The sequence below is a fragment of the Procambarus clarkii genome, chromosome 13 (assembly GCF_040958095.1).
Source record: "Procambarus clarkii isolate CNS0578487 chromosome 13, FALCON_Pclarkii_2.0, whole genome shotgun sequence".
Lineage (NCBI taxonomy): Eukaryota > Metazoa > Arthropoda > Malacostraca > Decapoda > Cambaridae > Procambarus > Procambarus clarkii.
The window spans coordinates 18933626-19077804 of NC_091162.1; the positions used below are offsets into that span (position 1 = coordinate 18933626).

The following is a 144179-nucleotide window of genomic DNA, read 5'->3' on the forward strand; positions in this document are numbered from 1 at the left end:
ACCCCCTCCCTCACACACTAGTCTATATATAGCAGCTACCTTACCCTATCACAGTAGGAGAGACATATATATATATATATATATATATATATATATATATATATATATATATATATATATATATATATATATATATATATATATATGTGTGTGTGTGTGTGTGTGTGTGTGTGTGTAAATGTATGTATATATGTATGTATGTGTATACAGGATATGTGGAAGCTGGTCAGAGCTGCATTTCACCTTTGTAAACGCACATTATTGACATTATGTATAAAAGACACATCGAACACTGTTTATGTAGGACAAACGTAAATCTGTGTATATATGTATTTCTGTATGTAGGTTAGATTAACATCTTATAGGCACTACAATCACCTGTGGTTGATTGTTCAATAAATCACTAAATTATATGTTTAACAGATCTCTAAACCTGTCCATGGAGGACAGAATAAAATGTTTATGTGCTGGTTAGCATTGTCAATGTCTCGCCACGTCTGTGGTAGGAAAAAAAAGCCCTACCGACCATTAATCAATTCTTTGGACCTTCGTTCATTCAACTAATGACAGAACCGTGGTGAGACTACTTTAACTTAGCGTAGGATTAACAAGATCCATGTTTAATGAGAGATAGAGAAAAAGAATGAGAGATAGAGAAAAAGAAAGAGAGGGAGAGAGAGAGAGAGAGAGAGAGAGAGAGAGAGAGAGAGAGAGAGAGAGAGAGAGAGAGAGAGAGAGAGAGAGAGAGAGAGAGAGAGAGAGAGAATAGCCATCTTGATAAAAAGAAACTCGCCCCGTTTTTTTTTATAGGATTATATGTATATTTTTCTCAGCATACCATTTTTAAGGCATAGCATATCCCTATAAAATAAAAATATGATATATATATATATATATATATATATATATATATATATATATATATATATATATATACTGAGAAAATAAATAATTTCTGAAATCATTCCTTTAAGTGATATGTTACATAAAAGCCATTGATTAAATCGACCAATCAAGGGCCTTTCAGTGCGTGTGACGTCGTAGGCAGGTCAGCACGTGATTGGTTAGACACATATATCAACCACACCAATTATGAAGCCATTACCGTAAGTGATTGTATTGATCAGAGCGACAGTCTCCGGGTCTTAATGATCCGGCGGACGGAAGCGCTCTGTACAATCCTCCTCGCGGTGATTAATTCTGTGAAGAGCTCTCCGTAGAGCCGATTGGTTCTGTATAGAGCTTTATGTACAACTGATTTTGGGATTAGTTCGCGAAATGGGAATTGTGGGGGTGATTTCTTTTTTATTTAAATGTGTCGGGGGTGAATTGTGGGGGACACACACACACACACACACACACACACACACACACACACACACACACACACACACACACACACACACACACACACACACACACACACACACACACACACGGAACCTGTCCCCAGAGGCCCACATCAAAAGGATATCATCAGCGGCATATGCTAGATTGGCCAACATAAGAACTGCCTTTAGAAACTTGTGTAAGGAAACGTTCAGGACCTTTGATGCCATCTATGTCAGACCAATCCTGGAATGTGCAGCTCCAGCCTGGAGTTCATACCTAGTTAAACACAAGACACAGAGAAGATTCAGAGGTATGCCATCAGACTCGTCCCGGAACTGAGAGGTATGAGCTACGAGGAAAGGCTAAGGGAGCTGAACCTCACGTCACTGGAAAACAGAAGAGTAAGGGGAGACATGATAACCACCTACAAAATTCTCAGGGGAATTGACAGGGTGGACAAAGACAAACTCTTAACACGGGTGGAACACGAACAAGGGGACACAGGTGGAAACTGAGTACCCAGATGAGCCACAGAGACGTTAGAAGGAACTTATTCAGTGTCAGAGTAGTTAACGGATGGAATGCATTAGGCAGTGATGTGGTGGAGGCTGACTCCATACACAGTTTCAAATGTAGATATGACAGAGCCCAGTAGGCTCAGGAACCTGTACTCCAGTTGATTGACAGTTGAGAGGCGGGACCAAAGAGCCAAAGCTTAACCCCCGGAAGCACAAATAGGTGAGTACACACACACACGCACACACACACACACAGACACATACACACACACACACACACACACACACACACACACACACACACACACACACACACACACACACACACACACACACACACTCACACACAAGGAACAGGTTGTGGAAGCAAACTCTATTCATCATTTTAAAACTAGCTATGCTAGGGAAATGGGACAGGAGTCAGCACTATAACCAACCAATGGCCAAAAAGGCGGGATCCAAGAGCTAATACTCGATCCTGCAGGCACGAATAGTCGAGTACAGGACGGGACAAAATTAGGGGTAACTGTAAGAAACATCATAAAGGGCTCCAGGAGTGAACATATAACTACTGGGGGAACATGTAAACACGATAACATCAGCATCGTATGCTAAAACTAGCAAACATCAGATGAAAACAGAGTAGAGTTGCGAGGACATATATAGTCATAGAGCTGAACGGAACTATAATAGAAGGCAAAGGAGACTGGAGACTCAGATGTGTCGGAGAAAACGTGAGATGGAAAGAAAACGAAGCGTGAGACTTGATGTCGTGGAAGTCACCTTAATGGGTGACTTCAAGAGCAAGCACGGAGGAGTGTCATAGCTTCGGGCAGGGTACACGCTCCAGGTGTAATGTGACATCTCTGTCTCTCTGTCTCTCTCTCTGTCTCTCTCTCTGTCTCTCTCTCTCTCTCTCTCTCTCTCTCTCTCTCTCTCTCTCTCTCTCTCTCTCTCTCTCTCTCTCTCTCTCTCTCTCTCTCTCTCTCTCTCTCTCTCTCACTGCTCTTAGCTCTTATCCCTTCCCCCTTTACCCCCTAGAGCGGTCATCAGACGTCTGCTCACTTAAGGGGTCACCACAACTCCCTTTATTGCCCATAAAAGCCTCGCCTCGGTAACCATGGTGCGTGTGTGTGTGTGTGTGTGTGTGTGTGTGTGTGTGTGTGTGTGTGTGTGTGTGTGTGTGTGTGTGTGTGTGTGTGTGTGTGTGTGTGTGTGTGTGTGTGTGTGTGTGCGCGCGAGCGCTCTGCCGTACACCAACAACAACAGGCTACACTAACGAAATGACAGCGTCACAACCTCGTGACCTTACCACACGAGAGGGGAGAGATAAGGGGGACATGATTACCACATACAAAATTCTAAGGGGAAAAAGAGAGAGACGAGTCACTAGGAGAGTCAATTAAACTCTAAAGGAATTTAACCTCAAGTCAATGGAAATGAAAATAAATGTGGAAGAAATGATCACAACATAAAAAATACTTATGAGTATAAACATGGTAGACAAAGACTGAGTATTTAGTATTTGTGGTACTAAATGAAACCATGAACCCAAATGAGCCATTCAGGCTTTTAATTCATTTAATAAATAAATGAAATGCGCTAAGAAGTGAATGGCGGAGGCAAATGCCATTCATATTGTTAAATGTAGATATGATAAGAGGCGAGAGGATCCTATACACCGAATAAGGCTTGAGAATCGGGATCCAAGAGCCGTAACTCGTCCCCCCGTAAATATACCAGAGTTCCCCCTCATCATGATAACAAAAACACGTTTTCTGTTAATCTTCTGGACTCGCGTGGCGGGAAAGAGAACAGCATCATCTGTTAGCAATAAAGATGAGGAACGGGAGCATTAACTCACACATGTTCTATAGCAGTTTATCCCTCACATCCGTTCTCCCTCCCACCTCATTCACTCATTCCTAGCGTGGTATTGCCCCCTAGATATCACCCCTCATTCTACCTCCCTCCACGAGTCCCAACTAATTGAAATAAACATGGGTTCTTACACCTCGGTGTGGATCATATCTCTTCCATTTTGTTCATGCTTTTCAGACTTGTTCATTCGTGCTGTTCCTGCGGCACTTGTATACACGGAACTGCGCGAGTATGTATGTTTATTTCTATATGTTCCTGCGGCAGTCAATTGAAGAAAAACCTTTATATATGAAAACTACTTTATTATAATTTGTGAGGAATGGACAGGTTAGGCTTGTTAAAGTGGCGGTACAACCCCCCTTCCCTCCCCTCCAATATGTATTCGTCAATTTTAATGAATTGTGTACTAAAAATAGGTTTTCTCCTATATTAATTATTGTTATTTGTCATTATAGTATAGTATGTATACTTAGAAGCATTTCCAATAGGTGAGTGAAACATTTACAGACTTACAATTCGAACGGAGGTCGTCAGTGAAGCAGTGTTCGAGAAACATTCGAACGTCATCAGTTGTGTATCAACCGTTTTTTTTCATTCATAAACGGGTGGAGTAACGAGCATTTAGCCGCTGTTGATGAAGGCCGGCTGCCTGACCCCGACCTTCTTTCTGTCCGAATCAAGATGACTCATTGTAAATATGGTGACTTGTTGCTCAAGTTGTTAAGGTCTATTTATATATAGACTTGTTAATCTGTTAATGGTGTTATTGCATCTCTTCTTCCTCCCTCTATTCCGTCTCCCGCTTACTCACGCTATCCCCACTTTCTCCTCCTTCCCCTATTCTCACTACACCCCCACCCCCCTATTTTACACACCGAGAGGGGGGCTGGAAGGGAGAGGGGGGACCTCCCCTCCCTCCTGGTGTGTAAAATTATGCAAATCTAGTTTCCGCGGACGTTTTAGCAAATTCGTTTTGGCTAGGCTTTGCGGCGTGACCCCGCTCTCTCTCCCTTTCTCCTTTTCCTTTTAGCAGACAGCTTCCCTGTTCCTTTTCCTTTTATCTTCCATCTGGTCCTATTGATTGTTTCACTTTCTCATGCATCCATTTTTCATCACCTTCAACTATATTCTGTAATTTCTCTTTCTCTCTCTCTCTCATTTCTTGTTCTATTTTTTAAACTAAGACTAGAATTCATTAGAAACTGGTCCATTTAATAAGGTTATTAGTTAATTTGTAATCATGTTAGGTACAGGGTGAAGCTGGAGCCAACTGTGCACCAGAGCCTTCATATGCTCTGTCGACTTGATTTAATTTAAAGCATATTTATATTTTGAAAGGTCGTGTTCTAAATGTGGAGCAGTGTAGGAATACATGATCGCTGATGGAGTGATGTTCTTCAGAAGAGTATAGAGTTTTTTTCGACTCTAAAAACACTGAACAATGCATTAAAAATTGTCTAAACTGATTGAGAGCACTGAACAAAATTTAATTCATACATACAAAAATCACTAAAACGCAATAAAAAAAAAGTGTACCAAAAAGTAATACCACTGAATACCACCTTTTATCCAAACAACTGCGGACAATGTGGCCAGATGGCCGGCTTTTATGCAAAATATACAGTACTGTATATAGTATTTCAAAAATTGACTTCGACGATTTATTTTTGTTTTATATTTGATATTTTCTCGTTTCTTTTTTTTCCCTCCCCCCCCCCAAAAAAAAATATCAGAGTCACACCCGTGGACCCTTGGATGAGGCTGTAGAAATTGTCGTTTTAGATCAAAGACTTGTGGCATCTTGCAACCCGTTCTCGCAAATTTAATAAGTCAATATTGACTTATTAGTTGCGTGCATAGGTGACATACTAAACATAATAGTTTCCCTTGAAAAGCTTCATAGAAAACACCGACCTTACCTAACCTACTTAGTATGTTAAAATAAGCATCTTATAGCTTCGTAATTACAATTGTTACTTAACCTATTATAGGTATAGGTTAGGTAATAATTGTAATTACGAAGCAATAAGATGCTTATCTTAACATACTAAGTAGGTTAGGTAAGGTCGGTGTTTTCTATGAAGCTTTTCAAGGGAAACTATTATGTTAAGTATGTCACCTATGCACATATTTAATAAGTCAATATTGACTTATTACATTTGCGAGAACGGGTTGCATCTTGGCAACAAAATGATTCAGCCACTAGGTTAGCTTTTTCCTGATTTCAGGTAGCACAGTCTCGTCTTCTATGCTTACTGGTTGGACTACGTCCTCCGACGACTATCCCTGCCGGGATCCCAGACTTTAGATTTAGATTAGATCATTAGTAATGCAAGTTTTCTTATTTCTAATTCCCATTAACGAGCTCGTCTGCGACTGTTCTTGTTGAGTCTTTGTTTCTCTGTTCTTGTCACCCTTGGAGTAAGGCAATCTGATTGATTGATGAAGATTAAGCCACCCAAGAGGTGGCACGGGCATGAATAGCCCGTAATTAGGCAATCCATTCAGTGGCTCCTAGCTGCTTAGTTCCCTCTTATCCTGGAACGAAGTTGTCCGAGTTCCGCTCTGTCGGGATAGCTATAGTCACGTCTGATGAGCCAACAATCTTAGGTGATTGTAGTTAGCTGTATCAACAGTTAACTATGAGCACTTGAGTCATAGCTCTCACGATCCAGGGAAGAACCTGAGCTAGGAGTTACCTGACCTAGGAGTTACCTGACCTAGGAGTTACCTGACCTAGGAGTTACCTGAGCTAACAGATACCTGAGCTAGGAGTTACCTGAGCCAACAGATACCTGAGCTAGGAGTTACCTGACCTAGGAGTTACCTGAGCCAACAGATACCTGAGCTAGGAGTTACCTGACCTAGGAGTTACCTGAACTAGGAGTTACCTGACCTAGGAGTTACCTGACCTAGGACTTACCTGACCTAGGAGTTACCTGAACTAGGAGTTACCTGACCTAGGAGTTACCTGACCTAGGAGTTACCTGAACTAGGAGTTACCTGACCTAGGAGTTACCTGAACTAGGAGTTACCTGACCTAGGAGTTACCTGACCTAGGAGTTACCTGACCTAGGAGTTACCTGACCTAGGAGTTACCTGAACTAGGAGTTACCTGACCTAGGAGTTACCTGACCTAGGAGTTACCTGAACTAGCAGATACCTAAGCTAGCAGTTACCTGACCTAGGAGTTACCTGACCTAGGAGTTACCTGAGCTAGGAGTTACCTGAACTAGCAGATACCTGACCTAGGAGTTACCTGAACTAGCAGATACCTGACCTAGGAGTTACCTGACCTAGGAGTTACCTGACCTAGGAGTTACCTGAACTAGTAGATACCTGACCTAGGAGTTACCTGACCTAGGAGTTACCTGACCTAGGAGTTACCTGAACTAGCAGATACCTGACCTAGGAGTTACCTGACCTAGGAGTTACCTGACCTAGGAGTTACCTGAACTAGCAGATACCTGACCTAGGAGTTACCTGACCTAGGAGTTACCTGACCTAGGAGTTACCTGAACTAGCAGATACCTGACCTAGGAGTTACCTGAACTAGCAGATACCTAACCTAGGAGTTACCTGACCTAGGAGTTACATGAACTAGCAGATACCTGACCTAGGAGTTACCTGAACTAGCAGATACCTGACCTAGGAGTTACCTGACCTAGGAGTTACCTGACCTAGGAGTTACCTGAACTAGCAGATACCTGACCTAGGAGTTACCTGACCTAGGAGTTACCTGACCTAGGAGTTACCTGACCTAGGAGTTACCTGACCTAGGAGTTACCTGAACTAGCAGATACCTGACCTAGGAGTTACCTGAACTAGCAGATACCTGACCTAGGAGTTACCTGAACTAGCAGATACCTGACCTAGGAGTTACCTGAACTAGCAGATACCTGACCTAGGAGTTACCTGAACTAGCAGATACCTGACCTAGGAGTTACCTGAACTAGCAGATACCTGACCTAGGAGTTACCTGAACTAGCAGATACCTGAGCTATGACTTGGAAAGATAACCTCTGTGGAAAAGACATCTTCCTCCCGCCGTGACGTGCAGCTGGCAGTAACCTTGCATCACGGTGTGTCGTGATTGGCCAGCAACAGCGACAATGAACACAACGTCACCTGCAACATACACGGATCCATTGACGCTATGAGCACCTTTCTAGTGGCCTCCATTGGCTTCAGCGCCACTGGTCACGACCCATTTAAAATTATGCCTCCATCGCCCCCCTCCACCACCATCTCCATCCCACTACCTTCACTATCTCCATCATCACCAACAACAACAACACTATCCCCAGATAATTTCACTAATGCCATTAATCTCATTGGACCACGCCCCTTCCCCGGAGTGGGACCAGACACTCCCCCTCTCCCCCCTTGATTCAGGCCACGCCCCCTTCAGTTAGGCCACGCCCCCCTGAGTCCCCATTTCCACCGCTATTTCTGGTAGTATATTAGCCAGATGCATGTCGATAATCGATCACTCTCTCTCTCTCTCTCCCTCTCTCTCTCTCTGTCTCTCTCTCTCTCTCTCTCTCTCTCTCTCTCTCTCTCTCTCTCTCTGTCTCTCTCTCTCTCTCTCTCTCTCTCCACGGTGGGGAACGAGGCACAATAAATGAGCGAATTAGGTTGTAATTAGGAGCTGCCTCACATGGACCAATAGGAGCTGCCTCACATGGACCAATAGGAGCTGCCTCACATGGACCAATAGGAGCTGCCTCACATGGACCAATAGGAGCTGCCTCGCATGGACCAATAGGAGCTGCCTCGCATGGACCAATAGCAGCTGCCTCACATGGACCAATAGCAGCTGCCTCACATGGACCAATAGGAGCTGCCTCGCATGGACCAATAGGAGCTGCCTCGCATGGACCAATAGCAGCTGCCTCACATGGACCAATAGCAGCTGCCTCACATGGACCAATAGCAGCTGCCTCGCATGGACCAATAGCAGCTGCCTCGCATGGACCAATAGCAGCTGCCTCGCATGGACCAATAGCAGCTGCCTCACATGGACCAATAGGAGCTGCCTCGCATGGACCAATAGGAGCTGCCTCGCATGGACCAATAGCAGCTGCCTCACATGGACCAATAGGAGCTGCCTCACATGGACCAATAGGAGCTGCCTCGCATGGACCAATAGGAGCTGCCTCACATGGACCAATAGCAGCTGCCTCGCATGGACCAATAGCAGCTGCCTCGCATGGACCAATAGCAGCTGCCTCACATGGACCAATAGGAGCTGCCTCGCATGGACCAATAGCAGCTGCCTCACATGGACCAATAGGAGCTGCCTCGCATGGACCAATAGCAGCTGCCTCGCATGGACCAATAGCAGCTGCCTCGCATGGACCAATAGCAGCTGCCTCGCATGGACCAATAGCAGCTGCCTCGCATGGACCAATAGCAGCTGCCTCACATGGACCAATAGCAGCTGCCTCACATGGACCAATAGCAGCTGCCTCGCATGGACCAATAGCAGCTGCCTCACATGGACCAATAGGAGCTGCCTCGCATGGACCAATAGCAGCTGCCTCGCATGGACCAATAGCAGCTGCCTCGCATGGACCAATAGCAGCTGCCTCACATGGACCAATAGCAGCTGCCTCACATGGACCAATAGCAGCTGCCTCGCATGGACCAATAGCAGCTGCCTCACATGGACCAATAGCAGCTGCCTCGCATGGACCAATAGGAGCTGCCTCGCATGGACCAATAGCAGCTGCCTCGCATGGACCAATAGGAGCTGCCTCACATGGACCAATAGCAGCTGCCTCACATGGACCAATAGCAGCTGCCTCGCATGGACCAATAGCAGCTGCCTCACATGGACCAATAGCAGCTGCCTCGCATGGACCAATAGGAGCTGCCTCGCATGGACCAATAGCAGCTGCCTCGCATGGACCAATAGGAGCTGCGTCGCATGGACCAATAGGAGCTGCCTCACATGGACCAATAGCAGCTGCCTCACATGGACCAATAGCAGCTGCCTCACATGGACCAATAGCAGCTGCCTCACATGGACCAATAGCAGCTGCCTCACATGGACCAATAGCAGCTGCCTCACATGGACCAGTAGCAGCTGCCTCACATGGACCAATAGCAGCTGCCTCACATGGACCAATAGCAGCTGCCTCACATGGACCAATAGCAGCTGCCTCACATGGACCAATAGCAGCTGCCTCGCATGGACCAATAGCAGCTGCCTCACATGGACCAATAGGAGCTGCCTCACATGGACCAATAGCAGCTGCCTCACATGGACCAATAGGAGCTGCCTCACATGGACCAATAGGAGCTGCCTCACATGGACCAATAGCAGCTGCCTCACATGGACCAATAGCAGCTGCCTCACATGGACCAATAGCAGCTGCCTCACATGGACCAATAGGAGCTGCCTCGCATGGACCAATAAGAGCTGCCTCACATGGACCAATAGGAGCTGCCTCACATGGACCAATAGCAGCTGCCTCACATGGACCAATAGGAGCTGCCTCGCATGGACCAATAGGAGCTGCGCCTCACATGGACCAATAGGAGCTGCCTCGTATGGACCAATAGGAGCTGCCTCGCATGGACCAATAGCAGCTGCCTCACATGGACCAATAGGAGCTGCCTCACATGGACCAATAGGAGCTGCCTCGCATGGACCAATAGGAGCTGCCTCACATGGACCAATAGCAGCTGCCTCACATGGACCAATAGGAGCTGCCTCGCATGGACCAATAGGAGCTGCCTCGCATGGACCAATAGGAGCTGCCTCGCATGGACCAATAGGAGCTGCCTCGCATGGACCAATAGGAGCTGCCTCGTATGGACCAATAGGAGCTGCCTCGTATGGACCAATAGGAGCTGCGTCGCATGGACCAATAGGAGCTGCCTCGTATGGACCAATAGGAGCTGCCTCACATGGACCAATAGGAGCTGCCTCACATGGACCAATAGGAGCTGCCTCGTATGGACCAATAGGAGCTGCCTCACATGGACCAATAGGAGCTGCCTCGTATGGACCAATAGCAGCTGCCTCACATAAGAACATAAGAACATAAGAACAAAGGTAACTGCAGAAGGCCTATTGGCCCATACGAGGCAGCTCCTATTCTATAACCACCCAATCCCACTCATATACTTGTCCAACCCGTGCTTGAAACAATCGAGGGACCCCACCTCCACAATGTTACGCGGCAATTGGTTCCACAAATCAACAACCCTGTTACTGAACCAGTATTTACCCAAGTCTTTCCTAAATCTAAACTTATCCAATTTATATCCATTGTTTCGTGTTCTGTCCTGTGTTGATACTTTTAATACCCTATTAATATCCCCCCGGTTATGTCCATTCATCCACTTGTAAACCTCTATCATGTCACCCCTAACTCTTCGCCTTTCCAGTGAATGCAACTTAAGCTTTGTTAATCTTTCTTCATATGAAAGATTTCTAATTTGGGGAATTAACTTAGTCATCCTACGCTGGACACGTTCAAGTGAATTTATATCCATTCTATAATATGGCGACCAAAACTGAACTGCATAATCTAAATGGGGCCTAACTAGAGCAAGATATAGCTTGAGAACCACACCAGGTGTCTTGTTACTAACGCTGCGATTAATAAATCCAAGTGTCCGATTTGCCTTATTACGAACATTTATGCATTGATCCTTTTGTTTTAAATTCTTACTAATCATAACTCCCAGATTAATACATGGACCAATAGCAGCTGCCTCACATGGACCAATAGCAGCTGCCTCACATGGACCAATAGCAGCTGCCTCACATGGACCAATAGCAGCTGCCTCACGTGGACCAATAGCAGCTGCCTCACATGGACCAGTAGCAGCTGCCTCACATGGACCAATAGCAGCTGCCTCACATGGACCAATAGCAGCTGCCTCACATGGACCAATAGGAGCTGCCTCACATGGACCAATAGGAGCTGCCTCACATGGACCAATAGCAGCTGCCTCACATAGGGATCCAGGTACAAATGCCTATTCCTTTGCTTTGTTATGTCTCGAGATTTAAAACAATTAAATATATAAATAATGATCATCAGAGTTAGATATATATATATATATATATATATATATATATATAACTCTGATGATCATTATATATATATATATATATATATATATATATATATATATATATATATATATATATATATATATATATATATATATTTATGCTTCGTACTTGAGACATATTTAATGTATCCTGTTTCACTGCCACCCCCCCCCCTCCTCTCACCCCCCCTCCCCCCATCACCCATCCCCTCCCTTGGACTCCCCCCCCCCCCCTTCCCGTGCACTCTCATGGGTACATTTTACTCTTTCCTATTTTTAAAAAAGGTTTGAATCGGTTCAAAATCAGATTGTGGGTTAAAAATTTGTCCCTGCAGAGGCCGATGCGGAAAGTGCATTAGCTAATAGAACCCGCAGGGGCAAAAAAGCTGAGGAATTTCCCCGTCAAGGAGACATATATATATTTTTTCCCCTCCTCCACACGGGTAAAAAAAAAAAAAAAAGAAAAATTCCCCTATCTAGCTTGCGCTATGTTGGTGATGGTGATGGACCTTGGATGCGACTTGGGTACCTATTTTACTGCTAGGAGGGGGGGAACAGACGCATAAGATGAAAGGAAACATTGCCCAAACGTCTCTGACTTGCTGGGGATAGAGCACCAGGGATCCTTGGTTGTGAGTCGAGGATAACTATATGCAGTTTCTTGCTAGCCGGTAACTATACCGCCAGACTGGTCCCGGAGGTGAGAGACATGAGCTATACGAGGATGGACTAAACAAGGTGAGTGTCACGCTGTTGTAGGAGAAAAAAAAGGTATAAAAGAAGACATGATCATGACATACAAAATACTAAATATAATCTAAAGGGGTAGATATAGCCCTGACATGAAGCAGTGTTGTGTTTAAGAGAGAGAGAGAGATACAGACATTATATTAAACTTATATAGGATCTATATGGGGTTTATACTGGAATTCTTCTAAGAGGACCTATAATGAATCATTGTATGACCTGTATATACAGGACCTAAAAGGGTTTATATAGGACCTGTTTTTCACTACACACAGAAGCTATACTGGTCTCCATAAGGACAAACACAGAGCCTTTACCGGACCTGTGTAACACAGCCGTGTTCCAGAGTCCGTTTCCCCCCCCCCCCTCCCGTCCCACCCTAACCATTGATGTTATGGTAATTTTCCCCCATTATTCTCCCTATGTTACCCAAATGGCATGGGAGTGGCGAGGGAAGGTGAGAGAATGGGTAAATGGACCAGGGAAAGTGAGAGAGAGAGAGAGAGAGAGAGAGAGAGAGAGAGAGAGAGAGAGAGAGAGAGAGAGAGAGAGAGAGAGAGAGAGAGAGAGAGAGAGAGAGAGAGAGAGAGAGGCGGTGAACGACTTTTATTCACAGCCGTTAGGTCCCGGGTTTGAATCACGGCCGGAGCGAGCAAGAAATTTGCATGCGGTTATAATCACCTCATGCACCTGTTCACCCTAGCGGTAAAAGAGTATCTGGAGGCTGTATCATAGGGATGGTCAGTAGTTGACCTATTAGACACACATACGCACGCACGCACACACACACACACACACTTGAATAAGGAGGCTTATAGATCACTGTATACCGCCTATGTGAGGCCAGTCTTAGAGTATCTTGGAACCCCATCTTAAAAACACATAAGGAACCTCGAAAAGGTGCAGAAGTTTGCAAGACTCGTCTTAGAGCCGCGAGGGATGAGATACGAAGAAAGACTGAAGGAACTAAACCTGACGACGTTAGAAAGGAGGAGAGGGAGATGGGGGGACATGATACAGACGTATAAAATATTTAGAAGAATTGACAGGGTGTAAAAGAGATTAAATGTTTACAATGAATAACAATAGAACAAGGGGGGCACGGATGGAAGCCTGACTCAGATGTGTCATAGAGATGTTAGAAAGTTTTCTTTTGACGTAAGGGTAGTGAGCATGAGGTGAAAGGAAACATACCTAGCCGTTGCACTATCCCGCCCCTTCAACGGCCATCCGGTTACGCTTAACTGACTGAATGTGTTTTCGCGATAATTCTTTTTTATGTATATATATATATATATATATATATATATATATATATATATATATATATATATATATATATATATATGTCGTACCTAGTAGCCAGAATGCACTTCTCAGCCTACTATGCAAGGCCCGATTTGCCTAATAAGCAAAGTTTTCATGAATTAATGTTGTTTCGACTACCTAACCTACCTAACCTAACCTAACCTATCTTTTTCGGCTACCTAACCTAACCTAACCTATAAAGACAGATTAGGTTAGGTTAGGAAGGGTTGGTTAGGTTCGGTCATATATCTAAGTTAATTTTAACTCCAATAAAAAAAAATTGACCTCATACATAATGAAATGGGTAGCTTTATCATTTCATAAGAAAAAAATTAGAGAAAATATATTAATTCAGGAAAACTTGGCTTATTAGGCAAATCGGGCCTTGCATAGTAGGCTGAGAAGTGCGTTCTGGCTACTAGGTACGACATATATATATATATATATATATATATATATATATATATATATATATATATATATATATATATATATATATATATATATATATATATATATATATATATATATATATATATATATATATATATATATATATATATATATATATACATATTCCCGGGTTTATGCCTATTTCTTTATCTTTATTTTGACAAACCACCGGCTTCCCGTCCCTTTTCGAGGCCTCTGGAGATGGCGGCCCTCGGGTAAATTCAGGCATAGTGTATCGGAGGATAGGTGAAGAAATGAGATAGTCCGCCCTCCACTTCGTTGGCATTCAGAACACGGGTGACGGCTTGGGGGTCGCTGGAAGGGGGGACTTAAGACAGATCACTCACCCTAGCCGTTCCTGTTTGCTATGCTGGTCTTGCTATTGGCGCCCCCCTCTCACCCTCCCTCACCCTTCCTCACCCTTCTGCCTTGTCATCCGGACAATTCCGGTGACGAACCGGTGGCCAGCGATGACCACTATTGTCCAGGCGGTCATCCGCATGGTTGCGCTTCGTATTTGATGCAATTTAACATGCAACAGTTATATAAAAATAAAGGAATATATATATTTTCAGTTTTACTAACAGTGATACACCACCATTTTCTAATGTTTATATATGATCAGGAGAAAATTTTGAAGTCGTGCAATGGGTTCGAACTCGCTGATTTTAATATATATTTATTTTTTCATGCATGTATAGTGTGATAGTCATTTCGTCTGCATCACTAGGCCTTAAAATAAAATGTATTGATGTTCCAAAATGATCTCAGGGGGGAGTGATGTTCTTGACCGTGTCTCAGTCTAGGGTGAAACTGCTGCTGGAACAGTTATTCAGCCCTGGAGGTAGTCATTCATCCCTGGAGGTAGTCATTCATTCCTGGAGGTAGTCATTCATTCCTGGAGGTAGTCATTCATCCCTGGAGGTAGTCATTCATCCCTGGAGGTAGTCATTCATCCCTGGAGGTAGTCATTCATCCCTGGAGGTAGTCATTCATCCCTGGAGGTAGTCATTCATCCCTGGAGGTAGTCATTCATCCCTGGAGGTAGTCATTCATCCCTGGAGGTAGTCATTCATCCCTGGAGGTAGTCATTCATCCCTGGAGGTAGTCATTCATTCCTGGAGGTAGTCATTCATTCCTGGAGGTAGTCATTCATCCCTGGAGGTAGTCATTCATCCCTGGAGGTAGTCATTCATCCCTGGAGGTAGTCATTCATCCCTGGAGGTAGTCATTCATTCCTGGAGGTAGTCATTCATTCCTGGAGGTAGTCATTCATCCCTAGAGGTAGTCATTCATCCCTGGAGGTAGTCATTCATCCCAGGAGGTAGTCATTCATTCCTGGAGGCAGTCATTCATTCCTGGAGGTAGTCATTCATCCCTGGAGGTAGTCATTCATCCCAGGAGGTAGTCATTCATTCCTGGAGGCAGTCATTCATCCCTGGAGGTAGTCATTCATCCCTGGAGGTAGTCATTCATCCCTGAGACAGGCCGTCATTCAACTTATCTTTCTTGTTAAAATCTTTTTAACTTCTTAAACCGGTAAATCACAGTCCTGTTGAATATATATATATATATATATATATATATGTCGTACCTAGTAGCCAGAACGCAATTCTCGGCCTACTATTCAAGGCCCGATTTGCCTAATAAGCCAAGTTTTCCTGAATTAATATAATTTCTCTAATTTTTTTCTTATGAAATGATAAAGCTACCCATTTCATTATGTATGAGGTCAATTTTTTTTTATTAGAGTTAAAATTAACGTAGATATATGACCTAACCTAACCAACCCTACCTAACCTAACCTAACCTATCTTTATAGGTTAGGTTAGGTTAGGTAGCGGAAAAAGTTAGGTTAGGTTAGGTTAGGTAGGTTAGGTTGCCGAAAAACAATTAATTCATGAAAACTTGGCTTATTAGGCAAATCGGGCCTTGCATAGTAGGCTGAGAAGTGCGTTCTGGCTACTAGGTACGACATATATATATATATATATATATATATATATATATATATATATATATATATATATATATATATATATATGTCGTACCTAGTAGCCAGAACTCACTTCTCAGCCTACTATTCAAGGCCCGATTTGCCTAATAAGCCAAGTTTTCCTGAATTAATATATTTACTATAATTTTTTTCTTATGAAATGATAAAGCAACCCTTTTCTCTATGTATGAGGTCAATTTTTTTTTATTGGAGTTAAAATTAACGTAGATATATGACCGAACCTAACCAACCCTACCTAACCTAACCTAACCTATATTTATAGGTAAGGTTAGGTTAGGTAGCCAAAAAAAGCTAGGTTAGGTTAGGTTAGGTAGGTTAGGTAGACGAAAAAACATTAATTCATGAAAACTTGGCTTATTAGGCAAATCGGGCCTTGAATAGTAGGCTGAGAAGTGCGTTCTGGCTATTAGGTACGACATATATATATATATATATATATATATATATATATATATATATATATATATATATATATATATATATATATATATATATATATATATATATATAATTATTCATGTTATTCTATTATTCCTGCTCTTGATAACATGTTTACCATTCAGAAAAAAAATATTACTGGAACATGTACTTATTCATTTATTTTGGAAACAATATAATGAATATAATAAATGTTTGGAAGCCTATATATATATATATATATATATATATATATATATATATATATATATATATATATATATATATATATATATATATATATATATATATATATATATATTATTATATATAACACATATAACAGACATATATTATTAAATATGACCGAAAAAGTAAGATTAATAATTCTAACACGAATTTTCTCGATCTTTCTTACGTTTCTTTTCACTGTTGATGGTAATTGAAAGATCAATTCTCCAAAATTCATTTTTATTTCTAGTCTGACGCGACACTTGAGCGCGTTTCGTAAAACTTATTACATTTTCAAAGACTTTAGTTTACACAAACACACACAACTTTTAACTGAATAGAGCTTAAACATCTTTCGAGTTTTTATACCTACATTTGGGTGAAGTGACATGTTACGATAGTTTTTGGATGAGGTGAAAATAAACTTTTTAACACAAGACAGAACACGAAACAATGAAACAGGTATTAAAAGTAGGTAACTGCAGAAGGCCTATTTTTATTGGCCCATATTTCTTGATGCTTCAATATTGGAGCGGAGTCTTGAAGTGGGTAGAATATAGTTGAGCATTAATTGGCTGTTGATTGCTGGTGTTGACTTCTTGATGTGTAGTGCCTCGCAGACGTCGAGCCGCCTGCTGTCGCTGTATCTATCGATGATTTCTGTGTTGTTTGCTAAGATTTCTCTGGTGATGGTTTGGTTGTGGGAAGAGGCTATATGTTCCTTAATGGAGCCCTGTTGCTTATGCATCGTTAAACGCCTGGAAGCACCTCCCAGGAAGCAGCCCGTGACAGCTAACTAACACCCAGGTACCTATTTTACTGCTAGGTAACAGGGGCATAGGGTGAAAGAAACTCTGCCCATTGTTTCTCGCCGGCGCCTGGGATCGAACCCAGGACCACAGGATCACAAGTCCAGTGTGCTGTCCGCTCGGCCGACCGGCTCCCTATCTACACTACATGTGTGCGCGTGTGGGCGCGAGCCCCCGCGCCTGCACACGAGGCATGAACTAACCATAGATATTAATATTACCTCCGGGGTGGGGGTGGGGGAGGGGGGTGGGGGATGTATAAAACAGCAGAAGGCTCTGGTAAGGCTCTTGGGGGCTCTCGGACATCTCTCTTAAGAGCTCAACATATAACAATCGTCCGTTATTGGTAGCGATGGGCGCCTGTCGCCCAAGGGGGAGCGCTCCTAGGGGTCAATATTCCCTCCGGAATCCCTAGGATTTGCGGCCGTGCTGCATTCTGGGGTGTGGCGCTGTTGTGCCCGCCCTGGCGACGGTTCGAGGGGCGTCGCGGGCCTATACGAGAACGCGGAGGGGCGTTATCACAGAGGGGGGGGGGGGGGGGAAGGGGGGGTTCGGACGGCGTAATGAATTACAATGTGAGGTAATGGAGCCATGGGACAGGGGTTTGTGGGTTGGGGGGGGGGGGGTTGGTCCCTTTTACCTTACCTCCCCCCTCTACCCCCCGCTCAACCCCAGCCGCCCCCTCCCTCTACTTGCGCTTCCGGGGGGGCTTTAGTCCCGCCTCTCAACTGTCAGTCAACCGGTGTGATTGACGGCGGGACCAAAGAGCCGAAGCTCAACTCCCGCATGCACAACTAGGTGAGTACACACACACACACACACACACACACACACACACACACACACACACACACACACACACACACACACACACACACACACACACACACACACACACACCACAAATCCCATCAATGAACTAATCAAACCACAGTATCACTATATACCCACCACAACAGCTCCCTGGGTCAGGGCTGGCCTACGGTACTGCCGCAATAAATCCTAGTTACTATCGTACACAACATGAGGGGGGGGGGAGGGAAGGAAGGGGGAGGGGGATGGGTTTGGGGAGAAGGAGGAGGGGGGGGGGTGGGGATGGGTGGTGGGGGGGTCGCCGCCCCTCATAATCTATGACGTCTCAGTCCGTGACCGCAGACAGCTGGCCAAGGCGAAGGTTCAGCAGGGCGTCCTGACAGCTGGGTGGACGGCGTTTCGGACTCGTAGTCCTGAGGTTCCGGGATCGATCCCCGGTGGAGGCGGAGACAAATGGGCAAAATGTTTCCTTCACCCTGATTTACACTTGTTACCTAGCAGTAAATAGGTACCTGGGAGTTAGTCAGCTGCTACGGGCTGCTTCCTGGGGAGGGGGTATAACAAAAAGAAGGCCTGGTCGAGGACCGGGCCTCAGGGACGCTAAGCCCCGAAATCATCTCAAGATAACACATAACTTTGGCACAGGTTTTATTTGCATATTTTCAAAAATTGGTCTCGACCAGTTTTTCCGTTGGATTTAAATTTCTCTCCCACATGGAGTTCCTTTATTTAATAATGTCTTCTCGACGCTACTGTAAAACCGTACCTATCCCGTTTTCCATTAAATTGCATTGATTTAGAAAATGTAAGGAAAACTATTTCATTTGTCCAGATGGAGTTAATGAGTGAAGTGTTTACAGAGGTGATGTAGGGGGGGTGGGGTTATCTTGAGGTTATCTTGAGATGATTTCGGGGCTTTTTAGTGTCCCCGCGGCCCGGTCCTCGACCAGGCCTCCACCCCCAGGAAGCAGCCTGTGACAGCTGACTAACACCCAGGTTCCTATTTTACTGCTAGGTAACAGGGGGGGGGGGGGGGGCACAGGGTGAAAGAAACTCTGCTCATTGTTTCTCGCCGGCGCCTAGGATCGAACCCAGGACCACAGGATCACAAGTCCAGCGTGCTGTCCGCTCGGCCGACCGGCTCCACCGGATCATAGGGGGAGGATTAGGCTGTAGGGGTCGTGCGAATGATGGAAGTGAGGCTACGAGTGGTGAGGAGAGAGTGTGAGGAGACTGGGGTTGAGTGAGGGGGGGAAGAGATGATGTTGTGAGGGTTGAGTGAGGAGTTATGAGGTTGTGAGGGACAGGGCGGGCGTGGTTGAGGGGACGATTGATTTGAGCCACAAATTGATTTAAGTTTTTTTCCGGACGGAACTGCACCGCGTATCGCCCAATTGGGCTCGATTGTCCACAGCCTTTTATGAGCCTTTATGTTGGGGGTTTGGTCTAACACTAGTAGAGCCACTTCCTGAACCCCCCCCCCATGTGGTGTAACTTTGCTCAAAGTTACGGGTTGACGGCTAATTCTGTCCTACCATTGTTAAAGTTTCAGCTACAACAATCCTACAATTTGTCTCACTAAAGGCCTACTGTGTGCTCAAAGGGCACAAGGAAAAAAATCAATTATATTAGCGATTCTCAATAAGTTTTGTGGGGTGGAGGCCAATGGAGCCTCGTGTGTTGCTGCCTTGCTGGTGATGGCTACTTTCTGTATTATGCCCGGTGTTTGAATGATTAGTTTGTCTGTTATTCTCTCTGAAACACACACACACACGCCTGGTGGATAGCGCGCAGGTCTCGTAATTCTGTGGCGCGGGTTCGATTCCCGCACCAGGCAGAAACAAATGGGCAAAGTTTCTTTCACCCTGAATGTTCCTGTTACCTAGCAGTAAATAGGTACCTGGGAGTTAGTCAGCTGTCACGGGCTGCTTCCTGGGGTGTGTGTGTGTGTGTGTGTGAGTGTGGTGTGGAAAAAAAAGTAGTTAATTGACAGTTGATTTAAGCTATTTGAACTACTTCCCCGCGGGGAAGTGGTTCAAATAGCTTCGGCTATCACTTCCTTATGTCCGGTCGTGATGACCAAGCGGATTAAGGCGTCCTGTACATACCAGTTGCGTTGCTCCTGGCAATATGGGTTCGAGTCACTTCTGGGGTGTGAGTTTTCAGTTGCATATAGTCCTGGGGACCATTCAGGCTTGTTCGCATATATGTGTGTGTGTGTGTAGTCAAACTCCTATATATATAAATTTTACCAGACAGTTACCTTCTGATCACCGAGCAGCTAATCGCTCAACAACTGATCACTCTAACCGCTGTCCAGTCAAGGAGGTGACGCATCACATCCTCTGAAGATAAGGATGAGCCTTATCTAGAGATAACGGATATAGAGCCAGTGTGGAAGACGACGGTCCTGACCTATCTTCCACTTAGTACGTCTTTGTACGTCTTAGTACACCTCTGTACCTCACCTCGACGACATGTCGAGCTCTCATCTCCTGCTACTAGTCCTCCTGTGTCTCCTCGTCTCTCACCTCTCCCTGGCTTCCCCGCGACGAAGAGGACGAGCCAGGGCTCAAGAGGAAGAGGAAGATCAGCTTCCTAGCGAAGAGCAAGAGGAAGACCAGCTTTCTAAGGAGGAGGCGGAGGCGGAATGGGGTCTGTTGCCCGAGGAAGTGGACGCCTTTAGAGACGTCTTAATTAACCTGATGGATGTTTTTGACGACGGTCATGGCACCTCGAGCAAGGTAAGAGTGAAGAGGTGTATAAGGAGAAAGACTTGTGCCAAAGGGAACTATCAGGGGAAAGCGCCAAGCCAATTACGACTATATAGTATTTACGACTTGTGCCAAAGTGATTGCACTCTAATGACAAAAGGATTATTGTTGATATGATTCTATTCACTTGGGTTCTAGGGGACTCGAACTGCGGACCCTCCTACACACACACACGTGTGTGGCCGAAGCTCTGTCGATCGAGCTATTGAGTGGTCTTAATAAGGAAAGTTTGCAGATGCAGCATCCTTTTTTTGATGACCAGACCACACACTAGAAATTGAAGGGACGACGACGTTTTGGTCCGTCCTGGACCATTCTCAAGTCGATTGAGAATGGTCCATCCTTTTATTTAAATTATTATATATACTCTTTACGGTTATGTCAAAGTTGTTGCTTAGAATTCAAGTAAATTCTTTATTTTTTTAATATTTAAACATTAATTTCAATTTAATAAGCAAATTTGATCTTCGAGGAAAAAAAAAGATTCAAAATTATTTCTGGCATCAATTTCACGGAGCTGTGATATCTTGGGCTGTTGTGGCATGCAGAGCAACTCAACACGTAGGGTACGTTGTTGTTGTTGTTGTTTTTTCAGATTTAGCTACTCAGAACGAACGAAGTGTCCATGTAGCACGGGCTATGGCGAGCCCGTAATTGAGTTCGGTTATTCGCGGTAACCTTGTTGCTGTGATCGTAGGGTACGCTTGTGAGAGACTATATAGCTTCCCGTCTGGTGGTCATGAAACATTCGAACACAGAAGAATTCCATCCGAATATTCGAAGAATTCGATCTTTTGGGATCACGTAGGTGGATTTAAGGCAAGAAACGTCGTTTGCTTGAGGCAAGAAACGTCGTTTGTTTGAGGCAAGATACGTCGTTTGTTTGAGGCAAGATACGTCGTTTGTTTGAGGCAAGAAACGTCGTTTGTTTGAGCCAACAAAACGTCGTTTGTTTGAGCCAACAAAACGTCGTTTGTTTGAGGCAACAAAAGGTCGTTTGCTTGAGGCAAGAAACGTCGTTTGCTTGAGGCAAGAAACGTCGTTTGCTTGAGGCAAGAAACGTCGTTTGCTTGAGGCAAGAAACGTCGTTTGTTTGAGCCAACAAAACGTCGTTTGTTTGAGCCAACAAAACGTCGTTTGTTTGAGCCAACAAAACGTCGTTTGTTTGAAGCAAAAAAGTAGTTTGCTTGAGTTGTGACGTGTTGAACCAGCCTACATCCTTCTATAACGATAAGTGCTGATAGTAACCATCTGGTCGACAGGTCGAAATATATAGTGATGGACCACCAGAAAACCCCATTTTGTATTATTAATTTATAAATAAAGCCCGACAAAAAAAAATAAAGCAGCCATAGACTACCCTGATTCGAGATCCAAATGTTTAAGTTCAGTAGACAGGCATTCGGTGAATTAAATGAACAAACCCACAAGGGGCCGTGACGAGGATTCGAACCTGCGTCTGGGAGCATCGCAGATACTGCCTTAATCGACTGAGCTACGACATAGTATAAGAATTACAACCAAAAATTCTACTGAATTTACTTGGCAGCATCTGGGATGCTCTCAGACGCAGGTTCGAATCCTCGTCACGACCCCTTGTGGATTTGTTCATTTGATGCATCACTCTATTGTGATTTCAGTGTATAATTCGGTGAATTATTTTTCCTTAATTATAGGCTGAAGAGACAGATCATTTCATAACGTATTGCATGGCTATCCTGTCTTATCTTATCTTTATTATCATAAGATGGTTCGTTCTAGTTGAAGAGCGTCCCAGTATATATAGTTTACTAACAAATAAATGTTGACAAACCCATTTTCAGGGCAAATGGAGGGGGGGGGACATTTGACAAGCCGCTGGCGTCCTGTCCTCGTCGAGGTCACTAGTGTTAGTGGCTCTCAGTTAAATAAACAAATCAATACATAGATCAACTTTGGAATTATAAAGATGAGTTTCACTCCTGTTCTTGTTCAATAATTCTTACCATCATTCAGATTAATACTGTTATGATAATTTACTTTTCTGTGACACTGTTGATGTTGTTGTTATAGATTCAGCTACTCGGAACAAGTTCCAAGTAGCACGGGCTATGGTGAGCCCGTAACGTACTTGGCACATGAGCGGGGCAAGTAGCACGGGCTATGGTGAGCCCGTAACGTACCTGGCACAGGAGCGGGGCAAGTAGCACGGGCTATGGTGAGCCTGTAGTAGACTTACCTGGCACAGGAGCTGGGCACGTAGCATGGGCTATGGTGAGTCCGTAGTGGACTTACCTGGCACAGGAGCGGGGCAAGTAGCACGGGCTATGGTGAGCCCGTAGTGGACTTACCTGGCACAGGAGCGGGGCAAGTAGCACGGGCTATGTTGAGTCCGTAGTGGACTTACCAGGCACAGGAACGGTGCAAGTAGCACGGGCTATGGTGAGCCCATAGTAGACTTACCTGGCACAGGAGCGGGGCACGTAGCATGGGCTATGGTGAGCCCGTAGTGGACTTACCTGGCACTGGAGCGGTGCAAGTAGCACGGGCTATGGTGAGCCCGTAGTGGACTTACCTAGCACAGGAGCAGTGCAAGTAGCACGGGCTATGGTGAGCCCGTAGTAGACTTACCTAGCACAGGAGCGGTGCTGTGGAGACTGTTGATAAAATGTTTATTTTTACACAGAGGGCACAAGAGAAAGTACCATTCCTGGGAATGGGGAGAGAGAGAGAGTACCATTCCCAAATAATTTCTTTCTTGGAATTACATCTCCCCCAAATATCGAGTAAAGGCGTGATCAAATTTTCTTTCCATTCCCGTTGTTATCTCTCCGAACGGTTCGTAATTGCTCCATGAAATTGGGATTGATCGGAGTGAACGAGAAGACAGACAGACCAGGCCTAGAGACACTTCAAGATGTTATATACGACCACAGACCGAAGTTTAAGACATGCAAGAGGCGGCATGTTCAGTAGCCCCGCAAGACCAAACACCACATTCACTCCAAACATCTACCACCTATACGGGCTACTCATGCCCGTGCATCCTCTTGTGGTGGATTAATCCTCATCAATCAACCAAGAGACAGACGAGGGGGGGTGGGGGGAAGGGGGGGTGGAAAAATCCCGGAAAAACAGATTTGGAAATACAGCAAAAATTGCTGTATTCCTTCCACAACCAGCCCATCCTCCGAGAATGATAACACTCATGTCAACTATTCTGTGAGTGTTCAAAAATGAACTGTTGTACACGAAAAAGTTAAAGTTCTGCACTATTGGAGTGTCCTAAATTCCGTGATAAAAACTGGACACGAATCTAACCGTACGAAGGCCTCAATAAAAATTGTAGGCCTAATGTATTATGTAATGTGGTATTCTAGGCCTATTAATGTTGTTAATAGCACATGATGTGAATTTTATTGTTTGCAACAGTCGGTTTTTGTACGTTCGAGCAAACAGTTGCTGTAAGTACGACATCCTTTTTTGGGGGGTAGAAATAGCCTAAGCTACTCTATCCCTTTGAGATATATTTATTGCTTATCTCAATAAACATACTTGAACTTGATCCTTTTTTTAGAGAATGGCTTGACGAAGCCATTCCCATTTTCTGTAGATAGAGCGTTGACCATACTCTATCCTTCCCTCGCAAACTCACTGTTGTTCTACATTTTCAGGGGCTAACCATAGCCCGTGCTTCTTGCCCCGCTCCCGTGCCAGGTAAGTTACGGGCTCACCATAGCCCGCGCTCCTTGGAACTTGTTCCGAGTAGCTGAATCTATAACAACAACAATCTTAATTTTGTTGTTGTTCCCCAATAGAAGAAGAAATGTCGTGGGCGTCGGTGTGGCAGCGAGGACGAGGACGAGGAGGCCTCCATGGTGGTCATCATGGTGGAGGAGAGTGATGCTGACCCCATGGACGTGACCCTGGCCTCCCTCCTCTACGACGAGGACGCCCCCTGGGGCCGCTGCGCCAGGTCCTGCATCACGAGAAGATCTAGGTTAGTTGGGGGTGAAACACATACGAGAGGGGGGACTTTTATTTTTGCTCCAGTCTCCGTGGTGTAGTGGTAAGACACTCTCCTGGCGTTCCGCGAGCGCTATGTCATGGGTTCGTATCCTGGCCGGGGAGGATTTACTGGGCGCAATTCCTTAACTGTAGCCTCTGTTTAACGCAACAGTAAAATGGGTACTTGGATGAAAAAACAATTCTTCGCGGCAGGGGATCGTATTCCAGGGACCATAGGATTAAGGACTTGCCCGAAACGCTACGCGTACTAGTGGCTGTACAAGAATGTAACAACTCTTGTATATATCTCTAAAAAAGTTAATATATCTACGTTGTGATGACTTTCCATTTCACCTGGGTTCTATGGGAGACTCGAACTGTGAACCCCCACTCGATAGCCCAAGCTCTATCGACCGAGCTATTGAGGACTTAATAAGAACTATCTTGAGGTGATTTCGAGGCTTAGCATCCCCGCGGCCCGGTCCTCAACCAGGCCTCCTTTTTGTTACACACACCCCCAGGAAGCAGAACCCGCAGCAGCTGTCTAACTCCCAGGTACCTATTTACTGCTAAATAACTGGGGCATCAGGGGTGAAAGACACATTTTTGCCCATTTGTCTCCGCCTCCACCGGGGATCGAACCCGGAACCTCAGGACTACGAATCTGAAGCACCGTCCACCCAGCTGTCAGACTACGCAATAGTTGATTTCCATGGAAGTGTGGATGATGACTTAGTATGCAAACGATCTATAAACAGTTACAATGATCCAGTGGCATAGATGCTATACAATTACTGTCAACCCTCCCTCTGTAATATGTATAATTTCCTAAACGATGCTTTAATTTGCACAAGAGTTGTCAATACACAGAGTTATGTCTGTGTGTATCTGTGCAAGCTTATAGGTCAGACGTATAGGGTTAATCTCACTAAATTAAGAGTGTGTGGGGGTATGGGAAGGTTTAGAGGCCAGTTGGGGGTCGGCCCTAGTGCCACACTATGAAATATCGGCATCTTCCCCTCCCCCATCTTCTTCCCTGTGATTTTCATGAAGTCTGAAATATTGGTTGAGTTGTCTGAAGCTCTTTGATGTAACAATTTTGAGATTGAAACAGTGAAGGGGAGGAGGAAGAAGGGTTGAGAAGGGGAAGATGTTTAAAGGGAGGGAAGGAGAGAGGGGAGAAGTGAGAGAGAGAGAGAGAGAGAGAGAGAGAGAGAGAGAGAGAGAGAGAGAGAGAGAGAGAGAGAGAGAGAAAGAGAGAGAGAGAGAGAGAGAGAGAGAGAGAGAGAGAGAGAGAGAGAGAGAGAGAGAGAGAGAGAGAGAGAGAGAGAGAGAGAGAGAGAGAGAGAGAGAGAGAGAGAGAGAGAGAGAGAGAGAGAGAGAGAGAGAGAGAGAGAGAGAGAGAGAGAGAGAGAGAGAGAGAGAGAGAGAGAGAGAGAGAGAGAGAGAGAGAGAGAGAGAGAGAGAGAGAGAGAGAGAGAGAGAGAGAGAGAGAGAGAGAGAGAGAGAGAGAGAGAGAGAGAGAGAGAGAGAGAGAGAGAGAGAGAGACTAGGAGAGAGAGAGAGAGAGAGAGAGAGAGAGAGAGAGAGAGAGAGAGAGAGAGAGAGAGAGAGAGAGAGAGAGAGAGAGAGAGAGAGAGAGAGAGAGAGACAGACAGAGACAGAGACAGACAGAGACAGAGACAGACAGACAGACAGACAGACAGACAGACAGACAGACAGACAGACAGACAGACAGACAGACAGACAGACAGACAGACAGACAGACAGACAGACAGACCGACCCGGGTGCAGCCGGATACTAACTCTAGCAAGAAATATATGACAACAAAAAACAGGTTCAATAGAGGGGGTAACTCCTACAATGTCTCAGCCAGCCGCGGGTTACACTGACCCACTAATGCCATGTTATATTCCTATTCAGTTCATGTCCCAGCCTCACAGGTGTCTTAAATTCCTCCACAACTTCCAGGGACTGCAAGTACCGGACGCTGTGTGGAACAAAGCCCCTGCTGGAGGAAGCCTTCTGCTACGTCCCCGGCTCCTCCTGCGAGGACAAGGTACGAACCACAGGGGCCCAGATTCACGAAGCAGTTACGCAAGCACTTACGAACTGGAGTTAGATTCACGAAGCAGTTACGCAAGCACTTACGAACTGGAGTTAGATTCACGAAGCAGTTACGCAAGCACTTACGAACTGAAGACAGATACACGAAGCAGTTACGCAAGCACTTACGAACTGAAGACAGATACACGAAGCAGTTACGCAAGTACTTGCAAACTGAAGCCAGATTCACGAAGCAGTTACGTAAGCACTTACGAACTGAAGACAGATTCACGAAGCAGTTACGCAAGCACTTACAAACCTGTCCATCTTTTCTCAATCTTTGGCGGCTTTGGTTTACAATTATTAAACAGTTAATGAGCTCCGAAGCACCAGGAGGCTGTTTATAACAATAACAACAGATTATTGAGAGGTTTTAATGCTTGTAAACTGTTTACTATATGTAATCAAAGCCGTCAAAGATTGAGGAAAGTTGTACACGTTCGTAAAAGTACTTGCGTAACTGCTTCGTGAATCTGGCCCCAGTGTCCTAAAGTTGTTCTATGTTGGGACACAATTAAAATCCCTCTTGCTACTCACGCATTGAAACTTGTTCCCCCTTTGTTGTGTCCGGAAAGCTTGTACTTAAGCTTTTCAAGGTCCACCTTAGACCAACTATTGACCTTCATCCGCTAGGTGAACTGGTGCATCAGGTGAATGGACACGAGCCCAATTAGGTTTGTCCTGTCTCGGATCCTCGATTGTGAGCCGAGGACGTAGACTACAGTGCTACAGGGGGGGCCTAATATGACCGTGTATGGCTCGGAACAGAGTTCCCTGTTCTTAAAATACTTACACTCAACTTATAAAAAATAATCAAATAGCCTAAGCTACTCTATCCCTTTGAGATGTATTTTTTTCTTGTCTCAATGAACAGACTTGAACTTGAACTTGAAAAGATAATCAAACAGCAGACAACAAAGAGGGCGTGTTTGGGCATGAATTAGCATGCCTCTTTACTGTGGAATGATAAGACTTGCTGGAATGATAAGACTTGCTGGAATGATAAGACTTGCTGGAATGATAAGACTTGCTGGAATGATAAGACTTGCTGGAATGATAAGACTTGCTGGAATGATAAGACTTGCTGGAATGATAAGACTTGCTGGAATGATAAGACTTGCTAGAATGATAAGACTTGCTGGAATGATAAGACTTGCTGGAATGATAAGACTTGCTGGAATGATAAGACTTGCTGGAATGATAAGACTTGCTGGAATGATAAGACTTGCTGGAATGATAAGACTTGCTGGAATGATAAGACTTGCTGGAATGATAAGACTTGCTGGAATGATAAGACTTGCTGGAATGATAAGACTTGCTGGAATGATAAGACTTGCTGGAATGATAAGACTTGCTGGAATGATAAGACTTGCTGGAATGATAAGACTTGCTGGAATGATAAGACTTGCTGGAATGATAAGACTTGCTGGAATGATAAGACTTGCTGGAATGATAAGACTTGCTGGAATGATAAGACTTGCTGGAATGATAAGACTTGCTGGAATGATAAGACTTGCTGGAATGATAAGACTTGCTGGAATGATAAGACTTGCTGGAATGATAAGACTTGCTGGAATGATAAGACTTGCTGGAATGATAAGACTTGCTGGAATGATAAGACTTGCTGGAATGATAAGACTTGCTGGAATGATAAGACTTGCTGGAATGATAAGACTTGCTGGAATGATAAGACTTGCTGGAATGATAAGACTTGCTGGAATGATAAGACTTGCTGGAATGATAAGACTTGCTGGAATGATAAGACTTGCTGGAATGATAAGACTTGCTGGAATGATAAGACTTGCTGGAATGATAAGACTTGCTGGAATGATAAGACTTGCTGGAATGATAAGACTTGCTGGAATGATAAGACTTGCTGGAATGATAAGACTTGCTGGAATGATAAGACTTGCTGGAATGATAAGACTTGCTGGAATGATAAGACTTGCTGGAATGATAAGACTTGCTGGAATGATAAGACTTGCTGGAATGATAAGACTTGCTGGAATGATAAGACTTGCTGGAATGATAAGACTTGCTGGAATGATAAGACTTGCTGGAATGATAAGACTTGCTGGAATGATAAGACTTGCTGGAATGATAAGACTTGCTGGAATGATAAGACTTGCTGGAATGATAAGACTTGCTGGAATGATAAGACTTGCTGGAATGATAAGACTTGCTGGAATGATAAGACTTGCTGGAATGATAAGACTTGCTTTTGAATTTATAGTCAAGATAAAAACACTGGAGGGGAATTATCAAGGGAAAGCGCCAAGCTTGTTGTTGTTGTTGTTGTTGTTGTTGTTGTTGTTGTTTAAGGTTCAGCTACTGGGAACAAATAGTTCCAAGTAGCACGGGCTATGGTGAGCCCGCAGTGGACTTACCTGGCACAGGAGCGGGGCAAGTAGCACGGGCTATGGTGAGCCCGTAGTGGACTTACCTGGCACAGGAGCGGGGCAAGTAGCACGGGCTATGGTGAGCCCGTAGTGGACTTACCTGGCACAGGAATAAGGATAAGGATTTGGGATGGGACGGGGGGAAAGGAATGGTGCCCCAATCACTTGGACGATCGGGGAATGAACGCCGACCTGCATGAAGAGAGACCCCTCGCTCTACCGTCCAGCCCAAGTCAAAACACTGGATATGCCCCATACTTGGGCATGTAACTCTTCCAAGAGTTTAAGTTCTTCTTAACAGTTAAGAGCTTCAAGTTCAACAAGTACACTGTAGGAGATTAAGCAACAGATGCTTCATCACCAAGAGGGTAATAAACACATGTACTGCCTACCTCTCAAAGCCGAGGAAAAATCCACAAGGGCCGTGACGAGGATTCGAACCTGCGTCCGGGAGCATCCCAGACACTGCCTTAATCCCTTGTGGATTTGTTAATGTGATGCATCACGTTAGTGTAATCTCTGTGTGTAATCTCAAAGCCATAAATGCCAAGACATTACTTCCGTTTAAAATCCTGCTGGAAAAATCCTCTATGCACATTGACGAACCTTTGACAAGCCGCTGGCCTCCTGTTTCTGTCGAGACCACTAGAGATACCGGCCCTTAGGTAAATTCAGGTCAATTATACATTTTAATATGTTCACAAACATTTTTTTTTTTAGCATTGAAATATTCAACAGAAAACGGTAATACACACGTACAGGATGGTTGGATGGTTTAGATTCAGCTACTCTGAACGATCCATGTAGCACGGTCTATGGTGAGCCCATAATTGAGTTCGGTTATTCACGATAACCTTCTTACTCTGATATTTGGGTCAAAGTATTAAATGGAGGTGGAGTTTTTTTCCTTTTCACACTAGTTTTAGTCTTTTGTTTTAATAACATTATCTTGGTAGCAGATGTAGATGCACAATGCTCACTAGTGAGTCCCATTCTTCGACGGGTTTTCTAATCATTGTAGTGGCGGTGGAATGTGCATCTAATGCAACTGCTGTCGTAAGTTTGATGCGCAGGGCTTCAGTAGCTTCACATTCCAGTAAGTAGTGCAATAGTGGCGCCTCTGCTTCTGTTCCACAGATGTGACATTCTTTAACTATTGGGTTCATTACCCCCCAGCAGCACTTGTAACCAAGTCTGAGTCTGTGTATGGCTACTGCAATGTCTCTGGATATCTTTTTGTCAGGCTTGAAAGAGTAGTTCCCAGTGGCTTGTTCGTACCATATCGCAGTGGATCTTCCTTCCGCTACTTTGGCTCTGTGGCGACTTTTGATAGTTGAGAATATTTTCTTCTTGATTTGCTCCTTAATCTGTGAAAAACTTGGGTATTTAACCTGTACAACAGGTAGAGCAGTGGCAGTTTTTGCTAGTGAGTCTGCCTTTTCATTACCATCTATGCCAATGTGACTTGGTATCCAATTTAGGGTGATTGGCAGCCCTAGATTGTAGGCTTCTTTTCCTATATGTTGGACTTCTGTGAGGAGTTGTATATTATCTCTGTGCTGACTGGATAACAATGCCTGGAGCGAAGTTTTAGAGTCTGTACGAATGATGACATTATGTAAATTATTCTCAATTGTATAGTTTATGGCCTCCTTCAGGGCATAATGTTTGCAATGTTGAACACCCACTATTCATGCTCCAGTAAGCTTCATGGTTGTTAGTGTAAACTGCTGCCCCAGCAGAACCTCTTTCTTGATCAACTGATCCGTCTGTGAAGATGTGAGTCGTTGTAGGTCTTGAGATGGTTTCCATTTGTTGCTCTATGACTGCTTTGAGCCTCTGAGAGTCACATGCTGATTTTTTTTTACCTAATAATCCTTCAATGATAATCTTTAGACTCGATTCTTCCCATGGAGGAGGCTGCCGAAAGTGTTGATATGGGCTACTTTCTTCTTTGCTTCTGATTCTCAGTTTCAAGTCCAGTTTTCTAGAATCTTTATTCTAGAAATTTTTTATTCTTTAATAGATTAGATTATCCGTCCATGTACTTGTTCTATCTTGAAGGTTTCTACGAAACGATCTGTTTCATCTGTGTATTGTATCTTTGACTGACAGTCTAGCGGTGGTTCCAACAAGTTTTGCTGTTATGGAGACTATCCTTTGTTTGATCCTGTTTTCTAAGACTGGCAACATTCAACATTCAAAGGGCACACTTGGGTTTGTTCTCAACTCACAATCAGGAATCCCAGATGCAAAAATCCTGGCCGGGACAGAAATGGTTGGGCATGTTCCCGATCAACTAATGCCGCTGTTCACCTAGCAGCAAACATATACCTAACAATTAAGTCAACTGTTGAGGGGGATGCTCCCGGACGCAGGTTCGAATCCTCGTCACGGCCCTTGTTGATTTGTTCATTTAACTGTTGAGGGGTTGCATCCTCGGGAAGGCCAGTAGCTTGACCTTGGGGGAAAGGAAGGAAGGAAACTATCAAGGAGAAGCTCCAAGCCATTACGACTATATAGCACTTGGAACGGGTCAGGATTTGGGATGGGCCGGAGGAAAGAAACGGTCCCCATCCACTTGGACGGTCGAGGGATTGAACGCCGACCTGCATGAAGCGAGACCGTCGCTCTACCGTCCAGCTCAAGTGATTGGGGGAAGACCTCAGTTTAAACCTCGAGTGTCCACAGGCTACCTGTCCCTGACAATACGAATTACAGTACTATATTAGTTTTGTAGTGTAGTCTGTAGTTTTGCCCGAAACGCATTGCGTAATAGTGGCTTTAGGCATTGTATGTACTAGCTCTATCTATATATCAATCCATTAATGTAACATCACTGGCATGTATATACCTTACCTGAATAAACATATTTATTTATTTTATTTATTTATATATCCCTCAAGATGCTTACAGTGATAACTTTTGTATCTTTGTACGCAGGTACACGAGCAGCTGGCTTCAGAAGGTTACATAATCACAGAGGAGGAGGAGGAGAATGTGGCAGATGATACAGAAGGTGACCCACACGACCTGTCAGACGACAGTACAAGAGAGGGGAAAAATGTCCGTTCATCATACGCTGATGTCAGTGATAGTGATTATGACTATGGTGAGTATAGGGCTCTATGGTGAGTATAGGGCTCTATGGTGAGTATAGGGCTCTATGGTGAGTATAGGGCTCTATGGTGAGTATAGGGCTCTATGGTGAGTATAGGGCTCTATGGTGAGTATAGGGCTCTATGGTGAGTATAGGGCTCTATGGTGAGTATAGGGCTCTATGGTGAGTATAGGGCTCTATGGTGAGTATAGGGCTCTATGGTGAGTATAGGGCTCTATGGTGAGTATAGGGCTCTATGGTGAGTATAGGGCTCTATGGTGAGTATAGGGCTCAATGATGAGTATAGGGCTCTATGGTGAGTATAGGGCTCTATGGTGAGTATAGGGCTCTATGGTGAGTATAGGGCTCTATGGTGAGTATAGGGCTCTATGGTGAGTATAGGGCTCAATGGTGAGTATAGGGCTCTATGGTGAGTATAGGGCTCTATGGTGAGTATAGGGCTCTATGGTGAGTATAGGGCTCTATGGTGAGTATAGGGCTCTATGGTGAGTATAGGGCTCTATGGTGAGTATAGGGCTCTATGGTGAGTATAGGGCTCTATGGTGAGTATAGGGCTCTTTTCATTGTAATTATTACTCATATATCTAAATCTCATCACTTGCTTGCAGGGGAAAACACATGTATTGTTATTCTATTGAAGTACAACAGTTATTGGTTTTAAAGTCATATAATTACTTAACATCCAGAAAACAAGACTTCCTAAGTGATCACATTAAGTGCTACCAAGCAACAGCCTGTTGGACCAAGTTATCACAAGTTGAGCCTGCCCCGGGCCAGGCCTGGGGAGTATAAGCAACCCGTCCTCTTAAAAAGAACGTCACTTTTGGCTCATATGCGCACTATCGCCAAATTTGGACGTAATTTGAAATGAAATCGACTCACAAAAGTGACGTTCTGTTCCGTTTTCTATTTGAGTCGTCCGGCGTACGCGCAGAGGTTATAAGAGGACACTTTAAATTAACGTTTTTCATAACGTTTTGAAGCTTTATGAGAATTTCCTGCCCACCTAACCTATCAGAGGACCCTTAACTTACTGTTGTTGAAAAAAAAAATCCCAAATTTATTTTCATTTTTTTTTTCATTTCCAAATTACGTCCAAATTCGGCCATACGGACAAACGGCCAAAAGCGACGTTCTTTTTAAGAGGACAGGTTGACATAAGAACTCCCAGAACTAACTCCAGGTTGTTGGGCTTGGGAATTAGAAGAGCTCCCAGAACTCACTTGAATCAGATATGCTCAAGTCAGACAGGACGAAATACTGACACCACTGGAAACATTACAAGTGGTGCTCGTAGGGTGACAGCGGTGCTCGTAGGGTGACAGCGGTGCTCGTAGGGTGACAGTGGTGCTCGTAGGGTGACAGTGGTGCTCGTAGGGTGACAGTGGTGCTCGTAGGGTGACAGCGGTGCTCGTAGGGTGACAGCGGTGCTCGTAGGGTGACAGTGGTGCTCGTAGGGTGACAGTGGTGCTCGTAGGGTGACAGTGGTGCTCGTAGGGTGACAGTGGTGCTCGTAGGGTGACAGTGGTGCTCGTAGGGTGACAGTGGTGCTCGTAGGGTGACAGTGGTGCTCGTAGGGTGACAGTGGTGCTCGTAGGGTGACAGTGGTGCTCGTAGGGTGACAGCGGTGCTCGTAGGGTGACAGTGTTGCTCGTAGGGTGACAGTGGTGCTCGTAGGGTGACAGTGGTGTTCGTAGGGTGACAGTGGTGCTCGTAGGGTGACAGTGGTGTTCGTAGGGTGACAGTGGTGTTCGTAGGGTGACAGTGGTACTCATAGGGTGACAGTGGTGCTCGTAGGGTGACAGTGATGCTCGTAGGGTGACAGTGGTGCTCGTAGGGTGACAGTGGTGCTCGTAGGGTGACAGTGGTGCTCGTAGGGTGACAGTGGTGCTCGTAGGGTGACAGTGGTGTTCGTAGGGTGACAGTGGTGCTCGTAGGGTGACAGTGGTGCTCGTAGGGTGACAGTGGTGCTCGTAGGGTGACAGTGGTGTTCGTAGGGTGACAGTGGTGCTCGTAGGGTGACAGTGGTGTTCGTAGGGTGACAGTGGTGCTCGTAGGGTGACAGTGGTGTTCGTAGGGTGACAGTGGTGTTCGTAGGGTGACAGTGGTGTTCGTAGGGTGACAGTGGTGTTCGTAGGGTGACAGTGGTACTCGTAGGGTGACAGTGGTGTTCGTAGGGTGACAGTGGTGTTCGTAGGGTGACAGTGGTGTTCGTAGGGTGACAGTGGTGTTCGTAGGGTGACAGTGGTACTCGTAGGGTGACAGTGGTGCTAGTAGGGTGACAGTGGTACTCGTAGGGTGACAGTGGTACTCGTAGGGTGACAGTGGTGCTAGTAGGGTGACAGTGGTGCTCGTAGGGTGACAGTGGTGCTAGTAGGGTGACAGTGGTGCTCGTAGGGTGACAGTGGTGCTCGTAGGGTGACAGTGGTGCTAGTAGGGTGACAGTGGTGCTCGTAGGGTGACAGTGGTGCTCGTAGGGTGACAGTGGTGCTCGTAGGGTGACAGTGGTACTCGTAGGGTGACAGTGGTGCTCGTAGGGTGACAGTGGTGCTCGTAGGGTGACAGTGGTGCTCGTAGGGTGACAGCGGTGCTCGTAGGGTGACAGTGGTGCTCGTAGGGTGACAGTGGTGCTCGTAGGGTGACAGCGGTGCTCGTAGGGTGACAGTGGTGCTCGTAGGGTGACAGTGGTGCTCGTAGGGTGACAGTGGTGCTCGTAGGGTGACAGTGGTGCTCGTAGGGTGACAGCGGTGCTCGTAGGGTGACAGTGGTGCTCGTAGGGTGACAGTGGTGCTCGTAGGGTGACAGTGGTGCTCGTAGGGTGACAGCGGTGCTCGTAGGGTGACAGTGGTGCTCGTAGGGTGACAGTGGTGCTCGTAGGGTGACAGCGGTGCTCGTAGGGTGACAGTGGTGCTCGTAGGGTGACAGCGGTGCTCGTAGGGTGACAGTGGTGCTCGTAGGGTGACAGTGGTGCTCGTAGGGTGACAGTGGTGCTCGTAGGGTGACAGCGGTGCTCGTAGGGTGACAGTGGTGCTCGTAGGGTGACAGTGGTGCTCGTAGGGTGACAGCGGTGCTCGTAGGGTGACAGTGGTGCTCGTAGGGTGACAGCGGTGCTCGTAGGGTGACAGTGGTGCTCGTAGGGTGACAGTGGTGCTCGTAGGGTGACAGTGGTGCTCGTAGGGTGACAGTGGTGCAATACTTACCGGCAGTTTATTTTTGCTTGTCTTTCAGTGCCCGTCAGTTTAGATAACCGAGTGAGGAAGCAAGCGTGCGTGTGTGCGTGCGTGCGTGCGTGCGTGCGTGCGTGCTTGTGTGTGTGTGTGTATGTGTGTGTGTGTGTGTGTATGTGTGTGTGTGTGTGTGTGTGTGTATGTGTGTGTGTGTGTCTGTGTGTGTGTGTGTGTGTGTGTGTGTGTGTGTGTGTGTGTGTGTGTGTGTGTGTGTGTGTGTGTGTGTGTGTGTGTGTGTGTGTGTGTGTGTGTGTGGATGTGTGTGTGTGTGTGTGTGGATGTGTGTGTGTGTGTGTGTGTGGATGTGTGTGTGTGTGTGTGTGTGTGTGTGTGTGTGTGTGTGTGTGTGTGTGTGTGTGTGTGTATGTGTGTGTGTGTGTGTGTGTGTGTGTGTATGTGTGTGTGTGTGTGCGTGCGTGTGCGTGTGCGTGTGCGTGCGCGTGCGCGTGCGCGTGCGCGCGTGTGTGTGTGCCTAGTTGTGCGTGTCAAAAGGTAATTATTCTTGACTGAAGGCTTTAACGCCTTTCTCTAAAGCATTCTTTTCCTATTATGTTCAACAGAGAATGTGATTGATACTGCTATTAAATTACCCTCCCCCCCCCCCCTTGTTCGAGTCTCTTCGGTATGGTGGTCTGCTTATGAGGCTGGTGCTTAGTTGAGAACCATCCTTCATCCTTCTCCGTAGGCATCCTTCAGTCTCGGGAGACTATGGAGTTTCGGTGAACTATATAGAACGGATAACAATACATATAATATAGCAATGCGAACAAGCCTGAATGGTCCCCAGGACTATATGCAACTCCATAAAATATGCAACACCTTTTCCCAGATATTCCTTCGGGATTAAAATGGTTTCCAGATTCACTGGAAAACATTCAATCATGCGCAGAATGACGGCCAGTGATCTATTCATAAACTCAAAAAAGGCCTTCCAGACATAATATAGTAAGTAATAAATGTAATAAATATAAACAATAATATAGTCAACTATATGCAGAAAACTATAGAGTGCGGTAATATTTATGCTGGAGGTTACATTACCAGGTTTTTGGATATCGTACAAGGTCGTCAACTCTCCACGGACTATTTCAGGCTGGTCCTCTTTTGGGTTATGGTGGCCGTAGACACAGCTGCTTCTACGTCAGTTGATGTAAGAATATTAGTTGTTCTTGTTCATTCTTCAGGACTTTCATCAGTATGAACCAATCATCTGGAGCTCTGGGACTTTCTGGGGGATATTAGGAAGATGAATAGTAAGTTCCATCTGATCTCACTTGTGTGGGTTTCTTCTATAAGTGTTTGTTCTCCCAAAGAGGGTTAAGGCTTCTTCTCTTTCAAGTATGTTTATTGAGATAAGAAAGAAATACATCTCAAAGGGATAGAATAGCTTAGGCTATTTCTACCCCGCCTTCTACTCTCTCTGATTTGAAGAACGTGGATTCCCAAGATAATCCCAAGATAATACACCCTTATACACCCCCCTTCCCCATAGTTTGATGCTCATTTCATCATTCCAAGAGGGAAAAAACATCTACTTCACATTTCAGGATGGTTCGACTACCAAACTGGCAACACTGGTGATGATTCCTCAAACACTGTCGAAGGTACTCACAAGGATGAGGATGAGGGACCACAGTATGAGGAGGATGAGGGACCACAGTATGAGGAGGAGGAGGAGGAGGAGCACCAGCTTCAGGAGGAACACAAACGCTGTGGAAGGAAAAGTTTCAAGACCCGCGATGACCTCCAACGCATCATAGGGGGACGGCAGGCCAGAAAAGGAGAATGGCCCTGGCAGGTAGCCATTCTTAACAGGCTTAAGGTAAGTTCCTCACAACTTATAAAAACTCAATAAAAAGCTCCTCGTTCTCCACTAGATGAGCTCCTTGCACCTCCAGCAGGTGAGGAGAGCTCCCTCCATCTCCAGCAGGTGAGGAGAGCTCCCTCCATCTCCAGCAGGTGAGGAGAGCTCCTTGCATCTCCAGCAGGTGAGGAGAGCTCCTTGCACTTCCAGCAGGTGAGGAGAGCTCCCTCCATCTCCAGCAGGTGAGGAGAGCTCCCTCCATCTCCAGCAGGTGAGGAGAGCTCCCTCCATCTCCAGCAGGTGAGGAGAGCTCCCTCCATTTCCAGCAGGTGAGGAGAGCTCCCTCCATCTCCAGCAGGTGAGGAGAGCTCCCTCCATCTCCAGCAGGTGAGGAGAGCTCCCTCCATCTCCAGCAGGTGAGGAGAGCTCCCTCCATCTCCAGCAGGTGAGCTGGAGATGGAGGAAGTTTGTTTAGCAAGGCAGGTGTACCTGTTGAGGGTGTCAAGGATAGTACTGTTGGTACCCCAGGGCAGTACTGTTGGTACCCCAGGGCAGTACTGTTGGTACCCAGGGCAGTACTGTTGGTACCCCAGGGCAGTGCTGTTGGTACCCAGGGCAGTACTGTTGGTACCCCAGGGAAGTACTGTTGGTACCCCAGGGAAGTACTGTTGGTACCCCAGGGCAGTACTGTCGGTACCTCAGGGCAGTACTGTTGGTACCCCAGTGCAGTACTGTTGGTACCCCAGGGCAGTACTGTTGGTACCCAGGGCAGTACTGTTGGTACCCCAGGGCAGTACTGTTGGTACCCAGGGCAGTACTGTTGGTACCCCAGGGCAGTACTGTTGGTACCCAGGGCAGTACTGTTGGTACCCAAGGCAGTACTGTTGGTACCTCAGGGCAGTACTGTTGGTACCCAAGGCAGTACTGTTGGTACCCAGGGCAGTACTGTTGGTACCTCAGGGCAGTACTGTTGGTACCCCAGGGCAGTACTGTTGGTACCCCAGGGCAGTACTGTTGGTACCCCAGGGCAGTACTGTTGGTACCCAGGGCAGTACTGTCGAAATTCAGGGGAGTAAGAAATTATCAAAAGGCGCCAAACCGGGAGATAATATATAACCGTCTATATCGCTGGATATTCCAAAGGTGCTAAATATCACCAAAGATGCTAATTAAGTACACAAGAATATGTGGTGGGCAATGTCAAAGGTATCGAGGATTCACCAAAGGTTCTGCCAAGAGGTTAAATACCCCTCCAAGGCACATTAGGAAAGCAAGATATACGATCATCTTGAAAATTGGGACATTCTACAATGATATGCATGACTAAGTGGGACAAAACAGTTTGACATTGCAGAGAAATGCAGACAATACAGAAATTTAAGCAAACCCAGTTCATTTGCAACCAACATTGTATCTGCCACAATGGAAATACGGAAACGGAGGACAGACTTCCCCAGTATGTCCTCAATAAATTGACCAATACTCCTAATGCAATTTCTTCCAGATCTAAGAGAAAAAGGAATCAACAGATGGGAGACTTAAGAATTCCAACGTTCACGTTTCGATGTATGGATGACCCTGTAACTACAGGGCCCACTTAACTAACTATGGTCACCGCACAACACTAAAGAAACAATACAAGAGAATCAGGTGTTTATTGGCTTTGTCAGCTTTTCCAGGTCGTACACTTATGTTCAAGTTTGTTTTGTAATTCTCACAGTATTGCATATAATTTTTTTGAGATATATACAAGAGTTGTTACATTCTTGTACAGCCACTAGTACGCGTAGCGTTTCGAGCAGGTCCCTGGAATACGATCCCCTGCCGCGAAGAATCGTTTTTTCATCCAAGTACACATTTTACTGTTGCGTTAAACAGAGGCTACAGTTAAGGAATTGCGCCCAGTAAATCCTCCCCGGCCAGGATACGAACCCATGACATAGCGCTCGCGGAACGCCAGGCGAGTGTCTTACCACTACACCACGGAGACTGTTGTACTATATACTCCATCATGCTTATTATCCACCAATATAATAATGTATAACTGTCTAGTCTTTGTTGACCAGACCACACACTAAAAGGTGAAGGGACGACGACGACGTTTCGACGACACAATCGACTTGAGAATGGTCCAGGACGGACCGAAACGTCGTCGTCCCGTCACCTTCTAGTGTGTGGTCTGGTCAACATACTTTAGCCACGTTATTGTGACTCATCGCCTGTCTAGTCTTTACTCTCAGCCTATGCTGACTCATAATATATTTGAAATGCCTTAAAAGAATTCACGGATCATTGCTTGAGGGTTATCTACCAGGACGAATACTGGTAGATCAAGGTTATCTACCAGGACGAATACTGGTAGATCAAGGTTATCTTCCAGGACGAATACTGGTAGATCAAGGTTATCTACCAGGACGAATGTGTGACAGTTCCATCTCATAGATGTGATGGGGCTAGACCTTAACAGTAGGGAAGACCCCACCAAGACCACATGGAGAAATTTATCCAGTGAGAAAGGTAATTTGGTCTTGGTCACTAGGCGAGTACATACGAGTGTGTGTAGCTTGCCGGCAAACATAAACACAAGTAGTTAACAAATGAAATGCATTAGAAAGTGATTTGGTGGAGGCAGACTTCAATATACAGTTTCAAATGTATAATTAGACTCGGGAACCTGTACATTAGTTGACTGACATTTGAGAGGCAGAATCGGAGTCAAAGCTCAACCAGCCGAGTACAACTGGAAGTGTACTGAAGTGTGTTGGCTAGTGTGAGAGCAGTTTAGAATTGTGAAACTGCATTAAAAAAAATGAATGTGGTGTGATTGAGATCTCATTTTCGCATCCGCATCTAAGTTATTAAATTGTATAGAAATATAATATAGTAATATACAATTTAATACAACTTGTATATTACTATAATATTAAATTGTATATTACTACATTATAATAATTATATAATTACATTGTATATTACTATATTATATTAGTATACAATTTAATAACTTAGATGCGGATGCGAAAATAAGATCTCACTCGCACCACATACACCTTTCAGTGTTACTGTAATGCATATTTCAACTATCAAGAGTTGAATAACGCTTGACAGTTATTCAAGATAACTGTCAAGATACCTGTAGAGTACTTTTATTTAATTTCTGTATGATATTCAGATTCTCATAGCATTCATTTCTTGGCAGCTTTCCTGATGATTGACGACATTTAGCACCCTCCAACTACCCATGGTTTCTTTTCCACCATCAGGAGGCCATTTGTGGTGGTACCATTATTGCCCCTCAATGGGTGCTGACTGCAGCACATTGTATTGAGAAGCGACTCTATGTACGGATGGCAGAGCATGACTTGACCACCCACGACCAACATGAAATGGAAATGCGGGTCTGTACAAGTTCAAGTATGTTTACTGAGACAAGAAAAAAAATACATCTCAAAGGGATAGAGTAGCTTAGGCTATTTCTACCCCCCAAAGCGGGTCTGTAGATGTGCTTTCTCATATCACGTTTTCTTCCTATGTTATATCTTTGTTTATATTTACGTACTGTATACTCAGGAATAATGGGGGGACTCCTTTGGCAAGTCATTGGCTTCCTGTCCCTGTCGAGACCACTAGAGATATGGCCCCTCGGGTAAATTCTGGTAAATATGTTGTTATACAGCCATGCTCTTCTCCGCAGGTAGAACAGGCCTTCGAACACCCCGACTATGACCCAGAGACCCTCGAACATGATCTGGCGCTCCTGAAGCTTCCCTGGGAGGTGATGTACAGTAAACGCATCACCAGTGCTTGTCTGCCGGGAAGAGGGGTACAGCCCCCTAGAAAGATCAAGTGTGTCATAGCAGGCTGGGGCAAGGAGAGGGAGGCACACATCTTTGGCTCTGACGTTCTGAACTATGCCAGGGTGAGCAAATGGCACTGTTGGGTTGTAGTTTTGGATGCAGTAAGGATCATACAGGTAGTGATGGTACGAGACCAAGAAAAGGAAGCCTAATAAGTCTGTTGAGGAGTTTTAGGCTATCGATTTAATCTTTCCTAGGATGTAACCCATTAGTCACTTAAATAAGAACCCCAGCATTAAGTCTTAGGTGAACAGAGGCATCGGGTGCAAGGAATCACACACTCGCCTTGCCTGGGATTCCACCTGTGATCCAAACGGTTTAGTTGGGCAACAGCACAAAGGCTTATTAATTTGTCGTGCAATATGTACAAAATGTAATGATCCTCATGTGTTTTGATCACTTGTATTTGGGTTCTATAATGAATAAACGGGCTTGGTAATTATTATAAGACATTAGAGTTCACTTGTACTATAGCCCTCGATTTGATTTTATACACTGTAATCTGATTTATGATTGTATGTTAAAGGATCAATTAAGCTACTTAATTTTAATATTGGTTGGTTGAATGGCTTTCTGGGTCTATACTAAAGCACTAAAATAATTTAGGTCATTCAAAACATTCAATAATGGAGAACCAATGTGTAATTGTTACACATATAATTGTGTTAAAGAGACTATGTTTCTCTTTTATATTACTTTTCCTTGACATTTGATATTTTGTATATCAGAGCAAAATTTTGGGTTTTACTTATTTTTCACTATCATTTCTCATTTTGTGAGTTTCCAGTTAATGCATTAACAAAAAATTTGTTTTATTGCATTGAATGCCTATTTTTCTCCATGTTACAGTATTTTATTCTATTTTAAATTTTTGCCATTATTTTTTGCTCCTGACCTGGGGGCTAGATTCACGAAGTTACGCAAACACTTACGAGCCTGTACATCTTTCCTCAATCTTTGGCTGCTTTGTTTATAATTATTAAATAGTTAATGAGCTCCGAAGCACCAGGAGGCTGTTTATAACAATAACAACAGTTGATTAGCAAGTTTTCATGCTTGTAAACTGTGTAATAAATGTAACCAAAGCAATCAAAGATTTGAGGAAAGATGTACACGTTCCTAAGTTCTTGCGTAACTGCTTTGTGAATCTGGCCCCCTTCGGATCTGTCTCTTATTAGGTGCCCATTGTTGCCACATCATCATGCAGACGGGCATATCCTGAACACCCCATCACCAATAACCATATCTGTGCCGGCTACAGGAGGGGCTCCACCGATGCATGTGCCGGTAACTTTTTTTTATTCGTTTAGATTTAGTTCTAAATCTTGTGATATTCACCTTAGTCTTTAGTCTATTTTTCATTGGCAATAACCCCACAAACTCTAAAAACTCCATCTGGTTTTGAACACCGGACAAACCTTTAGATATCTGTATCAACGGATCAGATTATCATGTCAATGCACAGGATCAACACAAAAATCTAATTTTGAAGTTCTCGATGTAGTTCCTCATCTTAGGCTCAAGTGTGGGCACGAAGGGGCCCACTATGGAACATGCTCACTAGCTGGTAACACTGTGGATATCTTTATGGTACCAGTCTCACTGTGGATATCTTTAAGGTACCAGTCTCTCATGCACTTGGGAAGCTACTGAAGGCCCAGCTCAGAAAATACTCGCATCTTTTATAGAAACGTAAATAAAAAAAGTACAAAATTCAAACTTAAATTTGTATATTCAAAATGCACTATTCATATATTATGCAATATATAAAAAACCCATTCATTTGGAAAAACAAAAAAGATAAGATTCATAGTCCAGTTACAATGTGTACATTAGAAAATCTGTTAGGGGTTCAACGTTACTGAGATTTCGTTGTTCCGAATACACGCTGTTTTAGTTTTACTCGCCTTTCTTTCTTTGTTAGGTCATGTAAACAGATGAGGGGGTCTATTCATTGTCAACATTTACATTTTTTATAATTTATCTAAGTTTTGATAGCTACAGTACCAAAATCTCCATCCCACCTAACCCAAAACCTCAAGCTAAAGCTAATCCTTCCCGCTCTCATCTTCTTCACTTGCAGGGGACTCCGGAGGCCCGCTGGTATGCGAGGACAAGCAAGGGGTGTGGACGGTGCACGGAGTTACCTCCTTCGGGATGGGGTGTGGCGACAGTGGCAGGTATGGTGTCTACACCAAGGTGGTCAACTATGTCCCATGGATCAATCGGATCATCACTCGTAACTGAGTCGACTCCCTGGAAAAGGACAGCACTGGCGAGAGGAGGAGGTACCAGGAGGTACGAGCAAAGAGACTGAGAGCTACCAGGTTGGGAAGTGAGGAAAAGAAAAACTTGAAACACAGGGAGAGGACACATTAATTTACACGAGCACAATATAAGGTGACAATTATGTTGGTGTTTGTGAGAGATCGTTTCATCATTATAGTTGGTTTTGGAGTTAAAAAACATGCAGGTTGAAAGAATATATTATAAATGTTGTAATAAAGAAGGATAATTATCTAGCCTATGGATGAACAAATCAATGAAACACCCATCAAGATAATACATTAGGAAACACGAACTAGTATGGGCTTGGGAACAAAGTACTACTGTAGTACATTCAACCAAATAAAAGTGAGAACTGAACAAAAATCCAGCCAGTCCTCCACAAAATCCAGCCAGTCCTCCACAAAATCCAGCCAGTCCTCCACATTATATGCAGCTGCAATTATTCAGAAAGAACACAGGCATACAATGTATGATTTCTGGACTAAATAGTCTTGAGAGTATAGGAGAGCAAGTGTAAGCTCATCCACCAATGGTGTATTAAAAAGTAAAACAAAATTGGTCACCACTTAAATTATCAGAACAGGCTTAAAAACTAATACTGTTCTGTACTGTTCCATGCAGTGGATCCTCATTCATGCAATTCAATGGAAATACATAAGCAACATTAGGACTGTTTTTAGTCATAAGATCAAATGCTATTATTTAAAAAAATATGGTGTCAAATAAGCAGGGTGGAGTATTCTCTGGACTGAATTGCAGTGAACCTGAGAAAACTTCAACACTTTAATAAAAAAAAAATGTGCATTTTGAAGAGATTTTGTAATAAAAATGTGTCAGAATGTTGTGTTGTTGAGTAGGATCAAAGACCTGAGGAAAGTATGCTCCATGTCATTGTTACTCTAACCTATTCTACCCACCGAAAATATAAATAAAATGTTTAAATATATGTTCTTCACGAGATTTCTGACATCACTATAATGTAATGTTCATGCTGGTATAGGTTTGGAATTTTACCGTTATTGTTTTACCAGTGAAGTGACACAAGCTAAGGTAAAAATGGACAATATGATCCAACACAGGAACCGCCCACATACGTGACTTCTGCAGGCAGACGCATCCTTCCACCATAATATCAGACGATGGTTACCTTGAGATGGTTTCGGGGCGTAGCGGCCCAGCCTGGATGGCAACAGATTTATATAGCTTAGCCCTTGCAACAAAAAAAAACTAAAAAAAAAAAGAAGTATCAGCACTTGTCGAGTCATCTCTCCAGGAACCAAGAAGCTTCCCTTAGAAACTTACAACATGCTCACCTTTTCTCAAGCCTTGTCTTCAGGAACTACATGCCAACTGAAACTCCTACACCACATACATTACCTGCTACAACACCCTTGGCCTCGCACACTAACTTTTGTGGGTGACCAGTATTAAAATGCAGGTGCTTTAGTGAAATGAAAATCAGTGTTGGCATATTGAGCATTGGTCTAGACAGGTTAGGTTTATGGTTACTTCACTTAAAAATTGGTGCTTATCAAATAATGAGAATGGGCTGGTAACAGATGCTATTCTCCAGGCAAATGGCTATAACATCCTAAGGTAACGCCCAGTCTTCAACACTAGCCTGATCACCACATTCAATCGGATTGGGCCATGGGTCTCAAAAATTTACAAGAGTCCTGCCCGACCACCACCCTCCCTAATTGATCCAGTCATTACCGGGTCCAAGAAATGTGTGCATTCCCAGACCTACCTCATTTCATCCTGCTTACTTATTTTCTTAGTTATTAATTAAAGTTACCAATTTGGTAACTTTAATGAACTTTGGGCAAGTATTGTAAATACAGACTATATTATTTGCATTTCTGTGCACCAACTACTTAGCTATCCCAAAAAGTTGCAAATGTACTTTAGTTATACTGAAGAGATTATTTCAAGAAACAAGAGCAGACCTTATATGTAGACACTTTACCTGTAAAAGCATAAATTGATAATGTTATCAAAAGCTGTATCAAAATGTTGATAAAAGCTTTCAAGCAAGAGAATGTTCCCATGTTACTGCTACTCAACATCACTGTGTTCTCTTAAATCTAAAATGCCGTGGGCCAACGGGCTCCCACTTTACTATCGAAAGCAGCACTAAATTTTATGTTTTATCCAATGCAATAATGCCCCTGGAAGGGTGAAATAATCAGTAGTAAGGAATGATTGTACAATACTGTATTTTTCTCCATATAAATAGCATTAAACCCGATTTCAGGTGCTCCTTACCGTTTTAAATCATACTGACCATTTGCACATGACAACTTGTACTGGTCAAACAATGATCATGCTTACAGTCCCACATGTAAATAAGCCGAATCAGTAGTTCTAGCATCATCAACGACAATCACAGCAATACTTCATCACACACAGAAATCACAATTGCGTGATGCATCAAATGAACAAATCCACAAGGGCCGTGACAAGGATTCGAACCTGCGTCCGAGAGCATCCCAGACGCTGCCCGAATCGACTAAGCTACGACATGGTCAAAAAAAGAGTTGAAACCGAAGTTCTACTGAACTTACTGGATCCTGCAGCCTCTACGAACACTGCATCATTCAACCTCCAGTGTGATAATACCACAGCCTACCTTTCCACGATTCCGAGGATCAACGTCCGGTGGCCCCCCACTCTCCCCAGGCCTAAGGCCTATATACAGTATAAATTTAACATTAGTGACAAAATGATGAATATGAAATTAATAAATTATTTTAACAGATTATGGGTCACTTATTCTCATATTTAATGTACCAGTAGCTTTTTTTTAACAAGTTTTCATGTCATATTTCTAGCACTTATAAATAATTACCATAAGTAAGATTATGCCTGTTAGTAGCTTCCCTAATGTGATGTTTAAGAAAACTTCTTTATTGCCATGTTATTATAAAGCATAGGCAGGTTCTGAAAATTGGTTCAAATGCATTATCGAGTAATTTCCATGCTTAATCTCATTTAACCAGTATCAAAAGCAAAGACACACTTTTTCTACTGATAATAAAATCTGTGTGTTTAAGAATGACCCCGGAATTATTTGAAGAAAACAAGGGTTGAGACACATTGGATTAGACATACAAGAGTATCTAGCAAGAGTGTGATATACAAAGGAGGAAATGCCAAGTCTGAGTCATATATTTATACATACACACATTATATATATAAATATATATATATTATATATTATTAAATATGACCGAAAAAGTAAGATTAATAATTCTAACACAAATTTTCTCAATGTTTCTTACATTTTTCTTTACTGATGATGGTAACTAAAAAATCAATTCTCCAAAATTCATCATAAAAAAAAAAAATCATTATAAAACATCGAAGATGTTTAAGCTCTGTTCAGTTATAGTTGTGTATGTGTAAACTAAAGTCTTTGAAAACGTAATAAGTTTTACAAAACGCGCTCAAGTGTCGCGTCAGACTAGAAATAAAAATAAATTTTGGAGAATTGATTTTTCAGTTACCATCAACAGTGAAGCAAAATGTAAGAAACTGAGAAAATTTGTGTTAGAATTATTAATCTTACCTTTTCGGTCATATTTAATAATATATGTCTACAGGAAAGACTGCTACCAAAATATACTATTAATATATATATATATATATATAGATTGTTTTCTTTGATTATGTAATTAATACTCATATCTAGTCATTGTCAGTTGTGCAAGACACCCTTTCTAAACTAATCAATTTGTAGAAACTCCTCGAGCTATAAAATTATGAAAAAACGTCAGCGTTTCTAGAAAACAGATTCGGTAAACTGGGGTTACTCGAGGGAGAACAGCAGCAGGAGAGAGGGAGGGAGGGAGGGAGGGGGGGGAGAGAGCCAGAGGTAGGTCCGGGACAAAGACACGAGATTGAAAGACATCAAACAAGGAATGAGAAGCTAACATCAATAGAACCAGCAGATACTCCAAACTCAGACATAATCATAAATAAAATGGGAAAGCAAGCTATCAAAAGCAGAAATCAGCCACATATTCACAGATTGGGGACAAAGAGCCAGCCAGCTAGCTTGACTAATTACCATAACACAGACTTTGGAACATGGAACATGAGAAATGGGAGGCAAACTAAAACCCTGACCTCGACAATAGGGCCCTACAACAATGCCACAGGACTGCATAATGGACCCTGATCAGAGATCAAAGAATACCCAAAAATGTCAAGAGAAAGATGTGAGGACATATTCCTTCCCTAAAATACAAATGATAAGAGGCAGTGCCAAGGGCCAATGAGAAGAGGCTGCAACTGGCAAACCATTTAGGGCTATGACAGAAAATTCAACACCAATGACAATTCGACACAAATGAAGAACACCAAGAAGCAGGCAGAAGGCCCACTAGAGTGCAGCAACAATGGAAGATGCCAACAAAGCACCAAGAAGCTCTTCAACCGACTGACACGAGACAATGCAAAGAACCCTCACAATTGTCAGTGGAGCTGCAAGTGCAGCCAAACACTGGGAAGAGGACAATAACCAGGAATGGTCAGGGACAACAGATATGAAGAGCTAAAAACTCTGGCTAAACAGGAACGCACAAAGACACATGGCTCACAAAAAGCCTTTACCCAGGCAACACAGGAAAAGATAAACTCACCTTCCATATCCCAGATGAAATGCAGCTCAATTTGGAAACAGTGCCTCGTAGACAAAGCAACTGGGACCACTGAAAAGCAAACGGGCCCATGTGTGGACTGCCAAGCCCACAAAGCTAGACGGCAGTGGCTCCCATTCAACTGTCAAAACGGATGGACAGAAGAGACAAAAGATCAACATGCCCCAAATGGGAGCAGCACCAAGGACCAAATCCAATGCAGCCAGAAGTGAGGGAGAGGCCATCAAAACCACCACAAATACCTGTACCCTAAAATATGAATGCTTGTATCTTCCATAATTCTTTAAAGTGAACCAATTTTGTTTTTCTGACACCAGAATTCACTTATTTGTCATTTGTACAATTCTAAATTTAGTTATATTTATTTATCTACTCAGTATATACAAGAGTTCTTACACACAGAAATCACAATAGCGTGATGCATCAAATGAACAAATCCACAAGGGCCGACAAAATTAAGCTCAGTAGAACTTCTGGTTGCAATTCTTTTGATTATGTCGTAGCTCAGTCGATTAAGGCAGCGCCTGGGACACACTCGGGCGTAGGTTCGAATCCTCGTCACGGCCCTTGTGGATTTGTTCAAGAGTTCTTACATTCTTGTACAGCCACTAGCACACACAGCTAGTGCTAGTGTCAACTGGGAGACAGAAGAGTTAGAGGAGACATGATCACCACATACAAGATTCTCAGAGGAATTGATAGGGTGATAGGGTAGATAAAGACAGACTTTTAATACAATGGGCACACGCACTAGGGAACACAGGTGGAAATCGAGTGCTCAAATGAGCCATAGAGAGGTTAGAAAGAATTTTTTCAGTATCCGAGTAGTAGACAAATGGAATGCATTAAGAAGTGATGTGGTGGAGGCTGACTCCATACACGGCTTCAAGTGTAGATATGATAAGAGCCCAGTAGGCTCAGGAACCTGTACATTAGTTGACTGACCGTTGAGAGGCGGGACCAAAGAGCCAGAGCTCAACCCCCACACGCACAACTAGGTAAGTACAGCGTTTCGGACAAGTCCTTAATCCTAATTTTCACACGCACACATCCCCAGGATTTACTCTCTCTTATATTACTTGACCACTTCTGGTATTCTCACCACCCAATTCAATCTCATACTCACATTTTAGTGGTATAATCTGCAGAGGAAAATAAACTTAAAAGTACATAAAAAAATTATTTACACCGAAAGTAATATTGCCAAAGGTTTTAGCGTGAAAATGTAATACTCAAAATATCGTGACCACACTTAAAATGCACAAGGAACAAACGAAATGTTCAGAACCCTTTTAATCAATTAGAAGCCCCTATGAATAATTTCACTGACATTTCCGACATCAAGTACTAAAATGATTTGAAGACCCCTGTTACTGGTAATAAGCAAACACCGAGATACGAGAATGCCAATATATTCAAAGACCAGCTTGGTTCTTAGTTAATATACACAGTAGTGTAGTAGGAAAGTTAGCTACCACGAAAAGAAAAGTCTATTTACTTCATAGAGCCAGTGTTCTCCCAAGTGGCTTAAAGATTAGCTAGTCTTAACTCACCACCACTTCACACAGCATTTAGAGCTACATCACACCTAAGAAAAATGACTAATTACCTACTGTACACTAATGTATAATACTAGTCTTAACTTACAACCAGCATGGTCAAAACAGCTAACTAAAATATGGGAAACAAAAGCTGTATAAATTTGAAAAAAAAAAAAAATATATAAATAAAATGTGAACTTCTATAAACATACGCAACGAAACAACGTGCTTGAATGTAGCCAAGATGTATCAAACAAAAGGCAAGCAAAATATGGTAGCAATTTCATGTGCTGTAAAGGAGGATACTGTACATTTTGATAATGTAAACAACTTTTATTATTTAGCAACAGTCATTACAACGTATCACAAGGAACATCCCTCCTCCCACATTAGTGACCCTTGAAGCCTTTAGCTTATGCAAGTTCCAAAGCATTTTCTGTCAAAAGGTTAAAAGGAAAAAGGTTTTGAATAAAAAACTCTTCATTGCATGATACAAGAGATTTTTTTTACTAATATTTTTATAAAGACAAAGATGAATTTAGCCGTTTGTTCTTGCCAGAAAAATACTGTGTAACCAAATGTACATCTCTGCAATTTACACCCTAGAAGAGGAAAAATTAGTAAACTGTTTTTGCATTCTCAGTAACCTGTAGAATGCTACAATAACATACAATCAGTATTACAGGGGCCTGGAAAACTACAACACTGAACAAAACAGAACACAAAAGTACACATAATCCCATTAACATGGCCAAATTGTAAATATTTATTTCATACCTCATCATCAACTATAAATGAATACCAACCACAGCCAAAATCTAACTGCATTGTTAAAATGAACTTTCTAAGTAGTTCATTGAGTCCCATCATAACAAATACTACCTCATGTCGAGTGCGTTTATATTGGCCATCCAAAAGGTGACTTATTTGCTTATCAAGGCGACATTGTATCTGGAAGGTTGGCCACCACAACGGAAATGACAATTGTAATGGCAGCAATAGGCACCGAGAAATGTGAAGTCCACAGAAGGTATTCTTGAAGCTGGTAGAGAAGTCCAGTTGTCCTGATTCTGGGAGATGAACGGCAATCAGTGTCCAGAGTTAATAATCTTCCTTTGGGGCATCCAGGTCCCTGTAACCGACCCTGTCAAGGAAACAAGAACACAGAATATACCATGTATTCGTTAGGTAAGGCAAGGGAAACTGAAAGGAAGGTGCACTTGTCAGCTATTAGTACTCCGTGTTTGGATAAACACAAATTACAGAGAAAACTGACAACCAATTCTTTTTTTAACAAGACACCAACAGGACCATAACGATGCTGGTAACGAGTGCAGAGTTGACAGAGCACACCACCTTCCTGAGAAATAACATCACCAATTAAATAAGTCTTAGGATTCAGCAAGCTATTAATGTTACAAAGAAAGTAATATTTCTGCACAACACCTAGAGAACCATAGGCGAAGAACAGTGAACTTGTGAGAAAAAAATAAAATAAAAAAAAAGATGAGAAGAATTATGAATTCAAGAAATATTATTTTCTCTAGGTTTTGACTAAGCACTGCCATGAGGAAACCTCAGTCAAGGGCGCAGCCAAAACCCCTCTCTCTTGGTAACGCAGTTGAAGTACAGTATGTTACTGGAAATGCCTTCATCAATTACGTGGTCTTACATAGCAAGCAAACTGGTAATGTAAAGCTTTTACTCAATACAAAATAAAACAATCACTAAGATATAAGAGGGGTGACCTTAAGTTTAAGGACATCAAATTGGGAGATTCGGTAATCAAGTTTGAGGTCACACACAAGCTCGCCAACTAATTAGTGAAAATTTGTAGTATTCATACATAAAAACGTACACACATTGGAGTAACCGAGTTTGCCTTGCATTTGTTCAAATAACATAAATGGTCTCAAAGCTTGTTTGTTTCATATTTGCTTGGAAAACCTGAATGTCCTCAAATTTTTTTTCAAGCCATTTTCAGTTTATTTATATAAAAATACTATATACAGTATATATATATATATATATCAAATTTGGCAAGGACAAAGAACACTAAAGGGAATGATACTAATAATCATTTGACTCCTGGATCCTTATTGTCATCATTACCCCGAATGCCAGCTACAAATTAATAAAACCATTTTTCCATGCCGACATGTCTCCCAGTTAGATGTATGTACAGGGAACGAGATCCAGCTCTAGAGCCCTGCTTCATAGCCACTGTACCTGCTGCTTTTATACCTTCAAACTTTCCACTATGCTAAATACTCTTCAATTAATGCATAATGGTTGTCTCCACTATCCTGGGTTCAGACTCCTTCCACCTGCTTGCCACTCACTGTATACAAGTATTTCTTCACTTTTCTCTGGCTCATCTGTTTCTCACATTTACCTCCTCTCTTGGCCCTCACTCACTCACTGTATACAAATATTTCTTCACTTTTCTCTGGCTCATCTGTTTCTCACATTTACCTCTTCTCTGTTGGCCCTTACTAGGAAAATTATTCGTTTTGTCGATTCTCCTCTACATCTTGTTCACATTTTTGATCATACAGCTCTTTCTCCTCCTTCCAATGTCAATAGTTTTAGTTTACTTAGAATGTCCTTATTTCTCATCTCTCTGGCATCTATCTTTAGGAAAGCTTGAGACAACAATTTTCATATTATACTTTACCGGTTCCAGATCATATTCTGAGATTTGTATACATGTAATGTATATCATGAATTACATACAGGAGCTGTCTAGGATAACATTGGCTGTGCAAGTTATTCTGAAGGCTTACTTTGACCAGGTTCTTGCATATACAGCTGATGTTATTCTGTTAATAATGTGCACCTCTAAGTGCCAATTCTGACATTGTATCCACTCCAAAATCCTTTTACCTTTCAGATTTTTTGTAACGGCATCCCACAAACTGTATTGTCTTTCTGGTCTCCTCTCCCCTCGCTCAAACCTTAGCACTTCCGCGTTCAGCCATCATCCGATTGCCGTTCATAAATATTCATATATTCATTGCTATCATGCATAATCTATTGTATATACACTTTTGTTTTTCATCTTTTCTCTACAGAGCATCCTTTGCACGTTTGTAAATGTTTCATGTACAAATATTTTAACACCTAATTTATAGTTATAAACCAACATGTAATAGAAAACTTAAAATGATTTAAAACATTTTAAGCATCATTGAGTGGGACTTTCTAAGCGCACCAAGTTTGCATTCACAAATGAACAAAAAGGAAGAAAATCTACATTTTTTTTGTTTTGCATCCATTCTGTAGACATTTAATTTCCAAACATTTAAACACCATATTTACTGTTATTATCCAACAAATAACTTTGAAAATGTGAATAAATTTTAAGTATTACACATTGCTTAGCAATCCATCCAGGAAGCACAGACCATTTATAGCTGGGAATACAAGCAGAGGCTGGCCCACCAAAGTGTTTTGCATTTTGAAAAGTTTAACTCTAGTAGCCATTTGTTCACCCATTTCTGCAGCTTATCTACGTCCCCAAGTAACTATGCAGTCCTCTTTGGCCCAAACTCTTGGTCATCAGCTCAGGATCATAGCAAATGTCAATACGTACAAACCTATTTACTCCCAAAGGTCACTTACATAAACTGTTCACAGTATTGTGACCTCACTTGTCAGGATTGAGAGAAATGACTCACTCTTACCACAATGCTGTTTCCTATTAGTTAAATGTACTGAATTACAGCGCAATATCTTCCCAGTCTACTTTTTCCAGCTAGTAGATCAGCCTTTTGAGTGTTAAAAGGTACGTTGGCAATCTAGGAAGATGAAATCCACACACACAATCCATTAGTTGATTGACAATTGAGAGGCAGGACCAAGAAGCCAAAGCTCAAACCCTGCAAGCGCAGCTAGGTGAGTACACCTCTCTCTCTCTCCCAAATCTTCACTATGTTGTCTATCATGTCGTAGAACATGATCATGTTCATGAGGCACAATGGTTTGTTCCTTTCTAAAATCGCACACCTTCAAATACAAAGTTTAGTTCCCTATATGTATCCACTATCCTCTTTCTGATCATTTTCTCCAGTGTCCTGTACATCAGTGATACAGGGCCATAGTAGGTCACTTATACACCACAACAAATACGGCAGATGTAATGCCACAATTGTTTTGCCCTTTCCCCAAAAATGAGGTTAAAACGTGAGAATTTTCAGATTATTCAAACAAATGCATGCACTCCTAGCTATTCCAAAGGCGCACTCACATGAGGTGTCAGAAGAGTTCAAGATTCCAAAAGGTAACCCAAGTAACTACATGTTTGACCCCAAGCAACAAACAAGGCTAAGTTATGTTCTCAAGTTTTAGATCAACCCCTCAAATATTGGCGTGAAAGAAAACACTGCTCAAATTCAATTAAAACAAGTGCTTGTGGTATGTCTAAATACCAAAGAATTTAATATTTATTTAAACAGCCACTGGCATCTGAATCAGGAAGCATCAAAACTTATAATAAAGCTTATGGTATTTGGATAAAAACTTCACCTGTTACCAAGAGACGTAACAAGAACGGCTACACTGAAACCTTGAAATTGGAACGGTGCGTACAATTGGCTGGCGACGTCAAGGTTAAAAGAGATCTGTATCATCAGGAGCATCCAAATCATGGTATCCAATGACTTCCCGCGGATCACCCGACCTAAAGGGAACAAAAACTATTAGTAGTTGCTAACTGTTACTTCCTGATATAGGTGGTGTCCATTTAATTGTGTTTGAGCAGCAGTCTTTTTCCCCATTATAGCCTAGTACTGTACAGGATGTTGGAAACTGGGACTTTTAAGACTCAATACCTCATACTTGAACAAAAAATGCTATAAGGAGTGCAAGTTTATATCTTGAAACTTGTACAAACTTTTTAAATGTAAAATTGGCATTACATGCTGCACATTTATGGCTATGATGATATGAATTAGCAATCTTTTATCATCCAACAATACAACACCTATAATGCTAGCACATATCTATAACCCTTCCCTAGTCTTTGCAGCACATTTGCTGACCGAAGGTCAGCAAGAAGGAGCCTTTCCCCGATTCATCCCCCTCTCAAAATATCACTAATCCAAAATCACGGAGACAATACTGTACATTCATGACCTAAGCACGTTCCCGTCCCTATGTAAAGCATCTATCGAGGCTTACAAAGTGTACACAACATGAAATCTCCGAACATGCAAAAACTAGGCACGTTGTGATCGTGGACGATCAAGAACAAATCCCCCAGGGCCATCATTTCAGGAAAAAGAAAAATAGAAGTTGTTAGAAACAAATCTATAATGAATACAAGGTTGGGGAGTTGGAAGTGGTAGGAGTAGAAATGGTGATCGTAACAGCATCTGCAGAATTAAACATGTTTGGTGGCAGTGGTGCTTACTGACCAATATCTAAGTGTGTGGCCAAACACACTAAGCCTCCTAATATTTCACTGATGGTGGCAATGGTGCTTACTGACCAATATCTAAGTGTGTGGCCAAACACACTAAGCCTCCTAATATTTCACTGATGGTGGATAATGGATAAGGTACTTATAATGGTATTAATTGGAGATATGTTGGAAGTGGCAAGTGGTGGTGCGGGTGGGGAAAATGACACCCAACCCAGCCCAGAGGTTGTCACAAGAGAAGTGTAATCCGCATACACTATAACCTTATCATGTAAATGTGGCCCGAGGCTGAAGACACACACATCTGAAGCATTTGGCTGAAGACAAACACAAGTTTCCAGTGCTGTATTTTCCAGTAGTGGTCACATACAAGCTGTTTACATGGCGGTAAAAACCATTTAGATTTGTTATGCCATTATGCTGATCAACACACGCCACACACTGTTGGCGTTATTCCATTTGCACGCGCCTCTACTACTGCTACGGCTGTTCTTTAAAATGCATCCACTCCCAAGCCAGCCTGCCTGCATCCCCCCCCCCCCCCCGTCTCTCCCCCTCTTCCAATTGGGTTGAACTGTTCCGAGCTATGAATTTCATCATTGTATTCTGTCTTCCTACTGAACATCCTGTAGGTAGGTCTTTACCTTTCTCTCAATAGTAGAGCTTACCTATTGTGTCTATGTCTACAGGAGTGCAAGATTAAACCTCTATATGCCTACCTCAAGAGTCTTGTATACCTAGGGGCTTATTATAAATGTTGACATTTAAGTGCTGCTGTATTTTTTTCTTTAAGATGCGTGATGTTTAAGCAACTGCGACTACTACTTTCAACGCATTCTAATTATAAGCCACCCATACAGGCGACAAGAATCTCCTTACATTGCTCCAACTGTATTGTGTATCCAGATATTACAAACGCCTTCTTGGTTCATCTCCTTTTAATTCAAGTGGGCTCTCCTCGGTTACCTTGTCTATTCCTCCGATACGTGGCGAACACGCCCCTCTTGTTTCCTTTCTCCACCAGGGTGATGGTGATAGTATCTAGCAGTGACCAGTCTAGTAGGGTTTACCTCTCTTCATAAGCCACTCTATATCCTCTTGTACTAATTTATTTACACCTCTTCTTAATACTTGAGTTTTGTGAAGTATTTGATGTAGCACTTCATTTTCAGTCCCCTAATTTTCATCCAGGTGAAGTTCAAATTCATGGGTGGAGCAAATGGGTTTGACCAATTTGGCTCTACCACCATCCGTTCAATCTGATAACTAAAAGTGGTACAAGACTATGATACTCACCGAAATTGCATCGTCACTTTACCACAATTGCTGGAACTTCAAAAAAACCCATGAAATTCAAATTCATATCAACGAGAGAAAGCGACTGATGAACGATTCACGACTGCCAACAGAAAAAGGTTTTTTTATTTTTACGACAGGAGCCATGAAAAGTGTAACACTAAGTACACAGGTGATTGAGCTGTTAAGATTGTAAGTCTTAACGGCCCATTCCTAATCCTTATCCTGACCCCTTCCAAGTGCTATAGTCGTAATGGCCTGGCATTTTACCGTGATAGTTCCGTTTCCTTCGGCCATTGAAATAGGAAATATAACAAGAGTGAATGGCTGTGTTTATACATTTATTCATCCTCTAGCTTGCAAGTGCAGATCCTGTATGTACTATTCTTGACAAGCACAAATGACTTCCCATTAACCAGCAAATACCTCAGTACAAAATGCAATAAAAACACCGTTCATTTTTTTTCCAGTTTGAAAATCAAGATTTATTCAAGATAACCTATCAAGTGCTAGACCACTGGCCTTAGCTGCCATAGAAGACAAAACGCTGATGCAACACACAGCTTTCATGAAAGCTCTCGATACGTGGGACCACGGTGTTATTGCACACAAAATGCTCGCAAAAAAGAATTACTGGCAAAGTATGAAGATGGATTTATAATTTCTTAACAGAACCCAGAGTGTAATAGTCAACAAAGTAAACTCTGGATCATCCACCATTAAAGCTCAGTCCCCCAGGTTACTGTGCTTGTCCTATTTCTCATTCTTATGGCAGACGTAGACAAGGACACAAATTATAGTACCGTATCATCCTTTGCAGACGACACTGGGACTTATGAAACTAGACAATATGCAATACACAGCAAACCACCGAACTTATATAAATCGAGGTCTTTCGGTGGGCTGCAGAAAGTAATGTGATGTTTACTCCTTAAACTGTACATCAATCACATCCGGATATATTTATGCTCCCAAGTAAACAGACGCCATATTGAAAAAAAATTGTAGGTCCTCCTCCTGGATGTGAGTGCCTCAGTACTAAAACAGCAACCGTGAGTAATCCATGCAGTAGCAGCTGCAGCTCATAGCACCACCACGCACCTCGTGGTCAGAGCATCGTTTAATGATCAAATCAATAAGTAACAATTTTTTTATCAACAACAATGACACTGAAGCCCACGGCAGTGATAATACGTAAAAGAATCGGTGAACCTGATGCACGTGACAATCACTGCGCAAGGCACCGCCACAGCACACAATGAACCACAGTTTGCTGTGTCTACGCATTGTGCAATGGCACCTTATGTTCCTTTACAAAATGAACTTGTGAAAAATTATTCACATTCAGGATCTAGTGATAGGGATCCTAATAATAATAGCAGTGTTTTGGTTTGTATTAAGTGATGTACATAGTACATCCAGTGCCAGCGGCAACTAACAATGGTCCGAGAAGTTTACCGTCCAAAGAATATAATAGTGCGCGCACATTGTGCGTCACGTTAAATTATGGAAAATTCTCAAATTACATACTATGGCATAATATAACTGCAAAAAAATCAGTAAAAAAAAAATTAACACTAAAATAAGTAAAAATATATTCATGGCAACTACTGCCGCACACGTGGCCCGGGCAACCTCCTCGGGAAGTAAGCTCCATGAACTCTCTTTAATTGTGTGTCACTGCGAGAGTTCATCCCTCCACCACAGCCAAAGCAAGCAAGCAAGCAACATACAGTATATCGTTTTAATTTTCCTCATGATCAGGGAACACACAAAATCTTGCACACCAGAAGGTTGCCACGTAAATCAGGAAGGCAGTTCAGGTATTAATTAATGAAGGCATGTACCAGCTCCCGCACCACGGGAAAAAAATGAACATGTAAACCACATATAACGCAGTCAAATCACACTATAGAATGAAAAAGCGATTTAAGAGATTTGGAAATAATCCTGTCAGAAGACCTTACTTAGGAATTGTGCTCGTCCACTCGGACAGCGAGGGATTGAATGCTGACCTGCAAGAAGCGAGATCGCAGCTCTATTGTCCAGTTCAAGTGATTGAATTGGAAAATATTAGAGGGACTGTTTACAAGTCTGCACATGGAAATAACTCCACTTGAGACAATGACGCATAGCAGGAAGTGCAAAATATCCCCACTGGAAAGTAGAGGGGCAATATGTACACTGATAGGAAAATTCTACCAACCTCAAGACTTTTAATTTTCAAAACTTTCCCTTTAAACATAAGGGTCATAACTAGCCAACATCTTGTGGTGTTCAACAGAGGACATGATAACCAAAGGCTACCCGATCAACCAGGCTGCAAGTAGCTGCATCTAACAACCTGGTTAACCAGACCACCAACTAGAAAGATTGGTCAGAGACCAGGCCATCATGGTTCCTGGTGCCAGATAACTATGAAATTCATGTAACTATGCAAGGCTATGAAATTTGCTAGGATTTGAACTCGAGCCTAGGTGTAAGTAAATCAATATTTGCTTATTCCCGGGTAAGTATGTATTTAAGATATGGGCTAGCATGTCTTGAGACCCACCTTAAAACTATCTGTATACATAAAAGCACAAAAATACACGCTCAAGAATTCAAGTATTTACAATGAATATTGAGGCTATGCAAAGGCACCAAAGCCACATACATCCCTTACAAAGTAACACTTCACAACCAGTAGTTTCATTTTGGGCATCACACTGCAAAGTTGCAACATCTTGAGGTTATCTTGAGATGATTTCGGGGCTTTAGTATCCCCGCGGCCCGGTCCTCGACCAGGCCTCCACCCCCAGGAAGCAGCCTGTGACCGCTGACTAACTCCCAGGTACCTATTTTACTGCTAGGTAACAGGGGCATAGGGGTGAAAGAAACATTTTGCCCATTTGTCTCCGCCTCCACCGGGGATCGAACCCGGAACCTCAGGACTACGAATCCGAGGCGCTGCCCACCCAGCTGTCAGGCGCCCCTGGCATCAAGTAATATATCAGGCGACATCAAGTAATATAACGAAGCATTATCACAACAGCCCTGATAACAGTATAATATAAAAGGATTCTACAAAGAGCACAACTTTCAGATAACACGGGACCACAGGAAACTGCAGAAGACCTACTTGGCACAAAAGGCATCTCCTTTTTACCCCCAACTAAAAACTCATGTGTGTCTGACCTTTCCATCTATTATGTAAACTTGGTAATAGGATTGATGTGTGGAATAAATTATCAACCAGTATTTATATAGTCTTTAATAAATCTAAACTTACCCATTCTGTTCTCACTGTTCCATTTTCTATTTTGTGTTTATATATTTGCCTTATTAATATCTCCTTGTTATACACCTGCACTCATTTGCTTACTTCAACTGTCACTACTTGTCTCTTTTAGGATTATGTAAATCAAACTTTCTTAATATATCTTCACACACACGGTTTCTTAATTCTTGAGGTCAACTTCGTTATTGTCCTTAAATCCTAGTAAATTTATGTCCATTCTATATTGTGGTGACCAGAACTGGACTACATAATGAGGTCTAACAAAAAGCAAGATGAAGCTGATGACTGATGTTTTACTGCTAACACCTCCAAAAATAAATACCAATATCATATTTCAAACAGTTAACAATTAAAAATTTTTTTTTACTTAAAATCCTAATTAATCATAAACCCAATTTTTTCACATCCAGAGTTCTCAATGTCATCGTTCAGCTTAAATCTGGTAACTTTCATCATTATTTAGACTCGGAAACCTACATCTTTCAGCACTGAACTGTATCTGCTATATTCCGACCAGTTTACTAGATTGAATCCTAGCCATTCCGAGTCATTCTAAATTTATCTCCAGCCTTATGTTGTATTGTCTGCAAATGTCCAATCCTGTCTAAATCACACTCAGCAAGTTTTTCTCTGAATTCCCTTTATTCTATAAAACTAGCGAAAGTATATACATGACCTAATTAAATGAAAACATTTCATTTACAAATTACATGGAAGATTAACGAACTTTGCTCGACACAATCTAAGGATACATATGCACGGCGTGTGAAGTAAACTTGCCTCTTCCACTTAATTAAAACGAGGTAAAAGTTAAAAGGATTACACAGTTGGTTCTCATTCTAATGAATTACTGCATGCTCTGAACAGTTTGGGTTAGGTGCACAAATTGTTCATTGGAACAAACTTAGGAGTGTTTTCAGTAAGGATTGTTCACCTAAGACCCCACTCAGACTGGACACAGCCATAGTAAGAGTCAACCTAATCTAATTGTAAACTATTATGGCCCATAAAACCTTTAAAATAAACTTTAATAAAACGTTATTTTACAAATGATATAAAATAAAAATACCGAACAACACAAAAATATCCAAAAGCGAATCAATGCACCACGTGACACATCCATACTCACAGCAAGTCCATATACTTGCTACAAATAAAAAGTTATAAGAAATAAACATGTATATATTTTCTGTAGAAAATGAACCCGAGACACAAGTAGCCGTTGCGAGATGCTTCCACACCTGCCGTGTTTGATGGTGTGTGGCAGTTTGCTACATTAACTCTCTCCACCACATACGACCCAACCCTCGCTCACTTTATGCAATATTTACATCCTTGGGGTCCTATAATAATTGTATGTATGTATGCATGTTGATTGTGTGCAAATTATGACCATCACGTTATGTGCGTGTGCCTGTCATAGTTATACCTTTGACATGGAATTTCTTTATGAATGATTTTCTATCTTGTGCAATGATCAAAATGAAAAATACATACAAAATAATATTTTGGTTAATTTTCTGAATACCAATAAACAACTGTTGGCTATGATGGACTTGCACTTACCTTATGTGCTTTAGAGTTATTACGAAGATATTACACTATATTATATTGGTAATAAAACTGTATGCATTACAGTTCTTGTAAGCCCTCTTTGAGAAAAATTTGTGTCAGAGGGAGGCTCATCACAAAGGCATGATGGTTCAAACAGAATCCCTAATGCAACGCATAGGCCTTGCTTCATATAGTTCGTTGAAGCGAATTCACACAACGAAAGGAACTAACTGTAAACTGATCATTCTCAAAACTTACTCCACAAAAATGCAACAGTAATTATTAAAATCGAATGCTTCGAATATACGAAAACCTCCACTCGTGTACAATAACACACAGCTGCTGCAACCGAACCTTTAGATTAACATTGTAATCATCGATGAAAAGGCTTCAATATCCATTCCAATTTCCCTGAAGCATGAAATTCTCATGAAATCCAGCAAGATAAGTTTAATCCATCATCAAATACTTATTTTGTTAATAGACGTGATAGTTTTAACAGAAAATAGGCTCATGAAATTACACACTTACCTAGATCTATACGTCACTCTGGGTCTCTGGTAAGGTTCACGTACATAAGGCTCACTTCGACCAGCATAATAATCTTTAGGGTACGCACTGCCATACCCATAACCATGAGTAGCTGGGTATTGTCTTCCATACCCACCAGCATAAGCCCCATACCTGGAAAAAAGAAAAAATTTAATCTTGTAATATTTGTTCATCTTTTTTTTTTCTACATACCCTCAGATGCCTGTGATGACCAGATCAACACTCAAGAAACTGAACAGTCAACTCTTTAACCATCCTGTCCTCTAGAATAATACATTGTATTTTGATGTCAAAATGCCACACTGTCAAAATATGAGGCTATAAATCACAGCAGCCTGTTAAATTGATGGGCTGTTACGTTTTGTATTTGTGGGTCCATCAGTTAGGTTCAGGCGATTTAGTAAATCATTTTTGTGGTGTGACAACAAGAGGACATGCTGCTTTGACACAGCTAAGAAACTGATATGTTTAAAATAAATGTTACGATACCATTATGTTTACAATCACAAATATTTTGTTAAATGCAATTCAGAGAATAAAGAAAGAAGATCAAATGTCTTCTATTAGATAATAGTAGATATTGGAGTGGAGTACCACAGGGTTCAGTTCTTGCACCGGTGATGTTCATTGCCTACATAAATGATCTGCCAGATGAAATACAAAATTATATGAACAGGTTTGCTGATGATGCTAAGAAAATAGGAAGGATAAGAAACTTAGATGATTGTAATGCTCTTCACGAAGACCTGGAAAAAGTAAGTACATAGGAGCACCACTTGGCAAATGGAATTTAATGTGCATAAATGCCATGTTATGGAATGTGGAATAGAACAGACCCCCACAAAACCCATAATTATGTGGAAACTCTTTAAAGACTTCTGATAAAGAAAGAGATCAAGGAGAAGGTTCTAGATAGAAAACTATCACCTGAGGACCACATAAAGAACGTCGTTTGAGGAGCCTATCTTGAGTTATCTTGAGCCTATCTTGAGTTATCTATGCTACACTTTCTAACTTCAGAATTGCTTTTAAATACATGGATGGCAAAATACTACAGAAATTGTTCACGACCTTTATCAGGCCAAAGCTAGAATATGCAGCGGTTGTATATTGTCCATATCTTAAGCAGCACATCAACAAACTGGAAAAGGTGCAAAGATATGCCACCAAGTGGTTCCCCAGAACTAAAGGACAAAAGCTACGAGGAGAGGGTTAGAGGCGATATGATCACTGCGTACAAAATAGTAACAGGACTCGATAAAATTGATTAGGAAGAATTCTCGAGACCTGAAACTTCAAGAACAAGAGGACAGATTCAAGCTAAGGAAACAAAGGTGCTGTAAAAATATTAGAAAATTTTCTTTTGCAAACAAAGTGGTAGATGGTTGGAACACTAACTGAGGTGGCGGTGGAGGCCAAAACCGTCAGTAGTTTCAAAGCGTTATATGACAAAGAATGCTGGAAAGACGGGACACCACGAGCATGTCTCTCATCTTGTAACTACACTTGGGTAATTACACACACACACAAGACCATGATCTAAATATGGAAATATTTATAATGCTATACACAGCCTAAGTCAGGCCAGCAAAAGGCATGGACTCCCCCCCCCCACTTTGTGAATCAAGTCTGAAAAGGCCAAAAGGTCCACTATAAGTAATCATACCAGAGATATGATCACAAAGTACAAAATATTGAGACAGATATAGTAAGCCAGGACAACCAATTCGAAATGACGTGAACCAATAATGTGGGGGGGGGGCCACCATTTTATGTTGTTTGTTTTCTCCTGCTCATTAAGTCCTTCAGAATATTACACACACCATATGTTAACACCACTACCCGAGTAACTCCAGCATGGACCCCAGAAAACTAGCATAAGAAATATTGCCTGAACAAAGGTGGACATCTTCAAGAGGAAACTAGATTGTTTCCACCAAGGAGTGCCGGATCAACCGGGCTGTGGTGGGTATGTGGGCCACTCCATGCAACAGCCTAGTGGACCAGGCCGGGCTTGGCAAGTAGAAGAACTCCCAGAACCCCATCAACCAGGTATCAACCAGTTATCACACAATAAGAAACTTGATAAAATACGAAGACTTGCCATAAGAGCAGCACCAGAGATGCACGAGAAATAATGTATTAGGACAGACCGAGTGAAAAACTAACAATGGAAAAAAGCTGAACAAGTGGCACTATAATCACAAAATACTAAAGAAAGTGAACAGAATGAATAGAGAAGTATTCACCAATAAAACACGAGGGTACAGATGCATGCTGGGAACAATAATCCAGAGAGGGACACCTTCTTATGCAACAAGAATAGAATACAAGTGGAATGAGCTAGAACCAGGCGGTGGTAGATGCTGCCACAATTCACAGTTCCAAGAGCAAGTTTGACCGAGTCATGGAAAGTCGGGAGACGAAAATGTGAGAGGATTATAGAGCGGAATCTTGCTCCCCATACACACAAAATAGGTTAACAGACAAGTGCGTAATTATTAGAAAGGGAACAAATTTATTTGTCAATTAGTAATTACCGGCTATCAGGTACATGCTGTGGGTAGGCTGCCACGTAGGGATCTGGACGATCATCCTTCCTACCGCCGTGTTTGTTCCCTGGGTATTCTGGAAGTTGTGGACGTTTTGGATCCCGAAGATAATTGTTGAAGTAGTCCACCTAAGAAAAACAACAACGTTCTTTTAAAATATTTACAAAACATGAAAATTTGAAGTTTTAATTGCATGGGGGGCCAATTTAAAAAGAGGTAGGATAAGGTAGGTAGGAAGTTCCAAGGTAGGAAACTAATGGTATAGTACCCTGTATATAGAGGTGGGGAGGGGGAGAGTGGAATGGTTGCAAGGTGCTGCTGCAATGCACACAGGGAATGTACTAAGCTTAAGACTGAAGAGTTTGTATGTGCAGGGATGAGAAGATGGAATGTTATGAAAGGTAGACAGAAAATGGAAGTCAAGAGTTGGAGATGGTGGGAGTAGTAGGTTGAAGTGGAAGGTGGCGGAGGCTCAAGGTAGAGAGAAAAGGAAGGGGGGATAATCAAATTAAAAAAAAAGTACCGATGAGGAATGCTGATATAACACAGGTGTATAAATCACTATCAGCAGCATAGGCAAAGTTAGCACACACAACAGAATTTCAGATGACATGCGGTGATGTTATGACAACGCACAAAATAATAAAACAAATAGAAATTGGATAGAGGGGTTCATTTCCAGGTGAAAAATAGGAAAAAGGGAACACAGTTACAAATTGGAAATACGGATGAGACACTGAAATACAAAGAGATAACAGGGAGAATGCCTGGTCTGGCGGGCCACCCGCAACGGTACGGCTACCTAGCAAGGTAGGTCGGGCATTGCCCGTGAGCACACAACGCAATGTTAAATACTTTCACTAACAATGTTTATACTTACTAATAATAAGAAGCAAAAATTATTTGACGGCGTTAACGTCATACGCCGAACTGCGTGTACTGTTTTGATGACAACGCAAACGTCATCTCGTCAAAGTGTTAAACATTTGGAATGAACTTGAACCAGTGGTGAAGGACCAGTATGAAGGTACAGGAATGTCAGGAGGTATAAATGCACCAGAGACAATAAATGTGAGGCAGACTCGAACTATCTTCCTCCTCATACAGGCAACTAGGCAAGAACATTAATTCAAAACAACTTAGCTGATTTTTTGCCAATGATAAGAGGAGGAATATCCACTTTTGCTGTTTTGTTCAGCAGGCATAAAGAACTTATTCAAATTAATTTGAATTAGATCATAGGTATGATATTGCAAAACTTAAAATAATAATATACTGCATATACACTTACCTCTTTCTTGACTTCCTTGACCTTTTCAGCATGCTTAATGAGAATGTGTTTGTGGACATATTCGGCTCCTTTGAACTTCTTCCCACACAAGGGACACTGCCATTTATCTTTGGCCACTTCCTGAGTATTGGACTGAACAAATTTTTCTACTTCTTCTTCTGCTTCCTTCAGACCTTTACAAAATAGATAAAAAAAATTACAGGTATATAAAATTAGTAGATAAATATATGTATTGTTAAGCCCTTGGAATAAAATACCAGAATTGTGACTACACAAATCTTGCCCAACCGTTTCCGTTTCCAAGGGAAAACCTTCCTTTGCAAATATATATTTCATTCGCTTAAATATTTACTGTCAATACTTCAATGGTCTAGCTTGTTTACACTCATAACAATAATTGCATGGCCAGTCATAAAATCCCACACACTCTCTTGACAGTCATTATGTTCATTTCTTTGGTCTGGTTCCTGCCCTCTGGTCGATACTGTAATTAAACAGGTGTTATTTCCTTTCAGTAATAATTATTTCTCTAGTTTCTTAACACAGATCTTATTTGAAGGCGACCAAAGTTCGGGAAACGCTCGAAGAACCTCCCATCATTCCCAGGCAGGTATAGTGATGGGGGTTTGTTGGTGGAATAGTGCATGTATTTGTATTCAGGCAGCTTGTAGAGAATGAGAGAAAAATGGAAGGTGAACATTGGTCTCATGGACTTCAAAATATGTATGAAAGTTATTATGTTAATTTTGGAGTGATGAACATGAAAGGAATCGACAACTGACACCCACTCGACCAAGCCCCCTCCTCCCACACCCACCTGATCCATCCTGTCTGCCCAATAACTTCCTCCCGTTTCCTAAATACTTCCCTCCTGCCCTGTCAAGATTCCTCCCTCCCACCCAATCTTGAGGTTATCTTGAGATGATTTCGGGGCTTTTTTTTAGTGTCCCCGCGGCCCGGTCCTCGACCAGGCCTCCACCCCCAGGAAGCAGCCCGTGACAGCTGACTAACTCCCAGGTACCTATTTACTGCTAGGTAACAGGGGCATTTAGGGTGAAAGAAACTTTGCCCATTTGTTTCTGCCTCGTGCGGGAATCGAACCCGCGCCACAGAATTACGAGTCCTGCGCGCTATCCACCAGGCTATGAGGCCCCCTCTATATATACCTCACACCTGCCCACCCAATACCTCTATTTATCCCTCATGCCCGCCCACTATCTCCCTCCTCACACCAGCCTCACCCTTAATTCTTATTTCCATCAAATTTAGACAGAGTACAGAATGATATAATCCTGATTATTGACATTCGCTCGAATTATTAATATAATGAATGGATAATTTCACTTTTTTTATGTAATATCAATAATATTCTTTCACTATTATTATTCCTCCTTCATTGTGCTGATACCTACACATTCCAAGAAAGAGTGATATGGGATAATAACGATGAACTAATTCTCAAGTAAATTAAATCTAAAACCCAGAGCTGCAATCACAGCAGCTCCTCTTCCCCTGAGGTTCTTGCCGACCACAAAGTGTAGCCCAGCATGGTCTCCCCCAAACCTAAATAACGATGGCAATAAACAAAAACATGCATATAGTTCGGTTCCACATGACTCATCAATTCGGTTCCGTCCATACCACAACTCAACTATCACGTACACCACGATCAATCACAGCTCGGTGATACTTTAGCTATTCACAATATAACTTTTTAATTTAATTCGTTTACATTGCACGCTTAACGTGCAAAATCATTTATGCAGTGAATGTGCACATTATCTGCTAACAAAACAAAAAACTTACCAGACTTACCTAGCTTTTTGGATTCATCTTCACTTAGTTTCGTGAGGGGTTGAAGGAAAGAACCAATTTTGTTCTCAAATGCTCGACAGTAGTCCTGTACCTCCTGTGGAGTGACTTTGCTTGATGGAGGTATGCCACGAGCATGCATTATGCCACAACGGTTAGGCATCTCATCTTCATTGGGATACTCAGAATGATTGTAGTAATCAACGGAATGAACAATGCGTAGATAAAGCAACAACCTATCAAGGACCTGGAAAAAATAAACAAAAAATATTCAACAGTCCAAGAAAAAATGGTGAAAAACTACCAAAATAACACAATACAGTACATAAAAAACCAGTAATCAAAGACGCCACACAAGGACCCTTCTACTTACCGAGATAAGACTAGGTTCACGTTCGATGGCTTCCCCTTCAGCCTTTTCTTCGGTGGTGTTCGTGACGGCACTGTTAGCCCCAAGAAGCTCTTCTTCCTCGGCACTTGCTTCTTCAATCAAATAGTCTGTGATGTTACGCAACACCGGGTTGGACGACGATGTTAGACTCAACAACTGCTTTGAAAAGAAACGGCAAAGAAAAATAATGTCTAACTGCACCTTTCAAGCCATGCTTCACTTGAAACTTCCCATCATTAACAGAAACCAAACATCTTCAGACATTTCCCATCCAACTCCAGGATTGTCAAGGAGCAGGTTTACAACTACTTGTTATGCACACACAACCTGAAGCCTAATTCAAAACTTCATACCTTCGAGCCGTTACCGCGACTGGAAACTGATATTACAATTTTTTTTTTTTTACTTTAATTCCAAGATAAATTAAGCTTATAATTTTGAAAGTTTTTAAATAATAATAATTCATAGCTAACTGATTTAAGGGGGCATATCAATGTAAAATTAAAAGTGGTTCAATTTGCTTATAAATTTTTTTATGAAATGGTTATATAAAGGGCTGCAGCTGGTCCAAGTTTCATCATCACACCCTAAACAGAAAAGGAGAAAAAAAAATAAACAACGAATTATGCAACGAATTTTCAAATAGTTTCAGGGAACACATGTGTCAACGAAAATCATTTCTATAACACTCAGATATTAAATTAAGCACATAATAAAGGATTCTAGTGATCAGTTTTATCAAAAAAGTGTTTAGTGCAATAATATAATTTTTCAAAGTTACCCTTCTAAAAAAATATGCAATATATGATATTTATAAATTTTTATAAAATCAACAAATAGACTTTGGACTAAAATGTCTACTAGATTCTGTAGAAGCACAAACGCTACATAAAAGGTGTAATTTGCATGTAAATTGATTAATAAATGAAAGCTCTGAAGTAATTTGAAGGTGTAAATTACTTTCCAGTGTAAAATAAAGATCCAAGTTCGGCCACCTGTAGCTGAGCTTGACTTCGACAGATTTCGTTCATAATTGGCACCCTTGCAGATAGGCATCCATTGAGCAAGGTGTGCAAGTTTCATGCAAATCCCTTGATAACAAACGAGAAAAAAATATTGGAAAAAAAAAAAAAAAAAAAAAAAAAAAAAAAAAAAAAAATTTAAATATAAATATATTGCACATACATATTACAATTATTACAAGAGTTTGTGCTTCTACAGCACATAGTAGACATTTTAGTTGACACATGTGTTCCCTGAGATTATTTGAGAATGTTGAACATTCGTTGCATAATACGTTGTGTATTTTTTTTCTCCTTTTCTGTTTAGGGTGTGATGGTGAAACTTGGACCAGTTGCAGCCCTTTCTATAACCATTTCATAAAAAAATTTATAAGCAAATTGAACAACTTTTAATTTATAACGATTTAGAATGATATGCCCCCTTAAATAACTTTATCTCCATGTTAGCCACCACATACTGGATTGTCTTCATTATCATTGCAGTCTATCCAGAGGCTCCATCTTGAGTCTAGATTTTGAATAATCTTCGCCGACAATTTGATATCTGCACGAACTACAGCACGATGAGAGGTAATTCCATTCACAGTGCGGATGCGACGGCTGAGATCCCGGTTGACAATGGCACCCAGTTCACAGTCTCGTAACTGTGGGATAAGAAATTGCGACATATAAGCATATAATTGAAGCCAGGGTTAAATATTAACAAGAATACCTAATTAGTATATCAAGCCCTTTCACAAAACTGCAAATCAAAAGACGACAAATATGATATTTATCGCCAAGATTCAGCTCGAAAAGTATGCAAATCAATGAAGAACCATTAAACAAATGGTATGGGTCGTAATGACAACAATGACCTTAGTGTTCCGACCATAGACGGGCACTCAACAAATGTCTCTGGTAGCAGAACTGATGTATTATGCCAAGGTGTAGAGGCAAACTGCAAACCAGGCATTGCTCGAGTATAACATCACAAACTTGAACTTTTGATACAGAGCAACACCATTGATCCAAATTTCATGGTTTCAAAAACCTGCTACATTGTCATTGAAAAGGTTAATGCAACGGCCTACTACAGCTTTCTCTGGGCGAATCGTTTCAACAAAAGTTTGCATTTCTTCCCACAGTCTACACCACTTCCTAATTGTTAAGGAAGGGACATTCTCTACTGCCTCCTCCTCCCCTGAAGAAATATCCTCAGCTGCCTCTTGTTGCTGCTCCTTTTGAAGGGCTTGGAGTTTCTCGATGGTCAGTTCTTCACTGTGTTCTTCCACCAACTCCCCACATCAGCACTGTTCAACTCCAAGCCCATTTTCCAGCCCAGAGTAACAATTTCCTCAACAATAGATACTTCATTTCCAGGCTCAAACCCCTCGGTCTCATTCTGAAACACAATCAGGCCACAATTTTCTCCAGCCACAGATCAGGGTTCTTCGAGTCACTTCTTGCCAGGCTGTGTCAGAGTTTTAAAGCACTACAAATGTTAAAATGTTTATCCAGAACTCTTTGAGGGTGAGGTTTGTGGCATCAGTCACTTCGAAACATTTCAGGAAAAGTGCCCCTTCATAAAGTTTCTTAAAATTGGATACGATTTTCTGGTCCATGGGCTGAATTCGAGGAGTGGTGTTGTGTTAGGAGGAAGGAACTTTATTGTAACAAAATTAAATTTGTTCAAAAATGCATATTCCAAGCCTGGAGGATGAGCAGGAGCATTGTCGAGAAGCAGGGCCTTGAGTGGCAAACTTTTCTCCTGTAGATATTTTTGTACGGATGGGCAAACCACCTCATTCACCCACCCCGTAAAAAATAGCCTCGTCACCCATGCCTTATTATTAGCCCTCCACATCACACACATTTGGCTTCTCTGCACATTATATTTTGTGAAAACTCTTGGATTTTCAGAATGACACACAAGCAAGGGTTTAATTTTCAAACTGCCACTCGCATTTCCACACAGCACAAGAGTAAACCTATCTTTCATAGGCTTGTGTCCGGGCACAATGACCTCTTTAGGAAGCCGGTCGGCAAAGCGGACAGCACAATGGACTTGTGATCCTGTGGTCCCAGGTTTGATCCCGGGTGCCGGCGAGAAACAATGGGCAGAGTTTCTTTCACCCTATGCCCCTGTTACCTAGCAGTAAATAGGTACCTGGGTGTTAGTCAGCTGTCACGGGCTGCTTCCTGGGGTGGAGGCCTGGTTAAGGACTGGGCCGCGGGGACACTAAAGCTCCGAAATCATCTCAAGATAACCTCTCACAAATGATGGCCTCTGAAAACCTATCACCTGCTAATTCCTTGTTGTGTATCCAAATTAATAACTTTTCAACATCCTCAAGCAATTGTGTTTTGTTTCGTGATTGTTGATACGCCTTTAGCCACTTTAGCACTCAAAATGTTTTTTTTCTTGGCAAGTATAGTGCATATTGTGACATGGATTTGTTGTACTGCCTAGCTAGTTCAACAACACGAGTACCATTTTCATGTTTACGAATGATCTCTTGTTTTTCCTCTATGGTCCTTCTTACATGTGTTTTCTTGCCTTGAACCTTACCACTGGCTTTCTTGGAACCCATGGCGAGATACATAATAACTTTTATGCTCAACTAGCCAAAAATCCCCCCCAAAAAAACAACTAAATCCTTGCAAAGAATTTAGGCGGGATAGTCACTAGGCAGGAGGCACTGGGAAACAGACGAGATCGCCGTGCCACCACACGCTAGGTCGGCCATACGTGTATCAACAAACTCGTTTCCCGAGGTAAAGTTTGTAACCCGATTCAAATTTTCCGAAGAAATTGGGATCGTAACCCGAAAAGTTCATAAAGAGGGGCATTCGTAAACCAAGGTACCACTGTACAGTACTAACTTTTGATGTGGAAAACTACTTACAGCATTATTTGAACAGAAATTTTCAGAATCAAAATGTTTAGTAAGGTACCTTGTCTTACCAGACCAATCATGTAAAATTAAAATTGCCGTAATAACTCCTCGAAACACAAAAGTATTAAAAGATCACTAATACTACTACTAATAAAAATTATTGCTTTACAGTGCTCATAAAATACTCACTCTGATATTATTTAGGTTCCAGCATATGTCCTTGATATTGACGTGTCTCTTAAACGTGACCCAACCCCGCCTGAACCACCTGCGTTCTGGCTGGGGATCAGCGATAGCTGCTCTCAGGAATCCATTATATCGGCGACACATCTGTTACAAACACGGCAAAATTGCATACACACAGAAATCACAATAGCATGATGAATCAAATGAACAAATCCACAAGGGCCGTGATGAGGGTTCGAACCTACATCCGGGATGATCCCATACGTGTCTTAGTCGACCGTTCCACGACATGGTTAAAAGAATTGCAGCCAGTAGCACTCCAGGTTGCAATTCTTTTCAACCACGTCGTAGTGCAGTCGACTAAGGCGAGTCTAGGATCATCCCGGACGTAGGTTTGAACCCTCATCACGGCTCTTGTGGACTCTACCACAAAATTGCTTTTTTAACATTCTAGTTCTGTACGTGATTATTGATACAGTACTAACTACATACATTATGCAATAGGTACAGGTGATCCATTAAAAAAATTGTATAAAGAAACAGATGAAATTTTTGTAATAAATTCAAATACTGTATAGCACAAATGTTTTTATATACATAACTAGTGTATAAAAAATATAAAATATCTAAAATTTAGTAAACTATATTTAATTCACCAACAGAAAAGTTTTAATACAAAGAGATCTCAAATTTGGGGACGAATTGATAAACAAAAAATGCTAAAAACACACTTATTGCCTAAACACATTTATTCCAGTGAACACTAAACATTTCACCTCCAACGTACTTTATAGTAATCTGAATAACAATGCTGAAATAATTTGAAATAGCATGCATTTATTCAACTAATAAAATTAAATGTTTAGGACAGCTAAATATTCTATGCTACCACACTGAGTAATCAAATAAGTAAAGCGCTCTCATCCTCAATGAAAGGAGAATAATGTGTCACGTACAAAAAGGGAAACCTACAAAATTATACACCTGTAAACTTACAGCTTCCACTTCCTGTTTGGTTATAGTAGGGGCAAGGTTGCGCAAAAATATCGACGCAGTTTTATGAAGGGCTCGGGGCCGAAGATCCTCCTCCTCCTCTTTGTTGTTGTTGTTCTCCTCCTCGTCCTTCTTCTCCTTTTCTTTATTTTCCTTATCACTAACCTTGGATTCACTCTCTGCAAAAGAAGCATATCATCAGCAGTGGGGTTCATACCTGCAAGCATACATACATACGCAATGTACGTATGTATACATTTCATACACAATGAAATCACAATACTGTAGTGAGATTTATCACGCGGGGGAAATTTTTTCGGAACAGCTATATTTCACTGTGATTCTATAGACTAGCCAAGTGTTTCTGCACCCTAGTGTGATACAACAAATTGACACTCCCTATCCAAAGGATTACAAAGGTGCTTGGTGTCACACTGGCTTGGTGCCAGTGTGACACCAAGCACCACAGGAAAACATTAGCCCGTTGCGTCAGCATTTCAGCTCCCACCCTAGGCAGGGATGTCAATTGAAATGCATCCTTACCAGGCCAAGACAAATGTCTTATAGTATTTCTTTTTGCCGGGGAGGGGGTGGGGGTGTCATTTTCCTTACTTTCACAAAGCTAGATTTATAAATGAAAAGGTTTATGATTTCCCTAAATATATTTTTTTATTTATCTAAGGGAGGGGGTTGTGTAGGACTGGCTGAAATACATATTACATTTGAGGGCTTAGAATGCCAACCACTTATTAATCTCTAACCCTAAATTAACCATCAAATTCCCCACAATTATTGCTGTGTCTTGTAATGTATAATATAAATAAAAGTGATGTGCACTAATTCATAAACATTAACCATAGGCGCATGAAGAGCATCATGGCCCAAAATGCTAGATCTTCCCTTTTAAAGGAAGGGTATAACAATAACAGTTACCTTCTCCATCTTCTCCGTCTTCTTTCTCCTCTCCATTCTCTTCTCCAGGAGGTTGGAGTCCATTTTCCTTAGCCGTCTCCTCTTCCTTCTTCTCTTCCTCTTTTTTCTCCGCCTCCTCCCCCTCCTCCTCCTCTCGTGGTTTTAAGCCATCAACACTTCCTTCTTTCTCCATGCCAGGTGGAGGAGGTTCCTTTGGCTCGTCTTCCATGGGTTCATCCTCAGAGTCACTGGAAGAGCTGGATGATGAACTGCCAGAGTGCTTTCTTTTGCGAGTTTCTGTTGGAGTCGAAAGAATATACACTCAAACTTTATCAATCTACTATTACCTCTTGACATCATCAGCAGCTTCCACGCAGTAGCATATTTCAAACAGGATGCCAGATGACCCAATCCTACTTTCTTACACTGTTACCCCTATTTAATCATTTTTCTCAAGTGCTATAAATTAAAAAATGTAATGACTTACCATCACTAATTCCTTCCATGTCTTCTCCTCTCTAATGCTTTCTAACAGAACTAAAATTGACAAATTCCTAAAGCTTTCCCTCTAACACCATATCTACAATGTATAGTTACAAGTGCAAAAAATGATCCCATTCCATAAGCAGAGCCTAAATACTGCTTAATCCCATTTCTGGGAGGCAGCTTTCAACGTTAAGAATAAGAATTATAGGATGAATTAGGATGATTAGATTAGGAACTATTAGGATGAATTTTAATAGACAAATACATACGAACAAAACATTTGGGCACTGATGCAACCTGTCCCTTCTCCCACAACAAGTTCAGCGCATAAAAATACAAGCATCCTAAAAGTAGTTTACGTAACTAATTCAAATAGTTTGTGTGAATAATCTAGGTGCATATTTCCAACACACTCCTATATGCCAAGGTTAAAACGAATAGGCAAAAAGATTCGCTCCACATTCACATGTAAATGTTACCATCCGTGGTTGGATGGCACCATTCCTTCCCTCCATCCTATCCCAAATCTTAGTCCCCACATCTCTTCCAAGTGCTATATACAGTAGTCCCAATGGCTTAGTGTTTTCTCCTGATAAGCAATTACTCATTTATCACCCCCAAATATCCCCCCCCCCATTCTGCAACAGATTCCAAATGCAGTACTAATCACCTGCCAAATGATTGACGAGGCCAATGGCCAAAATCTTAAGAGCTTTTGTTGACTACCCTTCTCATTTACCTACCTGCCTTTGGGTAATACATTCCCTTATCTATATTTTCTTTTATTTGGGCACACCCGACAAATCTCTGCATTTGGGACTTTGCCACTTGACTGCTCGTTTGGCAGCTCTTCCTTTACAAGTACTGAATAGTACTGTATTTGCAAATCCTAATTCTCTATCTATTTATGACCTAAACTTTATTCTACAACTTGTACACTAGACACTAATATATGTTTGCATCACAATTCAAAACTGTATTGTGCTTGCACGCAATACTGACCCTTTTCTCCGTCTGTGCTTTTCTGCTTGAGGTACTCCTTTGCCTTCTTTTGGAGTTCCATTTGTTCTTCCGACATATCCATCTTCATCGGTTCATCGGGGTTTTTTGCTTCAGGTTTATCTTTGTCTGCGCCATCATCAGAACTACCAAAAAATATATATATAAAATTTAAATGCACACATGATATGGTACTATGCCATACCGTCCTCCTCTAATAAATATCAATTTCCAGTTATCGAGTTACTTACCAAAGCTTCGCAAATAGTAAACACACACACAAAAAACAGCTCCAGTAGCATAAAATAAGCCATTAGTGTGTGTGTGAAAGGTATGCGGGGAGTTCTAACTTAAGAGAAAGTGTTCGACATTTAAATGTGGGAAAATGTGTAAGCATGCATGTGTGTCAATCATATGAGTGACCATGTATGTGGAAGTATGTGTAGGAAAGTTTGTACATAATTATGTTTGTAAGTGCTAGTGGAGGGAAAAGTGCATGCAAACATGTGTGAAAGGTGTGCAAGGGTTGAATGTAAATATTTGAATTGCAAGTGTGACCATATTTAATACAGTGTGCATGTATGTGTATATGTATATATGTATAAATATATATTTATAGACAGTGGCATCTCGATTAACGAGTTTAATCCGTTCTGGCAGCGAGCTCGTTATGTGGATAACTTGTCTTAAACATATTATCCCATTTAAAATAAAATAAATAAATATAATCCGTTCCACTCCCAAATACATCCATACTTGTATGACATTGTATAATGTTGGTTGATACCTGGTTGATACCTGCTTGATGGGGTTCTGGGAGTTCTTCTACTCCCCAAGCCCGGCCGGAGGCCAGGCTTGACTTGTGAGAGTTTGGTCCACCAGGCTGTTGCTTGGAGTGGCCCACAGGCTCACATACCCACCACAGCCCGGTTGGTCTGGCACTCCTTGGAGGAATAAATCTAGTTTCCTCTTGAAGATGTCCACTATAATGTAAATATAATACTGCACATGTAATTATAAATGTTTTGTTGTACTGTTTTCATGTTTACTTTACCTTATGAAGAGTCGTTGCTGGCTTGAGGGAGACGATGGAGAGGTGGGAAGGAGGAGAGGGGTTATGATGTAGGAGGAGAATCCACATGAGTCAGGCGGCCTCTCTCTTCTTGGGAATTTCACCCCACTGGGACCAGGTTGTGGTTCACTATCACTTGCTGGTCTTTACTTTTGCAAAGAACGAGTCTATTGATAATTGCTTTTGTCTTTGTTTTAGGATGTTCCTAAAACGAGACAGCAAATTGTCATTAAACATGTTCACACACCGGGGTGTCACTGCTTTATCAGGGTGATGCTTTTCCAAGAATGCAGTCACCTTTTCAAACATTCCCAACACTTCGCTGATCTCACTGGAAGAGGAAGCATCCTCCCTTACCTCCTCATCCCCTTACTAATGGTGCAAATTGTTGATGGAGGACCTGCCATACTCCCTTGTGAGATCAGTCACACGGACACCACATTCATGCTGTGCTATAATTTCCTTCTTCAAATCCACAGTAATTGTATCTTTCTTCCTCTTGAAAACACTATCTTTAGCAAGCAGCTTCTTTGGCAACATCGTGTGTCATAAATTGTAGTCGCAAAACCACGAAAAAAACAAAGAAAAGCGCAAATAAATGCAGAGGGATGCTTGTCATGCGCGATACAGCAACAACACTGGAGTCAGAGGCGTCCGAGAATTTGCGAGAACAAACGAGACACTAGGAAGCACCATGTGGTTTTGCTCGTTAATGGAGGTGAAGTTCGCCAATAGAGACAAATTTGCTGCGAGTGGCTTGCTCGTTACTCAAAATGCTTGTAGATAGCCGCTCGTTAATCGAGGTGCCACTGTATATTCATATATGTATATGCACAGAGATAATTTCATCCCAAAACTTTCACCTACTGACAGGCAAACTAAACGACCCAAGGCCTACCCACCTAAATTATCAAGTGATTAGTTAAAATATTTACCTTCTAAGCTTTATATTTGAACTAAACAAAAAATATATATGTAAAATTCAGAAACCCTATGGTACTACTACACCTGCATTTATTCAACTCCTTGAGCTCGTGAACAAACTTCAAATTCAGATACATAACTGAAATAGTCTTATTAATAACCTACCAACACACATTTAAATTCAACAAAATATTAGTTCTTTTACAGACAGTCGAATACGAAAACGTCAAACTTACTCTTCGCCTAAGATAAAAGGCTTCTTCTCTTCCTCAGTGATTTGTGGCTTAACATCCTCTTCAGGCACCTGATCCAGCACCTGCAGATCCAAGTCTGTGCCACCCTCCAATTTGATGACGACAGAATCCAGCAATTTGAGCAGTTGATCCGACTGGTCAGCATCCACGCTGATGTTCTCCATGCGGTTAGCCTCGAGCAGTTCCGTGAAAACGGACACGCGCCGCTGAAGAGGAAATACAAAAAGATGAGACCACCCATTTAATGGATGCCCTGAGTGGGTTAGCCAGAGGCTTAAAACTCCAGCAGGAAGATACCTGCACATAAAAGGATATTCCCCCTCCCCTGAAAATGGCTAGTTCTGTATCCCCTTCAGGCGAAACATTTCCTACACCACCCAGCCTTATCACAACACACAAGTGTCAAGACCAGAATCTAGCTGCGGTCTAGACTTTTAACACTTACGCCCACCAAAAGCAATCACCGATTGTCTATATATAATGAGCAAATAGACGATTTGCTTATTATATATAGCTACAGCTTTGGACGATTTAGCCTGATGCTGCCAAATAGTGTAAAGTAAAAGGAGTGCAAAAAGTTAAAAATAGTGGAAAGTTAAAGATATTCACACTGATCAGCATCAATGTGAATATCTTTAACTACAGTACCAAATCCTATGGTACAAAAGTACCCTACGGTACTTTTGATACAAATGATACAAAAGTACCCTACGGTACTTTTATATCTGGTCCAAGCAGGGGAGATTTTTCAGCCTCGTGAAAGTAATAAATGATTATCAAATGGAAGCACTGTACTGTATTTAGATTTAACATTTGCTATATCTGCTTTTTTTTAGTTTCTCTGAAAACATATGTGTTATACAACATGCCCAAAATATTTGTCCGAAATATCGTACCCGGTACACGCATGAGCACAACATGAAAATGATAGGTCAGCACAAAATGAAAATTGTACTGTATTTTGAAGTGTATATTAACCAAAATTGATTAAAATTAATATTGTTGAAATACTACATTTGAATATGCATAATTTTATATTGTTAATGCGTCATACAATTATATTTTCCCCTCTAATTCATATCAGAAAAAATTCAGAGCACTTCCATGGCGCATGAATGATGGCAAATGGTATACAAAATGTGAGCAAATTATTTTAAAACTAACTTAGGTTTTAGATGCACGTTTAATTATTAAAACCTAATCTCCTGTAATGTGTTTTACCTTAAGGTTGGCCAGTTGTTCGTCCTTCCGCTTCACACACTCCTCTGGATGGTACTTGGCCTTGAACCTAAAGCAAACCATTGGAATACATTAGAATTGGGATAAATAACAAAACAAAAGAGAGCCAACCTGACAATCCTCACTTACTGATTATAGCGGATTACACAGAGCGAGTTTCCTTCACTTCACAATAACAAAACTTACATAATCATCAGCTTACTATTGATTAGGGTCATCCACTGAACAACCACACACTATAAACTACACTTTAATTGAATTGACATTACTAATTAGTGATGATGACACTCCTAAACACCGGGTGGATAACTAGTGCTGCATGTCGTCGTTTCTGGAACCCTTTGCGATTTACTCTTTCTCATAGTGTTGGTGACAATGGAATAGAAATCAATAAATATGTTATCACTAGGCACAATAATTCTCACCTGCCTTGGCTGAACTTTGCAACCTGAATCACACATGGGCTCGGTAAGTAGGTAACGAAGCGAACGATAGGTCATTGTGCGACCCCCTAACTAACATACGTTCAAATCGCATCACTAACACTGCATTGCGCGCAGCGCCCCTATCTAACCGCGGAAACGAGCCCCATGTGCGCGTTTCACCAGTTCGTCAGAACAGAAATTCAAGTTGGCTTGAGGTCTGCAGCAGTAGGTAGAAGCTGGAAAACAACTGTTAGGGGGCAAATGTTAGATTAGGTAGGGAAATGTCTCAAGCAGACATCCCATTTAAATATTTTAGAGAATTTAATTGTTGAAGACTAGAAAATATTTTGAAGAACTATCTACTAAGAAGATTATTTTGAAAAATAAACTCACCTAGTTGTGTTTCTAGTCTACCTCACTAACTTGATAAATTCTTAAAACTTGAGAGTATAATCATTTAACCCTTTGCGGCACTGGACATTTTTTTCCCGTCCATGCCTAACTTGCTCTCGAGCTTGTGAATGTGGAGCTTTTGGGCTCTTTCCCACCCCACCTTCCCACTCCACATCTTCTATCTGAATTTCAACATATTACATCCATAAAATCATGATATATGAAGCAACTGTGACATTCACTTAACAAAAACACTGCAGAAAACCGAAAGATTGCATGGCAAAATATGATTCTTGCATATAAACAGTACGAGAATAATGCTCCTCATGTGCATATACCTCAAGAAAATACTAACATTTTCTAGCTATTATTTACATGTTAAGTATTAAATAGGAAGTGTCTAGAAATACAAATTTCAAGATATAATAAAATGACAATTACTGATATAGTATTGTGTACTACTTACAAAGTGAAGCAGGTGCTGCTGACCCCCTACTACATTTTTGGGTCTTTTTGTCCTCTTATTTACAAGTCGAAGAGAGGCTTCATTTCACACAACATGAACAACGCATCTGGCAGTGAAGCCAAGGTTGTTAAACACACTAGCGACACGCTGGCAAAGCACCTCGCTGCTCTATACCAACCCCAATACATGAGACCCATAACAAAACTTATTTGCAAATATACACTACAAGTTTGGAAAAAAAAAATTACTATACGCTATTCAAGATTCAATAAAAATTACTTGGAATACAACAATTTGAATATTTTAAATACATAATAGTCTATATCAGCTTTTAGAAATAATAGCACAACAGAAGAACGACAGCTACTTTCAATGTAAAAATAGAGAGTTTTGTAATAATGTAAATCAAATTTAGTGTTCATTTTCCAAAACAACCAACATCAGGCGATTTTCAAGTTATGAAATTTTGGGTATTTAGACACCAAAATGCCTGGGGCCACAATATCCCAGAGTAACGTTACTTAAAAGTTGAACCAACATTATTCTTGCATACTGCGTCTACTGTGATATTGCACCAATGTTATTTATTCAAAATAACCTAACATTTTATTAACATTAGATCAATGTTATTGACATTACTCCGATGTTTAACCCCTGGACAGCCGTTATCATCAAATGTCGATTCACAGGGTAATGTGGTCATCGACGTATGACAATTTAAACAATGTCTGGGTTTTGCATGTATGACGCAAATAAGCATATATCATCTATATGGATGTAATGGAGATTACCTTGACCCCATGAAAAAATCCTGCCAGCATTTCATAGTTACTGTGTGAATACAGTTATTGTCATTGAATAAAATTCTTGTCATAATTACATGATACCAATGATTTTCATATGGTTTTCACAACTCTCTATGGTTGTAATGAGGAATACCAGGTAAGCCAATCAAGTGAACCAGTATTATGCATTACTTTTACTAGAAGCCTGCCGGCATCTGAGGGATGCACATTGGTGGTTTACGCCGGTTTCAATCTATACCATCCCCCGTGTGGTGCCAATTAGGCCCTATGTCATCGCCCAGAACGCAACACCTCTGGGAATCGTGTATGTATGTGTATATATGGGTTTCACTACTCTATATGGTTATAATGAAGTATGCCAGGTCAACCAATCATCAAATGTGTTATATGAATTATGCCATGCATCAGCCTGACGTATGAATCACAGCCTCATTGATCAGGTATCCTTTAAAGGTGTTTATCTTATTTTATCGATAAATCCACAAGGGCCATGATGAGGGTTCGAACCTACGTCCGAGAGGATCCCAGGCATGCCTTAATCGTCTGTGCCACGACATAGTTAAAAGAATTGCAACCGGGAGTGCTACTTCCCACACACAGATATTGCAGTCTTTCCGAGACAAACCAGGGTTTTACACAATTCCCCATACACCCGGGCTCTGTCAACAAGCTGTTCTACCTCTTCGCCCTTACTCCATTACACACAGAAATTACAATAGCGTGATGCGTCAAATGAACAAATCCACAAGGATCGTGATGAGGGTTCGAACATACATCCGAGAGGATTCTAGACGCGCCTTAATCGACTGTGCCAAATGTGCATGGGGGAAATTGTGTAAAACCCTGGTTTGTCTCTGAGAGACAGTAGGATCTGTGCGAGAGAAGCAGCACTCTGGTTGCAATTCTTTTAACTATTGTCACAGCACAGTCGATAAAGGTGCGTCTGGGATCCTCTCAAGAGGTAGGTTCGAACTCTTAATCACGGCCCTTGTGGATTTGTTCATTTGATGCATCACGCTATTGTGATTTCTGTGTGTAATGTGTTTATCAAGTTCTCTCTTGAACACTGCGAGGGGTCGGCCAGTTATGCGTCTTATGTGTAGTGGAAGCATATTGAACAATCTTGGGCCTCTGATGTTGATAGTTCTCTCTCAAGAGTACCTACTGCACCTCTCCTTTTTAACGGTCTAGAGCCCAGCTAGACCACATAGTCATAGCCCAACTTTTCACAGTACCTTTGCCCAGTAAAAATGCAAAAATTCCCTTATTTTCATGCTTTTCTTACATTTTGCAAACAAATTAATAATTATTATTAAAAATTATTTTGGGGATTTTTTTTGTGCATAGGCAAGAATGGCCATTTTTTCCTAGCCACTGTCCAAGGGTTAATCTGTGTTGGGTCAACACTACTGAGGTTTGTGTGATGCTAAAACACTGAATAACCGGAGTTCATAAATGTTTTCTGGTTTCTGAAAGATTTGCTGGTTACTAGAAAAAATAAGGAATATAGTACAGTACTAAAATGACACAGTAATTAAATCAGACCAGTACTAAAACGGCTCTGATGCAAATCCACAAGGGCCGTGACGAGGATTCGAACCTGCGTCTGAGAGCATCCCAGACGCTGCCTTAATTGACTGAGCTACGACATGATCAAAAGGAGTTGAAACCGAAGTTCTACTGAACTTACTGGATCCTGCAGCCTGGTTTGTGCCTCGGAGAAGCTGCAGGATCCAGTAAGTTCAGTAGAACTTCGGTTTCAACTCTTTTTGACCATGTCGTAGCTCAGTCGATTAAGGCAGCGTCTGGGATGCTCTCGGACACAGGATTGAATCCTCATCACGGCCCTTGTGGATTAGTTCATTTGATGCATCACGCAAATGTGATTTCTGTGGGTTCTGATGCAAGTTATTTATAACTGCCCTGTACAGTATTAGAATCCAACATTTTCAACACTAATGTATTTGCATTACAAACTTTTTGTTTTTTATTAAATGGTGCAGCAATTCTGGGAAGCCTATAATTTGTAAAAATAATTTGAAAGATACCGGAGGGAAGGCACGTTTTCAAATGCCGTCCGCAAAGGGTTAAACTCCTCTCTTATAAACAGCTTTAGGGTAAACAGCCTAAACAATACCTGTGATAACTATCCCACCCTCTCAAGATAAAATTGTCCCCCCCCCCCTTGTAATGAAACTTCTAATTTATATAAATTATAGAGGAATAGTCATTGAAAATAAGAAAATGAAAACTTTATGAATATGGACAAATTATTTACTTCGTGCCCTATTTCCCCTTCCATAGTGCCTCCAGATACACAAGTTCTATTATACGTATCTGAAGATGCAATAGTAGTACAAAAAATAATATAAAAAATCAAAGACCAGTTTCACCTCAAATATATCTATAAACAAAGGTTTAGAGACAACCATTTAAATATGTTCATATTAATAGGACACCACAGTACTGAGGCAACTCTAGACCTTTAATGAGAAAATTTACAACCTGTTACCGATTTCTAAATAACCCTTCAAAAGGACGTTTATTCTGAAGCCCAATAGCTCGGCAAGATTATATATATATATATATATATATATATAAAAAAAAAGAAACTACTGTGCAATATTGCTAAACTATACAATAATCAACTGCATGAAAAAACTGTAGTTTTAAAACAATTTCCATTACACCGTCTCCTAAACAGATTCCTAGGCCTACCAACAACAACAACTCCTAACTACTCCATCCTAGCCAAAACAAAAATAACCAAGCTTGAGCTCCAGTATATCATCATAGTGGAGAGAACATATGAATGTTCAAGTTTAGATCTTAGGTCAAGGCCTTTTAGATCTTGGATCCAAGACCTGGCCCTAAGACCTGGAGAGAATCTGGAGAGAGAAATGAAGTTGAAGGCAGAGACGGCAATGCTAGTTTATTATTCTTAAATTCTTAAAGAGGAACTATGATGTTTGAGAAAAGTATAGTAAGAGTGCAGTGAACCCTCACTATCAGGTACATTGGTATTCAACAAATTTGCTAACAGCAAAGTATTAAAACTAATTATTTGGGGATTTACAAGTAGCATCCAGTTTTTAAAACTGATTTTGTTTTTAATTACATTCTGGAATGTTTACTACACCCACAGAAGATATAAAGGGGAATGTTTACTTTTGTATACATCACTGATGAGTATATTATATATATATATATATGTCTATGTATGTTACAGTCTACAGAACACACAGTATTTGGCAATTCACGACCCTCGTCCAGCTCAGCAAAGGTGGGGTGCGTGCCCAATTGGCAGGAGTTCTTAAATATATATCTATATATATATATATATATATATATATATAGTTTCAATGGGTGTTTTTTGAAGAGAAAGTTGGAAGCAAGTAGACTTGAAATCTATAGGGCTGCTTATTTTTCCCTTACCATACAAATTTATTTGGTATTCACAAATTAAACTGTGTGCGTGACTATGTGAGAGGTGTCACCTTCTGGATACCTGAAGCATACCTAGAGGGGGTTCAAGCTCTATCGAACCCGAGGCCAGGCTCGATAGTGAGAGTCCACTACGCTTGACTGTCAAAAGCACTACTTATCCAGTTATAAACCTGTAATAGCATCATTCCTCAAAAGAGCGCGCAAAATCCTCAATTTAAAAGAACCATACCAAGTGATATCTATTAAAAATCCTTATCCGGTAATATTGATATTAGTAACTTCGTAAGTGTAATCGTCAAATAAAGATAATGACAATCTAAACCAAACCAGAACTGTGCCCTGCAGTTAAAAAATAAATTTATACCCAAACCTATGCAAACCCTTTCATGCAAAAGCAATGCCTACCACAACCTTCTACACAGGTGACAACCCCCAAGAAAAAGTGCCTGCAAGACCCAACACGAAACATCTCATCTTTGTACTCACCATTCCTCCTCTTTATGGTTGACAAAGAACTCATTCAGCTGTTGTCTTTTAAACTCGAGCTTATACTCCGAGTATTTCCTCAGAGCTTCCTCTTCGGTTATCGAGTCGTCACACTGTTCCATAAAAGACTTGAAGGTCATCATTGGAGGCTGTGTGGGCCCCAACTCATCGAGCCTGTCGAGACAATTACAATCAGTACAATCGGGATATGGATGATTGAGAAAGGTATCCCCAGTAGCCTATATCAGTATTTCTAATGACACTAACAATACAGTACTTTAGAACTAAACAGTACTGTATACTAAAGAAAAGCACAAAATTAAAACAACAAAAATTAAATATCTATTTTTAGACATCTCAGAAAGTTTTATGAAAAGAATAGGAAATAGTTAAAAAAGATATAATTGCAATAGTATCAGCTTAACACGTTCACAAAGTAGTGTTCAGAAACTAGTGCTCATCGTCACTGCAAGTGTTTGTATGCGTGTCGTAACACTATTTACAACCATTACTAAAGAATTACTACATGGCACTTTAAATCACTTATTCTTCAATGCAGGACTATTAATTACTATAACATTTTGTACCTATTTAGAAATCAACAACGTGCTGTAATGAAAATTTAATATAAAAATAGTTTCATGTTATCAATTGTAGTAAAAACTGAAACTTGTCAGTAGCATATTTGAGCTCCCAGAGCCATCTATTGATACCAGATGTAACCTTCCATAACCCGAGTACTATGAGGGAGGGAATTATGAGGGAGGAGACAGTGCCAAGCCATTACGACTATATAGTACTTGGAAGAGATTAGGATAAGGATTTGGGACGGGACGGGGGCAAAGGAATGGTGTCCAACCACTCTGATGTTCGGGGATTGAATGCTGATCTGCACGAAGCGAGACTGTCGCTCTACCGTCCAGCCCAAATGCTTGAGCATGCAACTTTAGCACGTATTAATACATTTCGGAGCATCCAGTGTGGATCAGACATTTCCGTTAACACGTCCAGTATACTCCGAGAGAGAGACTTGCGCAGCCCAATGGTTAAATCAACAATCGGTGCCCAAGTCTTGGCACAACTACATCACACTACTGTATTCGATGAAAATGTAACCACAATCCTGCATTCGGACGGATAAACCAAATCCCATACCTTCCTGCACCACCTGCATGTCCAGCTGGGTGACCATATTCCTGGCCATAAGCACCTCCATATGCCCCATATCCAGCAGCCCCACTTGCACCACTCTCATACGGATATCGTCTGTCCTCCCTAAAAGAAAGAAATATTACATTTTACAGGAAGAGACGGAATGGACCATGGAAAAGACAAATACAGCCTTAGTACAATCTTTACACTGCCATGCATGATTATTAATGAAATAAACTATTTCTTGCGTTTTCATAGCTATTATGATCATTTGGATTATTCCTAGAACCATTTCTCACACATGTAGGTACACAAGTCATTGTACATCTGGCTAGCATTCTTAAAAATTAGAAAACGCAACGGTGCACAGAAAGTAGTCATGGTTGTAGGCCAACCCGTCCTCTTAAAAATAACGTCACTTTTGGCTCGTATGCGCGCCATGGCCAAATTTGGACGTAATTTGAAATGAAATCGACTCACAAAAGTGACGTACTGTCCCGTTTTCTGTGAGTCGTCCGGCTTACTCAGTAAAGTTAGAAAAGGAAACTTTCAATTAATGTTTTTCATACCGTTTTGAAACTTTATGAGAATTTCCTGCCCACCTAACCTATCAGAGGACCCTTAACTTACTGTTGTTGAAAAAAAAAAATCCCAAATTTATTTTAATTTTTTTAATTTTCAAATTATGTCCACTTTCGGCCATACAGGCAAACGGCCAAAAGCGACGTTATTTTTAAGAGGACAGGCAGTGGGCGGCGTGGAGAGGGAGGGGGCCGTGGGCGGCGTGGAGAGGGGGGGGGCCGTGGGCGGCGTGGAGAGGGGGGGGGGCCCGTGGGCGGCGTGGAGAGGGGGGGGGCCCGTGGGCGGCGTGGAGAGGGGGGGGGCCGTGGGCGGCGTGGAGAGGGGGGGGCCGTGGGCGGCGTGGAGAGGGGGGGGCCGTGGGCGGCGTGGAGAGGGGGGGGGGCCGTGGGCGGCGTGGAGAGGGGGGGGGGGCCGTGGGCGGCGTGGAGAGGGGGGGGGCCGTGGGCGGCGTGGAGAGGGGGGGGCCGTGGGCGGCGTGGAGAGGGGGGGGGCCGTGGGCGGCGTGGAGAGGGGGGGGGCCGTGGGCGGCGTGGAGAGGGGGGGGGGGCCGTGGGCGGCGTGGAGAGGGGGGGCCGTGGGCGGCGTGGAGAGGGGGGGCCGTGGGCGACGTGGAGAGGGGAGGCCGTGGGCGACGTGGAGAGGGGGGGCCGTGGGCGACGTGGAGAGGGGGGGGGCCGTGGGCGACGTGGAGAGGGGGGGGGCCGTGGGCGACGTGGAGAGGGGGGGGCCGTGGGCGACGTGGAGAGGGGGGGGGCCGTGGGCGACGTGGAGAGGGGGGGGGCCGTGGGCGACGTGGAGAGGGGGGGGCCGTGGGCGACGTGGAGAGGGGGGGCCGTGGGCGGCGTGGAGGGGGGGGCTGTGGGCGGCGTGGAGGGGGGGGCTGTGGGCGGCGTGGAGGGGGGGGCTGTGGGCGGCGTGGAGGGGGGGGCTGTGGGCGGCGTGGAGGGGGGGCTGTGGGCGGCGTGGAGGGGGGGCTGTGGGCGGCGTGGAGGGGGGGCTGTGGGCGGCGTGGAGGGGGGGGGCTGTGGGCGGCGTGGAGGGGGCGGGGCTGTGGGCGGCGTGGAGGGGGCGGGGCTGTGGGCGGCGTGGAGGGGGGGCTGTGGGCGGCGTGGAGGGGGGGCTGTGGGCGGCGTGGAGGGGGGCTGTGGGCGGCGTGGAGGGGGGCTGTGGGCGGCGTGGAGGGGGGCTGTGGGCGGCGTGGAGGGGGGCTGTGGGTGGAGTGGAGGGGGGCTGTGGGTGGAGTGGAGTCCCTTTGAGTTGTCACAACTCACAAAATTGAGGTACTGTACTCAATTGCCCAAATCTAACCAAACTGAGAACCCATGAATAGGCCACAAGACAGCCAGTCAATTTTGTGAGCTGCTATGATTTAAAACACACCACATTTTGACATTAAGGATTTATATACCTGGTTGTTAGACGATTCTTTGCGGAGGGTCGTATTCCAGGGAACATAGGATTAAGGACCTGTTCAAATCGCTACGCGTACTAGTGGCTGTTCAAGAATGTGACAACTCTTGTATATATAAATAATAATAAAAAAAAAAAAAATTCAAAATGCAATGTACTATTTGAGAGGACAGGTTAGGCAAATGGCTTCCGGAACTGAAGAACAAGAGTTACTAAGGAGAGGCTCGAGATGTTAAATATCTAATGTTTGTTAAAAAGATGTTAAAAAGCTAGAAGATTGAAGAAAACAAGGCGATATGATCACCACATACAAAATACTATCGGGAATCAACCAAATTGACAAGAATTCATAAAACCAACAACCTCAAAAACACGAGGTCACAGATACAAGCTAAGGAAACCAAGGTGCAAAAAAAAAAAAAATTTAGAAACGTTCTCCTTTTCAGAGTGGAAAACGGATGGAAAAGGTGAGGTGGTGGTGGAGGCCAAAACCATTGGTAGTTTCAAACCGTTATATAAATGAGTACTGGGAAGACATGACACCACGAGAGTAGCTCATGCTGTAACTCGACAACAACATTGTATAAGGAGCACAACTTGTGCATTCCAGCTCCAGAATCGCTTTCAATTACATGGATGGTGAAACACTAAAACTGTTCATGAATTTTGCAAGAGCAAAATTGGAATATGCAGCAGTTTTATGGTGTCTGTATCTCAAGAAGCATATCAGTAAACTGGCAAAGATGCAAATACATGCTACAAAATGGCTTCCAGAACTGAAAAACAAGAGTTGAGGGACAGGCTGGAAGGAGAAAATATGCCAAAGCTAGAAGAAAATGGTGATATCACCATTACAACAAAATAATAAAGTGAATCAACCAAATTATAACAAGAGGAATTTCTGAAACCAGCCACTTTTAAGAACAAGACAACACAGATTCAAGCTAAGGAAACAGAGGTGTAAAAAAAAAAAAGTAGAAGTTTTCCTTTGCAAACAGTGGTAGACGGTTGGAAAAAGTAAGAAGATGGTGGAGGCCAAAACCGTCGGTAGTTTCAAAGCGTTACATGACAGCACTGGGAGGATAGGACGCCACGAGCATAGCTCCCATCCTGTAACTACACTTCAGTAATTACACAATTCACAGGCATTAAATTATTGGGTTGACTGCATTTATCTGGACTTGAGAGAGCGAGAGAGAGAAAAAAAGAAAGACTCGACAAAGTCCCACACAAAAGATGTTGTTCTGGAAACTAAAATACGCTCTGGTGTGACAGGGAGACTTCTGACAAGGATGACAAAAATTGACAGAAAAATGGGGGCAGTAATAAAAAGCAATGTATCAGACTGGAGAAGTGTTACATGTAGAGTACCACTGGGTTCAGTTGTAGCACCAGTAATGTTCATTGTCTATATAAACGATCTACCAGAATACAAAATTATTTGAACACGTTTGCTGATGATGCTACTAGGAAAGATAAGAAGCTTAGACGATTGTCATGTCCTTCAAGAAGACCTGGACAAAAGTGAAAGTAGCAATGCTTGACGAATGGAATTTAATGTGAATAAATGCCACAGAATGGAATGTGGAATACAAAAATAATAGGCCGCACACAACTTGCAAATTATGTGAGAAATCATTAAAGAATTCTGATAAAAAAAAACTCACCTGATAATCACATAAAGAACACTGTGAGAGGAGCATATGTTACATTTTCCAACTTGAGAATTACTCTTAACATGCATGGATGACAACGTTAAAGATATTGTTCACGACATTTGAGAGACAAAAGCGGGAATATGCAGCGGTTACATGGTGCTCATATCTCACGAAGCACATCATTAAACTAGAAAAGATGCAAAGACATGCAACTAAATGGTTTCCAGAACTGAAAAGCAAGAGCTTCAAGTAGAGGTTAGTGGCATTAAATATACCAAAGCTAGAAGATAGAAGAGGCAATATTAGCACTACATACAAAATAGTAATTGTAATTGACAAAATTGACAAAGAAGAATTTTTGAAAACTGCAACATTAAGTACAAGAGGACACAGGATTTAAATTAAGGAAACAAAGCTGCTGCAAAGCATTAGGATGTTCACTTTTTTGCAAATAGTGGTAAATGCTTGGAACAAGGAAGGAGGTGGTGTTGGAGGCCAAAACCATTAGTAGTTTCCAAGCGTTATACGACAAAGAGTACTGGGAAGACGGGACACCACAAGCCATAGCTCTCATCCTGTAACTACACTAGGGTAATTGCACACACACACATACCTTGTGTGTGTGTGTATCTAAAGTTGGAGGCTAGACACTTGGGGGGGACCAGCCTAAACCAAATTTGCAGGGGGGAATGATCTAGGGTGTGGTATGGACCTAGGCCAGTAGGGTTAGGCTTAAATTAAAGGCTTTAAGAAATACAACCTGTAACCAAAACCCCATGTGATTTTTCTGAAGTCTAAGTGAAATCGGGGGATGTGCTGGCCCTGTTGAAGTTATTCTCACCGTTTATATATGCATTTTCATGATTTACTTAATATATAAATATGTCTATCTGTTCAAGGTTGGAGGGAAGGGAGGGGTGCAGTAGGGGGGAAAAAAGGGGGTGGCTGCAATGGGGAAAAGCAGGGGGGGGGGCTGCAATGGGGGAAAACAGGAAGGGGGGCTGCAATGGGGAAAGGTAGGGGGGACTGCAATGAGGGAAATTAGGGGAGGGGCTGCAATTGGGGAAAGTAGGGGGGGGGACTGCAATGGGGGAAAGTATTGTTAAAAAACAGGGGGGGGGGCAGGGAGGAGGAGGAGCACAGCAAGGGGAAGGAAGGGGGGGGAGCAGGGTGTACCCAACCGTATCTACTGAGAGTGAGATTTAGCTCTAGAGCTCTGACTCGCAGCTAGTGTAGCTGGTGCATTTACTGTATACCTCAACATTCCTCTATCGTACTTGCTCTTGTATGGAGGGTGCTTCCAGTTCTGCTTCAAGCTAATTTCAATTGACTTGCCTCACTGCATGAGTATTTTCTTTCTTCGCTCTGCACGAGTGGGTAAGCGTGTGTGAAGCATATCTTCACATAGCGTATACAAATTGCATTTCATGAGATATGCCTTTAATCATTTATCATTAGCTTTGAAGAAATAACCCAACAATATGGATTCCTCATCACCCCTGACCTCTCATTGTTAACTATTGCCATATCCCCCAGCCTTAAATTGATAGACCAAATTTGTTAATTTTTTTTAATTTTCAACTGCAGGAAGTACTTTAGAGAATTGAGGCATATGAAAAAATGGGCAGTGGATGCCCATATAGAACACAAGATCTAGTGCCAGGTCAAGAATGGGCCGTGGTTGCTGGGGTGAGATCTTCGCATCGGGTGCTTCCATGTTCTGTGACCTGTGCTTCAGAAAGAACGATTTATCAATATATAAAAATTAACTTACCAATCTTGCCTCATCCTTTTAACCGGAGGAGACATATCATGACGGTTCGGGGAATATCGGTCGCGAGATCTTCCATATTCTCGGCTGTACTCTCTCCGAGATGAGCCTCGGTCTCGGCCTCCCCAGCTATCACGACCCCTGATTTTAGTAAAAATTTAAGAAAATCATCACCTATATCCCTATTCCCACTTTCACGGGTTGGGAGGCATGGGAAGGGTTATTAAACCGTACCACCAAGAAAATTTGCCTACAGTGCTTGAATAAAAATTAAGCAGCAAGATAAAATAGCGAATAAAAGCAGCGGTGGTGATGTAAGATATCAGTGTGAAGATACAGTACATAATTTATTTTGACTAAATGACCCCTGGGCAAGGCTGGGCAATAGATACCAAAGGTCAGGTCAGGTTACAGTACTTTTTTACCACCACCAGTGAAGCCAAAGACTATATATAGAGTGGACAGAAAATTATAGTTGCCACTAGAATACATTGCCCAATAATGAATGGCCACCTACAATTTCTGTGATCATACATATTGTAGGTATAAAAGTCATTACACTGTACAATGACAAGCTATCACATGTCAAATAATATAAACAAAAGTTGCTATTGGGATATACTGTTCAGTTGTAATAGCAGCCATATGTTGTTTGGTTCAACCCAAGGACAATATTTTAAGTATTAAGTTAATACGATGAGATGCTCTTTAAGATACTGAACAGAAACCTTGAGGAAGGAAAAAGAATTAGAAACACAGTAATGTAAATAAAAGACAAATCAAAACACTATCATACTGGGGATACCCAATCATAAATACGAAGTCACACAAAAGTCAATGGACAGTCAAAACAAAACATTACATTAATAAACGAACCTGTCAGCCCAGTCCTCTCTTGCGCCTCGTCTACTATCATCTCGACGGTCTCTTGTGCTACTACTGCTGGTGTACTCTGACCGTTCTCCACGAAATTTGTCCCGTCTTCGTCTCTCGTACTCATCATCACTGTCAGCCATGCTTCATCTAAAAATTGCATATAAAATAACATTAACCAAAATGGTCCCTCGTGGAGCTGTACTTACAATAAGAACTACTTTAAGAGACAGGCTGAATGGTAGGCACGCCTCACAAGACTTCTCTTTCTAGAATCATAACCTCATACAAATTCTTCTTATGTCATTTCAACCTTTCTGCTTTCATTCTCCGATAACTTTGTCATGCTTTTTGTGACCAAGACAGAATTAGGGTGGAAATTTTTACAGTACTTTCAAAACTTGACAGCTAGCAGTCCAACACTAAATGCCACTTTTACTGCTGGAATTTTGTAAATTGTAAACATTCTCCATATCCAAGGTTTTTATTTACTATGCTGCCAAATGAACAAGCTCCACTATATATAGTTATGACTTATCTAAGCAACCTGGGTGTAAATATAGTAGCTTCATGACCAATGGGACCATCAGTTGTCCCACGACCAGGACAAATTCTAGACTAAATACTTCAGCCACCACCCTTAATCAAATTCAATAATTTCTTACTTTTGTGAAGAGGAAGAAACAGCTGTGACAAATCAGTCACCTGTATTTTAAACTTTAACCCTTAAAGTGCGCATCACGTCATATGACGTGCTGGACGTTGTACCAGTAAACTGCGCATCACGTCATACGATGTGTTGGAGTACTACGCAAGATTTAAACAGCCCGCGGATACACGGGGTTCACCACACCTTCATCAGGGCTCTTGTAAACAGACGCCATTTGTAAAAAAAATCGTGGGCCAAACTCCCGGGTGTTATTGGCCTCAGTATTGAGTGAGCAACCAAGCCTGACGCACGCAGCATGAGCTAACAGCACTGCTGTTCAGCTTGTGACCACAGCATCGCCTAAAAATGCCAAATTATACTTGTTCATGCTATTATGTAGCGATGATATTATTACAGAAGACCCCTGACTGTGATAAAACTGACCAGGGTTCTGATAATAGCAGGATTGTGGTGATATTTAGCGCTATGCGCCATGGAAGGAGGTGTAATGCTGTAGGAGGGAGGGTGGTGGCGATGTCTTTTGACTGAGTGTGGCCACCTTTTATTGACTGCACTCAGCATACCAGCTTAGTGGTTCGCTATGGTGAACACAAATGTAGATACTTATATATAACGTGTGCATAGAGGGTATAAACAGCAAGAGAAGGTTTGGAGCCGCCATTTTGGTGAGAGCGGTGGCGTCGTCTGCACGACGCCACCGTGCAGACAACGGTGTTGTTTACTGGTTACCACGATGGTCTTTGGGCACCATACCAGTTTATTTGTACAAGTATGATGAATAAAACAGGTAGATATTTATATATAATGTGTGTATATAGCGTAATAACACCACACAGTATTGTTGGAGGAGAAATATTAGTGCGTCTGGCCTTGAGGGCGGCCGCCGATCAGCTGACTGTGTGAGTAGCCACATCTCTGTGCCTTTACTCACCATACAAGCTTAGATGTACAGTTATGGTGAACAAAACATGTAGATACTTATATATAACGTCTGTATATAGTGAATTATAGCAAAAACATTATTGTGGGAGGAGAATGAGGGTGAGTCAGATGACTGGAGGTAGGGCGGGAGTGGCTGGCTGGTACACGGCGGTCACTCCTCATTACTTTTCGACTCATAATAGCTACTTAGTGATTCGTTATAGTGAACAAAACATGCAAATACTTATATATAACCTGTGCTTATAGTGTAATAACCGACAAAGTATTTGTTCACTGATTGATGAACGTAATTGAATCAACAATATGCACACCATATTTTTGAGTACAGCAATGATTCACTCATTTTATTATATAAATATATCAAACTACACACTATTGAATAATATTACAGCAAAAAAAGTATGAAAAATCAATCAGAGACATTGAAATAATTCGGTAATTATCTCTTTGTGGCAACTCTGGCCTGACAGCTTGCGAGCAACAGACCGCCTGGGACGCACGCTTTGTCAGCGCCTATAATTTGCCAGACTTCCCCGCCCTATAGCGGGCAATATATGCCACTTACGATTTTTTTATTATTTTTCCCGTGATCAGTGAACACAAATTAACAGGTTAGAAAGAAAAAATAATTTTTTTTTTTCAAAATGACATGCGCCTGTGGGGATGGCAGGATATTAGACCTCGAGCATGTTAAGGGTTAACTGTACCAACCCTGTATCTGTACTATATCTCTACCTAGGGAGCCGGTGGCCGAGCGGACAGAACACTGGGGGTATCAATGGTATATATGGCACCTCTACTCTTCACTGGGTCTATTCTGAAAATTCAACCATATCTTTCACTTCAATATAGTGTTATTTTACTGTGCAAATTTGAGACCTGGCCCTCCAATACCTTCCATGTACATAATATGACACTTTTCTCATCTCCTTGCCAGATAATATTTTTGTGAGCTTAAAAGATGGATACAATACAGTAGTTAGTGCCTTATTGTGGCTTTGCATGCTGTATACATTCTCTGTATTCTCTCTACAGGTATTTAAAAAAAAAATCCTACTTTGAAAAGGAAAGAGTATTATGCAGTATTCAAAGGCTGGCAAGCACAAGTGAATTGAATAGTAGGAACATTGCGATGAAATCCCGGTTGGATTTGAAGGCTCTCATAATCTATCCTATCATTTTCCCTAGTTAATGATATTTTCGATTCTCAACTAGGAACCCTAGTTGAGAAATGTTGGGTACAGAAACCCACCCACACTAAAGGAATTTAAAACCTACCTAACCCAAAGCAACCTAACTGGCAGGCCCATGGTGGAAGTTATACAATAATGTAATCTACATTTTTGACCAAAAATTAAACAATAACATTCATATTAAACATCAAATGCAAATCATGTGTACTTTGTTTTGACATCGAAACAAAAATATGGCTTTAGTAGTAAAAAGGTACCAGATGCGAGGTTTCATTAATCACTTTAATAAAAGAATTACTCTAAGCTAATTACTCCAAATACCCTAAAACGTACTATAGAGCATTATGAAGGAAAAAAAACACACAAAAAAAAAACAATCACAGCGAGAAGCGGCTCATCCGCCTTTCACCGAGGTGACAATAATAACAAAACGGTAATCAACAAGCATACATATATAAAACCTATATAGTTATTTAAACCAAGCCTGTGGGGTACATACAATAAACCCAAGACAAAGGAGCGGCAGCCATAACCCCTTCCCTAGAATCCCAATTATAAGAAAAATATCCAACCAGCCTCAAAGAGGATTTTCACGACGCGCGGGAGGATGCCACCTCCCATCACACCCACTTTTTCCTCTCCCACACACGTTTCTCCCTCCCACGCACTCGCCAACCTATACTTCACCCTTCCAGGAGTCCGTGCTCACGTTCTCACTCACCTAAATCGCGGCAGTCAGCGAAATGGCGAAGAATATGCGAGACACGTTACACCGCCGGGGACGTTTGTCAACAAATATGGCGGCCGAGTCGGCTTCCCGTCATCGCCGAGCCCGCGGTTCTTCTCCACGAAAATATATATATACAAAAGCCAAGCCAAGCCAAAATGAATATATATAAATATAAAACACAAACAAAAATATATATATTTAACAATATATATATATGTGTATAAAATAACGTCGTCGTCTCATCATCTCTTGTGTGTTTTGGTCATTATATATACTATATATGTATAAAAAACACATATAATCACTATCCAACCTTTATATAACCGTTGCATCGTTCATTGCAACTCACAATTTATATTATGGGTCATTGGAATTTGTTATTCGCCCGTTATCGCTATATATCTTATCAGAGGTCTATTAGCGGGATATATTTCATTCATAGAGCACGTGTATGGCTCGTCTTCTCTGGCAGGGGGAAGCGTGTGTGCATATATCGGGTCGTATATCGTCGGTATACCTCCTGCAGGTGCTCTTCTCGTCGGTATATACCTCCTGCAGGAGCCTCTTCTTTGTAATGGCTACGGCAAGAGGCAGAGACGGGCTGGAGGAGATGTCGCAGGAAGATTTCCTGAAGGAGGCGGTGACGGCGCCCATGTCGGAAGATCAGCGGTGGCTCCGGCGGCCCTCCCGCCCCTACACCAGCTATAGCCAGAGGTGGGTCCTCCCGCCCCCTACACCACCCACCATCACCCCCATGGTGGGTCCTCCCGCCCCCAACACCACCCACCAAACCACCCATGGTGGGTCCTCCTGCCCCCTACACCACCCACCATCACCCCCCATGGTGGGTCCTCCCGCCCCCTACACCACCCACCATCACCCCCATGGTGGGTCCTCCCGCCCCCAACACCACCCACCAAACCACCCATGGTGGGTCCTCCTGCCCCCTACACCACCCACCATCACCCCCCATGGTGGGTCCTCCCGCCCCCTACACCACCCACCATCACCCCCATGGTGGGTCCTCCTGCCCCCTACACCACCCACCATCACCCCCATGGTGGGTCCTTCCGCCCCCTACACCACCCACCATCACCCCCATGGTGGGTCCTTCCGCCCCCTACCCCATCCACCATCACCCCCATGGTGGGTCCTCCCGCCCCTACCCCACCCACCATCACCCCCATGGTGGGTCCTCCCGCCCCCAACACCACCCACCATCACCCCCATGGTGGGTCCTCCCGCCCCCAACACCACCCACCATCACCCCCATGGTGGGTCCTCCCGCCCCCAACACCACCCACCATCACCCCCATGGTGGGTCCTCCTGCCCCCTACACCACCCACCATCACCCCCATGGTGGGTCCTCCCGCCCCCTACACAACCCCCATGGTGGGTCTGGTTAACTAGACTGTTAGACGCCCTTACTCGCACTCATACATTCCGTAGATTAATTTGCTCTAATTTCCGTTATATTTGACAGGAAACTTATACATACGGATATAGTCAGACGGTCAGAACATACACATCCAGCCCGTCTGAATGTACACAATCCAACCCGTCATAATGTGAGGTTGTATCCTCCAAAAATTATATATGCAAGAAATGTACTAAAGGTACATTTTACAAAAGGTACCTTTTTTGTAAAGGTACCTTTACAAAAGGTATACTGTGGCGTCCGTCCTATTAACATGTTATATTGGTGATCTTACCATCGAAGGCGGTACACCTTCCGGAAGATCGTATCTTGCCTCATCTTTCTCGATAATTATAATATTCTATACGCAAGAGATTAGGCTAGGTTTAATGTTAATCCCCCTTCCAGTAGCTTTTCCATGCACGCTCCATTTTATAGTGTGATTTTTCTTTTTCTATATTCCTAAAAATGCTTTTTGTAGTTTGTGCTTTTAGGGCAACGGGGCATCTTGTATTGTTGTCCCGATTTAATCTGTTTAGAGAAGATTTATAGTGTAATGGTAGTGTGTTTCTCTCTCTCTCTGGGACTTGACTCCAGTTCCGCACTCTACACAGATGGCGTGGCAACAGCAGGAAGCGTGGAGATCGAGGCCAGGACGCCTGGAGGAGCTCATCTTACCAGCAGGCCAGGGGAGGCTTCACGCCCTCCCAGGGGTCCAGGAGGGACGGGATGAGACCCGGAGTGATGATAGCCCACGAGCCCCATCCCAGACGGCCGCTACCTCTCAGGTCGAACCCCTCAGCCCGGCCTTTTGAGTCCATCCTGACGTTAGGGAGTCACGAGGCTTCAACAGTGAGTATTGTGTTTACACAAATTTAAAATTATACTCTTTGACCAGCCTATTCACAATTATTTTGTGCACACTTTACATAAAATGTTTAATTATTTTGATGTGTATTAAAGTGTGGGGGTTGGGGGGTTGGCGTGGTTTCCGAAGATAGATTAAAATTGAAATAAGTTTATTGAGGTAAAATACACACAAAGGGATGAGGTAGCTCAAGCTGTTCTCACCCCGTTCAGTACATCGTGTTCCTAAGATAGATTGCTTTTTGAGGTCAGCGTCCCCCCCCCCACTCCCTCCCTCCTCTAGATACTAGAATGCCACCCCCCCCCCCCCCCCCCTTCGTTCTCCCTTACCTGTTGTTACAGGATTTCTTGATCTGTAGTCTTTCCTCCAGACTCACTCGTCATGTAAGCCAGATAATATTTACCTGAAGGACCTGTACGGGGACGCAAAGCCAGCAACTTGTCAAAGGTTATAGACATTTCCGTGAGTTTGTTACCGCCTGTTTGTGAACAGTTGTATCCAGACCACGGTTGTGTGCGGTCGCTAGGTTGGCGCTCTTGGCGTCCGCTGATTGGTGGGAGGTGGAGGATTGCCCCACACTCTTCGTTTTTGCACGTGGTGATACAGGATATTGTGCATTTGTTCTCGATTATTGACAGCGTCGAAGAAATGGCTGAGGCGGTATGCCTAAGTGGTAGTGAGGAGGACAGACAAGATGATAATCGACCGTTTGAATTAGTAGTGAACAAAAAGAAACGGAAAAATAATAACAGACAGCGAGACAGTGAGAGTGACGATGAGATTACAGAGACCAAAGAATGAGACCCTACTCAGCAAGACTCAAGACAAGCAAGACAAGACAAGAAGGAAGAGGCTGTTGTTCCCTACAACATGCCAATTGAATTTCCACCAAAAGCTAGAGTGGACGGTACGTCTGGCTAAACAATGTTTGGAATACGAACCACTTTTCAAGGAGGGTCTTCACCGGCCCTACATAACAGTTGGGACTGAACAGGCCGTGGAAACGCCTCACGACGGTTGGTTTTGAGAATGTAGTGATGGTTCCTCCAGAAGAAGGTATGTTGCACACAAAGATCATAGTTTTCAAGTTTCCAACTTATTTGGATCCTGACTGTCTTCTTCTTAACAATGATAATGTTGTCTGGGCAAAGAGGAACAGTGTTCGTGGTGACAAACGAAGCCAGGTTGTTGCCTTGGTAAAGGGTGAGGCGCCGGAGAAAATTTTTGTGCAAGGACTAGGCTATAGGAACGTTGCAAAATACGTTGAGGTGCCCATACTGTGCATGAAGTGTTCACGTTGGGGACATATGGCATGGAAATGCCAGTTTGACCCCAGGTGTCGGTATTGTGGGAAAAATCACGACTCGCGAGAGTGTAGAGTCAAGATTGAAAGAAGTGAAAAAATCATCCCATTTTGTTGCAACTGTCGAGGCAGCCACAATGCTGGTTCCTCTCTATGCCCCATGAAGCCTCATCTGAAAGAGAGTAGAACGGGTCCTACAAGCAGGATAGATGTATCCTCGCAGCAAGGAAAAATTCTGCAAGAGGAACATGGAGGAAACAGTTGGAAGCCAACGGCAGCCCCTATGATCAATGTGTGGGAAAAAGGGACGGAGAAAGTAAAGGCGAGCTTAGGGAAAGTACATCATGCAGTGGAAAAACTGAAACCTTGTGACGACAAGGTTCAGGACAATATGGTCACCTCTGAGGTTGGTAATCAAATTTTGGAGTATCTAAAAAAACTAGATAAGAGGATTGAGGCATTGGAAAAATTGGCTATGGAAGGTGAACGGGGTGAAGATGGTGGTGAAACAGGACGTGTAATTGAAAGTAAAACGAGACGTGAAATGGAAAGTGAAACGTGCGTAGAAGAAAGTAATGATGTGCATGAGGTAACGATGATAGAGGATAGTCAGGAGAATACACTTTCTAGTAGTGTTAGCGGTGTTCAACCTCCTGTTGTGACAAATGGTGAAAGAACGGTTAAAGTAAAACGGGTTACAGAAATAACAAAGAAAATAGATATGAAAAATATTACCTTCGATGTTAGTAGTAGTTGTGAAGGTGAGGAGAAAGAAAAAATGTTACGGTGTTGGAAGGAAGTTTCTAAGGTTCTCTTGTATCTCATGGAATGTGACAGACAGGGCAAAGGTAGTTTTATTATTAATCATGGATGAAAGTAAATTGAGAATATTATCTTGGAACATTAATGGATTAAAAACTAGAGCGGTGGATGTACACTATTATACTCTTAGAGAGAATATTGACATAGTAGCACTCCAGGAAACTGGGGATAGGGATGGTAGCATACTGAGGCTAAATGGCTATAGAGGCTTTCACTTATATGCTGATGGAGGAACTAGGGGGGTCTCATGTTATGTCAAAAGTACCATACCTGCCGAGATAACTGGAATCCCTCAGAGATATAGAGGTATTGAAAGTATTAGCTTGCGGATACAATTAAAGGACCGAGAGTTAAATTTCATTAATCTATACATCTCTGATAGCTCCCTTGATTTACGATACTTGCCAGATTCCTTCTTTTCTGAAGATACACTTGTGGTAGGGGATTTTAATGCCAAACATCCAGCTTTAGGATCAAGGGGTAAAGCAAATAGGAATGGTTGCAGATGGTACCAGTTTTTGCAGGAACATGAAGATGCAGGCGATGAGTCACAATAACGTGGCTGAAGTATGTTGACCAGACCACACACTAGAAATTGAAGAGACGACGACGTTTCGGTCCGTCCTGGACCATTCTCAAGTCGATTGTGATGAGGACAGGTAGGGACAGGCATTAAATAGGCAAGAGAGAGCTGAGGAGGAAAGTCAGGTGTAGGGGATAGTAGTAATGAGAACTGGAGCAGGCCTATTGGCCCATACGAGGCAGCTCCTATTATAACCACCGAAGGAGATGGTAATAGGAATAAGAAGAGGATAGCAAGGGAGCGTAGAAGACAATGAACAGAAAAAGGGAGAAGAGGGAAAGAAAGGGAAAGAGAAAGAAAGAAATGGAAAGGGGAAAGCTTATGTTAAGTCACGTTTGTTAGAAATTAGTTAGAAATAGAAATTGTTTGTTTGTTACGCTCCCTTGCTATCCTCTTCTTATTCCTATTGCAATGGATGCAACTGGGAGATTGGTGAAACCCGACAGAGAGAGTGCATCTTCTGCCAAACTGTCACAGAAAAGCCATTACTTCACTATCTTCTGGAATGTGAAGCAACCAATGACCTTAGAAGAGCTTTAAGAGTTCCTGAATCATGCAGTGGCCACCCTGAAGCCATCAACACAGCCACTCTCCTGGTCAACAAAGGTGTCCAGCAGCTGGACACCCTCATAAAGACTGTGAAGCAGTATCCTCCCCCACGATAACAGCTTGATGGTTAAATGCAACCTCAGAACACTGGGAAAAAAAAAATTAATAATTACGGGAGACATCTCCCGTCACGCAGGGTGCAGTCGCACCTCCACAAATCTCCAGTATCAGCTCTTGATACTGGTAATGGCTCAAAAGGGCCACCACTTACGGGCTATTCATGCCCGTGCCACCTTTTGAGTGGCTTAATCTTTATCAATCAATCTGTCCTCATCGGGACCATTTGGTCCGGGAGACATCTCCCGTCACGCAGGGTGCAGTTGCGCCTCCACAGATCTCCAGTATCATCTTTTGATACTGGTAATGGCTCAAAAGGGCCACCACTTACGGGCTATTCATGCCCGTGCCACCTCTTGGGTGGCTTAATCTTCATCAATCAATCAATCTGTCCTCATCACAATCGACTTGAGAATGGTCCAGGACGGACCGAAACGTCGTCGTCTCTTCAATTTCTAGTGTGTGGTCTGGTCAACATGAAGATGTTCAACTGCTGGGCGAGCCCTCTCCTACTCATTTGAGGGGAGGGAGATTAGATTATGCTTGTTTAATAAATGCTGAGGGCATAGAGGGGAATTGTCTTACTGTGGATGAAATGCTAAGTGATCATTTTGCATTACAAATACAGCTTAAACTAGATAAAAAGCATGCCTGCCTTCAGAGGAAAAGGTTAAAGTTTAATGAGGGAGAATTAAGGGGTCTTGTTGGCCATATTAAGTCTTGGTATGATACTTATAAGCCGGTTTCGGCAGAAGCATTTTATGAAGATTTAATTAAGGAGGTAGATGTATTTAATGCAACATTGAACCGGAAACCATCTAGTATAAAAAGGCATCCCCCCAGAAAAGAAAATTATACACATGACAAGATGCTTAAGGGGTGGACATTAACAATGAGGAGAGCTCACAGGAATTGGAATAGGAATGGTAGGACTGAGGAAGGGAAGAATGCTTTACTGGCAGTTGCTAGGCTGTGTGGGGAGAAGAGAAAGGAAATTAGGAGCAAGTATTGGCAGGAATTTGCAGAGAAAGTTGGGAGTAACAGAAACTTGAAGGAAATCTGGCAAGACGTAAATAAAATAAGGGGTAAAAAGCACAATTTTGTTGCACATCCAGACCCGCAAGGAATTGCAAATGGGCTCGTAAATAAATGGGCGGAAGCTGCCAAACTTAGTTCATTACCCGCTGTAACGAGAGAGTCATTAGATTCTTGGAAAGATCTAAGAAAGGATTTTATACTTATAGCAGGTAACAGTGGTGATGTCACTTGCACAGGTATTACCAGAGAAGAACTAATAACGGCGATTAAAGTTGGGAAATCTACCGCACCTGGGGAGGATGGAGTAACTTATGAAATACTTAATGAACTTGCCACTATGACGAAAAGCCCACTTTTAGACCTCTTTAATATTAGTTATAAAGAGGGCAGTATTCCCAGTAAATGGAAAAAAACTATGATCATCCCTATCCCTAAAGCCAATGGAGAGTATAGACCTGTGTCTTTAACCTCGTGTTTTTGTAAAATGATGGAGAGGATCATTTTAAATAGACTTTTATATATAATAGGTGATCATCTGTCTAGTAATTTGTTCGGGTTCCTCAAAGGAAAAAGTACCTCTGATTGTATTATTAAATGTCTGGCTAATGAAAATGATTATTATAGAATTTTCATTGATTTACAAGGAGCTTTTGATAAAGCCAACAAAGAGGTTATTTTATATGAATTAGCTAGTCTTGGTGTTAAAGGGAAATTATTGCGCTGGATAGGGGATTATCTTTACGAAAGGAAGGCTCAGGTGTGGTATCAAGGTTGTATGTCAGGTGTGAGGTCTTTTGAACTCGGCACACCTCAGGGAGGAGTGTTGAGTCCCACCCTGTTTAATGTACTAATGAATAAGATAGCATCTGAGAGATACTCAAATGGGGTAACTCCGATCATATATGCCGATGATATTTTGTTTCAGGGCAAAGATATTTCAAAGGTTCAAACAGTGTTGGACAATTTCGGAAACCTGTGTCACCATATGGGATTGGTGGTTAATGAAAACAAAACTAAGTTTGAATGTAGAAGTCGGAGCCCCATTGTATTGAAAATAAACGATAAAAATATAGAGAGAGTTAATATATATAAATATTTAGGCATATATGCTGGATATACCCATGAGAGTGAGAGTTTGGAAGCTGAGATGAACAGACTGTTGGGTCAATGTTGGAAGAGATTACAACCTCTGAAGGCCTTGGCATGCTGTGGAAAGGGAGTGGGAGTCCCTGTGCTACGAATGTTATACTTGAGTACTGTAAGATCTCTTATTAATTATGCTGCACCTGTCATTTCTTGTTTTGGTAAAGGTAGGATGAGCAAGTTGGAGAAGGTACAAAATGAAGCAATGAGAATTATCTTAGGATGCCCAAGAAATGCTATGATTGAGATAATGAGGATGGAGTTGAATCTGCAGAGTATTGGGGATAGAATTTCAGAGATAAATGTAGCCTCTGCCATTAGATTAATGAGAGGTGGGGGAGCTAATGAATTAATCCTCTCGGTTCAAAAGGTGGGAAGTAGTGAACAGTGTATGATGAAGAAGAGAGTATATATGAATAAATTATGTTATAATGTTATAAAGTATGATGTTATTACAGAGTGTATTGCTGTGCCCAAGAGAAAATTTACACCACCATGGGAGGATTGTAATGTAGATGTAGTAATTACTCCCTTGCATAAGAAAAAAGTATGTATGAAATAGGAGAGCTGAGGGCAACATATGATTGTATAATTAGAAAACTGCCTACGGAAAACACTCTACATGTATATTGTGATGGGTCAGTAGCTAGGGATGGGAAGGCAGGATGTGGAGTCTTGATCAGGGAGTACACTGACATCGGCACTGTAGATACTGTTATTGGACGCCGCTTAACTGACAATGTCTCTTCAACGCAGGCTGAACTCCAAGGAGTATTAGCAGGATTACAGGAAGTAGTCAAATGTGGTAAAAATGCTTGCTTCTTTATTGACAGCAGAGGAGCGTTAGAGTCTTTAAATAGCAGACGCCCAGTATATCAGAATATTGTGATAGAGTGTAGAGAAAATGTTAAGAGACTAGAAAAAACTGGGTATAAAGTAAGATTCATGTGGATCCCTTCACATGTGGGGATACTGTTGAATGAGGTAGTTGATGACAGCGAAGAGAGCCACTGAAAAAACTCTTGTTGATGTTGTATGTCAGTTAACCTTGAAACAAATAAAAACAAGACTCAAGGTGATTCAGGAGGGTGAAGAAATGATAAAGAGAATGGCAATGGTGGACAGTAGTAACACACTTAAGAATTATTCAATAATAAATACAAATTCGTCCTTCACTTATGGTAAAGGAAAGTCTACTTGGAAGGATTCAATTTACATGAGATTACGATTAGGATATAAATATATCTGGCAATACGGTGTTGATGTCAGTGAAAAAGATAAGGAGTGTAAATTATGTAGTATGCCGTCCGCCCACACCTTAGAACATTATGTATTAGAGTGTCACCTTATTGAAAAATATAGAAATAAGGAAATAAATAGTGTACCGCATCAAATTGTTTGGATGTGTGATAATGGTATAATAGACAGTATACTTAGGAGCTACAAGAATTTTGCCCCAAGAATGTAACAATTATATGCTGTACTTGCTGTATGCAATGTTAAATGGGATTCTTGTACTGTTATATGTCTATTTGTACTCACTGAATTTGTGCGCCCCTTGAGGGACTTGAAGTAGAGGGGGGTAGAAATAGCCTAAGCTACTCTATCCCTTTGAGATGTATTTATTGCTTATCTCAATAAACATACTTGAACTTGAACTTGTTTGTGAAACATTGGTGGCTGGTTTGTCCTACATTGTGGCTTGTTGTCCTGAAAGTTGTTGTTCCCTAAAGGAGTTACACTGGGCCTTTGAAAAATGTTGTCTGGATCAACAGCTCTGTCGTGTCTGGTGTCTAGTGTTAGTCCTGAATCTCTCAACCTTTCCTGGGATGGTTTTTGACACTGCATTTATTTTTTGTTTAAATCAGTTATCTCCTGGGGAAGGTAAGGTCTCCATACTTGGGTACAGTAGTCCAGATTGGGGCGCCACAGACACATGTATAGCTGAACAACCTCTGAATAAGTCAAAGCCTCGTTTCATTATTTCTATAATTTGATGGACTTTTTTTTATATACAACAGAGCCTAATTGCTGAGCAACTTTCAATGATTGGTGGATAATAATTCCTAGGTTATCTGTTTGATCAACCTGTTGCAGGGTCGTGTGGTAGATATGATAGTTATAATGTGTATTACTAAGGTCTAAATGTGACGTCTTGGTTTTTTTTAGTGTTGAAAAGCATTTGCCAGACTTCTGGCCATTTATGAAGTTCCTGTAGACCGTCGCTTTGCAAGGCCTCCGTATAGTTTTCACTTCCCACTTTGCCTCGAATCGCTGTGATCTGCAAATTTGATGATGCAATGTGTGATTTTTCGTCTATGTCGTTAATGTATATTACTAAATGGGTTGGACCCAAGATGTGACCTTGCGGTACTCAGCTCACTGGTTTTGTTTCAGTCAGATTCATTTCCATTTAGGGCGACACTTTGCTTTCTTTGTTTTTAACCATTGCTTTATCCTTTCTAGTATTTTGATGTTTATTCCACGTGCTTACAGTTCCTGTGATAGTCTTTCACGTGGTACCATATTACATGGGAATTCGAGATACAAATGAGCAATAGAGACGTCATGAAGTCCGTTACCATTGTAAGATTTTACTTTGAATTTTTTTTCCTGGAATAGTTCTGTGGGTCATTTGTATCCCAAATTTCCATTCGTGTCCTTGCATTCCTCTATTTCTCAATTATGAACATCGCTGCTATGTTGATACTCGTTAAATTTGTGAGTGTCGGTAACATATTCCCCAATATGGTGAGATCCAGATATTTGGTGCTCATTTTCCGTGGACACGGAAAATGAGCGCCAAATATCTGGAGCGAAGGTAGGGTCCTTCCGCGGACACGGAAGGGAGGGTCCTTCCACGGACACGGAAGGGAGTGGACACTTAGCATCCTCGCGAAGACTACGAGTCACAATAACATGGGTTGAATATTAGTCACCCAACTCACACATCTGTAAAGAAAGGCGGCGATGGCGACGTTGCGGTCCGTCCTGGACCATTTGCCATGTCACTAACTTCCTTTCCAGATGTGTGGATTGGGGGTGTGTCTCAACATGGTGTTGCTGGCTTTATCCCATGTCCCTGCCACAGGTAAAGGAGGGGCCCGGACGTCAGGAGGAGGGGAAGGTCATCTTGGACATGGAAGCGGTGGCGAACAACGCGCAGCCAGCTCATAAGGTCAACTTTGTCCTGGGCCAACTACTGCCAGTTAAGGCAGGTCGCAATTATCACTTCCTTCCCGTTCAGGACCTGGCTCTCCTCCGGCGAGATACCATACTCAAGGTACTACAACAGCTTTAGTAACAACTTGGTTTAGAGTTATTTATATATTAATAAGATATTATTGAGATAAATGTGTATCAATGTGCATCGGATCTTAATTAAGGTTACAAACTTAAGTGACCTTAATTCTACACATACCTTAATCCTAACACTCACGAAGATTGTGAGTCGCAATAATATGGCGACTCAAACAATTTTTGATTGATCAATCAATCTTCATCAATATGGAGTATAGTGTGTGTGTGTGTGTGGTTCACATGTATGGAACTCACCTGTATGGTTCATATATATAGTGCCATTTGTTAATAAGCATACTGTATTGGATTTGCATATACTTTGCGTTACGGAGTATATTGAGGTATATCTGGTGTTAATGAGTCTGTTTCAGGTACCTTGTGTTTATGAGTATGTTGGAGGTACCTAGTGTTAATGAGTATAATTGAGGTACCTCGTGTTTAACGAGTATGAGGGAGATACCCCGTGTTTATGAGTATGTAGGAGGTATCTTGTGTTTAACGAGGATGGTGCAGGTACCCTGTATGCCTAGCGTGTGTTATGTCTATCTAGTCTGTGACAAATGACCTCGTTGAACACCCTTGACTCCTCATCTCCCATCCTCAGCTGCTGGTAGGGATGCTGAACACTGGGGAGCGAGGGGTGGTGTACCTGGGCGTCCAGGATGGCGGTCGAGTAGAAGGGGTCTCCTGCGAGCCCCAGATCCTCGGTCAGTTCGTCGAGGGACTCATGAAGAGCATTCAGTTCTACCTGATGCCCCGACTCCACGCCCCTCAGTACGGTATGTGAGGGTGTGGGTGTTCAATGCCCTTGTAACTTACAAATTCATGGTAACTCCTCCCTAGTTATGACTTCGAGTTTGTAAGTATTTGGCATTTAATGTATGCATACAGGGGTGCGGGTGGAGTGGATATGAAATTGTTGTTGAGGTCTTAGACAAGAATGGGTGTTGCAGGAGTGAGGTACACCAATGTGTTGACATCGAAGGATCAGATCCTGAATAACGTGTGGGTGGTGGAGCTCCACGCCGTCCCCAAGATGGTAAGTGGCATAATATTAAGAAGTTTTTTTGTTGTTAATATTAGATTATTGTTGAATCTAAGTTGAAATCTTATTGCGTTTGTAACTGTGCACTGTGTTAGATAAAGTTCCAGTGGTCTGTCGGGCATTCTCCACAGTGCTGACATTTCCTCTCATCTTCCGGAACCTGTAAGTCTATTTCCCATGCACATGGGTATCCAAGCCTGATGCGATGTTAGTGTACTTCTGTTGCTCTACTGCTCCCTTTTATCAAACTAAGTGGTTTGTAGTTGGATGAATTCTTGCACCAACCCGAGCCGGTCGGCCGAGCGGACAGCACGCTGGACTTGTGATCCTGTGGTCCTGGGTTCGATCCCAGGCGCCGGCGAGAAACAATGGGCAGAGTTTCTTTCACCCTATGCCCCTGTTACCTAGCAGTAAAATAGGTACCTGGGTGTTAGTCAGCTGTCACGGGCTGCTTCCTGGGGGTGGAGGCCTGGTCGAGGACCGGGCCGCGGGGACACTAAAAAGCCCCGAAATCATCTCAAGATAACCCGCAGATCCTGATGTTGCAAATGCTGTGTTGTGGTCACTGTACATCTTTTGCATTGCTCTGTTTCTAATTGTGAATTGTTGATTGTAACTGGCTGAACTGACTCGAGGTTTGTGTTCTGTGTGTGTGTTGCAGCAACACTACTACAACGCTGTGATGGACATGGATTACCACATCCGCCACAACACCCACACCGAGACGCTCCCCTTCCCCTCCTTCTGCAGCGCCATCGTCGCCACCACCTCCAGGCCCTACCAGCAAGAGACGAGCAAGTTAGAGCAGAAGGTGAAGCTCCTGGAGAAGGCGCTGCAGGAGAGAGGAGTGGACATCTCCTCTGTGGGGCCTCACGTGTGCGACAACTGCTGGTTCGCCGACTGCCCTGCACAATGTTATGGAAGGGCGCCTGTGGTGTGCGGCAGCAGACGCTAACGCCGAAGTCGGCTGTTAGTAAGGGTCGCAGCGAGTGAGAGACGGGTCAATTTAGGTATAACCCTATGTAACACTCCCATATAATGCCAGGCTACTGATGTAAAACACTGACAAGTTCCTATATAACACCATATAACTGACTCAAGACAGTAACAAGCTCCTATATAATGCCATATAGCTGACACCAGACTGTAACAAGCTCCTATATAATGCCATATAGCTGACACCAGACTGTGACAAGCTCCTATATAATGGCATGCAACTGACACAAGACAGTAGGCACCAGCTCCTATATAAAGCTAGGCAACTGACACAAGACAGTGACAAACTCCTATATAATGCCATACATTTGACACAAGACAGTGACAAGTTCCTAGTAACGCCATACAACTAAGACAGTGGCCAGCTCCTGTATAATAACATACAACTGACATAAAACAATGGGCCAGCTCCTATACAACGACATAAAACAATGGGCCAGCTCCTATACAACGACATAAAACTATGGGCCAGCTCCTATACAACGACATAAAACAATGGGTCAGCTCCTATACAACGACATAAAACAATGGGCCAGCTCCTATACAACGACATAAAACAATGGGCCAGCTCCTATACAACGACATAAAACAATGGCCAGCTCCTATACAACGACATAAAACTATGGGCCAGCTCCTATACAACGACAAAACAATGGCCAGCTCCTATACAACGACATAAAACTATGGGCCAGCTCCTATACAACGACATAAAACTATGGGCCAGCTCCTATACAACGACATAAAACTATGGGCCAGCTCCTATACAACGACATAAAACAATGGGCCAGCTCCTATACAACGACATAAAACAATGGGCCAGCTCCTATACAACGACATAAAACAATGGGCCAGCTCCTATACAACGACATAAAACTATGGGCCAGCTCCTATACAACGACATAAAACAATGGCCAGCTCCTATACAACGACATAAAACTATGGGCCAGCTCCTATACAACGACATAAAACAATGGCCAGCTCCTATACAACGACATAAAACTATGGGCCAGCTCCTATACAACGACATAAAACTATGGGCCAGCTCCTATACAACGACATAAAACAATGGCCAGCTCCTATACAACGACATAAAACAATGGCCAGCTCCTATACAACGACATAAAACAATGGCCAGCTCCTATACAACGACATAAAACTATGGGCCAGCTCCTATACAACGACATAAAACTATGGGCCAGCTCCTATACAACGACATAAAACTATGGGCCAGCTCCTATACAACGACATAAAACAATGACCAGCTCCTATACAACGACATAAAACAATGGGCCAGCTCCTATACAACGACATAAAACAATGACCAGCTCCTATACAACGACATAAAACAGTGGGCCAGCTCCTATACAACGACATAAAACAATGGCCAGCTCCTATACAACGACATAAAACAATGGCCAGCTCCTATACAACGACATAAAACAATGGGTCAGCTCCTATACAACTGACATAAAACAATGGGTCAGCTCCTATACAACGACATAAAACAATGGGTCAGCTCCTATACAACGGCATAAAACAATGGCCAGCTCCTATACAACGACATAAAACAATGGGTCAGCTCCTATACAACGACATAAAACAATGGCCAGCTCCTATACAACGACATAAAACAATGGGCCAGCTCCTATACAACGACATAAAACAATGGGCCAGCTCCTATACAACGACATAAAACAATGGGCCAGCTCCTATACAACGACATAAAACTATGGGCCAGCTCCTATACAACGACATAAAACAATGACCAGCTCCTATACAACGACATAAAACAATGGGCCAGCTCCTATACAACGACATAAAACTATGGGCCAGCTCCTATACAACGACATAAAACAATGGGCCAGCTCCTATACAACGACATAAAACTATGGGCCAGCTCCTATACAACGACATAAAACAATGGGCCAGCTCCTATACAACGACATAAAACTATGGGCCAGCTCCTATACAACGACATAAAACTATGGGCCAGCTCCTATACAACGACATAAAACTATGGGCCAGCTCCTATACAACGACATAAAACAGTGGGCCAGCTCCTATACAACGACATAAAACAGTGGGCCAGCTCCTATACAATGGTTATCTTTCCTCAATTATAACGGCTTGGTTTACTTTGATTAAAGAGTTTAAGAACTCCAAAGCGTTACGAGGTGATTGGTAACAAAATAACATTAATAACCTCGGGTTGTGAAGTTTACCAGGTCGTAAACTTTTTTGTTGTAAATAATTACATACTTAAGCCGTTATGACTTAAGGAAAGATGTACAGGTTTCGTGAGTTTACACACGTAAATCCTCTGATGAATCTTAAGACTCAGCTGGAAGCGAAGGAGACCATTAGCTGAGATGAGATATCTGCTGCTGAGATAGCAGCAGTGTGATAGACTCTGAAGTTTTGAAATAGAAAGTTTTTTGTTCAAAGTTCTACTTTTTTTCTTCGTGTTTCTATTTTATATATAAAATCGTTTTGTGATGATAAACATTGCAACGTGGAAAAGATGCAAAAGAATATGTTTGACTTATTTAATATTAATTTTTATTTTAATTTAAAGACAACTTGCTCTATTTACGGGGTTTACCCTCGTTTTTTTTTTATATCCACACTATTTAATTTTTTTTTATGAAATTAAATGTTTTTAATGTTCATATAAACATGTGTTTAAAAATTATGTAATTTTCAACTTTTTTTTTTAACAATTTAGAGTAATTTCATCATTAAAACTGAATTTGTGTTTAGGACCGTAATTCCGATTGAAACAACAAAAACAGAATCTTGGGCTTAAAAATGTTTTATAATGTTTATCTGAACATATGGTTTAAATATGTTTACAAATTATCTTTTATTCAACTTTGTTTCTCTCATAATTGAAGCAGTTATGTTTAAAATATTGTGTTATTCAACTTTTTTCTCATAACTGAAGCAGTTATATGTTTAAAATAAAAAAAACATAAGAATGAAGGTAACTTCATTCAATATTTTTTTCTTCCTTCCTATTTATGTTACGATGCTGAGACTTGGACCAGATGAAACCCTTTTCATATACAACTAGTCAAAAAAGTTTGATTGAAATAGAACTAGTTTTCATTTATTGCATATTTTTGGCAAATTTGGAACTGATGCCCCCTTAAATGGTGTCGGATTTTCCGACAAAGAGTTACGAATTGCATTTATTTCAAAGCAAAAATTCATCATGTCAATCCATGCGCTTGAAACTATCTAGCGACCCAAGTTTCATAACTCAACAAATCATCTATCACACTGCAATATTCTTTATACGTTTGTGTTCAATAGGTTAAGTAAGGTAATCAATGGGTTGACCTTTTCATACGTTTTATTGATTAAAGTCATTACGTTCACAGAATTCACACAAGTATAAAACATATAATGAGTACAAGTATATAAAATATAATGAGTACAAGTATATAAAATATAATGAGTACAAGTATATAAAATATAATGAGTACAAGTATATAAAATATAATGAGTACAAGTATATAAAATATAATGAGTACAAGTATATAAAATATAATTAATGACTCAACAAGACAAGATGGAGACGTTTCTCCATCCTCAAATCAAATTTCCTGCATTTCCTTCAATATCCTTGTTGCTGACATTGAAAGTGTCATTGTTGTGGTAAATGTAGACTCACTGTGGCAGAGCCCTGGGAGTGTTTCTCCAGGCAAGAATGTCAGCCTGGAGGAGGGGCAGGCGAGTGTAGGAGCCGTGGACAAGAGGGTGCCGCGTGAAGGGGTCGGAGGCTGACTCCAGCAGCAGGCGGACCAGCGTCGACTCGTCTACCACCATCTTGGACGAGTGCAGCATCACCGGCGCCTCCATCACCGCCTGCGTCACGCTGTCTATAAACTCCTCCGGGGATTCTTCACGCGATACTGAGAACTGCTGGAAAAAGCTGAAATCTGTTGTCTGCGTACTAAGGTGAGAGAACTGTTCTGCGTGATCACGTTTTAGAATTCGAGAAACATATATAAATCTATCCTCTACAAATAGTTTTTGGTAAATATCATTTAAATCAGCGATGAGAGTCTTGGAATACTTGGAACCTCCTCTATCCTTGAGCTGTAATACTGTTACTGCAGAGACTGTGAGAGTAACCAGGAGCGCCGCAGCGGCCTCAGCCAGTCCGGGAACACCATAAGCCGTGGGAGTTGTGTCAGATGCGACAAGTATCTTATAAATATGCAAAATTTCGTTGATTTTGTATAAATACTGTTCGATACAAAATAATGTTTCGTTTGTTCTAGCTTGATATTCCGCTAGAGTAGCCTCCACCATTTGCTTTAGAAGCTGCACCAGATGGTTGAAAAACAATGCCTCTGATCCAACGTTAAGACTCCTTACCTGGTCCACAGCTGCAGCAGCGACACCATCTAGGTGTCCCCATTTATTAAGGCTGTCTAACACATTCTTGAGACGGTAAAAGAGGGGCTCATGTAAATAACCGGACATCAGATGGTCCACAGTCATGTAGCGACTAGTGTTGACCAACCCTGCTGCCCCTTGCACACCTGAGGCGGCATCCTGAAGGTACGTCTCTGGCCACATACCGACCAAGTGCAACAGTTCCAGCCGCAGGTGCGGGTTGGGGCACACTTCACGGTCGGAGAACATGGTGAGTACCCACGGTTTCAAGGCAGTAGACTCGAGTGAGGCAAAGTTTATATTGTTGTTCGTCGCCAAGGTCTTTGATAGATTAATAATTTTCCAGATAACGTCCTCCCATTGTTCGGTTATCCTGACTGACATCGTTGCCATACGCGTGGAGAGAGTCAAGGTCCATAAAACTCCAAGCTGGATTTTGCTGTCAAATAATCCCACTGAACCTTTCTGATCCATAATAAAATCACAAAGATTTGCCAGTGACAAGTTCACTGCTCTTGAAATATGGTATGGATTATGTAACGAAGGGAAGTTCCAGACCATAGATATGAGAGATTGTGGGAGTTTTGGAAATGAATTATCGTAAGCTGTGGGAGAATAATTGATAGCGTCCATTGTCTCAGATGCGACAAGTAAGTGATCAAGAAAGATGTTCTAATGCACAACCAAAAGGGTGAATAACTGAGCAAGACTAATGTAGGTGAGATAATATATAGTTTTAGAGGAGAGGTGAGGGTCCCGAGTGAGGTACACGGACACCATCTGGAAGTTAACCATCTTGAAGATGGTTAACTTCCAGTTAAATCAGCAATTTACGCACTTAAAATGACAGTTATATATCCATGTGGTGTTACTGTGTGTATAGTTAACTTTCCTTCGGGAAAGACCTGCATATAGGCATACGAGCTTAGGAATTAAAAACTGCATATATAGCTAATAGGCAAATAAGAACATAAGAACAAAGGTAACTGCAGAAGGACTATTGGCCCATACGAGGCAGCTCCTATTTATAACTACCCAATCCCACTCATATACTTGTCCAACCCGCGCTTGAAACAATCGAGGGACCCCACCTGCACCACGTTACGCGGTAATTGATTCCACAACTCTGTTACTGAACCAGCATTTACCCAAGCCTTTCCTAAATCTAAACTTATCCAAATTATACCCATTGTTTCGTGTTCTGTCTTGTGTTGATACTTTTAATACCCTATTAATATCCCCTCTGTTATGTCCATTCACCCACTTGTAAACCTCTATCATGTCACCCCTAACTCTTCGCCTTTCCAGTGAATGCAACTTAAGCTTTATTAATCTTTCTTCATATGAAAGATTTCTAATTTGGGGAATTAAATTTGTCATCCTATGCTGGACACGTTCAAGTGAATTTATATCCATTCTATAGTACGGCGACCAAAACTGAACTGCATAATCTAAATGGGGCCTAACCAGAGCAAGATATAGCTTAAGAACCTCACTAGGTGTCTTGTTACTAACGCTTCGATTAATAAATCCCAGTGTCCTATTCGCCTTATTACGAACATTCATGCATCGATTAGCAAGGCTTTTGATACAGTGCCACATGAAAGACAGATTAAAAGAGATAGAGGCTTATGCTATTGGGGTGCTATATTAAGTTGGATTAGGCTATACCAAAGGAAACCAAGAGTTAGTATAAATGAACAAAGTGTAAGTTAGTATAAATGGGGTTAAGTCAGACTGGGAAAATGTTGAAAGTGGAGTGCCTCAATTAGGCTATACCAAAGGAAACCAAGAATTAGTATAAATGAACAAAGTGTAAGTTAGTTTAAATGGGGTTAAGTCAGACTGGGAAAATGTTGAAAGTGGAGTGCCTCAATGCTCTTTCCTGGGATCACTGATATTCATAATATATATAAGGGGAAAAGGAAAAAAGATTTAAAACCAAAAAATCAATGCATTAATGTTCATAATAAGGTAAATATGACACTTAGGATTTATTTATCAAAGCGTTATTAATGTCTTGCTCTTAAGAACATATGAATGACGGTAATTGCAGAAGGTCTATTGGCCCAAACGAGCCAGGTCCGATTTATATCCACTCAATCTCATTCATATAAATGTCTAATCTACAAGTGAAACAATCAAGGGATCCTACTTCTATTATGTTATGCTGTAATTGGATCCACAAAACAACCCTGTTACCAAACAAGTATTAAACTAAGAATTCCGAATTACGTTTTCATCATGTCAATCCTGCGCTTGAAATAATCCAGCGACCCTAGTTTCTTATATCAACAATCATACATGACCCTGCAAATTTCCTCACTTGATTATTCATATACGTTTGTGTTAAATAGGTTAAGTAAGGTAATCTGAGGTAACCATTTCATACGTTTTATTGATTGAATTCATTAAATTTACAAAACTCACACAAGTATAAAACATATAATGAGTACAAGTATATAAAATATAATGATGACCAAACCTCATCTCACAAGATGGAGACGCTGCTCCATCCTTTTGTGTGTGGTTTGGTCATCAACAAATTTACTGCTGAGTTGCTAATATTAATCATTGTTGTGGTAAATGTAGACTCACTGTGGCAGAGCCCTGGGAGTGTTTCTCCAGGCAAGAATGTCAGCCTGGAGGTGGGGCAGGCGACTGTAGGAGCCGTGGACAAGAGGGTGCCGCGTGAAGGGGTCGGAGGCCGACTCCAGCAGCAGGCGGACCAGCGTCGACTCGTCTACCACCATCTTGGACGAGTGCAGCATCACCGGCGCCTCCATCACCGCCTGCGTCACGCTGTCTATAAACTCCTCCGGGACCACCTCCGAGGATTCTTCACGCGATACTGAGAACTGCTGGAAAAAGCTGAAATCTGTTGTCTGCGTACTAAGGTGAGAGAACTGTTCTGCGTGATCACGCTTTAGAATATGAGAAACATACATAAATCTGTCCTCTACAGATATTTTTTGGTAAATATCCTTCAAATCAGCGATGAGAGCCTCTGAATACTTGGAACTTTTTCTATTCTTGTGTCGTAATACTGTTACTGCAGAGACTGTGAGAGTAACTAGGAGCGCCGCAGCGGCCTCAGCCAGTCCGGGAACACCATAAGCCGTGGGAGTTGTGTCAACCAACATGTTATGGATATGCAAAATTTCTTTAAACGTTAGTAAATACAACTCTATACAAACAAAGATTTCGCTTATTCCATCTTGATATTTCGCTAGTGTAGCCTCTGTCATTTGCTTTAAAAGCTGCGTCAGTTGGTTGAAAAAGAGTGCTTCAGATCCAACCTTAAGACTCCTTACCTGGTCAAGAGCTGTAGCAATGACACCTTCTAGGTGTCCCCATTTATTTAGGCTTTCTAACACATTCTTCAGAGGGTAAAAGAGGGTCGCATGTAAGTAACCGGACATCAGATGTTCCACAGTCAAGTAGTGAATAGTGTTGACCAACCCTGCTGCCGCTTGCATTCCCGAGACGGCATCCTGGAGGTACGTCTCTGGCCACATACCGACCAAGTGCAACAGTTCCAGCCGCAGGTGCGGGTTGGGGCACACTTCACGGTCGGAGAACATGGTGAGTACCCACGGTTTCAAGGCAGTAGTCTCCAGTGAGGGAAAGTTTATGTTGATCGTCGCCCAGCTCTTTGATAGATTAATAATTTTCCATATAACGTCCTCCCATTGTCCTGTTATCCTGACTGACATTTTTGCCATGCGCGTGGAGAGAGTTAACAACCATAAAACTTCAAGCTGGGTTTTGCTGTCAAATAAACTCACTGAACCTCTCTGATGAGTAATAAATTCATAAAGATTTTCCTTTGACACGCTTACTGCTCTTAAAATTTCGAATGGATTATTTATTAAAGGGAAGTTCCAGACCATAGATATGATAAATTGTGGAAGTTTTGAAAAAGATTGATCACGAGGTGTTGGACAATAATTGATAGCGTCCATTGTCTTAGAAGCGACAAGAAAGTGATAAAGATGTTCTAATGCACAACCAAAAGGGTGAATAACTGAGCAAGACTAATGTAGGTGAGTTAATATATAGTTTTAGAGGAGAGGTGAGGGTCCCGAGTGAGGTACACGGACACCATCTGGAAGTTAACCATCTTGAAGATGGTTAACTTCCAGTTAAACCAGCAATTTACGCACTTAGAATGACAGTTATATATTCATGTGGTGTTACTGTGTGTGTAGTTAACTTTCCTTCGGGAAAGACCTGCATATAGGCATACGAACTTAGGAATTAAAAACTGCATATATAGCTAATAGGCCAATAATGCACATTATGGACCTATTAAGAACAAATGCAACTGCAGAAGGCCTATTGGCCCATACGAGGCAGCTCCTATCTATAACCACCCAATCCCACTCATATACATGTCCAACCCACGCTTGAAACAATCGAGGGACCCCACCTCCACCATGTAATGATCTGGGGCTCAGATCATTGGTTCTCCCTTCTCCCCTCTTTTCCCTCCCCTTCTCCCATCCTTTCCTTCTCCCTCTCCCTCTCCCCTCCCCTTGGCCGTCATTCGTCTCCTCCTCTTCCCCCCCCCTGTCGCCCATTTGTCAGGGTCAAGAGGTTGACCTGAGGGTAGGGTGGTCGTGGATACCTTGGCTTCTCCCACTCAATTCCCCACTCAGATATTTCCCTCTCCACCCCCCTCTCATCCCTCTCTGTCCCTCTCAGCAGCGGCCTTCCCCATACCAGGCAGAGTCAAATGTCCCTACTCCTATCTTAGAGGAGACAGGCTTGAACATAAATTATCAGTTTTGTAAACATTGCTCGCAGGTGCCTGGGCTCCATAGACACGCCTTGTCCCTCTTCTCTTTAGCTGGGGAGAGCTGACTCAATCTTCAGAAATTCATGTAGCTTTCCACAACAGATCAGTGAAGGTGATTGGCCTGAGATAAGGGCCAAGTCCTTATTGGCCCTAGAGAGCCAGACCTCAGGCCTACGTGTTAAATGGTTGGCCAGGGCCAAAATAATGGGTGGAGCCCTGGGGCTGTATTAGATGGTGGGAGGAGCAATCCTTCCCAGCAATAGGTTGGAAAAACTAAATTTCATTAGTGTGTCTTGGGAGTGTATTAGGAACAGGGCCGCAAGCCCGTATCCTCGGGGCTGAGGGCAGCCATCAACATCGTGGCCGTAGTGCGGGTATTTAAGGTATAGTGCACTTGAGTTTTGTGTCCTCGGTAAATATCCATTGTGCCTCTAGGGAAATAGAATAGGTGATGTGTTCAAATTGTCTTAATTTACATGTTTCATAAAATAAATTGTATAGCTTGTCCAGTGGTATTCACTTAACTCCCCTTTGATATATTTTGCTACTTTGTCATTTTTAGGTGTTGTATTGGAAGCCCCCATGTTCTCCTACTAGTAATAGATACTAAAGTTGCCCTTGGATTCAAATAAGTAACGTAAATTACACAAACTAATTTTCCAAAATTTATTACTGAAATTCATATTACCCGGAGTCCCATGGTTACTGATTCCTTGCCTTCCTGGGGGATCGGTGATAGACACATTCAGGTATGGTTGGTCGGGAAGGTGGTGGCAGTGTTAATGTGTTTTGTTATTGTTTTAACTAATAACCCTTGTCCTTGGTGTATCTTCCTCATTTAATATTCCTCTTATATACGTGGCAGTCCAGTGAGGGGTCATGCTGGACTGTAACAGTGTTAAGCTGGGGTATTGAGTGAAGAGAGACAGAGATAAAAACAGAGAGCGTATATTACGATTATGAGAGATCACAAGATAACAGGATTAATACTGGGGAACATTGGGTTATTACAATAGAGGCCGCGGTTATTACGGCAGGACTTGAGCATGATGACGCTTATGCAAAATTAAAAAGTCAACTCATTACCACCCCAGTCTTGGCAGTACCGGATTTTGATAAGGAGTGGGAAGTACACACTGACGCCAGTGGCATAGCTATTGGTGGGTGCTTAATGCAACGTGATAATGACAATCTTCCTCACCCAGTTGCATATTTCAGCAGGAAGGTTAAGGGTCCGGAGGTCCGCTATTCTGCCACGGATAGGGAAGCTTTGGCTGTGGTAGAAAGTGTCAGGTACTTTGAACCGTATCTTTTCCAACGACACTTTGTCATTTATACAGATCACAGGGCGTTGACTCATATTTTTAAGAAAAGAACTAAGTGCCCTCGCATGTCACGTTGGTCTCATGAACTAGCTGCTCACTCATTCCAAATACTTTACAAGCCTGGTCCATCACATGTTGTACCAGATACTTTGAGTAGAAACATTGCTACTATTAACGTAAATCTTAACATTGAAAATATTTCCAGTGAGAAAATGCGAGAATTCCAGATGAACGAACCAAGGTGGAAGGAAATTATTGAACTTTTGGAGGGAGGAAAATATCCGTCGAAGAAACGTAATTTAGCAATTCATGATTTTGAAATGAAGGATGGGGTCTTATTTTATGTAAAGGGACAGCAGGATCGTGCAGTTTTTCAGTTGGTTATCCCAGAGGTTTTGAAGAAGTCGGCGTTGAAACTCGCACATGCGTCTAAGATTGCAGGTCATCCGGGGATTTTTAAAACTCACATGAAAGCCAAGTCACTCTTTTTCTTCCCCGGTATGTTAACAGAGGTCATTAACTTCGTTAAGTCCTGTGGTCACTGTCAAAGGAGGAAAGGTACCCTTAAGGTACAAGCTCCATTGCAAGAATTCCCAGAAATTTTGGAACCTTTAGATCGGGTGGGGGCTGATCTGATTGATCTGCATCACAGTCATTCAGGAAACCGTTACGTATTGGTGTTGGTAGACCACCTGTCCAGGTACACCAAACTGATTGCATTGCCTCAGAAGGATTCACGAACTGTTGCAAAGGCGTTCTTAGATAGGTTCGTCACTGTATTTGGTCCTCCTAAAGTGTTAGTTTCTGACCGAGGTCAGGAATTTAATGGGAATATTTTTAGAGAAGTATGTAAAATTATAGAAACCACGTCAGCATTCACGACGGCTTATCACCCTCAGGCTAACGGCATGACAGAACGGACGAACCGGTCAGTTAAAGATATGCTTGCAATTCTTGCAGAGCATGATGCAAATTCGTGGGACGAACAACTCCCCTATGTCCAGCTAGCTCTGAACACTGCCATCCATCAGTCCATTAACACCCAACCCCTTTTGCTGTTCACAGGGCATTCATGTAATTTCCCGTCAGGTCTGCTTAACAGACATAATATTGTATATGGGGAAGATTACCCATCAGAAGTTTTAAATAAGATGAAAAATGCATGGAGAATTGCAGCTAGGGCTTCCAAGACAGCACGAGACCGCTATGCTCAGCATTATGACAAGAAGGTACGACCTCTTGAGTTGAAAGTCGGGAGTCTTGTGTTGAGAGTTAATGAGGCGGCTCCTGCCAATCAGAGTAGGAAACTTGCACCTAGATGGCGGGGCCCTTACCGGGTAATTGAAAGAAAGGGTCCGGTTAATTTTGTTATTAAAGGTATTTTTGAAGACCAAGTTGAGAGAACGATTCACATTAATAAATTAAAACCTTATCACGCGAGGGAGGAACTAGAGCTGCCTTCAGCAAGTCTAATTCCTGACCTGTCTAATGATCCAAGTGCTGAGTCAGATGATGAGGATGACCTTCTGTCAGATCTCATCAGTAGTCAAGTTCAATCTTGTCACCCTATGGTAACAAGGTCGCGAGCTGTACAGTAAATTGTTAATGATCTCCCCTAGTCAGGTTTAGTAATTTCATAATAATTATCCTGTAGAGGCACTGGTGTGTATTTACTGATGTGCATGACTCAGGTAGCATACTTGCCTTGCTCTGGGGTTTCCAACTTCCTATACCTCAGAGTAATATCCATGCTTCCGCCATTTGTTGTTGTCTGTCTTTCTCAGGTCTGATGGTACACCAGTTCCAGCCTCCCAGTCACACGTGAACCAAGGATCGAGATCAGCAGGTCTGGGGATGACCCACCTGGCTGATAAGATCGGGGTCTGAGGCACGTTACATAAAGTCCTCCCCCTTGTACCCGGTAACTCGTCAATTGGTTATCCGGAAGGGGTGACTGGCGTACAGTCACCCGGCCGACACCTCACGTCACTAACGAGGTTGTCCCAGTCCAGCCATGCTGTCTTCACGGAGCAGAGTCCAGTCACCATCACAACCGTGGGCTAGCTGTCTCAAGGTCACCAACCACGCCCACCAGCCGCGTAGTCAAGACTGCGGGAAAACCGGAAGTGGAAGACGAGTGGTCTACGAAGAAGAACGCTAATTGCAAGGACTTGTCAGCTCTTATCAAAACCTGTGGTTGCGTCGTCTGTGGAAACCAAGATGCAACGCGGTGGTCTCAGGTACGAACAGCACTACCCCTACAGAGTGCTTGCGGAATCGCCAGATGAGGTACAATCCTGTACCTCGGCCCAAGTTCAGCTACACGAGGGGTTGCACGGAAGGTGTACCGGCCCAGTAGTACCGGGATAACAAGTAAACGCCGGTAGATGACGTCGCCCAGGAGCTGAGGCAGGGCCCACCTGTCCTGTCACCATGCCACCCTCTTCAACGCCACTCGAACCTCACTACCAACGCGAGACATCGTGACACGTCGAAGCTGTGCTCTACTGTGGCAGCCATGGTTAACAACAATCCATCAAGACTGTTTGGGGAGCGATAAGCAGAGGTGAACCCGGGTTCCTGTTAGCGGGGTCCACCTGAGCTGACAGCCGCCAGCTGTCAGCTGTCACTCAAGTCAGGTGCGGGTAGTACGAGACCCCCTGTACTGTCCGTAGTTGGCCGAGGCCGGAAATGGAACTTCCAGACGACCAGGATCTTCAAGCAACATGAGGTAGTCGCCGGAATCTACAGCAACCAAATGTCAACAGGAACGAACGAGAGAAAATATTTATAGAAAAGTTTTCATATAAAAATAAACGCTATTAATATAGTAAACTGTGGTAACTCGGAACAGTTCAACTTTTAATTTTCCATCTGATAGTAAGCACCTATACACCTCCGGAAAGTTCTCTGGAACAGTATTAAATGTTGAAAACTAGAACTAGTGAAATAGAGAAATAAATCTAGAAAGTGAACATTAGAAAATGACCCTGTCTCTAGATAAGTTGTATGAGTGAACTGGTTTGAGAACCATCTAGTAGGGTCTCTAGAAACGTTGATCAGTGGGGAACTTTATCTAGATTTTTCTAGATCCTAGATACTGATGGTTATACATATATTTTTTTTTTATTTTTTTTTTGTGGGTTACTGAACAATAAGGGTGTGGTACACAGTCTGACAAATGTGTTCACCCGCTGTTGTTGTGGACTTGAATATGAACTCTGGGATATTAGGAGTTTGAGGAACTTATATCCAGAGTGTTGTTGTTGGTTAAGGGACATGTCTGTGGACATTGAATTTTTTTTAATAATAACAATATTTCTGTGTCTTTTCTTTAGATTTTAAGATTGGGATGCGCTGTGGTGGACAGTTGCCACAGGTGTGGAGTGGAACACTAGGTCCCTGAGAGGTAGTGGTCTTCTATTTTGATATAATTTTATAATTTTGTTAATTTTTTTAATGGCATTGATTTTTTTTAATGTTTTGTGTGATGTGTTTGATCTTTATTCCGGGTGGAATACTGGGATAGCTGAAGGCTATCAGCTGATTTTAGCTAGTTAGTAATTGTTAGGTTGGGATTTCTCCAGTTATTTGTTACTATATCAAGACAGGTATAGGATGTTTTGTCTTCCAGGTAGTTGGAAGGGTACGGGGCTGCATCCAAGTGGATAGTCAGGATTATAGGGACGGTCTCTGTCCTTATGTTTTATGTATTATTACTGTTGTGTTGATAGGTATAAATACATGCTGGAGCACACCTTTTGGGTGTGCCCTTATTGTTGTTGGAGTATTGGATGGAATTAGTTAGGATTAGATAATTTCTTTTGTTTGGAGGCATTGGTTTAAAATAGTGTTGGGTTAAAAATGTTGTTTTTGGAATTAATGGTTAGGGTAGGGCAGGATTTCTGGATAAGAAAAGTGTGTGTAACTTGCTTTACACACAAATTTCTTAATTTTCCGAGGAGGGGGAGTTGTAATGATCTGGGGCTCAGATCATTGGTTCTCCCTTCTCCCCTCTTTTCCCTCCCCTTCTCCCATCCTTTCCTTCTCCCTCTCCCTCTCCCCTCCCCTTGGCCGTCATTCGTCTCCTCCTCTTCCCCCCCCCCTGTCGCCCATTTGTCAGGGTCAAGAGGTTGACCTGAGGGTAGGGTGGTCGTGGATACCTTGGCTTCTCCCACTCAATTCCCCACTCAGATATTTCCCTCTCCACCCCCCTCTCATCCCTCTCTGTCCCTCTCAGCAGCGGCCTTCCCCATACCAGGCAGAGTCAAATGTCCCTACTCCTATCTTAGAGGAGACAGGCTTGAACATAAATTATCAGTTTTGTAAACATTGCTCGCAGGTGCCTGGGCTCCATAGACGCGCCTTGTCCCTCTTCTCTTTAGCTGGGGAGAGCTGACTCAATCTTCAGAAATTCATGTAGCTTTCCACGACAGATCAGTGAAGGTGATTGGCCTGAGATAAGGGCCAAGTCCTTATTGGCCCTAGAGAGCCAGACCTCAGGCCTACGTGTTAAATGGTTGGCCAGGGCCAAAATAATGGGTGGAGCCCTGGGGCTGTATTAGATGGTGGGAGGAGCAATCCTTCCCAGCAATAGGTTGGAAAAACTAAATTTCATTAGTGTGTCTTGGGAGTGTATTAGGAACAGGGCCGCAAGCCCGTATCCTCGGGACTGAGGGCAGCCATCAACATCGTGGCCGTAGTGCGGGTATTTAAGGTATAGTGCACTTGAGTTTTGTGTCCTCGGTAAATATCCATTGTGCCTCTAGGGAAATAGAATAGGTGATGTGTTCAAATTGTCTTAATTTACATGTTTCATAAAATAAATTGTATAGCTTGTCCAGTGGTATTCACTTAACTCCCCTTTGATATATTTTGCTACTTTGTCATTTTTAGGTGTTGTATTGGAAGCCCCCATGTTCTCCTACTAGTAATAGATACTAAAGTTGCCCTTGGATTCAAATAAGTAACGTAAATTACACAAACTAATTTTCCAAAATTTATTACTGAAATTCATATTACCCGGAGTCCCATGGTTACTGATTCCTTGCCTTCCTGGGGGATCGGTGATAGACACATTCAGGTATGGTTGGTCGGGAAGGTGGTGGCAGTGTTAATGTGTTTTGTTATTGTTTTAACTAATAACCCTTGTCCTTGGTGTATCTTCCTCATTTAATATTCCTCTTATATACGTGGCAGTCCAGTGAGGGGTCATGCTGGACTGTAACAGTGTTAAGCTGGGGTATTGAGTGAAGAGAGACAGAGATTACAACAGAGAGCGTATAGTACGATTATGAGAGATCACAAGATAACAGGATTAATACTGGGGAACATTGGGTTATTACAATAGAGGCCGCGGTTATTACGACAGGGTAAGCGGTCGTTACAACCACGTTATGCGGCAATTGGTTCCACAAATCAACAACCCTTTTACTGAACCAGTATTTACCCAAGTCTTTCCTAAATCTAGACTTATCCAGTTTATACCTATTGTTTCGGGTTCTGTCTTGTGTTGATACTTTTAATACCCTATTAATATCCCCCTTGTTATGTCCATTCATCCAATTGTAAACCTCTATCATGTCACCCCTAACTCTTCGCCTTTCCAGTGAATGCAACTTAAGCTTTGTTAATCTTTCTTCATATGAAAGATTTCTAATTTGGGGAATTAACTTAGTCATCCTACGCTGGACACGTTCAAGTGAATTTATATCCATTCTATAATATGGCGACCAAAACTGAACTGCATAATCTAAATGGGGCCTAACTAGAGCAAGATATAGCTTGAGAACCACACCAGGTGTCTTGTTACTAACGCTGCGATTACTAAATCCAAGTGTCCGATTTGCCTTATTACGAACATTTATGCATTGATCCTTTTGTTTTAAATTCTTACTAATCATAACTCCCAGATCCCTTTCGCAATCCGACTTCGCAATCTCAACACCATCTAGCTCGTATCTTGTAACTCTATCATCATTACCTAACCTCAGAACTTTACATTTATCAGCATTAAACTGCATCTGCCAATCCTTTGACCATTTCAAAACCCTATCTAGATCAACTTGAAGTGATAGTGAGTCCTCCTCCGAATTAATTTCCCTACCCGATTTTCGTATCATCGGCAAATTTGCAAATGTTGCTACTCAAACCTGAATCTAAATCATTTATATATATTATAAACAACAGAGGTCCCAGGACAGAGCCTTGAGGCACTCCACTTACAACATTTTCCCACTCTGACTTGATTCCATTTATACTAACTCTCTGTTTCCTTTGGTATAGCCATGCCCAAAAGTTTTAGTTTAGTTTTTCTAATTGTTTAATTACATCCTCCCTGTTAACTAAGTTAATTCCCCAAATTAGAAATCTTTCATATGAAGAAAGATTAACAAAGCTTAAGTTGCATTCACTGGAAAGGCGAAGAGTTAGGGGTGACATGATAGAGGTTTACAAGTGGATGAATGGACATAACCGGGGGGATATTAATAGGGTATTAAAAGTATCAACACAGGACAGAACACGAAACAATGGGTATAAATTGGATAAGTTTAGATTTAGGAAAGACTTGGGTAAATACTGGTTCAGTAACAGGGTTGTTGATTTGTGGAACCAATTGCCGCGTAACATTGTGGAGGTGGGGTCCCTCGATTGTTTCAAGCACGGGTTGGACAAGTATATGAGTGGGATTGGGTGGTTATAGAATAGGAGCTGCCTCGTATGGGCCAACAGGCCTTCTGCAGTTACCTTTGTTCTTATGTTCTTATGTTCTTAAGTGCTAAACTAGTCAACCTGTCCTCATCCCCACCCACACAGACTTGTTCGGCTGAAGGCATATTGTTAAGTTCTTCTTTAGTAAATACAGATATAAAATATTTGTTAAAAATACTACTCATCTCCTTGTCATTATCCGTTATTTGACCTGTCTCAGATTTTAATGGACCTATCCATTTCCCTAGTCTTAGTTCGATATAACTGAAAAAACCCTTTAGGATTTGACTTTGCTTGCTCTGCTATGCGAACTTCATAGTTTCTTTTTTGCTTTCCTAATCTCTTTTTTAACATTTCTAACCAGTTGTATAAATTCCTGTTCTAACCTGACTTCCCCATTCTTAATCCTTTTGTACCAAGCTCTCTTTTTACCTATAAGGTTCTTTAAATTATTTGTTATCCACTTTGGGTCATTAGTATTCGATCTATTCAATTTGTATGGTATACTACGTTCCTGTGCTTTGTTTAGAATATTCTTAAATAAGTTATATATTGAATCCACATCGAAATCCCCTTTTACGTCACCTGTCGCTGGGTTCATGTCTCGCTCCAAGACCGGCCCACACTCCATTCCCAAGAGTTTCCAATCTATTTGACCCAAAAAATTTCTTAGGCTATTAAAATCAGCTTTTCGAAAATCTGGCACTTTTTTGCCAGACAGAATTTTCTCCTACAGGTCTATTCCATTCTATGCTAAATCTGATTACTTTGTGATCACTGTTCCCTAGCTCACTCCCTATTTCGATGTCATTAATTTGTGTTTCCCTGTTAGTTAACACTAAATCTAAAATATTATTTTCCGGCGTTGGTTCCTTAATGTGTTGCGTAAGAAAGCAATCGTCAATTAATTATAGAAAATCTTCTGCTTCACTATTCCCTGTTTTGTTCACCCAGTTTATTCCACTAAAATTAAAGTCACCCATGACATAAATACTGTTAGATCTAGATGCTCTAGATATTTCATTCCATAGATGCTTTGCTTCCATTCTGTCTAAATTTGGTGGCCTATATATAACTCCTATTATAATATTATTTGCTTTTTCGTTTAATTCTATCCAAATAGTTTCTGTGTGTGGCTCAGTTTTGATTCCCTCTTTGAGACTACATTTCAAATTGTCCCTAACATATATGGCTACTCCCCCTCCTCGTCTAATATATCTATCTGTGTGAAATAGTTTAAATCCATTTATCTGATATTCAGCTAATAGTTCTCTATTTTCTACGTTCATCCACGTTTGTTAATCTTTCTTCATATGAAAGATTTCTAATTTGGGGAATTAACTTATAGATTCGAGTAACTTTCCCACAATAGACGTTAGGCTAATTGGTCGATAGTTAGACGCAAGTGATCTGTCTCCTTTCTTAAAAACTGGTATCACATTAGCAACTTTCCAAAACTCTGGCACCTTGCCTTACTCTATTGATTTATTAAATATTGTTGACAGTGGGTCACAAAGCTCCTCTTTGCATTCTTTAAGCACCCTGGCAAACACTTCATCCGGCCCTGGGGATTTGTTTGGTTTGAGTTTTACGATTTGTTTAATTACATCCTCCCTGGTAACTGCTAAACTAGTCAACCTGTCCTCATCCCCACCCACATAGACTTGTTCGGCTGAAGGCATATTGTTAAGCTCCTCTTTAGTAAACACAGATACAAATATTTATTAAAAATACTACTCATCTCCTCGTCATTATCCGTTATTTGACCTGTCTGTTTTTAATGGACCTATCCTTTCCTTAGTCTTAGTTCGATATAACTGAAAAAACCCTTTAGGATTTGTCTTCGCTTGCCCTGCTATGCGAACTTCATAGTTTCTTTTTGCTTTCCTTATCTCTTTTTTAACATTTCTAACCAGTTGTACGAATTCCTGTTCTAAACTTACTTCCCCATTCTTAATCCTTTTGTACCACGCTCTCTTTTTACCTATAAGGTTCTGTAGATGTTTTGTTATCCAATAGGATCATTAGTATTCGATCTATTCAATTTATATGGTATACTACATTCCTGGGCTTTGCTTTGAATATTTTTAAATAGCTTATATTTTGAATCCACATCGAAATCCCCTTTTCCGTCACCTGTCGCTGGGTTTAGGTCTAGCCCACACCCCATCCCCAAGACATTCCAATCTATTTGACCCAAAAAATTTCTTAGGCTATTAAAATCAGCTTTTCGAAAATCTGGCACTTTAACAGAATTTTCTCCTACAGGTCTATTCCATTCTATGCTAAATCTGATTACTTTGTGATCACTGTTCCCTAGCTCACTCCCTATTTCGATGTCATTAATTTGTGTTTCCCTGTTAGTTAACACTAAATCTAAAATATTATTTTCCCGCGTTGGTTCCTTAATGTGTTGCGTAAGAAAGCAATCGTCAATTAATTCTAGAAAATCTTCTGCTTCACTATTCCCTGTTTTGTTCACCCAGTTTATTCCACTAAAGTTAAAGTCACCCATGACATAAATACTGTTAGATCTAGATGCTCTAGATGTTTCATTCCATAGATGCTTTGCTTCCATTCTGTCTAAATTTGGTGGCTTATATATAACTCCTATTATAATATTATTTGCTTTTTCGTTTAATTCTATCCAAATAGTTTCTGAGTGTGGCTCAGTTTTGATTCCCTCTTTGAGACTACATTTCAGATTGTCCCTAACATATATGGCTACTCCCCCTCCTCGTCTCATATATCTATCTGTGTGAAATAGTTTAAATCCATTTATTTGATATTCAGCTAATAGTTCTCTATTTTCTACATTCATCCACGTTTCGGTAAGTGCAATAATATCTATTTTTTCTGTGCAGACAAGAGCATTTAATTCGTTAATTTTATTTCTTAGACTTCTACTGTTAGTGTAATATACCCTAAGTGAATTGTTATTTTGAGGCACTTTCTTTCCCTGATCATTTTGTCAATTCTTTTCTCCCACGAACACATTTTTATTACCTCCTTCCTCCAAATCAATTCCCATACCACTATCTACTAACAGTTTAAACCCAAACAAACACCTCTAACCACTGGTTCCAACGAGTTCGCAACAGCAACAACCCCAGCCCTCGATAGATGCACCCCATCACGAGCATACATTTAATTTCTTCCAATATCATTCTATCATTCCATAGAAGTGTTCCCAGTTGTCTATGACATAATGAACTTAACATAATGCCTGTTATGTTACAATTGGCAGAGTGCTAGAGTCATGGAAGGTTGCTAATGTGATACCAATTTTAAGAAAGGAGATAGATCACTTGCGTCAAACTATTAGCCAATTAGATTACAAATGGCCGTTCGTGTTTTACAAATTTGCTATCTGTTTATTGCAGCAGAGTTGAGGCAGTTGATAGTGGTAAGGATTGTGATGTTGTGTACCTTGACTTTAGCAAAGCAAAGCTTTTGATACAGTGCCACATGGAAGACTGATTAAGAAGATGGACGCTCATGGAATTGGGAGTGCTATATTAAGCACTCGCTATATAGGGCATTTTTGTTTCATAAATCAACAATCATACATCACACTGCAAATTTCCTCACTTGAATATTCATATACGTTTGTGTTAAATAGGTTAAGTAAGGTAATCTATGAGTTAACCATTTCATACGTTTTATTGATTAAATTCATAAAACTCACACAAATATAAAATATGCAGGCGATGAGTCACAATAACGTGGCTGAAGTATGTTGACCAGACCACACACTAGAAATTGAAGGACGTTTCGGTCCGTCCTGGACCATTCTCAAGTCGATTGTCGATTGAGTCGATTCTCAAGACCATTCACAATCGACTTGAGAATGGTCCAGGACGGACCGAAACGTCCCTTCAATTTCTAGTGTGTGGTCTGGTCATCAAAATATAAAATATATAATGAGTAGTGTGTAGAACATATAATGATGACCACACAAGATTCTCCATCCTCTTGTGTGTGGTCATCAACAAATTTCCTGCAGAATTATCTCTGTTGCTGACATTGAAAGTGTCATTGTTGTGGTAAATGTAGACTCACTGTGGCAGAGCCCTGGGAGTGTTTCTCCAGGCAAGAATGTCAGCCTGGAGGTGGGGCAGGCGACTGTAGGAGCCGTGGACAAGAGGGTGCCGCGTGAAGGGGTCGGAGGCCGACTCCAGCAGCAGGCGGACCAGCGTCGACTCGTCTACCACCATCTTGGACGAGTGCAGCATCACCGGCGCCTCCATCACCGCCTGCGTCACGCTGTCTATAAACTCCTCCGGGACCACCTCCGAGGATTCTTCACGCGATACTGAGAATTGCTGGAAAAAGCTGAAATCTGTTGTCTGCGTACTAAGGTGAGAGAACTGTTCTGCGTGATCACGTTTTAGAATCTGAGAAACATACATAAATCTGTCCTCTACAGATATTTTTTGGTAAATATCATTTAAATCAGCGACGAGATCGTTGTAATACTCGGAATCTTTTCCATCCTTGAGCTGTAATATACCCACATAGACTTGTTCGGCTGAAGGCATATTGTTAAGCTCCTCTTTAGTAAACACAGATACAAATATTTATTAAAAATACTACTCATCTCCTCGTCATTATCCGTTATTTGACCTGTCTGTTTTTAATGGACCTATCCTTTCCTTAGTCTTAGTTCGATATAACTGAAAAAACCCTTTAGGATTTGTCTTCGCTTGCCCTGCTATGCGAACTTCATAGTTTCTTTTTGCTTTCCTTATCTCTTTTTTAACATTTCTAACCAGTTGTACGAATTCCTGTTCTAAACTTACTTCCCCATTCTTAATCCTTTTGTACCACGCTCTCTTTTTACCTATAAGGTTCTGTAGATGTTTTGTTATCCAATAGGATCATTAGTATTCGATCTATTCAATTTATATGGTATACTACATTCCTGGGCTTTGCTTAGAATATTTTTAAATAGCTTATATTTTGAATCCACATCGAAATCCCCTTTTCCGTCACCTGTCGCTGGGTTTAGGTCTAGCCCACACCCCATCCCCAAGACATTCCAATCTATTTGACCCAAAAAATTTCTTAGGCTATTAAAATCAGCTTTTCGAAAATCTGGCACTTTAACAGAATTTTCTCCTACAGGTCTATTCCATTCTATGCTAAATCTGATTACTTTGTGATCACTGTTCCCTAGCTCACTCCCTATTTCGATGTCATTAATTTGTGTTTCCCTGTTAGTTAACACTAAATCTAAAATATTATTTTCCCGCGTTGGTTCCTTAATGTGTTGCGTAAGAAAGCAATCGTCAATTAATTCTAGAAAATCTTCTGCTTCACTATTCCCTGTTTTGTTCACCCAGTTTATTCCACTAAAGTTAAAGTCACCCATGACATAAATACTGTTAGATCTAGATGCTCTAGATGTTTCATTCCATAGATGCTTTGCTTCCATTCTGTCTAAATTTGGTGGCTTATATATAACTCCTATTATAATATTATTTGCTTTTTCGTTTAATTCTATCCAAATAGTTTCTGAGTGTGGCTCAGTTTTGATTCCCTCTTTGAGACTACATTTCAGATTGTCCCTAACATATATGGCTACTCCCCCTCCTCGTCTCATATATCTATCTGTGTGAAATAGTTTAAATCCATTTATTTGATATTCAGCTAATAGTTCTCTATTTTCTACATTCATCCACGTTTCGGTAAGTGCAATAATATCTATTTTTTCTGTGCAGACAAGAGCATTTAATTCGTTAATTTTATTTCTTAGACTTCTACTGTTAGTGTAATATACCCTAAGTGAATTGTTATTTTGAGGCACTTTCTTTCCCTGATCATTTTGTCAATTCTTTTCTCCCACGAACACATTTTTATTACCTCCTTCCTCCAAATCAATTCCCATACCACTATCTACTAACAGTTTAAACCCAAACAAACACCTCTAACCACTGGTTCCAACGAGTTCGCAACAGCAACAACCCCAGCCCTCGATAGATGCACCCCATCACGAGCATACATTTAATTTCTTCCAATATCATTCTATCATTCCATAGAAGTGTTCCCAGTTGTCTATGACATAATGAACTTAACATAATGCCTGTTATGTTACAATTGGCAGAGTGCTAGAGTCATGGAAGGTTGCTAATGTGATACCAATTTTAAGAAAGGAGATAGATCACTTGCGTCAAACTATTAGCCAATTAGATTACAAATGGCCGTTCGTGTTTTACAAATTTGCTATCTGTTTATTGCAGCAGAGTTGAGGCAGTTGATAGTGGTAAGGATTGTGATGTTGTGTACCTTGACTTTAGCAAAGCAAAGCTTTTGATACAGTGCCACATGGAAGACTGATTAAGAAGATGGACGCTCATGGAATTGGGAGTGCTATATTAAGCACTCGCTATATAGGGCATTTTTGTTTCATAAATCAACAATCATACATCACACTGCAAATTTCCTCACTTGAATATTCATATACGTTTGTGTTAAATAGGTTAAGTAAGGTAATCTATGAGTTAACCATTTCATACGTTTTATTGATTAAATTCATAAAACTCACACAAATATAAAATATGCAGGCGATGAGTCACAATAACGTGGCTGAAGTATGTTGACCAGACCACACACTAGAAATTGAAGGACGTTTCGGTCCGTCCTGGACCATTCTCAAGTCGATTGTCGATTGAGTCGATTCTCAAGACCATTCACAATCGACTTGAGAATGGTCCAGGACGGACCGAAACGTCCCTTCAATTTCTAGTGTGTGGTCTGGTCATCAAAATATAAAATATATAATGAGTAGTGTGTAGAACATATAATGATGACCACACAAGATTCTCCATCCTCTTGTGTGTGGTCATCAACAAATTTCCTGCAGAATTATCTCTGTTGCTGACATTGAAAGTGTCATTGTTGTGGTAAATGTAGACTCACTGTGGCAGAGCCCTGGGAGTGTTTCTCCAGGCAAGAATGTCAGCCTGGAGGTGGGGCAGGCGACTGTAGGAGCCGTGGACAAGAGGGTGCCGCGTGAAGGGGTCGGAGGCCGACTCCAGCAGCAGGCGGACCAGCGTCGACTCGTCTACCACCATCTTGGACGAGTGCAGCATCACCGGCGCCTCCATCACCGCCTGCGTCACGCTGTCTATAAACTCCTCCGGGACCACCTCCGAGGATTCTTCACGCGATACTGAGAATTGCTGGAAAAAGCTGAAATCTGTTGTCTGCGTACTAAGGTGAGAGAACTGTTCTGCGTGATCACGTTTTAGAATCTGAGAAACATACATAAATCTGTCCTCTACAGATATTTTTTGGTAAATATCATTTAAATCAGCGACGAGATCGTTGTAATACTCGGAATCTTTTCCATCCTTGAGCTGTAATATACCCACATAGACTTGTTCGGCTGAAGGCATATTGTTAAGCTCCTCTTTAGTAAACACAGATACAAATATTTATTAAAAATACTACTCATCTCCTCGTCATTATCCGTTATTTGACCTGTCTGTTTTTAATGGACCTATCCTTTCCTTAGTCTTAGTTCGATATAACTGAAAAAACCCTTTAGGATTTGTCTTCGCTTGCCCTGCTATGCGAACTTCATAGTTTCTTTTTGCTTTCCTTATCTCTTTTTTAACATTTCTAACCAGTTGTACGAATTCCTGTTCTAAACTTACTTCCCCATTCTTAATCCTTTTGTACCACGCTCTCTTTTTACCTATAAGGTTCTGTAGATGTTTTGTTATCCAATAGGATCATTAGTATTCGATCTATTCAATTTATATGGTATACTACATTCCTGGGCTTTGCTTAGAATATTTTTAAATAGCTTATATTTTGAATCCACATCGAAATCCCCTTTTCCGTCACCTGTCGCTGGGTTTAGGTCTAGCCCACACCCCATCCCCAAGACATTCCAATCTATTTGACCCAAAAAATTTCTTAGGCTATTAAAATCAGCTTTTCGAAAATCTGGCACTTTAACAGAATTTTCTCCTACAGGTCTATTCCATTCTATGCTAAATCTGATTACTTTGTGATCACTGTTCCCTAGCTCACTCCCTATTTCGATGTCATTAATTTGTGTTTCCCTGTTAGTTAACACTAAATCTAAAATATTATTTTCCCGCGTTGGTTCCTTAATGTGTTGCGTAAGAAAGCAATCGTCAATTAATTCTAGAAAATCTTCTGCTTCACTATTCCCTGTTTTGTTCACCCAGTTTATTCCACTAAAGTTAAAGTCACCCATGACATAAATACTGTTAGATCTAGATGCTCTAGATGTTTCATTCCATAGATGCTTTGCTTCCATTCTGTCTAAATTTGGTGGCTTATATATAACTCCTATTATAATATTATTTGCTTTTTCGTTTAATTCTATCCAAATAGTTTCTGAGTGTGGCTCAGTTTTGATTCCCTCTTTGAGACTACATTTCAGATTGTCCCTAACATATATGGCTACTCCCCCTCCTCGTCTCATATATCTATCTGTGTGAAATAGTTTAAATCCATTTATTTGATATTCAGCTAATAGTTCTCTATTTTCTACATTCATCCACGTTTCGGTAAGTGCAATAATATCTATTTTTTCTGTGCAGACAAGAGCATTTAATTCGTTAATTTTATTTCTTAGACTTCTACTGTTAGTGTAATATACCCTAAGTGAATTGTTATTTTGAGGCACTTTCTTTCCCTGATCATTTTGTCAATTCTTTTCTCCCACGAACACATTTTTATTACCTCCTTCCTCCAAATCAATTCCCATACCACTATCTACTAACAGTTTAAACCCAAACAAACACCTCTAACCACTGGTTCCAACGAGTTCGCAACAGCAACAACCCCAGCCCTCGATAGATGCACCCCATCACGAGCATACATTTAATTTCTTCCAATATCATTCTATCATTCCATAGAAGTGTTCCCAGTTGTCTATGACATAATGAACTTAACATAATGCCTGTTATGTTACAATTGGCAGAGTGCTAGAGTCATGGAAGGTTGCTAATGTGATACCAATTTTAAGAAAGGAGATAGATCACTTGCGTCAAACTATTAGCCAATTAGATTACAAATGGCCGTTCGTGTTTTACAAATTTGCTATCTGTTTATTGCAGCAGAGTTGAGGCAGTTGATAGTGGTAAGGATTGTGATGTTGTGTACCTTGACTTTAGCAAAGCAAAGCTTTTGATACAGTGCCACATGGAAGACTGATTAAGAAGATGGACGCTCATGGAATTGGGAGTGCTATATTAAGCACTCGCTATATAGGGCATTTTTGTTTCATAAATCAACAATCATACATCACACTGCAAATTTCCTCACTTGAATATTCATATACGTTTGTGTTAAATAGGTTAAGTAAGGTAATCTATGAGTTAACCATTTCATACGTTTTATTGATTAAATTCATAAAACTCACACAAATATAAAATATGCAGGCGATGAGTCACAATAACGTGGCTGAAGTATGTTGACCAGACCACACACTAGAAATTGAAGGACGTTTCGGTCCGTCCTGGACCATTCTCAAGTCGATTGTCGATTGAGTCGATTCTCAAGACCATTCACAATCGACTTGAGAATGGTCCAGGACGGACCGAAACGTCCCTTCAATTTCAAGTGTGTGGTCTGGTCATCAAAATATAAAATATATAATGAGTAGTGTGTAGAACATATAATGATGACCACACAAGATTCTCCATCCTCTTGTGTGTGGTCATCAACAAATTTCCTGCAGAATTATCTCTGTTGCTGACATTGAAAGTGTCATTGTTGTGGTAAATGTAGACTCACTGTGGCAGAGCCCTGGGAGTGTTTCTCCAGGCAAGAATGTCAGCCTGGAGGTGGGGCAGGCGACTGTAGGAGCCGTGGACAAGAGGGTGCCGCGTGAAGGGGTCGGAGGCCGACTCCAGCAGCAGGCGGACCAGCGTCGACTCGTCTACCACCATCTTGGACGAGTGCAGCATCACCGGCGCCTCCATCACCGCCTGCGTCACGCTGTCTATAAACTCCTCCGGGACCACCTCCGAGGATTCTTCACGCGATACTGAGAACTGCTGGAAAAAGCTGAAATCTGTTGTCTGCGTACTAAGGTGAGAGAACTGTTCTGCGTGATCACGTTTTAGAATCTGAGAAACATACATAAATCTGTCCTCTACAGATATTTTTTGGTAAATATCATTTAAATCAGCGACGAGATCGTTGTAATACTCGGAATCTTTTCCATCCTTGAGCTGTAATACTGTAACTGCAGAGACTGTGAGATTAACCAGGAGCGCTGCAGCGGCTTCAGCCAGTCCGGGAACACCATAAGCCGTGGGAGTTGTATCAACCAACATCGTATACATATGCAAAATTTCGTTGAACGTGTTTAAATACAGTTCTATACAACAAAAGATTTCACGTATTCCAGCTTGATATTCCGCTAGTATAACCGCTACCTTTTCCTTTAAAAGCTGCACCAGATGGTTGAAAAAGAATGCCTCTGATCCAACCTTTAGACTCCTTACCTGGTCCACAGCTGCAGCAGCGACACCACCTAGGTGTCCCCATTTATTAAGGCTGTTTAACACACTCATGAGAGGGTAAAAGATGGTCTCCTGTAAGTAACCAGACATCAGATGGTCCACAGTCATATAGCGACTATTGTTGACCAACCCTGCTGCCGCTTGCCTACCAGACGCGGCATCCTGAAGGTACGTCTCTGGCCACATACCAACCAAGTACAACAGTTCCAGCCGCAGGTGCGGGTTGGGGCACACTTCACGGTCGGAGAACATGGTGAGTACCCACGGTTTCAAGGCAGTAGTCTCCAGTGAGGCAAAGTTGATGTTGCTGGTCGTCACCCAGGTTATTGCTAGGTGAATAATTTTCCACATAACGTCCTCCCATTCTCCGGTTATCCTGACCGGCGACGATACCATACGCGTGGAAATTGTCAATGTCCATAAAACTCCAAGCTGGATTTTGCTGTCAAACAAACTCACTGAATCCGTCTGATGGATAATAAAATTATAAAGCCTTGCCCTAGACAAGTTTACTGCTCTTAAAATATCATATGGACTATGTAATGAAGGGAAGTTCCTCACCATAGATATGATAAATTCTGGAAGGCTTGGAAAAGAATTATCGTGAGCTGTGGGAGAATAATTGATAGTGTCCATTGTTTCAGAACCGACAAGTGATCAAGAAAGATGTTTTAATGCACAACCAAAATGATGAATAACTGAGCAAGATTAATGGTGCGGTTTTAGATTTAGCGTCTCAGAACGATGTGTCCGTGTAGCACGGGCTATGGTGAGCCCGTATCACCAACCACGATTAATGAGGATGAGATAATATACAGTTGTGGACGGTGGACGAGGGGTGAGGAGCCCCAGTGAGGTGCACGGACATCAGCTTGATGATGGTTCACCAGTTAAACCAAATAACACATAAGACTATAGGTAACTGCAGAAGGCCTGTTGACCCATACGATGCAGCTCCTATTTATAACCACCCAATCCCACTCATATATATATATATATATGAATGAAAACTCACACCCCAGAAGTGACTCGAACCCATACTCCCAGAAGCAACGCAACTGGTAACTACAGGGCGCCTTAATCCGCTTGACCATCACGGCCGTCAAAAGGAAGTGATAGCCGAGGCTATTTGAGCCACTTCCCCGACGGCAACTCGGATGGTAATCTTGGGCATAGCATTTCACCAAATCACCTCATTCTTTGGGGCACACGTGAGGAACACAAATGCGAACAAGATTCATTCGCATATAGTCCTGGGGACCATTCAGGCTTGTTCGCATATATATATATATGTCCAACCAATGCTTGAAACAATCGAGGGACCTCACTTCCACCACTTTACGTGATAATTGGTTCCACAAATCAACAACCCTGTTACTGAACCAGTATTTACCCAAGTCCTTCCTAAATCTAAACTTATCCAATTTATACCCATTGTTTCGTGTTCTGTCTTGTGTTGATACTTTTAATACCTTATTAATATCCCCGTTGTTATGTCTATTCATCCACTGGTACGCCTCTATCATGTTACCCCCAAATTCTTCGGCTTTTACGAGAATGTAATTGAAGCTTTGTCAATCTTTGACCAGACCACACACTAGAAAGTGAAGGGACGACGACGTTTCGGTCTGTCCTGGACCATTCATGATAGAGGTTTACAAGTGGATGAATGGACATAACAAAGGGGATATTAATAGGGTATTAAAAGTATCAACACAAGACAGAACACGAAACAATGGGTATAAATTGGATAAGTTTAGATTTAGGAAAGACTTGGGCAAATACTGGTTCAGTAACAGGGTTGTTGATTTGTGGAACCGCGTAACGTGGTGGGGTCCCTCGATTGTTTCAAGCGTGGGTTGGATATATATATAAGTGGGATTGGGTGGTTATAAATACCTGCCTCGTATGGGCTAATAGGTCTTCTGCAGTTGTCTTTGTTCTTATTTTCACGTCTCGCTCCAAGACTGGTCCCCCCCCCCCTATACCCAAGAATTTCCAATCTATTTGATCCAAGAAATTTCTTAGGCTATTAAAATCAGCTTTTCGAAATTCTGGCACTTTAACAGAATTTTCTACTACAGATTTATTCCATTCTATGCTAAAAATCTGATTTCCTTGTGATCACTGTTCACTAAACATAAGAACATAAGAACAAAGGTAACTGCAGAAGGCCTATTGGCCCATACGAGGCAGCTCCTATTTATAACCACCCAATCCCACTCATATACATGTCCAACCCACGCTTGAAACAATTGAGGGACCCCACCTCCACCATGTTACGCGGCAATTGGTTCCACAAATCAACAACCCTGTTACTGAACCAGTATTTACCCAAGTCTTTCCTAAATCTAAACTTATCCAATTTATACCCATTGTTTCGTGTTCTGTCTTGTGTTGATATTTTTAATTCCCTATTAATATCCCCCCTGTTATGTCCATTCACCCACTTGTAAACCTCTATCATGTCGCCCCTAACTCTTCGCCTTTCCAGTGAATGCAACTTAAGCTTTGTTAATCTTTCTTCATATGAAAGATTTCGAATTTGGGGAATTAACTTTGTCATCCTATGCTGGACACGTTCAAGTGAATTTATATCCATTCTATAATACGGCGACCAAAACTGAGCTGCATAATCTAAATGGGGCCTAACCAGAGCAAGATATAGCTGAAGAACCACACCCGGTGTCTTATTAATGCTTCGATTAATATATCCCAGTGTCTTATTTGCCCTACTTCGAACATTCATGCATTGATCCTTTGGTTTTTAAATTCTTACTAATCATAACACCCAGATCCCTTTCCCAATCTGACTTCACAATCTCAACACCATCTAGCTCGTATCTTGTAACTCTATCATCATTACCTAGCCTCAGAACTTTACATTTATCTGCATCTATCTCCTCTCTTAAAAATTGGTACCACATTAGCAACCTTCCACGACTTTGGCACTCTGCCTGACTCCATTGATTTGGTAAATATGGTAGACAACGGCTCACAAAGCTCCTCTTTGCATTCTTTAAGCACCCTTCGATAGCAAACCTTTGAACCTGTACCCGCTATATCTGGCACAAAAAACTCTATCCAAAAACCTCACCTCACCAACAACCAAAATTGGTTTAGCTATTTTACCTTTACCATGCCAATGTTTTACTCTTACGGGCTATTCATGCCCGTGCCACCTCTTGGGTGGCTTAATCTTTATCAATCAATGTTGATAACTGTTGCTGAAATGTTGACAACTCAACGTTGTTTCTCTCATAATTGAAGCAGTTCTCCTCCGGTAAGCGGAATTGGGGTTCAGGGGCGGGTAATGTAACCTGTGTATATTCATTACAAGTGAAGAATAAACTAGGATCATATTTTCGTTTAAAATTGTACCAGAATCCCGAATCTTGTTATACACAGTTCCGGCAAAACCCTGCGGTTTAATTAGTCTCTTTGCCCCATGCCCTCACGTTACACAGGGATGGGAGTGTACAAGACACTCAGTGATTTTAATATGTGTGTGTGTGTGTGTGTGTGTGTGTGTGTGTGTGTGTGTGTGTGTGTGTGTGTGTGTGTGTGTGTGTGTGTGTGTGTGTGTGTGTGTGTGTGTGTGTGTGTGTGTGTGTGTTGATACGTGTGTCGTGTTTGTTTCGTGTGCGTGTTGGTGTATCGCGCGTGTGTGTATTCACCTAGTTATGCTGTGTTTGTGTAAAGTGGATGAAGCGTGTATTTACTATTTGTGCCTGCAGAATCGAGCTATTAGCTCTTGGACCCCGTCTTTCTAACTAATCTAATTTTCCTTTATGGGTATAAATTGGATAAGTTTAGATTTAGGAAAGACTTGGGTAAATACTGGTTCAGTAACAGGGTTGTTGATTTGTGGAACCAACTGCCGCGTAACATTGTGGAGGTGGGGTCCCTCGATTGTTTCAAGCATGGGTTAGACATGTATATGAGTGGGATTGGGTGGTTATAAATAGGAGCTGCCTCGTATGGGCCAACAGGCCTTCTGCAGTTGCCTTTGTTCTTATGTTCTTATAAATACACACGAAGGGATGAACTGCCCATTTGTTTTTGCATCGGCCGGGAATCGAACCCGTGCCCATATTGTGTGGGTACGTATATGTACCCACATATATGTGCCTTTCGATATCGAAATTAAGAACATAGGAATTAACTGCAGAAGGCCTATGGGCCCATACGAGGCTTCAGCTCTTGGCCCTTGGTTTTTCATCGCCCGGTTACCTAATGCTCCTGAACTGTCATATGATGAGCGTATGTGTGTGTGTGTTCAACCCTGTTGATGAACATCATATATGAACAAGACTTCCTGGTGTTTGCCTCCTGCTTCTCTATGCATTACACCGTCTCGGATTAATTTTGAGATGTTAAATTTCTGAAGCTATATATTTTGGCTCCCATTGTTTTAAGATAAGATTTTTGCGAGAGGTTAATCTGTCGAGACTTAAAATTATAACTTTGACTAACATAAATTTTGACTAAGGTTTTTTGGTCTTTAATATATATATATATATATAGTTTTGTTGTGTGCTAACGGGAAGTGATGGCTTTTGTTGATAAGCCAGTCCGTCTTCATCATCACGGGTTACAATGAAAATGATGACCAGACCACACACGCACTAGAAGGTGAAGGGACGACGACGTTTCGGTCCGTCCTGGACCATTCTCAAGTCGGTGAAATTGAACAGCCTTATGTTCATTCCAAGCAGCCGCTAACCCCCCCTCCTCTTCTCCCTGCTTATGAATGAAAGCACGCTTTAAACGAGACTCATAACTCATGACGATTACGGGCTCACTATAGCCCGTGCCTACATGGACACTTCATTCTGATGCAGGGGATGATAGTCACATTAACGTGGCTAAAGTCGACCAGACCACACACTAGAAGGTGAAGGGACGACGACGTTTCGGTCCGTCCTGGACCATTATTCTCAAGTCGATTGTGAGAATCAATCACACATCGACTTGAGAATGGTCCAGGACGGACCGAAACGTCGTCGTCGTCCCTTCACCTTCTAGTGTGTGGTCTGGTCGACTTCATTCTGACTAGCTAAATCTGGAACAACAACAACTCATAACGTTCGAACTTTTCTCGTACAGTGCCCCGCTGACGGCTTCTGTTCGAATCTCAACGCCGTAAACGCTTTTCCCTCCACGTACTACAAGTATAAATCATCGCCGACAGAACCTAACCAATGCCCAAAGACGCTCTAAATAGGATTTTGAAATTGTCAAAATTTTACGGGCTCGCCATAGCCCGTGCTACATGGACATCTCGTTCCTGAGTAGCTGAATCTAAAACAACAACGTTGTCAAAAGATCGGCAGATGCAGTTTACCGCTGACACATGTAAGGTTCTGGGTATAAATTGGATAAGTTTAGATTTAGGAAAGACTTGGGTAAATACTGGTTCGGTAACAGGGTTGTTGATTTGTGGAACCAATTGCCGCGTAACGTGGTGGAGGTGGAGTCCCTCGATTGTTTCAAGCGCGGGTTGGACATGTATATGAGTGGGATTGGGTGGTTATAGATAGGAGCTGCCTCGTATCGGGCCAATAGGCCTTCTGCAGTTGCCCTTGTTCTAATGTTCTGAGGCTAAGGTAATGATGATAGAGTTGCAAGATACGAGCTAGATGGTGTTGAGATTGTAAAGTCGGATTGCGAAAGGGATCTGGGAGTTATGATTAGTAAAAATTGAAAACCAAAAAATCAATGCATGAATGTTCGTAAAAATACAAATAGAACACTGGGATTTATTTATCGAAGCGTTAGCAGTAAAATACCTGGTTACACACGGAGATCACACTAACGTGATGCATCAAACGAACAAATCCACAAGGGCCGTGACGAGGATTCGAACCTGCGTCCAGGAGCATCCCAGACACTGCCCTAATCGACTGAGCTACGACAGGGCTAAAAGGGTTGAAACCAAAGTTTTACTTTTAACCCTGTAGTAGCTCAGTCGATTAGGGCAGTGTCTGGGATGCTCCCGGACGCAGGTTCGAATCCTCGTCACGGCCCTTGTGGATTCGTTCAAAACACCTTGTGTTATTCTTCAGCTATTATGTTTTTGGCCTCTTTATCTATTTTTTTAAATTTCTAACCAGTTGGATGAATTCTTGTTCTAAACTGACTTTCCCCATTCTTAATCCTTTTGTACCACGCTCTCTTTTTTTTCTTGTAGGGTTCTTCAGATCCTTTGTTATGTAGATGTATTAGATATTTCATCCAATAGATGCTTTGCTTCCATTCTGTCTAAATTTGGTGGCCTATATATAACTCATATTATAAGATTTTTATTTTTTTCGTTTAATTCTAGCCAAATAGTTTCAGTGTGTGTGGCTCAGTTTTGATTCCCTCTTTGAGATTACATTTCAAATTTTCTCTAACATATATGGCTACTCCACCTCCTCGTATAATATATCTATCCGTGTAAAATAGTTTAAATCCGTTAATTTGATGTTCAGCTAATAGTTCTCTGTTTTCTACATTCATCCACGTTTCGGTAAGTGCATTAATATCTATTGTTTCTGTGCAAACAAGAGCATTTATATAGTTTATTTTGTTTCTTAGACTCCTACTGTTCGTGTAATATACCTTAAGTGTATTGTTATTTTGAGGCCCTTCTCTTTCCCTGTTCATTTTGCCAATTTGTTTCCCCCCACAAATACTTACATTTATTGCCGCCTGTCTCTATATCAATTCCCATACCACTATCTACTAGCAGTTTAAACCCAA

General features: G+C 42.0%; 5 protein-coding genes across 13 annotated transcripts; 2 read left to right on the top strand and 3 right to left on the bottom strand.

Moving 5' to 3' along the window:
• The first annotated feature begins 21014 nt into the window (after positions 1–21014).
• On the top strand, positions 21015–45113 carry LOC123757231 (transmembrane protease serine 6). The gene is made up of 9 exons (XM_045740724.2): positions 21015–21346; positions 25174–25355; positions 27336–27423; positions 32813–32981; positions 37765–38039; positions 41285–41419; positions 41716–41940; positions 43057–43165; positions 43962–45113. The coding sequence occupies exons 1-9, from the start codon at positions 21080–21082 to the stop codon at positions 44123–44125; spliced, it is 1614 nt and encodes a 537-aa protein (XP_045596680.1). The 5' UTR covers positions 21015–21079; the 3' UTR covers positions 44126–45113.
• A 5742-nt stretch (positions 45114–50855) lies between these two features.
• On the bottom strand, positions 50856–96598 carry Ars2 (arsenic resistance protein 2). 9 transcript variants are annotated; one of them, XM_045740726.2, is made up of 19 exons: positions 96484–96598; positions 92961–93107; positions 92088–92225; positions 86667–86786; positions 85512–85685; positions 79471–79537; positions 78232–78455; positions 76003–76145; positions 74536–74811; positions 73606–73781; positions 72613–72753; positions 70003–70188; positions 68505–68678; positions 68135–68378; positions 66320–66492; positions 65017–65156; positions 62456–62608; positions 54963–55053; positions 50856–51516 (listed from the first exon to the last, which is right to left on the bottom strand). In XM_045740726.2, the coding sequence occupies exons 2-18, from the start codon at positions 93098–93100 to the stop codon at positions 54984–54986; spliced, it is 2739 nt and encodes a 912-aa protein (XP_045596682.1). In that variant the 5' UTR covers positions 93101–93107; positions 96484–96598; the 3' UTR covers positions 50856–51516; positions 54963–54983. The 9 variants fall into 9 exon arrangements, with proteins under 9 accessions (XP_045596682.1, XP_045596681.1, XP_045596684.1 ...); XM_045740725.2 differs by having other exon boundaries at positions 68505–68681; XM_045740728.2 differs by lacking the exon at positions 92088–92225 and having other exon boundaries at positions 68505–68681.
• Positions 96599–96896: 298 nt separating this feature from the next.
• LOC123757233 (uncharacterized) lies at positions 96897–112666 on the top strand. The gene is made up of 6 exons (XM_045740730.2): positions 96897–97206; positions 98525–98762; positions 107425–107616; positions 108238–108412; positions 108587–108672; positions 109340–112666. The coding sequence occupies exons 1-6, from the start codon at positions 96944–96946 to the stop codon at positions 109631–109633; spliced, it is 1248 nt and encodes a 415-aa protein (XP_045596686.1). The 5' UTR covers positions 96897–96943; the 3' UTR covers positions 109634–112666.
• Positions 112667–130976: 18310 nt separating this feature from the next.
• Positions 130977–131459, bottom strand: LOC123757077 (ubiquitin conjugation factor E4 A-like). Its single transcript, XM_045740461.1, has one exon. The coding sequence runs from the start codon at positions 131457–131459 to the stop codon at positions 130977–130979; it is 483 nt and encodes a 160-aa protein (XP_045596417.1).
• Positions 131460–133835: 2376 nt separating this feature from the next.
• Positions 133836–134318, bottom strand: LOC123757078 (ubiquitin conjugation factor E4 A-like). The gene has a single exon (XM_045740462.1). It carries the CDS (start codon positions 134316–134318, stop codon positions 133836–133838), a length of 483 nt encoding a protein of 160 aa, XP_045596418.1.
• Between the last annotated feature and the right edge of the window lie 9861 nt (positions 134319–144179).

Excerpts from the sequence above, each read along its gene's own strand:
- LOC123757231 (XM_045740724.2), top strand. The coding sequence starts at position 21,080 with ATGTCGAGCTCTCATCTCCTGCTACTAGTCCTCCTGTGTCTCCTCGTC. Across the intron at positions 27,424-32,812 it reads GCTCCTCCTGCGAGGACAAG|GTACACGAGCAGCTGGCTTC; the intron begins GTACGAACCACA and ends CTTTGTACGCAG. Across the intron at positions 38,040-41,284 it reads CCATTCTTAACAGGCTTAAG|GAGGCCATTTGTGGTGGTAC; the intron begins GTAAGTTCCTCA and ends TTCCACCATCAG.
- Ars2 (XM_045740725.2), bottom strand. The coding sequence starts at position 93,100 with ATGGCTGACAGTGATGATGAGTACGAGAGACGAAGACGGGACAAATTT. Across the intron at positions 73,782-74,535 it reads AGACGGAGAAGATGGAGAAG|AGAGTGAATCCAAGGTTAGT; the intron begins GTAACTGTTATT and ends CTTCTTTTGCAG. Across the intron at positions 68,682-70,002 it reads ATGATAATGAAGACAATCCA|CAGTTGTTGAGTCTAACATC; the intron begins GTATGTGGTGGC and ends TTCTTTTCAAAG.
- LOC123757233 (XM_045740730.2), top strand. The coding sequence starts at position 96,944 with ATGGCTCGTCTTCTCTGGCAGGGGGAAGCGTGTGTGCATATATCGGGT. Across the intron at positions 98,763-107,424 it reads GGAGTCACGAGGCTTCAACA|GTAAAGGAGGGGCCCGGACG; the intron begins GTGAGTATTGTG and ends TCCCTGCCACAG. Across the intron at positions 108,673-109,339 it reads TCCACGCCGTCCCCAAGATG|CAACACTACTACAACGCTGT; the intron begins GTAAGTGGCATA and ends TGTGTGTTGCAG.
- LOC123757077 (XM_045740461.1), bottom strand. The coding sequence starts at position 131,459 with ATGCCTTCAGCCGAACAAGTCTATGTGGGTATATTACAGCTCAAGGAT.
- LOC123757078 (XM_045740462.1), bottom strand. The coding sequence starts at position 134,318 with ATGCCTTCAGCCGAACAAGTCTATGTGGGTATATTACAGCTCAAGGAT.